At 42.6% G+C, this 105257-nt stretch overlaps 1 protein-coding gene and 1 pseudogene across 11 annotated transcripts; one reads left to right on the top strand and one right to left on the bottom strand.

Annotated features, from left to right (window-relative positions):
- Positions 1-53276: 53276 nt before the first annotated feature.
- On the bottom strand, positions 53277-53777 carry LOC102503440 (annotated as a pseudogene).
- An 8994-nt stretch (positions 53778-62771) lies between these two features.
- On the top strand, positions 62772-103812 carry SSX2IP (SSX family member 2 interacting protein). 11 transcript variants are annotated; one of them, XM_032494690.1, is made up of 14 exons: positions 62772-62904; positions 81177-81267; positions 81891-82060; positions 82540-82752; positions 86165-86275; positions 87790-87925; positions 89731-89806; positions 89879-90068; positions 93146-93296; positions 94636-94772; positions 95115-95288; positions 98227-98341; positions 98788-98953; positions 102878-103812. In XM_032494690.1, exons 3-14 carry the CDS (start codon positions 81929-81931, stop codon positions 103053-103055), a joined length of 1779 nt encoding a protein of 592 aa, XP_032350581.1. In that variant the 5' UTR covers positions 62772-62904; positions 81177-81267; positions 81891-81928; the 3' UTR covers positions 103056-103812. The 11 variants fall into 11 exon arrangements, with proteins under 11 accessions (XP_032350581.1, XP_032350580.1, XP_032350578.1 ...); XM_032494689.1 differs by having other exon boundaries at positions 81177-81321; positions 89891-90068; XM_032494687.1 differs by having other exon boundaries at positions 81177-81321.
- Positions 103813-105257: the final 1445 nt, after the last annotated feature.

Here is a 105257-nt window from a genome sequence, read left to right as displayed (position 1 = left end):
AAATTATCTCACAATGATGGTAACGCCACCTGCCACCCAGATCTTGTTTCCTAGATGCCATTCTCCACTGAAAGGAACCAGGGCTGCACGGGAGGGGTGGCTGATTTTAGGACTGAAGCAGGAAAAACCCAGGATAAATCTGGAACATTTTGGTGGTTCCAGAAAGTAAGAAAGTCTCAATAATAGCATGTCTGAAGGGCACAGGAGCTAATTTGAAAGAGCTCCCAATGGCCAGAGCTAGAACCATTTGAGCGGCAAAACAAAACAAAACAAAACAAAAAACAGTGATAGTATTGGATTATAATTTATAGACTATTACTGTGTCAATACTGATATAAATAAATTGTCAAATGAATAAATAAATAAATGGAGGAGAAAGAACAGCTCTTCTTTAAAGAATTAAAAGTAATAAACAAGGGAATGAGGACCATAAAGTTCACCTTTACAACACCACAGGCAAGACCACAGATGGATGCTAAAATTAGTGGCCAGAAGTTTGAAGGGAAATAGATTATCTGAATAATCTCAAAGTATCTCCTTCAAGACACTTATTAATTACAAAGGGAAGAATAATAACTTTCCAGTGGGAAACCCAGCAGACGTCCCCCAAACCAGATATTCATGGTCGACATCACACTGGCATCGGGGACCCCGGATGCGATGACTGAGAAGGGCACATCACTGCTTTTGCACTCTTGATAAAAATGCGTACCTTTGATCTAATCATAAGAAAACATCAAACAAACCCAATTTCAGAGGGATTCTATAAAAATAACTAACCAGAACTGTCCGAACGCATCAAGGTGATGAAAGACTAGGAAAGACAGAGGAGCTGCCACAGATCGGAGGAGACTAAAGAGACGTGACAACTAGATAGAACGTGGGGTGCCAGACAGCAGCCTGGGACAGCGAGAGATGTGGACCCCTCACCCGCCGGCAGGAGGGGGCCGGGATCAGCCTCTGTTACCCGCTGCTGTACAAGTGTTATCACTGTTTACATGTGCCACGATGTGGAAGAAGTTAGGCAGCACTGAGCTGGAGGACCAGGCCGGGGCTAACCTTCCCAGCTCTGGCTTCCATCACACAGACGGTGGAGGGCAAGAGCAGCCTCTGAAACGACCGGCCCCGGCCAGGCTGGGGCTGCTGCGCTCCGGCCTGGGCTGTATTAGTAATGATGGTGATAGTTTAGTACTTATAGAATGACAGCTTTGTGCCAGGTGCCTGACATGCACGAGCTCAGTTCATCTTTACAGTGAGTCCTCGAGACCGGAGTTTGTGTCAGAGTGCTTTAAGTTGCAAGTATCCACATACTCAGTGGGCAGTGGCCTAAACCACAGTCATTTGGTCACTCGCCCTGACAGAAGGATGGGCAGTGCCAGGAGGTGCTGCGGCTCCGTGGTGCCAGGGCACAGAGGGAGCATCTGCTCATCCTCTTGGCCCTCCTGTTGTGGTGACATGGCTATGGCGGCCCCAGACATCACATTCTCCCATGACAGCATCCACGGCAGAAAACAGCGGAGCGTAAGAGAAAGGGGACTCTCCCCCCGTGCCCTTTATTGTAGAGGAAACTCTTCCCCCAAGTTCCCCGGCAGACCTCCACTTTCAGCCCCTCGGCCAGAGCTGTGTCGCCTGGGGCCGCAAGGGAGAACAGGGAAGCATGCGTCTGCTTTCCTCCGCTTCTAGAGGGAGGCAGGCGAGGAAGACACGGGTGGGCATGGACTGTTATCTTTTTTTGTAGAGACCAGGAAACTGAGACCTGGGGAGGTTACACATCTACTCGCCCAAGTCACACAGTCGGAAATGGCAGAATTCAGGTTAAAATTCAGGAAGGTCTGCTCTTGGGCCCAGACTCAATCACTGCGCGCTTCCCTCATCTGCTCTACAAGACTGCATCAGATTTAACAACTGGCCCATTCACTGTCTTTCCCTGCTCTTCCCGTTAACCTTACCTTGAGGGCAAGTGTTGTAAATTCCTTCTATAAGGCTAAGAGGCACGGGCAGTTTCCCTCCCAGCACAGGGAGGAACTGAAGCTGCTACTGAAATCATAAAAGTCCCAGGAAGGGAGCAGTTTAACAGAGCGAAAGTAGAGGCACGCGTGTGAACGGGGTGATGCCGTGAGGTAGTGAGTTCAGCACAGTGGCTGGGAAGCTCGGAAACTCCGACAGAGGCAGCAGGGAGAATGCCTGCTGTCCAGCGGCATGTCCACCACAGGAATGAAGTTGAAGGTTAAAAGCAGGTCTTGGCCATTCACGAAACTTGTTGAACAAAGCACAATTTTGGTGTTTTCTCTCCATGATTTTTAACACCACTTTCTTTGGAAAATGCATTTTAACGCTAATTTCTGGCGGAGTATGCCAAGACTCAAACGCCCCTTTGTGTCATGGTGACTCAAGGGCTTCGTCTAGCAAGTGGGTGAGCAAGAGTGAGTGGCGGAAATGGCTTATGAATTCCATGTTCGTCAAGTCCAGGCGAGCAGCAAAGCTGGGGCATACGGAGAGGAGGCAGGTCCGAACGCATGGGTGTGGGCAGAGGGGGTCCACGCCCCAGGGGCGCGGTCTACCCGCGGGGCAGCAGAAGAGCCAGGCTGTCCCAGCAGCCGGACGGGCGAAGTGAGTGGAGTAAAGGCATGCCAGCTGCCCCAGCCCCCAAGCCCCTCTGGCCCCTGTCACCCTGGCTCCTGGGAGACCCCGGCACCTCTGCCACTCTGGCTGCTGAGGTTGGATTGTAGGGGGTTGGGGTAGGCAGCATAATGGCTCCCCAAAGATGTCCAGTCCCAGCCCTAGGAATCTGTGAATATGTTATCTTATGTGACAAAAATGACTTAGCGGTCATGATTAACTTAAGACTCTTAAGATGGGAGGATTATCCTGGATTATTCAAATGGTAGCAGAGCAATTGCCAGGGTCCTGATATGTGGGAAAGGGGAGGCAGGAAGCTTAGAGAGACATTCAAAGATGCTGCACTGCTGACTTTGAGGCTGGAGGGAGGGGCATGAGCCAAAAAATGGGGGCGGCTTCTGGGAGCTGAAACAGACCAGGAAACAGATTCTCCCACAGAGCCTACAGAAAGGATGCAGCCCCGCCTACACCTTCATTTTAGCCAGTTACGACCCATTTTGGACTCCTGGCCATCAGAACTGTAAGTGAATAAGTGGGTTTTGTTCTAAGCCACACAGTCAGTGACAGTTTGTCACAACAGCAATGGGAAATAAATGCAGGGGCACAGGTGAACACGGGCACCCACTTGAATGCCTGCAGACGGGATGAGGTGGTCAGGGCAGCACAGGAGGGAAGCAGATAGGGAAGAGGGAGGGGTCTGAGGGAGGACCCAGCCTCAGCCGCCCTGTGCGCCCCCCACCCCCAATGCGGTCTGCCTTTGTAAACTATCCTCACCGCCCCAGACCCCTTCCCAAAGCAGGTGGGAGACTCCTGTTTGGAGCTGATCGCCTACCTCCAGTCTCCGGGCTAGACACCCTGGTCACCAAGTGTCTTCTTTCAAGGCTAAAGGGCTGAAGACTAGCCCCGGATTTCAGTGGCTCCTGCCCACTTCCTGGGCCACACTGACCCTCTCCCACCGAGTTTCTCGGCCAGAGTGTTTTTCTTGCTCTAGTTTCAGACGATCTGGCTGACGGGCCGCTCTCTCCAGCTCCCCGGGAGCTGGCTCATTACCTCTGTTAGCGCTTCCCGGGCCCTTCCCAGCAGGAGATGTTCAGAAGCCTTAGTTCCCACGGCAGCCGCCTTCCTTCCAGCGGAGCCTTGGCATCCTGCTCTGGTCTGGTTCCCTCCTCGTCCCTCAGCAAGCCAGACATCCCAGGCGGCCTCTTTGCAGCGCGAGACGTGTTTCTGGTTAAAGAAGCCATGTGCCCTGGGCTTTACACGGCTTGCGTTCCTGTGCTGTGGATGGTCCCTGACTGGGAAGGTAACCACGTTCAGAGTCTATGGAGAAAGTGGAAAGATACCCCGAGTGAACAAAACCCGCTTTCAACCTTAACTCCCGAGGTTTCCTTGTTTTACCTGAGATGACTGACCACAGGGCACTGGGTGGACCACTGACTCAGGTTAGAAACCCAAGGGAGTGTCTGTGAAAAGACTGGGGACCTGTCTCAAGCTTCAGACAGATTTCCTTGCTGTGGGCACCCAGTCAAATAAGGTTGGGAAGAGGTAGATTTGGTCTTTTGCAAGAGCATTTTGCTATCCAAATTGCTGATGAAAATCAGATTGTGCTTCACTGTTAAGCATCTGGAACATGTTATTAATTGAATATAGAAGACAGCGTAAGGCAGGGTTAGCTGTGCAGACAACCAGCAGCATTTGAGGCTCAGAACGTTGAAAACTAAGATTCTACCTAATAATCATGCCTCAATTATTTAAAATATCAATGGAAGATATTTAATCCGCCTGCATTTTGCTTTTAAGGTCCTTTTCTCATGATTTAGCCAGAGCTATGGAGGATACACATGGAAGCCTCCAAGAATCCATGGACCAAATGTGGATGAATTTAACTGGAAGGGCAACAGACATCTGGAAAACAGGCTCGTAATGACCAAGAACAGATTATATCGACCAAAAAAAAAAAAAAAAAAAACCAACAACCAGGACTATATTAAATTAACAACAACAAGAACAAGTATGTGCCTTTTGGAAATTTCTAGTGAAATAATGGGAAAATGGCACGCAGGCTGCCACCCCCTTCCTGTGACAGTGGCCGATCTCATTAATCAACCATAGAACTTTTCCTGCTAGAGCAAAACATGGCATTGCCATCCTCCTCTGCGTAATCAGAGGACAGGGTTTGGCATGAAAGACAAAACTCTTGGTCTGCAAATTAGAGTCGGCATTAGCAATTTCACTCAAAATCCCTTCAGTGTCTAAGGATTTAGCCCCCTCGGATGTCTATGTGTCTAGAGCAATGTGTTAGGGGTCACAAGGGATGTTTTGTTGAACTAAGCGAATGAGTTTGTAAGATGGGGGAAATTTTCCCAGGAAAGATAATAGCTGAGTTGGCCCTTGAAGGGAAAGAGGACAAAAGTACACTCCGGGCACATCTGGGGACACATAAGGATAGGGTTAAGGGGGTGAGGTTAGGGAAAGGGTCGATTTGTGAAGGGCCTTAAATGCCACACTAGGAGTTTTCTGCAGCAAATGGAGAGGCGATGACAGCGTGTGAAGGGTGACACAAGGCTCTCCATGTTTCAGAAAGATCACCCATTCAGCAGCACGCAGGAGGTCTGCGCAAGCCCAGAGAAAGGAGTCAGGTTTCTTAAAGGAAAGGACGTAGTCCCTTCCTCTCCGCCCCTTTACATGCCTTGCGGGCAGTTCATCTCCACGTGACAGCTTGGCACCAACCTAGACATCTCTTCCCAAACGTAACCGTCCCTCCGCAGCGTCTGGCCCCCCCGAAGTCCGGAGGCCTCTAGTGATGTGTCCTACTCCAGGCCTGACCACTAGACTGCAAGCTTCCTGAGGGCAGGGCCCAGGGAGAAGCGCCCTCGGGGTCCCAATACCAGCCTATTCCCGACCCACGGCGAGTACCCACTGTTATTTGTTGAACCAACTCCTCTTTTTTCCAAATATAGCCCTACCGCATGTTCCACCCCAGCTGAGCACATCTCGGTGTTTTCCAGGCAGGAGAGCCTTTCCCCAGACTCCTTTCTCTAATCTCCTTCCACTTGAAGAGAAAGGCTTCTCTTCTCCATTCCCACAAAAGCAGTCCATGCTCATCCCTTCAAAGAAGTCTGTTCAGAATAACGTGCAGACCCGCCCATCATCTCAGCGCCTGGGCTCTGTGCCGTCTGTGGGGCGTGCACTCATGCACGCCCCTGCCCCCGGGGGAAAGCTTTGCTGCCCCTTTTGTCTCCCGGGGCTTTGTTAGCTCAGACCCACGAAATGCAGTAGCTGGAAGCAACTGTACACAGCCAGCTTTGTCGGGATGTGGCGGAGGAACCGAAGCCCTGCATCACCTGGCTCGTGAGCAGCAGAGTCAGGATTAACTCCACCTCCTGACCTCTCCACCGTCCACACAAACTCACAGCTGCCTCTCCTATTCACCGGGTGCGTGATCCACGGACTCTCCGCAAATAGTCGTTAATGGAGATGACAACCATGTATAGATGACTGCCTTTGAAAGGATCAGTGTTGTTTGTCCCAGATAAAAGCCATTCCTCACTACAGCCGCATGGAACGAGGTTTTCAGGGGGCGGTGTCAAGTGTTCTAGAAGACACGTGACCGCCTTGTCTCTCGGTGTTTGCATAAATCCCGGTTGATGCCACCGTATTGGCAAATGAGGTCCAGATGGATTGCCTCTGGAGGCGGAGTTAGCAGACAGACTGACTGAATGAGGCAGCAGTTGCAAAACACCTGCCACAGGGCTTGCCCTTCCTTGGGTCTCAAACTGGTTATTTTGTTGTTGTTTCCAGATGCTACAGCTCAGGCCTGGGATGTTACCACTCACCCCTGAAGGATCCAGGAGGCAACAGGGTGGGGCGCTGGACTGGTGGCTGAAGGGAAGAACGGTCGTTTACTAAGTCCCAGTTCGGAGCCAGGAATAGTGCTGGAAACTGGAAACTCCCATGTCTCACTGACTCCTCTCAAACTGACAGGGCAGGCGATGTCGTTTAGGTGGACGTCCTTACGTTACACAGGGCACCTCGGAGCCCAGCCGTCAGTTACACGCTGCTGCCAGAAAAGTGTTGGAAACTGTATGTTGTGTTCATTTGTTTATCTTTGCATTATGCACACTGTTTAAGAACGTGAACCATGTGCATGAATGGGTTTCCTTTCTGTGAAAGGGGTTAATAATAAATACATAAATAAAGCTACGTATGCACATAAGATTCTCAGAACAGTGTCTGACACGGGGCACCCACTCAGAGCTTCTTTTTCAGTTGTAATTACTAGAATGATGATTGATATCGTTTTGGTTTATTTAGTGTGACACGTTGTTTTCTTTTTCAAAAGGAAGTTAATTTTTTAATCTAATAACAAAAGTAATACATAATAAACAGAAAATAGAGACGAGCACTAGATAACAGCAAACACGTTTAGTATCGTGGCTGGATTATTTTAGGTCCTTTTTGTATACATGTGCACAGGCATACAAGTACGCACACACACACACAGAAAATGTATTTCCAGAACACATTCTAAGGTATGGAGAATTTAACCCAAACAGCCGTCATTCATTTCATCACTCACTCCTCCAGCAGAAAGGCATTGATGATGTGCCGGAACTAAAACAGGATGAGGTGTTGAGCAAGGCGGCGCTGCCTCTTCAGAGCTTTCAGACGCTTTTCACAGCTTGAAACGAATGCCTTTGAGAAGCAAGCAGGATTTCTGTAGGAGAAACATACCTGGCTGGCTGACGCAGAGCAGAGCCCGGGGTCGCCGTCTGAAATCCTTCTCGAGCTTCTTGAGGACATTCAGACCTTGTCCTCCCTGTTCCCACCCCCACCCACGCCTGCACCGGCCGTGTACTCCTCCGCCCCAACCCCCACTTCCTCTGGATGGAAACATCCATCGCTTGGATTGACTTTGTGAGCCGCTTGCTGGGTTGTGTGAAAACAAAGATCTTAATTTTTACAGGGAAACGTGATTGTTTCAGCAGAATGCTCATTCACTGATTCAGTATGAGAAAAGCAACAGGGGTGCTATTTGCTGTTGGCAGTTAATCAGACTTCATCCACATGGTGGCCAAGGCCAGCGCTTGTACCCAGTCACATTCGGGGAACAGTTCGGGCAGTCGGCGCCTCCTGAAGCCCTGCCAGCAAGCTCTGCCCAGATCGCGGGGGAAGGAGTGGTGGGTGTGTATTATTTATGTTCCCTTTCAAAACAAACCCAACAAAAGAACAAAGCCTTCCTTCTGCTGGCAACGACAGCGCCCCGACATATGGCACTGCCGGGTTCTTTCTGCGGAGGAGTGGGCGTCCAGGTTGTGCGAAGGTGCTGGCCGCAGCCATCTGCTAGGTGCCAGCTCTCTTCACTCTGAGCTGAATTCTGACTGTGAAACAGGGTAGGAAGGGAGGGGAGGGATGGGGGCTTGGCTGGAAGACACAATTCTGTGACAGAGGAAATGTGCCCGTCCATGTCATTACACGCGTGGTCCAAGCCCATCCTCTGGGGGAACATGAGAGCTTATGTGAGAGGAAGAGTGAAAGGCAGGGGTGTAAAGGGAAGAGGGGCCGGGCGCAGGGAACCGGGAAGCTCGGACAGGCCAGTGGGGACGCTTGTAGGCCCCCGACCGCAGTTTAACTCTAAAAGGCATTTGGGTATTTCTACCTCTCTCACAGGTGCTCAGCCGCCACAGTGAAAACACTCACAGTGGGTGAGAACTGTTTTCAGGAATGATTTGGGTCCCCAAATTGATGTTTAGTAAAGTGCGGCATAACCATAATAATCCTTTTGTGCTCAGGGCTTCTGAAATGAGAGACGTGGAGAACCCATGCCGGGCTCGTGGCATGAGCCTGGCCCTTTGTGTGCAGTGAACTTTGCTTCTGCGCCCCTGTAATCTGACCACAGCGGGGAAGGAGGTGGTGGCAGAAGTCACAGAGCAGAGCTGGTGGGGGTGTGTGTGCATGTGTGTGCAGGCGCATACACGCACAGTTGCAGTTTCTTGATGCAATCAAAAATACCCGCAATGCGTGTTTTTGAATGTCATGTACTGCACGCCGTTGTGCCCAGAGTGACTCACCACGTCTGGGCACACCGGTGCTGGGAAAGACATGAACACAGAGAGACGCACGTTTTTGTCTTTATTTTTAAAATTAATTAATGTGGAATCTAAAAATAATACAAATGAATCTGTATACAAATCAGAAACAGACTTGCAGACATAGAAAACAAACATGGTTACATAGATGCACATTTTAAAAACCAACATGAAAACACATCCATCCTTAGAGATCATGAAATCCCCTAAACACTTCTGTTCTCTTGGCTCAAACTCCAAGCCGTGGAATTCATTACCTTGAGCTACGATTAACTGGGCTGTGTCAGCGTTACTCCCCTGTTTCTCCTCCTCCTCCCGGAGACCCAGGGATCATAATTCCATTCCGGAAACACCACCTCACACCTGGGACCATCCCAAGACGAGCCCTTCTCTTCCCGCCCGCAGCATGCCCGAGGACTAGAGATTTCCAAGGGTTGCTAATCCCCCAGCAAAGGCAGAACAGGTGGAGATAGCATTTCTCTAAGCTAAGATTTTTTCCCCCTTGCCTTGGAGAAAAGAAAAAATAGGGGGAAAAATTTAAAGAAATGTGAACACGTTCATTCTCTTAAGGGTATTTTTCTTTTAGAGTAAAAATAACATGACGGTCTGTGGCCCTTGCCTGGGGGGTCTACCACCTTCCCTGGGGGGACCCTGGAGGATGGCCCAGGAGTCGTTGGCCTTTGTGTGCAGGATGCCCTGGGGAGTGCCCCGCTGTCGCTGATGTGACGGGAGAGCTGGGGACTGTGGCGTCCGCCCTGCTCCCGCTGCTTGCCTGTTGGAGTTCATTGAGTTGTCTTTCTCCCCAGCCAGTGAATAAAATCGGAAAGGACACATTTCAGTTTGTAAGAAAAAGGCGAAAAAGAGGACATCCAGTACGTGTATCTCCTAGCAAGCATTCCCTCATGCTAAATCCAGGTGTGTTTCCGGAGACCGTCCTGTCTCCTGCAGGGCCACTCAGCTCCACAGAGAAGCAGCTTTGCTATAGAGTCACTGGGATGGGGTCCTCGTGGGAAAATGAGGTGTGCTTCAGACCCCAGCCCCTCGGAGCTGGAAACAACAATCCTTTAGAGCAGGGGTGGGCACGGGACCCACTGCGGGCATCGTAGGCTTTCCAGGTCAAGAGACAAAATTGAGCGACTGTTCTCATTGAAAAGCTAATAGACCTTTGGACATGTTACACTAAAAACCATTCTTAGCTCTGAGGCTGTACAAAACGCGCGGCAGGCTGACGTCTGAAGTCCCCCAGCAGCCTCCCCACACGGGGCTGGCCAGACTTTGCTTAAACACCGCCGAGCCACAGGACACTCGCCACCCTTCGAAGTCGCCAGATCCATTCAGGGGCAGCTGAAGTGGCGAGCACATACTTCTTAATACTGAACTACGGTTTGTCTCCTGCATCTTATTACTGAAGAATGACTTAAGAACTGATTTTAATCATTTTGAGAACTGATTTAAATTTCTAGAAATGTTTTTCAGAGGAGATTATCTTCTATGACCTATTCCTCTGCCTCGCAGCCGTGTGGTGACCTTTTCTGCTGACTTAGAGCCATTATGGAAATAAATGATGGCCCTGTGCCATGAGGGAAAGGAACCCGGAGGAGATGCTGGACTTTGCAGAGCCTCTTGGCCCTCATGCTAAATGTCTCTACACAGCAATGTTCCGTGAATTCTTGTTTCTTTTTTCAGTTTTTCAGCCTGATCCCTTATTACGGGGATGCACCCATGCCCTTTCTCACTGTTGTCTGCTTCCTGCTGAAGCGGTCCACCCCCTCTTCTAACTAAGCGCTTCTAATCCTCCAGGGGACTGAAAACTAGCCCCCTAAGGGAGGACGGACCCCAGGACCTCTGGGGCCCGGGGAGTTGACCCAAGTACCATCATCAACGAAGTATTTAAACCGCTCAGAGGCAGCATGGCCCCCTCTCTCCTGGCTCCCCACTCTCTTAATACCAGGGGGTTTTTGAGTAAATGGTGAAAACTTGCCAAAAGTCTGTGTTATCATTTGTATAGTTTACTGATTATCAGTTCCTTGAGGGCGGTGACCTACCTCCTCAACATTGCAGCCTTAGGTCCCGGCCAAGCGCCTCCCGCACAGCCAGAGCTCAGTGTCTCTGAAAGACTCGAAGGGCGAGAGGTTCCAGGAGAGTGCTGGGCTGGTTGGTCTCAATCCATTTTAAATTTAGTGAAAGCTTCTTTTGTTTTTATTAGCAGTATGATTGGGACTATTATACAATATGGTTTAGTAAGCAACCGAAATCAACCATTATGGAAATAATTTGGTATCAATAGAGATAGCCAAAAACCAAAATACAAACTAGTGGTTCACGGAATGAGAGGTGGCGAGATAGGGGCAGAGAATTAAAACGTACAACCTACTATGAATAAAATAAGTAAGCTACAGGATGCAATGCAGAGCACAGGGAGTATCCCCAACGTTTTATGATGACTTTCAGTGGGGTACAGTCTACAAAAATATTGAATCACTATGTTGTATACCTGAAATTAACATAATGTTGTAAATCAACTATCCTTCAATTAAAAAAAAAAAAACAGAGAGAGCCAAGTTTGAGTATGCTGTCTGTTTCCACAGCTCTGACATTGACTGTCATTAAACACGGGTCTGTGGGGTTTATGTAAATGTGAGGGTTCTCAGCTCGGCTGTGTGGAAGTGGGCTCTGCTTGTAGTTCCGGATGCTGAGAGCTAACAGTGAGCTTTAACTAATTACACCTCACATCATCCCCAGGAGGTAGGTAATGATTATAGACGTGCTTGGCTGAAGTAACTCAGAATGTCTTAATAATCACTTAATAGAATCTTATCATGAGAAGCAAATTGCATTAAATGGGCAAATGAAGTTGACTGTGAGAAGCAGAGTTAGGAAATAAAATGCTAGGGGGGTTTATATGGGAAAAATCCAATTAACACCTTTTTAAAAGAGTTGGCCCATGGCTTTTTCATATCCTGCTCAGTGCCTATCACAGGGTTATGCCCTGAATAAATGCTTTCTCGATCAATGTGAAAGGCTCCATGGAGGGTGGGTAGGGGGGCAGAAGCAGTAGTTATTTGATGTCTCAGTGCCACTGAGAAGCAAAATGCAAAATGATTTGATTGTGGAGCTGCTGTGACAAGCTTTACAGTGAGGACACATTTTTCCCCCTTATTTTATTCTAAAGCAAGATGGCTGTCATTATGGGAAATGTGAACCAAACAGATTGCGTGTGGGGTTAAAGTGCTCTCCCTTTATCCAAATCTAGGGAACCCCGGCATGGAAAGAGCCAAGCCTGATGCTAAGGCAGCGAGATAACAAATTTGATGAAAAGAGAGTTCAGGAGTGGCCAGGGCCCATACAGACACCCTAGGGAAGGCGGCTGGAATTTTGTATCACACAGAAAGATAAGGAGACAACAAAGAGGCTGCTGGGGGCCTCTTGTGTCTCTGGATCTTACTCAGGAGAAATGATTCTGGGAAGCGTGGTGGTTAGCATCAGAGCTGGGTTTTTTAAAAGAACCAGAAGGTGGGAGACGGGCTGAGAATAGCTCAGTGGTAGAGCCCATGTTTGGCATGCATGAGGTCCTGGGTTCACTCTCCAGTACCATCACTGAAAAAGAAAACCAGAAGAGTTCAGAAAGGCATGGACACAATCCAGACCGCGTGTCCAGGACACATAGATCCCACGTGCAAAGGGCAGGGGCATGTATGGAGGGAGGCCAGCATGAAGTGGCAGGGAACGGGTTGGGGAGTTGGATTCTGGGGGCAGCTAAGTCAGCACCAGACCGCAGAGGCTGTGCCTGCGACCAAATTAAAGCGACGATTAAGAATTGCCCTCCGGAAATAGCACAAGATCACTGAGTCTGGAAGTTAAATTGTACACCTAAATTGTATGTGTGAGTGTGTGTGAACTTTTATTTTTTCTATGTACAGTTCTATGTTATTTTATTTTCCTCCTTTTTTCCTAAGGGACATTCATTTGGGTAAAACAACCCGAATTTACCATTTAAATGAAGAAATGGGAGGAGGTGAAAGCATGTACCACTTTCCATCAAAGGCACCAGGGCCTTGGTCTTCTCTGGGAGAAACTGCTTCCCTTTTTACTCGAGGGACAACATGGACCCTAAAGAGCTGTGATGGTGTTTAAGAGCGTGCTGGGATCTACTTTTCTCACAATGCAAATAAATTTTACCCTCGCTCTCTTCCTGGAAGCTCTGGCAGCTCTGTCAATCTCAGCAGGCTTTTTGTAACCTGTTTGCCTGCATTTCCTTTACTTAACGCTTCCGTTTGCGGTGGCGGCACGGACCTGCACAGCGCAGCCTCCCTCGGTCACCCACCTTCCCCGGTCCTGAGACGGCGGGGGTGGGGGTGGGGGTGGGGGCTGCCATTACCGCCTAATGGCATATTCAGCCGTTATGTCTCCTCTCTGTGATGGACAGACCTCAGGGATGCATTTTAGCGTCATTTTAATTGAGCGCGGAACATTGTTCTCCTGTCTTGTAGGGGTGACTAATAAGAGAAAACAAGCAGGTGCGGTGGGCAATCAGGGTCACTCTTCTCGCACCCACCGAGGGCCAGCAGCAGCAGGGAAGGAGGGGTAGGGAACGAAGCACAAAGCCGGCTTTTCCAGCATCACCCTGAGACGAGAGCTGCCTCCGGCAGCTTCCAGGCCAACGCGGATTCTGTCCGCAGCGGCTTGGCAGTAATACCCTGGTGGGTTTTAAAACCTTGTAAGGGGTGCTCAGAGGGGAATCACCGACGCTTCCAGAATACAGCTATGTCTCTCAGCAGGGCAGATTCCTGCTGACTCCTTGGGGAATTTTAATAACATGTCATTTAACAAATTAGAAGAGGAAGCAAATTAAATACGGTAAATCAAAGCATAGCTTGAAAAACAAAGTAAAAGCAAGCAGACTTTTTCAAAGCGTGCAGATTTGAAAATGTAAGGTTTCCAAACAATTAGCAATAAAGGGGAAAGTTACCATAGCAACACCCAAAGCCGGCCTAGCCAGCCAACCTCCACGTGCCTTCGAATGTTCCGCTCCTCGGAGGGGGGAGACTTGAGAGATGTTTGAAGACAGCTTTTGGATTTTTTTAAATGGGGAGGAAAAAAGAAAGAAACATTGTGATTCACCGTTAAATACCAGAAAAAGCCCTGCAATGCCAAGATTTCTGGAAGGAAGATGCCTTGGCAAATGGCTGACTGACCACTTGGTGGCGCTGTTGTTCTACTGCTGGGTTCTGCAGCCGCCTTTCCCTCGCTGGTGGAAGAGCTCCTCCCTTTGCAAGTAGGTGCTCTTTCTGTGAGTCGCCCTAGCATTCATTTCTTTAAAAAATATGAAGTGTCTACCATGTGCCGGAAATCACGTGGGTCTCTGGGGATAGTCTGGTGAACAGAACACTCTGTGGAGCTCATAGTCTAGGAAGAGAAGCAAGTAATCAAACGAAATAATTACATGTATGATCAGGTCTGTGAAGGAAAAAAATGGGGCTCCTATGATAGAAATAATGGTGGGCAACTGTCTTTATAAGCAAGGTGGTCAGGGAAAACCCTTCTAGTGAGTTTTTGGAATGCACACCCCATCCCCATCCCACCAAGGGATAAAGGAAGAGTGTTCTAAGCAGAGGGACAGTAGGGGCCACCTTGACGGGGCACAGGAAAGGGGGCCCGCGGAGAGGGATCACGCAGAAACCTGCATCCCCGTGAGACCTCAGTTCTCTGTTATTCTTAGGGCAAAGGGAAGCCTTTGAAGAGTTTCAGCAGTAAGGTGAGATTATTCAACTTAAATAGTTTGCTTTTCACACTGTACTGTAATTCCGGTTTTAATCATCTTACGTTACAGATGTAAGCACTTTGAAAAGAATGCATTCAGTATTATAACAATTTTACATTTTTACACAGCTGTGGTTGTAGTACAAACTGCAGGATATAAAGCTTTGCAAAATCTTTGCTGATGGGGCAGAGTTTCCAAAGTTTGAGAGAAGTAGACAAAATATATGGTGAGAGAGCCCTGGACTGTGATGAGAGTCAGTAAACCGGGTTAGCTGTCCCTCCTCATAGCCCTTCTCATACTATGTTGTCATTACTCTCTACCATGTCTTCTGCCCTACTAGACTCTGGGGTTCAGAGACAGAGCCTGTCTTATCCCCTTAGTAACCATAATGATTAGCATAGGAACCTGGTGGAATCTCAGTAAGTGTTGAATGGATGGACATAGGAATAGGTGAATGGATGGATGGATGGATGGATGGAGGAATGGAGGAAGGAATTGATGGATGGAATATTGGATGGATGATGGATGAATAGAGGAATGGAGGAATGGATGGATGGAAGAATGGAGAATGGATGGATGGATGAGTGAAAGGATGGAGGAATGGAGGGAGGAATGGATGAATGGATGGAGGATGAAGAAATGGATGGGGAGGCAGAAGGTGAGAGGTGTGGAAATACCAATGCTGGATAAGTGAATCTGCACAGAATTATAGTGATACTCTCCCAAAGAGAAATCTTTTTTCAACTTCCAGATATAAGACAAAGCATTTCTCTGACTTCCTTGTGTATGTACCGAATATCAGTTGAACACCTTCTGTGTGCAAGGCACCATGCTAGATCAGGAACACAAAATGAGTAAGACATCGTAACAGCCCTCAAGCTACTTACAAGTCAGTAAAGGGGACAAGACGAAATCACAACCAATACACAGTTTAGAAAGTGCTATGAACGCAAAGGGAGGTGTGGGCTAAGTGCTGCAGATGTCGAGAAGAGGGAAAGAGGACTTTGAACTGAAGGGGCTAAAGGACAGTTTCATGAAAGTGACACCTGAGTTTCATCTCAGAGGATGAGCGATTTCCTTCTGGGATGACAGCTCTGTGAGCCTCCACTAAGAGCTAGGAGAGGTGCCTTCTTCCTGACCGTACTGTGCTAATTGGGAAAGAAAGCAAAGCCCTTTCCCATCCCTGCTCCTCGTTTTGTGAGCCCAGGGTGCTGCCGCCCCAGTGCACCCAGATAGCCCGCTTCCCAGACCGTGTGAGCTGTCGGCCACCATTGATGAGTGTGTTCGGGGCTGGATGTTCTTGACCACAATTTTCTCAAATCTCCCAAGCTGTCTGTGGCTTCCTGCTAAGAGTCTTTAGTTTGGGGACACTCTTCATTTTTCTGCTGTAGTATTTTTCCAACTGCAGATCACAGTCCATTAGTGTGTCAGGTAATCAATGCAGTGAACGTGACCAGCATTTTGAAGGATAGAATAGAATAGAATGGAAACTATTCAGGTGCATTGCATAGCAAGGGAAGCAGCCTTCTGTGAAAGCTTTTTTCAGTTAAATGTGACATGTAAATAGTGGCAGTCCCCTTTTTCGCAGAGAGTCCAGGGGACAAACTTCCACGTCAGAGTGTCAGTAGCCTACTCAGCATGGCGGCTCTACTTTTCATGCAGCAGAAGAGGAAGCTCCCAGTTTAAACTTAGATCTCCTCTTGGGCCCATGGGTATGTGAATTCATGCCATAGTTTAGTGGAATCAGAATATATTCTTTAGTGTCTTTTTATGTCTATTTTATGTCTTTTTTTGGAGTGCCACTGAAATAGTCTCCATTTCCCATCTCGTGCGTGGTGCACACGTCCGCCCACGACCAGCCAGGTGAGCTCTAGTGTCTGCAGTCTGAGCCGCCTGCCTCATGGGGCAGCCAAACACAGGTCAAAGAGCCACAAAGTGTTCGAGCCGGGGAGTCAGCCTGAGCCTCCCAAAGCCTCAGAGGGAGCCTGTTAACTTACCTCCATTTTGTTGGAATTGTTTGCAAATGTGTGATTTCTGCCGCTAGCAGATTTTGGTCAGTTTCCAAAAACTACTGTTTTCCACTTGATTAATGCCCCAGAGAAACCTTCAAATGCAAGTTGTGAAATGGAAGCACAAGGAAATGTGGATGGAACCAGCGGGGAGAGTGCAGCTCCGTGGCAAAGTGTGTGCTTAGCATGCACGAGGTTCTGGGTCCAATTCCCAGTGCCGCCATTTAAAAAAATAATAAATAAACCTAATACCACCCCCAAATAACTAAATAGAAAGAAACTGCCGCTTTAAAAAAATACAAAATTAAAAAAATTTTTGAATGGAACCAAGTCATGGCTTGTTATTCGCTGATTAACCCTTTGTTTCAAGTGACGGTTGCAAGGGCCCAATGAGGGCAGAGCACTTTGGAGAGCCCGCGAGAGACAGGCGTGGTCACTGCCCTCAGTGAGCTCAAGGCACAGCGAGAATTCAGCAAGTCACTGCGATGCCTTTCCTTTTCAGGATGGAATTACAGAGAACAACGCATTTGGAGCAAAGAGTGAACCTCATGCCTTCCCAAACAAACGAGGGCGTTTTAATGGTTGCATCACAGCCTCAGCAGTGCAGGTGATACCACGGGGCCGTTTTATACCCACGCCCCTCCTTTATACAAGATCCAAACCAACCTCAAGAGTCGACAAGCAGAAGAACGTTGTATGCTGTGTGGAACGCCACGGGGAATCTGGAACGTGGGGGAGCCTCTGGCACGTGGGTGCAGCTCAGTTGCTGTCTGCTCGCCATCCCTGAAGTTCACAAGGGCAGAGTTGACCTAGAGATGACCCGCTCTTGTGTCATCGCCTCAAGCCCGCATCTGGCTCTGTCCCCGGGTGTGTTAGACCACCCCTGGTCTCCGCAGATGAGGCGACCTGACTCGCTCACTCTGCACTATCTTGCGTCCTAGAAGCTGGGGAGGGGGAGGGGGAGCAGTGGGCAAGCCGGCGCTCTCCTGCCTCCTGTAAGGAAGTGTGTGCTTGTCTATGTCAATATTCAGAACCCAAACCGTAGGGAACTGCGCAGAGCTGCAGCCCTGTCCCTGACCTTGACGAACTCACAGATTCGAGTATACTTATGTCAGTGAAGTCAAATGTTTTTGTTACAAAGTTTAGGCCGAGTGGAAAAAAACCTGGATGAGCAGAAGCTGGATGAATCGAAAACAACCAGATGTTTGCAGCGAGTCGTGGGAGCTCATGTGTGGATTTTTGCTGAACTCTTCTTTGAAATTTGCCAGATGTTAATGCGTTAACATGTTATCTCAGGATGTGGGGACTGTGAGAAAGGAGGAACACATGAAGACCTGATTTGCTTTTATCACTTAGTGGGAAGGGAGGGGTGTGTTCTGTATACGCCCATCAACACACACCACAATTTTTCCTCTCCCCTTGGTGGTGTCCGCATGGTATAGACAAATGGGTGTGTGTCAACAACTGCAGCTTTTGTTTCAGGGGCCTTGGCCCTTCCCAGTGTTTCTGCTTCTCAGGACAGGGTTCTGGCCCGGACAATGGGCAGGGCCGGACGCCTCCAGATGGTGGCTGCTGGCAGCGTGCGCACCCCCAGGAGGGGCAGCGGGGCTGCGCCAGACTCTCTGGAGCTGTAGGTTAAACCAGCAGGCTCCCAGGCTCCACCCAGACCTGCTGGCCCTGGGGGCCTGCACTCTTGTGCCTAAGTCACCCCACAATTGATTCCTTTTCCAGCTGAAACTGGAAAACCATTGCTTGGTGGGAACTCACACCTGGCTGTACATCAGAATCACCTGGGGAGCTCTGACAAACACTGGGGCTCAGGTCCTACCACAGACCAGCTGATAGGTTTGGGACATGAAGTGGGGGTCAAGCCAGGGGTGGCAGGAGGAAACCATAGGATTCCTTCTGGGAGAGTCTGGTTTCTTCCTGGAGTCTGGGTGGGGCTTTCTCAACTACCAAGGGCTTTTCCACATAATGGGGGAGACATGGCAAGACTCCTAACTTCTCCATGTGGCTGCCAAGAAAGAGGACCAGTGAGAATCAAGTTCCGGAAGATGTGTAAACTCAATTTTCATCATGACATGATGCAGAATTTGCTTTTAATCAAAGTGATTTTTCCCCTTTTGTCTTAACTACCTGGAGTAAAATATCAGGAATAAATGCTTTCCGTATGAGGAAAGTCAAAATCATCTGATTTCAAAAGTGCAAGTGGTAAAGTGTCAGTCCCAAAGGGACTCGTCTTTGGAATCATTATCTTTGACATTTAAAACCCTGGTATTCTATTAAGAATTCACAGACTTCAACATTGATTGGCTTACATGAGATGCTTCTATAACATGACTCCTTCACTACCTCCATAGCTATTACCCAGCAAATACTTTTGAGCACTGACTAGATATCAGGCACTGTGCCAGGCTAGGAGTACAAATGAGCCAGCCAGATCTCAGTCCTAAGGAGAAGGGGACTGTAGATAGTAAACAAATAAATACAAAGCAAGGTGATGTTAGCACTTGTCATGAATAAATACTGGATGCTATTGAAGTTGAAGGAACTGTTCATGACTGCCTGTCTGGATCAGTCAATTTGAGCTGGGTTTTGAAGGATGAGTAGGAGTTTTCCAAGTGCAGCTAACAGGGCACTCCAGACAGAGAAAATGGTACATGCAAGAAGTGTGAATGAGCAGGTCACTTTTAGAAAATTATGTGCATGTGTTTTCTATTCCTGCTGTAAAAATTACCATAAACTTAGGAGCATAAAACAACAGGTTTATTATTTTACCGTTCTGGAATTCAGAAGTCCAACATGAAGTAAAACAGAGTTGACCATGAGCTGTGAAGAGGGGAGAAGGGGTATTGTTTAACAGGTATAGATTTTCATTTGGGATGATGAAAATATTCTGAAAATAGATAGTGGAAATGGTTGCACAACATTGGAAATACACTAAGGCCACTGAATTATACTCTTAAAAATGTTTAATGTGTACCTGTGTTTACCATAATAAAAAATATATGAGTACTTAAACATCTTGATAAATTGATGGATGTATAATTTTAATTTTTGTTGTTCTTATTAAAACTAAGATTTTTAATTAAAAAAAATTCCAACATGAATTAAAACCAAAGTGTATGCATTCTTTTCTGGAAGAGCAAGGAGAGAATCTGTTTCTTTACTTTTTTCAGCTTCTAGACACACTCACATTCCTCAGCTCATGGCCCCCTCCTCCATCTGCAGGACCAGCAGTGGCAGGTCAAGTCTTTCTTACTTACATCTCTCTGACCCTTCTCCCATCATCAGATCTCTCTCTGGGCACAGCAGGGAAGAGGTTCTCTGGGTTTAATGATTCACATGATTAGGTTGGGCTCGCCTGAATAACTGAGGATTATCTCCCCATCTCAAGGTCCATAACCTCATTCACACTTGCAAAGTTCCCTTTGCAATGTAAGGTAACATGTTCACAAGTTCTGTGGATTAGGGTGTGCACGTCTTTGGGGATCCATTACTCAGCATATCATACAGTGCATCAATTTACTGAGGGCCAGCATGATTAGAAAGGGTAAGCTGGAATCATAAAGGGCCCTTACATGTCAGGCTAAGGATTATTCAAGAGTTACTGAAGGTTTTAAACAGGGAGTTTTCCTTTAGAGTTCTCTGTGGCTATACGGGCCGATCATGGGTATCATTATGTACATGGGAGTGCTTGTTACTACGACTGACACTCAGGCTTGGAGATTCTAGTTTAGCAGGTCCAGGAACACGTATATGACCAGTCAGGTTACCAATACACCAATAGAGAAGTTGGTTGAGGATACAGTGAGACTAGAGGTAGGGAGACCAGTGAGGAGTCCTGGGGAGAACTAATTAACGTGTAAACCAAGGTAGGGAACAGCCCTGCAGATGGAGCCAAGTGTGCAGATTTTAGCAACACTTGACAGGAAAATTTGGCCGAACGGTTGGTAACTGAGTGAATGCAGCCCTGGGTAGTGGAAAATGCATATGCTTTAGAATCAGATGGATGTGAGTTCAAATCCTATCTCCAACTGCCCCTACTGGAAATTGCTGAAGTAATGTCTCCCGACCTGAGGGTCTCTGACTGCTAAATGGGGGTAATAGTAATAATATCCATTTGGCAGAATCTGTAAGGATTAGCAATAACATATCCGAGGTGCCTAAAGAATCACAGGCACCCCCTAAATAGCCGCCACGATTACCCTGGTGCTGGTGGTTGATGATGTTACAGGGATATAAAGGGTGAGGGTGGGGACAGGACCAAAAAGAGAAGAACAAAGATGACTCCCAAGATTTTGGACTCGGACAACCAGATGGGTGGAAGGGCCATTCTCCCAGACAGAACGTATAGGAGGAGGAGTGAGGTAAGAGTGAACAGAGATGGGTTTTAATTTTGAAAAGCTGAATTGGAGATAAGAGTGGGCATAGAGTGCCCAGAAAGGAGTAAGATATATAGGTTTGGAGTCAGAAAAAAGAAAACCCGGGTAAGAGCTATGGCAGCTTTTCCATGCATCTGGAAACTTTTAAAAGATGTCTTTCAACCTGAGCCACAAAACTGTGGGAATCAAAAGAACTACTACTTCATCAAAGCCTTTTTACCACTTACATCACTTTGCATATTGTAATAACAAAAAGTAATTACAACGTTCCTGTTTAAGTAATAACACCCTGACATTTGAAAGGGGTGCTTAGAGAACCGCAAAGCCCTAAACATTCATTTTGAGCCCTCGCAGAGCTGTTTGGTTTATGATTTTACAAGTTTCCTGGAAGCGGGGTCGTGCGGAGGTTAATAGACTGGGCTGTAATTCCTCTGGGATCACTGGCAGAAGCCTGAGTCCAGGTCTCCGCTTCCTGCTCTGTCATTTAATTCTTTTTCTTGCTTCGTTAACCCCCGACTGGACCCTCCTGGCGAAAGCATTCGTGCATCGCTCGTGTTGCAGCCCCTCTTTGCGGTCTGCCCATGTGACTCTCCTTCACGCTGAGGCTCTAAAGCAACCAGTTCCTTCTGTCCGTGGATTCCTGGACTTGGGAAGGGGTCAGTGCAGTGTTTCTCACTGGCGTCTGCTGCTTCTGGGTCCACGGGGTCTCCCAGACACGTTGACTCCTGGGACACACCTTTCATGGCCAGACCCTTCCTTTCATGCTTGAAGCACCCATAGCCCATGACTTAGGATCACCTAACAGACGGCCTCACCTCTTCCCTTTCCAATGCCACCAGCAGAGCCCAGGACCGGAAGCCTGGATTCCTAGGGAATAAGTAAGTCCCTGCCCTCCCACCTTCCAGCTGGGTGACCTGGGACAAGACACTAAACCTCTCTGTGCAGCAAATTCTGCTCATTCCCCATTTCCTTTTTTTATTATTTTAGATACCAACCCCCTGTTCAAATGAAATCTGAAGTGAAAGACCTGAATAGGAAACAGGAAACGAGGCAAAGTGCTCCAGAGAAGGGGGCTGGGAGTCCCAGGGCCCACGACCTGCTCCCGCTCAGCTGGGCCCTTCGCTCTCCTGTCACCACTATTGAAGTTCTGCTCATTACCCCTCCGTGCTGGCACCTGTCCGTGGCTCTCTAATGGCCCAGATGTGGTGTCTAAACTCATTAATCTCTCATTTAAGGGACTCCACAGCCTGACTCAGACTGACCTTTCTGATTTTAAATCCTATTCTACTTGCTCCAGCAACCCTCTGGTCTAACGACCATCCCTAAACCGCGCTCCCATTTTCCTGCCTCGGCGCTCAGCTCCTCTCCCTGATTTAGACTCTGTATTAGTTTTCTGTTGTTGCTGTAACAAACTGTCATAACCTTAATGGCTTAAAAATATAAATGTATTACCTCACAGGGTTTCATGGGGCTAAAATGGGGTTGTTGATAGGGGCTGCTTTGCCTTCTGGAGGCTCCAAGGGAGAACATGTTTCCTGGCCTTTCCAGCTCCTGGAGTCGGCTGCTTCCTCCGTCTCTGAAGTGAGCAGCCTTGCTTCTCTCTGTCTCCTCTCCTGTGGTTACAGCTCCTCAGACCGGCCTCTTCTGCCTCCCTCTTCTACTTCTAAGGATCTTTAAGGACTCACCCAGGAAATCCAGGACGATCTCCCCATCTCCATGTCCTTAATTTAATCAGATCTATAGAGGCATCTAACATAAGCCCAGGTTCCAGGGACTAGGACATATTCTGCCCATCACTCACCCAATGCCCGTTCATACACGGCACGTGTCTGAGCAGGAGACTTTGCTGAAGGATGCGGAGGCTGCGGGGGTGCAAGGGTGCTTCATTGCAGCCACATGAACTACATCACATTGACTCTCACACATCCTTTTGGCCATCCCACCATTGAGGGGGTTCCCTGGCCATTCCACCCCACACAGCACCCTAGGCTTAGTCTCCTCCTCCTTGCCCTCCTCCCCTACCTCCTCCTTTTGTTTCTCCACTTTCTTCCCACCCTCGCGTCCCCCACGACTCATGGATTGGTGGTAAGAACTCCCAGTTCTTCGCACTCTCTCATGCAAAACAATGACACTTTTTCCAGCGCTGGCTTCCAAACTCAGCTCCCATGGACGGGCTCTGCTGAAAAAAACAAACAAACAAACAAACAAAAAACAGCTTTCAGTTAACAAGAGCCACCATCCTTAGAATATGGTTATAGCTGTAAATCCCAACATTTCCCCCATGGTGGTCATGTGATAACACGTTGACTTATCCACGGACATGGTGCCACGTGGACAGGCTGCCACTACCCATGTCAGTGCCACGTCTATGCAATTGCTCTTCTGTAGATGGAGAGATCTCAGGAAAATGTCTCAGGAGTTATTGCTGGCTGGGGCAACGGACAGAAACTTAAGCTCATGCCTTCCCTTCTCATAATGAAAAAGAAGAGGCTGATGAGAGATGGATCTAAGTAAAAGTGTGGAATATCTAAAGATTAGTTAAAAGCTATGAGTCACATCTCTCCGTGGCAGTCAAGTACTAACCCTCATTGTATCTTATTCAGTGTCGTGTCCCTAGCATCCTGGTACAGCACCTCCACATAACAGATCCTTAATACATTTTGACAGATATAATTAACAGATATGCATAAAAATCTTTTACTTATAAACATCGATATATAGATTTTCTCCCTTACAAATGTAGTCCTCTTTTTTCTAACTCAGAAGGGAAGCTGCCCTCTCACTCTGCTCTGCCGTATGAGAGGATGGACTGTTTCTAGCTGTCAGGTGAGGCTTGGCATTAAGAGAGTTGAGTAATACAGTAGACAAGCCACTCCCCCTTCCCTGGAGATGTTGGAAGGGAACATTAGTGTAATGGAAGAAGTGTTTTAAAGCCACACATTAGTATTAACACCTGTGCAAAACCAGCTTTCAAACTGTGAACCAACAGGATTTACAGCAGACTATTAATCTTCATTCTGTTCCTGAGTTAAAGAGATGTTTCTTTTCAACAGTGAGTCACTCACAGACATGGGCTACAAAAAAAAAAAAAAAAAAAAAAAAAAAAAAGCTGCAATTTGTAGCTCCCCAAGGAACACAGGGGAGACAATTCAAAATTAATTCTCACTCCTATAATTAAGGATAACATTTTCTATTTTGTTTCATATGGTGGCAAATAGAATCCTTTTCCCACACAGAGTCGAAGCAAAATTGGAAGTTGTTGTTTGCATAGCAGGGCCCACCCGGAGAGGACGTCAGCGAGGAATGTGAAGGCATAGTGTGCCTTTGCCAGTAAGGTGTGCGGGGATCAGGAGAGCCCTGCTCATTGTGGTCAGGAAAGCAGCAACTTTGTGATAGCACCTCCATTCCTCAATAATTGGCTATCCTTCCTTCATTCATGCGTCCATCCATTCAGCAAATACTCATTGTGTGCCTGCTTTCATCGTGGTTGGTGCAGTGATGGGGAGTTGTACTCGGTGATGTGAACGCACAGAGGAGTAGTTCTTAATCCAGGCCCAGGTGTGGCATGGGGAAGGCATTTCCTTAGGGTGGTGGCTACCGAGCAGGGTCTTAAGGGACAAGTAGAGAAAAGTTGTGAAGCAGGGGGTGCAATTCCATACAGCAGGACGGAGAGACAGTGGAAAGGAAAGAGACTGAAGTTGCAAGGGAGAGAGAGCAAGGTGACAGATACAACTAGATCATGGAGAAGGTGGGGAGAGCTTGAGGCCAAGGACTCCAGATGGTTGACTGACAATGAAAGGAAGAAAGTATTTTTTCTCAATCCTTTGGCTCTAGCAAAAATATGAAAAAGCAGTGCAATAAACAAAAGTCATCTCTGAGGATCCAGGGAGGGAACTGCGCAGAAGGGAAGGCTGGAATAACTGCAGGAACTCCTGGGTCCCACAAGGAGGCAGCCCAGGGATGGGGAGTGGCAACACCTTGAGAGAACCAGGCACTCAACCTACAAAGAAAGGGAAGACCTGGCTAACAAACTCAGGCACAGCATACAAGTGTGGTTCAAGAATCACTGGCCCAGATAGCGCCAACAGCAGCGACAGCCATCACCAGGAAGACCCCACCGTGGGTATGGAGCTAGGAAAGTCAGACACGTTACCTGGAGCTTCTGCTTCTGCCAGTCCTATTGTCCCAGCATCTCAGGTTCCCACAGCTCCCCTCTGCCTAGCCTCTCAGAAATTCCAGCAACGGGAGAATTTGTCTCCATCCACCTCCAGCCCTGTGAGGCAGCACAGGGATTCCAGCAGGGGGTCTGGTGGGCCTCAGTTCTGGTCCTACCCTCTGACTTTCATCCAATAGACTGTAAGTCAAAATCTGAAATTTCTCTTGGCCCCAGACTCCATCAGTGACTTCCACGTCTACCGCCTTGTGCATAAGGAGCTGACTTTCCAGCACCAGGCTATATTAAATTTACAGACCGATTCATCCACTGAAATGTCCCGTGCCCCCTTGGGGGAACCGTGGTGAAACCCTACGACAGCTGTGTGTGTCTGAGAGATTTGTCTGTGTCGCTGTGGATTGTTCATTTTCATTCCTGTTTTGTGTTCCACGGTGTCAATGTGCCAGAATCCCCCCGTTCTTCGGATGATGGATGTACGTTTGAGTTGTTTCAATTTGGGGTAATAACAAATAATTCTGCTCTGAGAATTTTTGTTCCTGCCGTTTGACTGACTCATGTCAAATGTCTGTGGTGTGTCTGGGAGTGGAGTTGCCAGCTCGCAGGGTGTGTGTATGTAACGCTTTGGTAGATGCATGCGGTCAGAGTTTCCTAGTGATTTCACCAACTTTCCACTCTCACGAGCAATATGTGAAGGTTGCCGTACCTTCAACCAACATTCAGTGTTGGGAGACTTAAATTTTTGCCAATCTGGTGAACGTGTGCTTTTCACTCTGTGTGTGTGTGTGTGTGTGTGTGTGTGTGTGTGTGTGTGTGTGTTTTACTGAGGTATTGTCAGTTTACAAGGTTGTGTCAATTTCTGGTGTACAGCACTACACTGTGTTTCTAATGTTCGTTTCCCAAATAAATTGATCCCTCTTCATATGCTCATTGGCCACCAGGATTTCCTCTCATGTGAAGTGACTCTTCAAGATTTTTGCCCATTCTTCTAATTAATTTGAATGAATTCTTTATGTAGTTTAGATACTGGTTCTTTGTTTTATGTGTTGCAAGTACTTTCTCTCTCTCTGGCTTGTTTTTTTGTTCTTTATGGCATCTTCCAATAAATGGAATTTCTTGATTTTAGTGCAGTCTATTTCAACGCTTGTCAAACTGTCTGCAGACACCTTTTTTTTGTTTTTTAATTTCCAATCAGTCATAGAATTATATTTCTGAGCAATACAATAAAAATCAACTAATAAACTAAAATTATAGAAAACAAAGACATTAAAATCATTCTTTCTAAGAGGAATAAATATTCATTTAATAGAGGAAGAAAGAGAACTACGGAATGTACATGTTTCAAAACCAAGTGAGTGGTTTCAAGGTCCCTCGTAGTTACTTTTATGATTACACAAACCCCAAGACCCACGGGCCCAGGCCCACTGGCCTGGCAGCCAGAGGTACGGCTGGGTCATTGTCAGTCAAGGGGAGAGGCAGTCCATTAAAGCTCTGGCCGCATCCTGCCCTGGGTTAGCCCTTCAGCTGAGCTTCCACATCAACACCTCAGCTTCACCCCAATCATCCATGGGATTGGACCTTGTGATGTGTGGTCATTCAAGCCCCCTCACCAAGCCTCCTCTTTATTCGGGCTGAAAGAAATTGTCAAACCTTGAATCTCATGGCAGTTCTCAGCAGATTTTGTCTGTGGGACCATCCCAGTCTCAGGGAGGGTAGTGATGATAAACAGACTTTCTCCTGAGAGAAAGAAAGATCAGGGGGTTTTACTGCCTCAGAGGACCCCCTTTACAGCTTTCTCCCCTTCCTCGGTGGGCTCCAGGTGAGATTGTATTCCTCCGGCAGCTGTAAGGAGAAAATGGGAGTGTGGAGCCAATTACTGTCAAAATTCAGCCAGTCCTCTCTATGCCCTCCATACCCCAAACACGACTGCAGCGCTGGCTTGGAGGACTGTAACGGAAGCTGTCATTTCCCGTGGCTGTGACAAGTAACCATTGTAAGGTCAACACGTTTTCGGCTGTAAAATGAAATTCCAGAGCGAATGTGAAACTACATCTTCACAGCTCAGGCAGAGAAGCTAAGGCCCAAGAGGCTTAAATCATGTCATTCAATCAACAGGAGTTTTTTTTTTTTTTTTCACCTTTTTGTTATGAAATAAAACAAAACTACAGAAAACGACACAAAACAAATATATAGCTTAGTGAAGTATGACCAGCCAAACATGCTTGTCGGCACCACCCAGATGAAGAAGCAGAACTCTGCAGGTGCTCCAGAGAGCCTGCTACGTGCTCTGGCATCAGCAAGATCATAGCCTCCCATGTTTCTCCAAAAGTAACCTCTCCGTGTTGACTTTGCATTGACAATGCCCTTACGGTTCTTCACCAAAGTGCAGGCCCTTAGACATTGAGTGACTGAGTCTTGCCCATTTCAAAAAATCTGATATACCCCTTTTAATCTATAGGTTTCTCTTCCATCCCTTTCTTTTGCTTACTCTTCTACTGAAGAACCCTGGACGTTTGACCTGTAGCCGTGGTTCTCAATCATAAGCCCGCATCAGAATCACCTAGAGAGCTCATCAAAACACAGACTGCTGGACCTCACTTCAAGAGTTTCTGATTCAGCACATCAGGAAGGGGCCTGAGAAGCTACATGTCTAGCAAGCTTCCAGGTGATACAGGTGTGGCTGGTCTGGGACCACACTTTAAGAATCTCTGACCTGTGGAATTTTCCGTAATTATGATTTTACTGATTGCATCCTTACAATGCATTCGATGTGTTCCGCTGTCCTCCGTGTTTCTTGCAGATTGGATGCTGGATCCAGGGGCTTGAGCAGACTCAGGTTCTATTCCTTTGGCAAGGCACGTAATGTCTGGATGCCTCGTTTTTATGATGTTAGCAGCCATTGATGTTCATTTTTCAGATTCATTATTCATTAGTGGTTGCAAATTAGTGATATTGAGGTGCCATAATTTAGTTTTCATTTATTAGCTGGAATAATTTTATAAAGAGTTGTTTTCCTTCTCTACTATTTGGTTACACAATGATAAAATCCATATGGGAAAGGCAGGATAAATGTTTGATCCTTTCCATTTATTTACCATTTTCAAGATAGTAATATATTGCTTCTCTGTTATCTTTCAAAGATGATCAATTATTTTTATATTTACAATGTCATTTTGAACTCATCAATTCAAATTTGTTTTTAATTTTAAAAGAACTTTAATTGAAGTATAGTTGATGTACAGCATTATATAATTTACAGGTGTACAGTATGGTGATCCACAGTTTTAAAAAGTTATACTCCGTTTATAGTTATTATAAAATATTGGCTACATTCCCTGTGTTGTACAGTACATCCTTGTAGCTAATGATATACATAATAGTTTGTACTTCTTAACCCTCTTCTCCTACACTGCCCCTCCCCTTTCCTTCTCCCCACTTACTATGTCTGAGAGTTTGCTTCTTTTTTGTAATATTCATTAGTTTGTTGTATTTTTCAGATTCTACATACAAGTGATATCACACAGTATTTGTCTTTCTCTGTCTGACATATTTCACTTAGCATAATACCCTCCAAGTCCATTCATATTGTTGCAAATGGCAAAATGTCATCCTTTTTATGGCTGAGTGGTATTCTATTATATATATACCACCTCTTCTTCATCCAGTCATCTGTGGATGGACATTTAGGTTGCCTCCACATCTTGCCTATTGTAAATAGTGCTGCTATGAACATCGGGTGCATGTATCTTTTCAAATTAGTTTTTTTGTTTTTCTCAGATATATTACACAGGAGTGAGATTGCTGGGTCATATGCTAGTTCTATTTTTAGTTTTTTGAGAAACCTCCATACTGTTTTACAATTCAAATATATTTTGTGTATTGCAATTCATGATAGTTGTTATTATTACTGAAGCTCAAATTACTCCAGCCTTGGCCAGTAGAAACCTCGTCTAGTTGGCTCTGAGGCTTTTTAACAAGAACCTGTAGTCTTTGACAGCTTCCTTGTTGTCTGGAATGACAAGATGTTCCAGGCTCTTTTTGTACATTTCCTGCCTCATACCTGAAATCAGCCTGTTCTCCAAGAACAAGAAGCCCTGGTTTCTTGAAATAGTATTTCAAGACCGCAATCTGAGCACTAGGGGTATTCCTAAGGACCTGGGCTTGTCATTGTTTCTAGAGCTTTTTAGTACTAGATATAGATACAACCATATTTGTTTTTAAAATATTTCATGTACTCATACTGACATTTTCCACTCAAATATCAGGACTACATATTTCAGGTCTCTTTCTTTTACATAAGAATTCTGGTTCTCAAGAACACAGTGGACTAGAATATCTCTTAAGTATTCATATGATTTATCCCACATTATGGTCTCAGAATAATATCAACACTATCACCAACTACTATAATTACTGAAAACAGTTGCAATTTTTTTGCAAATATTATCCCCATTCCTTTTCCTTTAAAAAAATTAGTTGCCTTGTATCTTCAGTGTCCGAGTGCACAGCTATGACGTGATTCTCTCTTCTTCTTATCCCTCCTTAAGCCTGAATTCTACAGGCAACTGCATCTTCAGTGCTCACCACTGGTCTTTATGTCCATGTCTCTCCAATCATCTTGGCTGTCTCAGGAAAGGCAGAGGGGAACAATATTCTCTGGGTTTTTCTATTTGATGATACATTGTGCCTTTTATACTTGAAAGTCATTTGGCTGGATATAAAATTCTTGACTCACATTTTCTTTCTCTGACTACCTTAACTATGTTGCTCAAATTTCTGATCTCATGAAATGTTATTGTTGAAAAGTCTGAAGATAATCAAATTTTCATTCCTTTGTAAGACACTTGCTCTTTTTGCCTGGATGTCTAATTTTTTTTTTTCTCTTTTGCTCTAAATCCAGTAATTTTGACCATGTTGCTCATCTTAGGTCAATATACTCAGTTAAAAGGTGTGCTCTTTCTTTCTATACTTTCGGATCATTTTTTATTTCTATCATTTTTTTCCCCTTGAGTTATAGCTTTTAGTATTCCTTCTCTTGCTCTGGTTTTATCTTCAGTGGCTCCTGTTGTATGTACAGATCCTTTTTGCCTGTTTTAAGTATTTGTACTTTCTCTCCTTCATGTCTTTTTGACTTACAACATTTTTTTCTTTTTCATCTTCAACTTCTTTGAAGATATTATTTATTGTGTTTATTTGCTTCTGTGTTCTTCCTAACTTAGCCTTCACATCTAAAATAATTTTCTTTTATCCCTCATACTGTGTTCTGTCACCTCATTCTTGTGCTTTGCTAATTCTAATTTATGTTGTTTTCTCTTGTCTTGTATTCTTTTCTTAATGTATTTTAGCTTGTTTTGAAATACTACATTACAGTTTTAATTTATTTTAAAGTCGCTATCTGTCTTGTGTGCTTTCTGACTGCAGGATGTCATTCTGTCCCTTTTCTCTTTGTACATACAATAACTTTGGGATTTGATCTCAGTTCCTTTCTGTGGCTCATTTTTATTTAAAATTAGTTCACGATATCTTTTCTAAAATCACAGACCTCCCTCTTCTGTTTGTTTACTTATTTCTCACATAGGGTTTAGAAAATACGACTGTTTGTTTTCTGCGACCCCGGGCTCTGTTCTCCTCCTGCACTTTATCTGTACCTCTCTTTCCTTTTCTCTCTTGTCCTCGTTCTGCTCAACATTGATTCCCCTCCCCAAATTTCCTCCTTGGTTTCCAAACTTTCCAGTGCCAGTAATCCGGGAAATCCTTGAAGAGTGTTGAGCAATGAAGTGATCCCTTTAAAACAATCTAATGTGTTTTAAAGGGATCACTCTGGTTGTTCTGTCGAACAAAGGCTGCAGGGGAGGACACAGTAAACAGGGAGACCCTTTATAAAACAGCTACACCACGAGTGCTGACAGACTGTGTGCAGGAGGAAACTGACACAGATGGTTATGTAACCTTCTCTAGTCTCACAGCCGGTAGCGGCGGGCATGAAATTCAAACCCAGGCATTTGCACTGCAGAATCTGTAGTACACAACTGCCTTTTGAGGCTCTTGAAAATGTTTCGAACACCCTCTCTACATTTTGATAGTTTTTCACGTGATGAGCCTCAAGCCACATCTCCGAGATTCCCTTGCAGCTGGAATGCAGAGGTATGTAAACAAGTTTCACCCACCAGATGCCCCTAGATTTAACAAATAATACCGGAAGACATCCAGCCAAGTTTTTTATTACATTTTTTTTAACTGATCCTTTTAAAGTGTGAAATGCAGTATTTCTTAGTATATTTCCAAAGCTGTGTGACCATCACCACTATTTAATTCCTGAATATTTTCATCACCCTCCAAAGAAACCCCAAACCCACGAGCAATCACTGTCTAGCCTCCTTTTTCTCTGGCCCCCAGCAACACTAATTTCTTTTCTGTCTTCATAGGTTTCCCTATTCCAGGCATGTCATATAAACCAGATAATATGCAGACTTTTGTGTCTGGCTTCTTTCACTTTAGTGTAACATTTTTAAGGTTCGTTAATGTTGTAGCACGAAGCAGCACTTCATTCCTTTTTATGGCTGATAACATTGCATCCTATGGGTGTAGCGCATTTTGTTTTCCCTACATCCATTAATGGACATTTTGGTTGTTTCTATGGCTTGGTTATTAAGAATAATGCTACAGTGCACATCCATGTACAGCTTTTTTGTGTAAACACATGTTTTCAATTCTCTTGAGGAAGTTTGAATTTCAGATAAACAATGAATAATATTTTAATACCAGTATGGTTCAAATACTGCATAACACAAACTTACATTTAAAAACTATTTATGGTTTATCTAAACAGACTCACGAACATAGAAAACAAACTGTGGTTACCAAAGGGGAAATGGTAGGGAGGGATAAATTAGGTGTTTCGGATTAAAAGACAAACGTTACTATATATAAAATAGATAAACATCAAGAACTTACTTTATAGCACAGGGAACTATATTCAATTTCTTGCAATAACATACAATAGAAAAGAATCTGAAAAGAAAACATACGTATGTATACGTATAACTGAATCACTTTGCTGTACACCTGAAACTAACATTGTAAATCAACTACACGTCAATAAAATTTTTTAATGAAAAAAAAACTACCTTTGGTTTATGTAAAATCAAATTTAACCTGGAATTCTGTATGTTATCTGTCAACCTTACCCAGGTGAGGCTCAGATAAAGAAGTGAGAAATTTGAGGCAATGTCAATAGTAAATTCTATCAAATATTTAAGAGAGAAATAATACTAATTCTACACAGTGTCTATCAGAAAATGGAAGCAGAGGGAATACTTCCTGACTCATTTTATAAGGCCAGCAGCATTCAGACAAAGATACTACAAGCAAAGAAAACCATGGACCAATATCCCTCATAAGCGTAGATGCTAAAATCCTCAACAAAAATATTATCAAATTAAATGCAAAAATACATTAAAAGGATAATAGACAATAACAAAATCCCAGATCCCCCAGACTCAGCCCTGTTCCCCCAACCAAGGAGGCCCTGGCAGCACCTTGCTAGAATTCAAGAATTTCCAGGATGCTTCATTCAAACACCTCCCTTTAGAGTTCAAATTTTGCCCTTAGATTAAGCTACAGAGAGCAACATAGTGATACTGGGTTATTTCGCTTTTTTTGTAGACTTTTTTTTTTCAGAATTACTATTTTAAGATACCCTACCATAAACAGTGGTGTGAAAAATCATAAATATATATATTTCAGGAGGAATATTATGAAGACATTTCATGTCTGTAGGAGACTCAAAATCACAGAAAACAATGCTTCTGCGGCACATGTAGTTTTCCTTTTCCTTTATCTTAGGGAGCATTCTCAATGCTGTAGCTGGTTGGATTTCTCACTTTCTTTTGACCATTGGAAATACTAGAGCGGAATTTGTGGCCCATCCCTAGCAAACATATAAAAACATGTGCCTAACGTTTTGTGCGCTAACCTTACCTCTGACTTTATTATCCTCCTATTCTCCCAAGAGTCTCTTGTTTTTATTTATAAATATATATGTGTGTGTACATGATGTTATTAAATTCAGAATTAATTCTACCTCTCTCAAATCTCAAGATAGTAACTACATTAGGGAAAAAAATAAGCATCTTTTGGATTAGCAAATTTACAAAAGCAGACAGCCAGGTAGTCATTCAGTGGTGAAAGGGAGAGGGGAGAGGGTAATTCAGTACAGATTTGGGGACACAGATGTGATCAAATCTCGATTCTTGTCAGGGGAAGGGTACGGCACGGCTCTTGAAATGAAGAGTTGGAAACTGTAATTGCAGGAGGGAGGGGCTGGCAATCACTGTTGAACAGTCAAGGGGTGGACTCTTTGTGGTCACAAAGCATCCAAGCCACTTTTCCTTTGCCACGAGAATTTCCCCATTGTAATTCCCTCGTCCTGATTGTAATTCCCTCTTCCTCAGGTTATTCTTATAGACTTCCTTGAAGCTAAGGTTCAGCTATGTGATACCTACTCAGTCCTATTCATGCAAACCTCTTATTTAGCAGTGAGGAAAATGAAGGTCAGGGACAGCAAAGAATGGAGCTATCAGCGAGGGTGGTGTTGGAAATATCCCATATTTAAGGCGCAGCCGTGGCAAAGTTCCTCACATCTCATCTGCATTCTTAATGGTGTGAACTCTAGTGTCTTCACCGGAGAAGCCCCTACAGTGTGGTTTGAGTCTTGTTCCTGACCACATCAGCTCTGCTACTGACCCTCTGAAATACCCAATATCCTTCAATATCCTTTTCAAAAGGACATTTCTGCTTAAACTAGCCAAAATGCATTCTATTGCTTTTACTAAGAACCCTGTCTAACTCAAAGTAAATATATATATACACACACAAATTATAGATGTATCTACAAATACATATACAGCCATCTTTATAACTAAATAGGTTTTTAAGGAAAAACCCTTGAGATTACAAGCATGACTAACTTCTCTGAAAATACGTTCCTCTCAGTTTTCAATTTGTCTTCCTTTTGGAAAGAGGAGCAACTCCCTGTTCTTAGATAGCTGACTTGTGAAACAATAAAGAAAATTTGAATGATGTTTGGATAAGAAGAAGAAGCATGGTTAAACTAAGAAGCTTATTATTTTTTTCAGTTTAGGCTATTTCTAGCAACATCCAGAAGGGCAAGGCCAGGACGGGGCTTCAACATCCTGCCCCTGCATGACATCTTGGCCATGGCTCCCCCCATCAGCTTCGGGTCAGGGACACAGGTCTGCTCCAGACATTGCTGGCTAAGCCTTTGTACTGGGGTGGGGTAGGGGAGGGAAAGTGAGAACTGAGATGGTTAAAACTGCCCTTGAAATCTTGAGATTATTCATGGAGAAAGAACCATTTTTGAGACAGGAAGGGGCAGGGCACAGCCATCCAAGGAATGATGCAACAGTTAACATCAAAATGGTGGAAGACTCAACCCCTAGGAGGCCTTGAGTCTCAAGATGGTAGGAGATTTGACTTCTAGCAGACCTTGAGATTCATTATATGCCCATTGTAATATATTAGCATGATAAACAACATGCCCACAGGTGCCATGACAGTCCCAAGGCTGGCCACAAAAGGCCAAAGAGTGGAAATGGCCAGCTTCCTGGGAGTCCCAGCCCCTTCCCCAGGGTAGTTAGACTGGTCCTGCCACTTATTACCACATGAAGTTACCAAGCCCATAAACACTGACAACAGGGTTCCCTCCTCATGGCTGCCTCTCTCTCTCCCTCCCTTTCAGAGATGCCCTGCACTCTTTCTGTGGAGTGTGTACCTACTTTTACTCTAATCTGAGCACCCAACCCCCACACCTTGTGGCCCATCCCTTGCCTTCTAAATAAATCTACCTTTTCTCAACTGTGCCTCGCTCTTGGATTCTTTCCTGCGCTAAGCCAAGGACCCACACTTGGCGGGGCACATCCCAGGTGCTCAGCCAAGGCCTGAGACATGGCCCCCTTCACGCCCCACATCCGTTTTTCCTGCATCATTTTGGCCTGGACCTGCATGAGTTCCACAAGCCTAACATGGAAGAAAGCGAGACAAGGAAAGACACCTAGTCATTGCCAAGGCGCCACTGGCCAGGAGAACGGCCAGAGAGGGTCCATTTGAGGCTCTGCCACCCTCTGCCATCCACAGCGCCCAGCCAAGCCCATCTTGGCACGGATGGCCGAGGCAACACAACCAAATGTGCCTGCTCCTTTCCAGCATTTACAGTTGTGCGGGGGTGAACGCTTTGCCCCCCTGCTCATGTGCCCTTACAGAGAGAGGAATTTCCACTCCACTATCGAGAAGGAAAATCAACTTCCTTCTGCCCCTTCACTTCCTCCTCCTCAAGGAAGGAGGAGGACTTACTTAATCAGTGAATTTGGTGATGAAACGGAGCACACCTGATTCAACTTCTTTCTCTTTTCTTCTGAGCGACCAGCCTCCAAAGGATGTGTCTGTCAGTCCTCCTCTATGTTATAAGTTACAGACGGGGCTTGCTCCTGTTGTAGAGACTTAATGTGGCATATCTATGCCAGCGACTTGGTGGATAAACTCTTTAGTAAAGGAAAGATGTTGGCAAGTCTCTTTTGCCACAAATCAAAGGCCATTTTTGTGTCTCCTGTGTCTTATTTCTTTATCCATTTGAACTTTGGCAGAGCCCAGTGCAATGACAGATGTGGGGAAGGGAGGAGCAATAATTATACCACCCTCAGCAATGGATCAGCTTGGCTGGCTTAATCTCTCTTAACCCATGCCGTTCAAACTAACTAATGAAAAAGAGGCCAGATGGCATACCATGCCATGCTAGGGTGTGTGGATGATAGGGGTATCTGATTACTTCTATACAGATGATGAGAAAGGAGTCTAGTGTTAACCTTCATGTGGGCAGAATTTCTAACTCTAGCCATGGAAATTGGCTTCCTGCGCATCACCAATCCGAAAGCAGTATGTGAAAACTACCAACCAACCACACTGAGAAGGTCTAGGAGCTGCGACTGATAAAGACACAACCAGGTAAGGCCATACTCATCATCAGGTGTGAGATAAAAGTGGATTTTGGTGTGATATAAATGTGGATTTTACAAAGATTTGGAAAGCCAGGGAAAGATGTACTTAGTGCATATGTTGGAAAACCAGAATGTTAAGCCTTTTCTGTCTCTATAAATAGAGTCAGTAGACAGAAGAAATTCATAAAATCTAATCTGTCTCCAATTAAGCCTGGAAACATTTTAAAAAAAGCTATTTCCACTCTTTGAATTTAAACTCTAGAAGATCACTTTCATTACAAGTTCATAATTATTAGTAAAAAACATGAAGAGGATGAATCTGGAGGCAGATTTGCTGCTTTTTTCTGGGGAAAAATAGCCAACTGCAAAAATGGAAGAAAGCCATAAATCTGAGCTAATTGGAAAAGTGGAAAACAAAACAATCGATCGCAATTTAGTCACTGGATTGAAGGCTATGATTACAATGTTTATTACTAACACTCTGTAAGGAGCCGCCTAAGAATTACCCAGTTGCACCCGCAGTAAAGCCCGGGGACTTTGTGGCAGGTGCCTGACTGCGGGGAGAGAGGAAGACCTCGAGTCAGCAAACCCTCTCCCTTCCATCAGGCGTCTGTGGTTCCACTGGTGCAGCCTGGGACATGGGTGCTCAGTTACTCACAAACACCAGGGAGAGGGGGTTTGATGGCGCCAAAGCAAAGCAGCTGTTTCTTCATTTACACCCTTCCCCCTGTAAGTTTGCATAGACATAATTTTCATCTCAAAAATGAATTTTGAAGAGAAGTGTATCTATTAAATATGGGTAATCCTTATACTACAGTTGTAAGGATTTGACAAAGGGTATTTCTTTTTGTTTCTCTCTTATAGATTGCATTTTCAAAGTCACTAGTTCCTAGAAGAAAGCTCACCTGAATAGCTACTTTGTTTAAATTTCCTATGGAAATGGCTTTGACCATTTAACTATTTGAAAAATAAGAGTATTATGCCATGGCAAGGAAAAACAAAACAGTAATTTTGTAAGAGGACCATTCTTTTTAACCAATGACCTAATTCAACTGGCCATAAGCCCCATAATTATCACTAATTAATAGAAATTGAACAAAGCAAGTTTCAACTTTTCATATTGGTAGAGAAAAATACATGATATGTAAGGAAAAAGGTAATTAATTATTTTCAGTGAGCTAGAAATTTTGGGAACGTGTGAGACTATGAAGTAAGACAAATACACCACTTTTTGGTCCCTTAACTATTAGTTTACAATTAGTGCTTTTTCTCTGGGTCTTTAACTTGGGTTAAGAATTATAAGTTCAGAGAGATGTTTGTTTTGAGGAGGCAATGTCTAATGGGTTCAGAGTATAATCCAGTCTGAGTGCAGGCTGGTTTAGAAAGTGCCTTGGTGGTGACAATGTTTTCCGCTGTGGCAGCAGAATTCCTTTATCTTTGTTGCTCACCGGATTTGTGTTAGAATGATACTTTTAAAATTCATTAGACCAGTAATAACGCTGGGGCATTTAACCTGATACCCAGCTGGTACAATGCATACCCATCGCTGTGCTAATAAAGGGCCTTTTCATTCTAGTCTCTTCCTGTTCAGCTGAAAGCCACTGTTAATGTTCTTCTTAGTCACACGTTTCCTAACTACACATTCCTTAGCCCATAATAATTGATGTTTCTGGCCAGAACCCTGGTTTAATGGTTTTTCAAATTCATAGCCACAGACTGGTCAAGTCAGATCAGGAAACAAAACCCAGTACCTATTGAAGGTATGTAATCTTCCAACAGCTTCACTCCTACTTCTGACTGAGTTCCTAGGACAGTGTCTGGCACACTGATACAAATATTTACAGACCATATGAACGGATAAAACAATGAATAAAACCACCAGCATGGCATGATTTCCGAATGGACAGCTGGATGGGACGACTCACACGTTTTACTTTTACTAGACTCTATTTTATGTTTCCAAAAAGAGCTTTCCTGAAAACTTGAATCTCCACCTAAAATTTTTAGTGCAGTGATTGGTGAATGCTGTCTGACCACATTTCTCTTGGTCTGAGCTTGTTAGCTTTTACTGGTCCTCTTGGAATAGATTTTATGTCTTTTTGGAAAAGAGTGAAGGGGAGATCTCTTTTGAACCTGTAAGCCCGCATGGGAGAGTTCCTCTGTTCTGGGGGCTGAGTCAGGGGCAGACACTCAATATGATCCTCATTTTAGATGTTCTGAAACCCAGCCAGGGCTGTCTTAACTAATTATGGGACTTTGAAAAGGTTAAGGAACTCAGCTGTGTACTTTTTCCATTCGTGCATTGCTGGAATGGAAACAAAAATAATCGAGACGCTTATGGAACATCTTTTTCCATCATTTCCTTTCCCCATTTAGTCAGTGGCTCTGTCTCTGATCATTGCTTCAGAGAAGGAATATGATAGCAGAAAGCAGAGGGAAAGGCACCTTTTCGAGCACTTGAGATTTAAAAGGGCAGAGAAAAACCATATGAGCAAATACAGCTAGTAAGAGCAGGGCTTCCCAGGCTGCAGGAGAAGCCTGTGTCGAAGGGACATGATAGGTAGGTGGGAAATGATTTTGGTGGATCTCGAAGAAAGGGAGGCCCTGCACCAGCTCCCCAGACTCAGCCAGGACTGGGGAGCAGTGGAGGGGATAAAGCTGGCCGGACCTCAACTAGGTTTGTAAGGTTTAAAAGAACTGATCAGTGTCTTCTCCCAGGTAGAGCCTCAGAAAGTAGGAAAACCCGAGAGAAGAACATCCGTAGGGAATCTCAGGGAGGCCCCATGTAGTACGAGCAGCAGTATGAGTCCCAAGGGCCCAGACTGGCCTAGAAGTAGCTTAGAGATGCACTCACCTTGCAGACAGGGAAATGAGAACACCAAGGTGAGTGGGTCATATGGGATGGTGGGTGTCTTAGCAGATGGTGCACGTGAACAGAAGACATTAAGGATCAGACAGACCCCCACCACCACCCCAGGGCCCCAACTCCAACGCTTGGTTCTACGGATGCCTTTGCAATTTAGGTAAAATTATAGAGGAAATTTTGGGAGGATCTTAGAATTGATTGAGATTTTTTTCTACCACCCTAGTAGAAAGTAGGAGTGAAAAAGAGATAATGTCCCACTGTAGAAAAATAATGCTCTGTTTCTTATATGCTTACATTTGTAGGCTAAGAATTAGGCCCACTACATTTAAGAAAATACTGAACACTCATCATGTAGGGTACCTGGCATCATTTTAAGTGCTTTAGACATATTTAATCATTCAGAAAAGAGCTTCTATGCTTTATAAATTTTGATTTGACTTTTACAGTGTCCTTATATGAGAACATGTGGAAGGAATATAGTGTATTTTTAACAAGAATAATTTCTGTTTTATTATTCAGAGCCTGCTCATTTAAATTTTTTTTTTTATTATGGATAATTTCAAACATAAACAAAAGGAGAGAGGACAGTATAAAGAATTTCCATGTACCTATCTCCCAACCTTAATAATTGCCAACCATGGGCCATCAACATTACATGTTTTTGAACCCAATCCCAGACATCATATCATTTTATCTATGTACAGTCAGGAGGTATCTCTAAAATACAAGGAATTGTTTCATCAAATACCCGGTGCTCAATTATCCCCAATTGTCTCATAGATTTTTTTTAAACATTTGTTTATTTAAGTCAAGATCCAAACAAGGTCTACACATTCATTGCATTTGGTTGCTCATCTCTTACGTCTCTTTTATTCCATAGATTTCCCTTTCCTCATATTTTTTTCTCGTATTTTATTTACTGGAAAATCCACGTCATCTGTCCTGTAGATTTTCCCCACGTCCTGGGTTTTGCTGACCTTCACCTGATCATTTAGCATGTTCCCCTGAGCACTGTTGATTCCCGCAGTTACTGCTAACCTGCAGTCTCATTTTGTCTCTCTGCTCTCGCCTTTCAGCTGTACATATACCCACAGTATAACAGAGCCCTGGCTAAGCACAGAAGCAGGAAACGACAGAAGTTTGTTAGGAGGAGGAAGTCATCTTTCTTTTCAATGGTTCTAAAGCTCTCACCTGTGAAATCTACATCCCAAGTTCTAGTGAATGAACTTGGTGTTCCGCCCCACGCTGCTGTCTGACCAGCCGTTTATTTACAGATGACTCACCACTTGTCTCAAAAATCTTCATTCAAACAAAGATGAACATTAACACACATGAAGCATTAATTTGTCTTGGCTTCTGTGTCCTACTCCCATGCTTCTAATTCCTCTTTGTTTACCAGACAATGCCTGGTGCTCTGGGACCCGCGATGTGCTAATCTGTTCCCCATTCACTGTGGGACTGAGGTCTTCCCTCGGGGACTAGGCTCTCATCTGAGCAGACAAAGTGAACGGCTGATTAATTTCTATTCAGGCCTCTGCAGAGAAGACAGACAGTGGGCTATCCCCTGGGAGAAGGTGGGCCTGATTCTAGACAGCTTTTGATATATCCACAGCTGAGAACTCCTGAAAACAAAGAGGGAGGGAGGGTGTTGTGCCGTATTCAGAGCAGGTAGCTGGAGTTTACTAACCAGATAAGCCATCCACAAGCTGACATATTGTAGCTCCTGTGTGTGAACGCTGAAAGGTGCCGTGATTGTTTTATTTTGACCTTTTGGGTGATACTAACATTGACTTATACCACTCATTTGGCCTCAAAACTCTTAAATGCTCTTGAAACCCTCTCCAAAATCTGTTATGTAAGCATGTATGGGTTAGTCAGCTAAATACATCCTTAAACTGACTTTGTTATAAATAATTCCCTTAAACTGACTTTGTTATAAATAACGCCCAGTTGCATGTACCTTCAGGTCTGTTTTATCTTTTGGGGAGAGGACAGTTATTTTTATTATATCTGAATTCCAGTTTCTAACCAATGAATCTGCAAACAGAAAAAAGCCTGGATAAAGACTCAGAACCATATTACTGGAGAAAGCACATTCTGTGTCTGAGGGTCAGCTTTTGAAGGAGACTACTGACGTACTCAGAAGTAGAAATCGGTGACTATTGCTGGGCCCACTACCCAGACAGGGACACCAGAGGGTCGTCACTCAGTCTAAACCCCTGCTTTATGATAATGAGCTTTGCTCTACACCTGGGAATCAGCGTGGCCCCCATGCCTTCAGAGACTGGAGGGAAAAGGAACATAGGCAGCTTGCAGGAAGGGGCATAATAAGACAACTTTATAGACTTGGCAGTTCCCAAAACGCTCTCTGTCTTACATTTTCTCATTTTAACTTCATGACAACTTGTGGAATGTGACATTATGCCCTTTTTAAAAGAACTAAATGAGGTAAAGGGAGATTAAATGACTTGTCCAAAATCACGTGGTCAGTAAGATTTGAAAATAGGTCTTTGGATCCGCCCGGCACACCCCCCTAACCCCCACCACAGAGCCTACCTGCCTTAGAGTATCAGTCTTCCCTCCCCCCGCCTTCCCGTCAGGCACGGGGTTGCCTGCCCTGACCTCTGTGAGGACGCCCACCGAAAGTGGCTTTTCTTCCTTACTGCCTTCGATGCACTGCTTGGTGTCTATCCGCCAGCTCACAGGGCATCCTTGCGCTGATTGCTTCCCCTCACTGGGCTTCATTTCTTAATCCTTAAGATTTCTTCCACTTAAATATTTTTTAAAATTAAACTTTAAAGCATAATGAAAATGATAGCCACCATTTCTTAAGCACTGTTTGGAATTAAGAACTGTACTGAATCTTCTACGTGCATGGTTGCTAACTCAATACAAGCCCTGCAACATTAACTTTGTTTTATGGTAAGCCTCCGAGCCACAGAGAAGGTAGGCAGCGCCCCCAAAGTCCAGGCCCCCCATCATCTCTCTCCAGAACCACTGCAGGAGCCTCTTAACTGGTCTTCTTGCTTCTGCTTTGGCATCACCACTTCCATTTTCCACACAATATTCAGAGTAAGCTTGTTAAAAGTTGTATCATATCAGGTTGCTGCCTGATGGCTTTGCCTCCCACTTAGCTGACCAAAGCTCAAACTCCTCACCACTTCCCTCCTTCTCACTCTGTGGTGGTCAGAATAATGGCCCTCCAAAGATGTCCGTATTCTGATCTCTGGAACCTATGAAATTGTTACCCTACATGGCAGAAGAAACTGTACAAATGTGATTAAGTGAAGGAACCTGAGGTGGGCAGTGGTCTTTTGGGTGATTATCCTGGATATCTGAGTGGGCCCAATGTGGTCACAAGAGTCCTTATAAGGAAAAGAAGGAGGCAAATGAGGTGGTGGGGTAAGGGGCAGGCAGTGGCAATAGATTTGAAGATGCTGGAGTGCTGACTTTGGAGATGGAGGAAGGGGCCATGTGCCAAGGAATGCAGGCAGCCTCTGGAAGCTAGAAAAGGCAAGGAAACGAATTCCCACCAAATCCTATCCAGGGAGTGTCGCCCTGTTGGCACCCTGATTTGAGCCCCGTGAAACCCATGCTGGATTTCTGACCTCCAGAACTGCAAGGTAATAAATGTGTATTGTCTTAAGTCACTAAGTTTCTGGTAACTTGTTACAGCAGCAATAAGAAACTAATACTCTCTCACCTGCCTGCTGTGCCTCAAACCAGCCAGGCTGGTCCTGGCTTCAGGGCCTTTGCACTTGCTCCCTCTGCTCTCGGTGCTCTGCCCAGACTTTTTAGAATAACCACCCCACCTGAGGCATCCCACTTGCCTGTCACTCCCTGTTACATAGTTTATTTTCTTTATATTATTAACTCCATCTGAAGTTTCCTTGTTGGTTAATTTTTCTTTTAGCCTCACCCATCAGCAAGTATAAACACCACAAAAAAAGGGTCTTATTTTATCTTTTTCATAGCTATATCCCTGATGTCCAGGACATTGTCACATAGTGTCCCTCTGTCTCAGTGTAGGCAGACGGTAGGAAGGTTAGGAATGGAATTAGCAGAACACACACAGAAGTTCAGTTCAGTCTACTCTTAAACATGTTTAAGGTGGTCCTATGGCTAAGTCATCTCCTCTCACTCTGCAGATTTTTCAAGAACCTTGCCAGATTTGGAAATGAGGGAGAAGTGAAATACATTCAAGAAGAACTTTACCATGTCTTTTTCCTCATCATTGGCACTTTGTTAGTCACCATGGAAGACTTCAGAAGCAGAAGAGAATGGATCCCTTTCAAAGGTCCCTGTTGACAATCATACTCTAACTCCTTTACTACATCTAGGACATCTTTATTGTGTATACAGTAAACTCAACATGTATATTCTATTTTTATCATTAGAAAACCTGAATGTCCATTTAGCTAGCTCCTTTGCAAGAGGCCAGATCCAAAGAAGGACGTTCAAATGAGTCCTTGCAAATGGAGATATGCCCCTTTTTCTCCCTTATATGAGTATTAGCTGTAATATCAATATCATGCATTACATAGGTTCACATGTCTTCTGGAATTCTTCTAGGAAACATGGAAATAAGAGTTTTTTGGATGTCAACAAACCATCCTGGAATGTCTCGAAGGACCAGAAAATGTCAACAAGGAGCAGTGCTCGTTGGTTCTGAGGGCCTGGGCAGGAGCTGCAAAGGCAGTTCCCATTCCTGGCACATGGTGGCTGGGGGTGTGAGAATGAGAAGGGGGGAAGACCGCGGTGCACCAGGCTTCAGCGCTCTCGCTGCCAGCTTCCCTGGGGAAGGAACACTGTCTCTTTCTCAGTCTTTCCACCCAAAATTGCACGAATGAATCTCATTGATCTATTTGTCCCTTATCTAATTACTGTGGCCAGAGGGATGCAGTACTCTTGTTGGTCAAGACCAGGTCTCATGACCACCTTCAAAAATTTATGCATTGATTCAGAATCAATGCTACTTCAGTGGTTCAAGGAGAGCTGGGGAAGCGCTTTTCCAAGGAAATCAGGATGTTGTTAGGAATCAGAAGGAGGAATAGATACTGGGCAGGCAAAAGTACCATATGTCCTCTACCTTCCCCATTGCTAAAGATGGAGTTTCAGGCACCAAGACTCTTAGATAAGGAAGATATTTTTGAAGTGTTTTTTTTGGGGGTCCTTAGATAACACCATGTTGCCACCAGCCTACTTAAAAAAAACTAGAGAGCCATCTGGTCTGGGTTTGACTAGTCTAGCCATATTGCTTGCAGTTCTAGCTTTAAATCTCTTGGCTTGTAAGTTAGCAGCATTTAAATATGCTGAATTCTGAAAATGTTGGGATTATAAATAGTTCATCATATTTTATAAATGCGAACAGCAGTTCTGAGAACTTCAGTGTCTCAAAACCTCCAGCAGGGCTTTTTTGTGTGTGTGTGTTATTTTTTGTTTGTTTTGTATAGTTGAGGGAAAAAATGGCATTTTATTAACAACAATTATCTTTACTAAACAAATGAAATAGCAAATTTTCTGTGCAGATAAAACTTCAAATGCTTATTTTTGTTTCTTAAGGCTATTTTGGTTTGAATATTTTAGAACATGTCCATGTTTTTTATTTCCTATTCTAGGCTGCAAAAAGTGTGGTAAATTTAAAGCGTGCTAAATTTAAATATTTATTTCTTATGAATATGAAAAGTCAAAGGTGTTAATTGTCTTGCTCTGATTTGGATGTATTTTATGTGTTGCCAGTTTGCAGCATAAAAATTAGGTTTCTTGTGTCCTTTATTTTATAGGGCCTTTGCCTAATATTAATTCATGAAAATATTATTTTAGGATATTATTTTTAGTATTTATATTTTACAGATGATCAGACAAGGCATTGAAATTTATTTCACTGGCTCTTCTTTGGTTATAGAATAAACTGTAATCTAAATTATACAATGATCATGTCTTCTAGGATTTGTCTGCCACACTTTTCCAGGTTCCCATCCCACCTTAGGAACTTTATTAGGGGTATCTGTTGTTTTCATTGATCTTGCATCCCTTTATCTTTGGTAAGAGGATCTGCTCCTCCTTTACTCCATGTGGTTCTGGCGGGACCGCCAATCATGGTAACGCTGCTTCTGGCAGAGGATTTTAGTAGGTGAGCTAGGCTAAGCTATTTGACCACATTTCTCAGGACACAGTGATTGGTTCAAGGAGAGGGCACATCACCTAAGCTGAAACAAAGTCTCTTCCCAGAATTTTCTGGAATAGATACCATTCTCATCTCTCTTTGGTGAAAAGCAATAGAAAGTAACCCAAGAGCTACCTGCATCCATGTTCCCTGCCTCATGGAGAAATCTTGCCCTCAGTAAGGTGGAATGAGGCCAAACATAACGAAGGAGGCAAAAGTAAGAGAAAGAGAGAGAGAGCAAATATTTTTTTATAGGACCCCTGTCTATAGAAACAATTTGATCCAAAAATGTATTACAAAATTCTTGGGCCCATACAAGGTATAGTGTTTATTGCAAAAGATTTAGAACACTGGGCAGAGAAGTGGCATTTTCGTATTTCTTTATTTTCCAAACAGTTTACATGAAGAGTCTTCATAATATCCAGGCACCATCTCTTCTGCTCAGGAATCACCTCTTCAACTTCATTGTCAAATGCACTGTTCCTCACTAATATCATAAACATTTGTAAAAAGGTAGCAATACTTACATTGTTCATAGTGCCACGGCTCTTTAGAATCTCATTTGTATTGAAAGGGTACAGATTTTCGTGCCCCTTCAAATTCTGTAATATTATTTATGTAATACTTGTTGCACCATTACTCATGGCATCATGCATGGGGCCACTCGTGAATACTGGCTTCCAATGATTCTCTCAGAGGTGGCGACTGTGTTTCATTGGTGATGACAAATGCAAGTCATCCAGAATATGCAGCAAAGGATCATTTGTTTTCTGTTCATATTAAAGTTGCTATTTGTAATTTTATAGCATTAACATAGAATAACACATCTTCCAACCACATTATTTATGGAATTCTTTAGGCTATAATCACTCCTTTCGTAGAATGTGATCTCTTTCCATATTGACCATATTCCTACCTTCCCTGTCCCTCCACCAACAGAGGGATAGCAATGGACCCATGAGAGAGAAGGTAATAGTGGCCCCATTTTTGCAAGGAATGTATGTCCCTTATGTAGCATGGTTTAAGACTGACTTACAAGAGCACAACATCACCATTTCAATTGGGAATAATAGGACCCAATCAAATGGCTCCAATGGCATTGCAGAGCAATGATCTCAAAAGCCTTCAGAGGAGAGGCATGGCCAACCCCTGATCCCTGCCTGACACGTGGTATGGAGTCTGAAGAGGAGGTGGGGTGACTGGCCTGGGTGCCAGTGGTGCAGGCACACAAGGTAAAGGATGCCTGCTACCACCACCACCCCACCGCCCTCCCTGCCGTAAGTGCTGTAGACAAAAAGCAACACTGTGGTTGAAACTTGTGTGGGCAACAGATGACACAGGGCCCCACACACGCAGCTCAAGTCCAGGAATCAGCAGTGGGTTGTTAGTTGCCCAAAGACCTGAACTGATCACAGTTAAGAAAGTGGAGAAGCAGAAGCTGAAGTCACTAGAGTGTAAGCTCTATCAAGGAAGTGATTTGGTCCGTTTCTTTACTGATGTGCTCTCAGCATCTGGAATAGCACCTGGCACATTAGTAGGAGCTCAGTAGTATTTGTTGAGTGGATGAAAAATACACTGTCATAGACAGCTGCAGTCCAGGGACCAGGAAACTGGGATCAGGAGTTGCCGTCATTGCTGCACAGCTGGCTGGACAGAGGGGTCTGGATTCTGATCTCTGCAGTCACCATAAGTTCCTCTTGACAACTGGAAACTGGTGCTTAGACATTGGAAAGCTGAATACAGTGAATGCCACCACTGCAGCTACCTTACAATGTCCACAAACCAGAGACTTAACACTGTGACCCTCAATCCATGTTTGCATGTAGGAAACAAAGTAGTAAGAAGAATCACCTGTGCCTCATTTTTCCTTTCAAATTTCACACTAGTGTATCATTAAATGGACCTCAATTTTCATTCAGGATTTACCTGCAGAGAAGTTTGGGTAATGTGCTTCCTTTAGGTCTCTGCAGTCAGGACCCTCACTAGGATGAGGTAGGAACAGAAGATGGGAACTCTTTGTCAATATCAAATTCAAAAGAAGAGTGCTCGTGGACTAAGTCCTGAAACACTCCATTCATTTTATTGCTTCAATAACAAATTGCCTCAAACTTAGAGACTTACAACAACACGTATTTGTTATCTCACACTTCCTGTGGGTCAAGAGTCCAGGCACGGCTAAGTTGGGCCACCAGGCTGCAATCTGGGTGTTAGCTGGGCTGTGTTCTCATCAGAAGCTTACCTGCGGAAAGATCTTTCAAGTTTCCTCATCTTGTCAGCAGAATTTATTTCTGTGAACTTCATGGTGATTTGCTCCTTCAAGGTCATCAGGAAAGAGACTCTCTGACCTTCTAAGGGCTTCCATCTGATTAAGCCAGGCTCTACTCAGGGTAATCTCCCTTTTAGACAACTCAAAATCAACTGATTTGGGAGCCTAATTACATCTACAATGTGCTTTCACTGTTGCACATTGTATTGGCTAAAAATTAGACACAAGTTCCACCCACATTCAAGGAGAGCGTGTCATATAAGGCATGGTTTACCGGGGGGGGGGGGGGTCACCTTAGAGTGTGTCTACTATACACTCCACAATTAAAAGGTTAGAAACAGGAGGATAAGAAAGCAAAACTGAGAAGAATGGCAAATGAGAACAGAAAAGAGGCAGGGAAAGGAGATTGATGGAGTATGGAAATCAAGTGAAGAAACTGTTTCAACTGTGTTACATGCTGTCCAGAGGTTAAGTAAGACGAGAAGATGAGGATGGACAAATGACCATTGGGCTTGGCAATGTGACCTTGACCAAGGTTTCAGTGGTTGAATTTGCCTGATTAGAGGCTGATTCAAAAAGGAATGGGATGTGGAGACAATGAGCATAGCCAATTCTTTTAAGGAATTTTTCTGTAAAGGGGAGAAGTTGGAGGAGACATGGAGTCAACGGGGGAATTTTTTTTTCCAGTGTTGTTTGTTTGCTAATGAGAACAAGTCAATAGAAAGAAAAGAAATCTGAACATACAATATAGGAAAGCAAGGGGATAACCACGGGAGTAGGAGAGGCTGGAATCCAGTGCACAAGTGAAGGGGATGTTTTCAGGCGGGAGGCTGAGGGCTCATCCATTGCAGCAGAAGGGAAAGCAGAGAACATGGGAGCAGATGCAGGAAGGAGGAAGGCGTGATGGTGAGAGTTTCTGCTGCTGCTTGTATTTGCCTGAGAGAGATGGTCGAAATAGCGGGGAGGTGATGGAGTTTTGAGGAATGAAATATCCCTGGAAGAGTCAAATAGCTTGACTAGGAAAATGCAAAAGAATCACCAGTCAGCATTAAGGGTCAACATAAGGTTTGAAGTCAGCATAATCATTTTCTCTTAAGATATACTTAGATTCTCAAGGGCAGGAGCAGGGAAGGTATAGACAGTTGAGATTTTTTTTCCCCAGGATAATGTAACAGAAGCAATAAAGGGCCAAAAGAGGTAAGAGCAGATTTAAAGGAATAATTACAATGCAGGACTGTGGAATCTAAGTTAGGTAAGGAGGGAATGGACGCTTGAAGGATGGAAATAAACGGTGGAAAGGCAGCAGGGGCAGAGGAACAATGTGTCTGGTGGAGCAGAAGAATTTTTTTGATTTGAGGTACGAGATGGCATGAGCTGGATGTAGGAGTAAGATGCCTGGCATTGAGACAACTGAGGAGATGCAGTTGTCATAAATGACAAGGACTGCGGGTAACTCTGGGGGCTGCTGGCTGGAAGTGAAGAGGTTCAGAAACAGAGAGGCCATGGAATTGGATGGACCATCCATGTAGATATTGACATCACCAGGAATAATGCCAGGGGAACGGAGGAGAGAAAGACAGTCACCCTAGTGTTGAAATCTCCACGGAATGTGTGGGAGTGAGCAGGAGGACAGGAGAGGGCCACAGCAAGAGGGTCTGGAAGTACAGTCTGATAGCACGAGCTTCCGTTAGTTGATGGAGGGTGCAGAGGGGCACAGGGAGGCGATGGTTCGGAAGTGGCAGTGAGGAGCGAGAACACCTGTATCGCCTTCTGGCCCAGTGGTGCCTGATCTGTGAGAGGAAACTGGCCACCACCCCTGAGGGCTGCAGGGAATTCAGTGTCCTCAGGGGAAAGCCAGGTTTCCCTCAGAACTAGGAAGTGAAGGGACTGTTCAGAGAAGAGTGTGGATATAGGGGATTTTTCTGATGACGGAGCAGAATGGGGGTAAGGATTTGAGAAATGAAATTTGACCCAGGAAGCTTGGGCATCTTGAGGTCACTGAGATAAACCTCTAAGACAAGACAGTGTACCCTGGTGGCCGCTTAAATGGAGGGGATAATTAATTCTAATGACGCTTGGAGCTTGACTCAGGCAATTCTTGGGTGAGGAGAGAACAGGAATTAAATTCACTGGAATCCAATCAATTCAATCATGCTGTTCATCCTTCTTCCTTAATAGTTCATATTGGCCCCCTTTCCAATCCCTCCTGATTCTGTCCTGCCTTAGTTTCTCATTAGTTCTTCCCCAGATTAGTATGATTGCCTCCTAACTGGGCTCTCTCATCGATCTCACCCCTCACCAATCCATCCTCCACGATTCTGCCAGAGTGCTCTTTCTAAATCATTCATTTAATCAGGCTCCATCTTTGCTCTAAATCCACTAATGGTTGTCCTAATGCTTCAAGATCAAATCCAAACCCCTGAGCATAGGAAGGACCCTCAAGGATCTCCCGCTGTCCTGCCCCGCAGCCTCATGGCCCTGACTCTCCCACAGGCTCAGGCCGCGCCCTTTGCCTACAATGCTTGGTCTCTCTTTTTCCCTTGATTATCTTGCACACATTTTTAAAGTTCTAATTCAAATCTTTGAAAGTTTTGAGGTTTTACATTACCAAATTGTAATGATACAGCAAATGAGGCCGCTGGCATTAATACAGGTAGCAAAGGTCTACATCTGGGTGGTGCTGATATCAGGGAAATTTCCAAAAACCAGCTGCTGCCTAAGAGTGGTTGCCACTGACAAAAGCTTGAAATAACCTGTATTCACAGGTGGATATTGGCATTGCTGCCTGTCATGACTGGGGCCTCTTGCAACAACTCAACAAGGAACAAGGCAGCCTACAAATGCAGAAAACGTGATTCATGAAACAGCTAACAGTCTGCTCTCCATATACAAGAATATACAAGTAATTGGCAGTCCTGGTTGTTCTGAGAAGGGAAACTGGGGCTGGTGCGGGGAGGGCGGCAGGGAAGCTATTCACAGCATTTCCTTTTATACATTTTGAATTTTATATTATACAAATGTATTGCCACATCTTTAAAAGTAATAAAAAATTGTTTTAAAAATGTAAAGCATCAAATGGACAAAAAGATACAATTCAGTGCTTCTTCCTCCATGAAGTCGGCACTAACTTGACACTTCCCTCTGCTGAGCCTTCACTATGCCTTCCACGTTCCTCTGTTACAGCATTTATCACTCTATTGTAATTATCTGTACATAAGTTAACAGACTTAATGTCCTCATAGCCTGGAAGCACCTTAAGGGAAGAGACTTACTTTGTCTCATTCACCTTTGAATCTAGTACATGGCAGGTGCTCAGTAAAGGCTTGTTGAATGAATGAATGAACAGCACTTCTGCACAGAAGGGAAACAAAAGATGGGTAAGCAATCCCGCTTCTTTTACAGATGCAGAAAGTGAAACCCAGGGCAGTTATTTCTTAAGAATTAACAGCAGAATAAGATGAGAATCCAAGCTTTCTAGAGTCTGAGTTTGGCCCTAGAATAAGTTATAAGACTCTCACTCAGAGATAGCAGACATGATGTGGATTATACCTACTTATTTTGACCCGAGTCCCTGGAATTTTCAGGAAATTTCTGATTTCCAGTGAACTGCCAGTTTAACCCCCAAAGGAGACTTTCACATGTCAGATCATGGGTCCTAAATTTGGGTTATATCGACTGAAAAATCACAGGAAAATCTTGTGACACATTTGTTTTTCTTAAAAACTGTTTTTTTTTAAACTGAAGTATAGTCAGTTTACAATGTGTCAGTTTCTGGTGTGCAGCATAATGTTTCAGTCATACACATACATGTGCATATTTGTTTTCATATTCTTTTTGATTATCGGTTACTACAGGATATTGAGTATAGTTCCCTGTGTTATACAGAATAAACTTGTTGTTTATCTGTTTTTTATGTAGTAGTTAGAATCTGCAAATCCTGAACCTCAATTTATCCCTTCCTATCCTTTTCTACCCTGGTAACCATAAGTTTATTTTCTATGTCTGTGGGTCTGCTTCTGTTCTGCAAGTAAGTTCATTTGTGTCTTTTTTTTTTTTTTTTTTTTTTTTTAGATTCCACATAAAAGCGGTATCATATGGTACTTTTCTTTCTCTTTCTGGCTTACTTCAGTTAGAATGACAATCTCTAGGTCCATCCATGTTGCAGCAAATGGCATTATTCTGTTCTTTCTTATGGCTGAGTAGTATTCCATTGTATAAATGTATCACAATTTCTTTATCCAGTCATCTGTCAATGGACATTTAGGTTGTTTCCATGTCTTGGCTATTGTAAATAGTGCTACTATGAACACTGGGGTGTGTGTATCTATTCAAATTAGAATTTTCTCCAGATTTATGCCCAAGAGTGGGATTCCTGGATCATATGGTAAATTTATTTTTAGTTTTTTAAGGAATCTCCAAACTGTTTTCCATAATGGCTGCACCAAACTGCATTCCTACCGATAGTGTAGGAGGGTTCTGATTTCTCCGCACCTTTTCCAGCATTTACCATTTGTGGACTTTTTAATCATGACCATTCTTACTGGTGTGAGGTGGTACCTCATTATAGTTTTGATTTGCATTTCTCTGATAATTACCAATATTGACCATTTTTTCATGTGCCTATTGGCCATTTGTAGGTCTTCATTGGAAAATTGCTTGCTTAGGTCTTCAGCCCATTTTTGGATTGGGTTGTTTGTTTTTTGTTATTAAGCTTGTATGAGCTGTTAAAAACTGCGGTTAGTTTTATCGTCTTCCTGAAACACGCACAGTATGGTGGACACAGCTCCACAGGGGAGCTCTCTGTAGAGATGCCAGGACCGCACAGGGAAAAGTGCCCACGTCAGCTCGAAGTGGTATATTCAGTTCTCATTTATTAGCATTTGCTGAATACCCAGGCTGCACAGCAGTGACCGATGGCATTTTACGTTACACAGCAGCTGTGTTTTTAATGTGTAAAGTGGTAGTGTTAACAATTACCTGGACCGGATTTTAAGTACCTTGGGGAGATCTACTGTGGGCTTCAAGATCAACAGTCTTCAAACTTTTTGCTCACATATCTCCTTGAGAACAATTTTGAAAAACTTGCTTCCTGCCCACATTTTTATGTTGCCACCTGTAATTTTTCATCACAAGGTTGCAAAGAATATAATTTCCAGCACATTGCATGCAATTCATGATATTTTAAAATAAAGCTGTTAGCTCATTCTTTTAAATTTACCGTAAGGAATTTAAATCCCACAGTCCTTGTTTTAATCCAACATTTTTCATTTTAAATATACACGACTTAGCTCTTTTTTTAATAGTCAGAAAAGTTACATTGTTCCTTCTTACTTTTGAACTTATATTTTCCTTTCCATATTTCCATTTCTCTCACAGAATGCTATCTTACTGCATATTTTCGGGCTTAAAAAATTTGTCTTGATCATTACATCATTCTTTACAACAGACTTTATAACTACATATTTACATAATTTTACTTTCCTGTAACTCTAAGTTTCTAAGTGTCATGTGTCTGGATGGAGTTTTCACTAAAGTTATTAGTCGTACACAACTGATCAGACAGTGGCTGTGTTACAAGCTGGTAACTACTTTTAAACATAAAAATAAGATTTTACTGAAAGTGAATCTGTTGATAAAATGGAAGAGGCTTTTTCTTTTTCAGTGGATTTGTGGATGACTATTATTTAGAGCTAGAATGAGACTGAGTTCTGCCCCAATTCTATTCATGCATTTGACACTGTTGTTATAAATGCTGGAGCATTTTGTTCAAAGAAATAAGTAGATGGGAATGGGAGGAATTTGCTGTAGAGTGTTGGTTCCTTGAACTCCTTTCAATTAGATGCCAAAAATCATGTGATGATTTGTCATTTAAACTATTTTTTCTTCCCATTGGTTGTCAAATGACCCTTCATTGAATTATGTTCCTTTGTGGTTATTAACTGGATGGGGATTTCACCATACTGCTGTTATTATTAACTATGATGTCATGGGGGTGGCAGCCATCAACATCACAGCCCACAGACTTGGCAGTCCCCTAGGACCTCTTTAATGGTTCTACAGAGTTCTCTAGCTGGTGTTGCATCTGTTGGGCTATGCTGATGATCTCATCAAAAGTGATGTCTCCACTGTGCTTAATGTTTTTTCTGCCTCCTTCTGATTGTTCCTTGAAGGCTTTGATGATCAGGGCAGAGGCAGATGGTACCACCTCAATCTGGGCGTGTCTGTTCTGAATGGTCAGTTTCCGTGTAATCCTCAGACCCTTCTAATCACCGGTTGCCTTGGTGATGTCATCACCAACCGTTTTTGGAGACAGACCCAGGGGGCCAATCTTGGGGACCAGGGCAGATGTGTCACTGACTTCCACGCTGGTTCACCTCAGGTATACGACTTTGATCTTGTTGGGGTCAAACTTAGGTGACATGGCGAGGCGGCTGGTGTTAGGTAAACCCGGATTTCAGAGGACTGAAGAAAATTGCACCTTAATCTTCCAGCTGAAATCTCAATGAAAGCCATTTACACTATTTTTAAAGCTTTACCAGGTGCCACTTTTGTTCCCCAGTCATCATAGTCAGTCCCTTTCTCAACACTAGCACAGGCTTCTAATTTTCCATGTTTTGTGCACCTGGGGTCAACGTGGAATCTGGAAAGAATGGCTTTCTTTTGTTAAGTGGAAAAATGCCAATTGTGAAAAAGAGATGGAAAAGAGACCACGAGCATGTTCTCAGGCAGATAAGTTTTAGGAAAGTGTAGAAATGAAAGCTGAGAATGTGGAATCAATTCCCTTAAAACTATCCATGCTCTGTACCACTGGGGGAGCCTTCGTGTAGGTGGGCAGAACATGGTTATCCGGGCTTGAAGATTTCCACTCACTAATTGGCAGGCATTTGAACAAAAATTATTGGAGAGTCACAGAGATTAGGGCAGTCCTAAACAGATTGTTAATGACTGGTGGTTAAGAGAAGAGCTCTGCGACCCTAACTCTGAAATTTCCTAGCTGGGTAATTTTGGGCAAATTAACCTCTGTCTTCTTAATTTCTAATCTAGAAATAAAGGCAATAATGATATCTACATCATAGGGTTGTTGTGAGGATTAAGGGAATTAAAATGTAAAGAACTTAGAACACTGCTTGACGAGTAGCAATCACTCGATTAATCTTTAACAGTACTATTAGGAAATGATTATTTATAATTAAAAACGAGACCAACTCCTCAAAAGTTAAAATCCACATACACTTGGCTATTAGTGAAGCTAACTCATTTAGTTTGTAAATTAAATGAAAAGTACAAGTACCCACAGCAAGCACGGGGCAGAGTCAAGGTTCTTGTCCAGAGTTTACATGTAATATGCCAGTGGGAAAAAAAATGCAACAAAAATAAATAAAATAGAAGGTGTGTGTTGTAAAATTATTCTTCAGTTATTCTTTCTAGATCAAAGAGTAGCCTATGTTAGGCACGATTTATAATATGCTTATTTTGAAGTGGCAAGAAAAGTGTTTGATGTGTTGATTCCTTACCGTCTATAACCACAGAAAGTTCCATTATTTCCATTTAGGACACACCCCTCCCCCTCCCCCTCCACTTATTACTAAATATATCATCCGACTTTTGGTGCTTGGAGGTTCGTGGGCTTTGTCTTGCTACTGTTACTAGGACTTCAGGCAGATCGTGTTCAATAGTCTTATCTTTGCTAAATGAAAATTACAGGGTTTTTTCAATATTATTTTATTTCTCTGGTATTTCTAGTTGTCCCCACCCCTACCCCATCCTAAATTTGAGTTTTATGTTTGATAGCACATACCATAAGTTAAAAACACAACAAAGAGCTTGCAAACCCTCATTTGAATAACATCAGCTTCAGGAACAGCTGCTAAGATAAAATAAATCCAAGAGAGCTCAGCAACCAGAATGCAGTGGCTTCTCTTTTTAAAGGGACAGACAGATTCACACATGATTGTTTGTCTTGAGCAGTTACCTCCAATCAATACCACATTTTAACTTGATACCTAAGTTTCCCAACTCTGGATTTTCGTGTGGGTGTTTCAGGCAGTATGTAGAGTATATTTCAATTTGAACAGTCATTTGATGACATCATTGACAGAGGTTTACAAAAGCAGGAAATAAAATCCACCAGGAATCAAGCCTCCAGATTTCTTCTTCACTGAGAATGCAGAAAAAGAAACTTTGCCTAGTGAAATATAAATAATGAAATCAAACGGAAATGTATAACGAAGATAAAATTGAGTTGCCAGTTGCAGAATAAAAAGATAAGGACTGTTCTGTTGATTGCAGCACTTCAGCCTTCTGTAGTGAGATTCATGCTCTTCATTAAAATAGTTACACAAAAGTCTGGATTTTAAATATTAGAGAGGTAAAACTCTTAAGAAAATCCAACATATGAAAAAATAATCGTGTAGAATGGGTGAATGATAAGGAGATTATTCTACAAAGGCGTCAGTCATGTGCCAATGGATTTATTGTAATTTTAAGCATCTAGCTTCACTTGTACATTTAGATTATGACTTGGTTTCTAAATACATTATTTACATGTGACTTTTTCTGGAATGTATCTATAACATAAAGCAAGTCCTAGCAAGAAAACAGAGCTGTGGCCTGAAAATTTCAAAATAGCCAATTATTTTGTGCAAAGTTATATTTATCAGTATGTCTTAATTTTTCTGGCCTAGTTAAATTAGTAAAGAAAGAAAATATAACTTAGAATAATGTTACTGTCCAAGACGCATATTTATAATTCAAAGCAGAGACATGGTCCCACATTTTCCCTGCTTCTCATTTAATTATTTCATTCAATAATTCAGTCCTTTGTGAATAACTCCCAACTTCATTTTTCACTGACTTTTCTGATAATTTGCTGCTAACTTGACTGTTTCCACATGTGACACTTCAGTATATCTGTACCAATAAAATGAAATAGTACACTCTTGGGTCACTTCATGAGAGTTCTTTTGTCAATGTACTATCAGGATGCAATTATCAAACAACCTAGCCAGAAGTGACTCAGACCATGAAGCATCTATTGTTTACTGGACAGAATGCCCAGAGGAAGAAAGCCCCAGGTGGGTTTAGGAGCTCAGTGATGTCGCGACGTGGACCCAGGTGGCCGAGCCAGCATTTCAGCCCAGGCAGTTGGACTCAAGTGCTTAGGGTGTCCGCCACTTCTCAGCAACACTTAGACTGTCATTATTCTGTCTTCCTGGGAAACTCAGAGTTCCTGTCGTGAGAGGGGACCTAAAATCTCTTCATCTCTCACCTGTAATCATTCAATAAATATTCATTAAACTGTTGAAGAAATGTTCAAATAAGACCAGGGAGACTATGTGAAATAAAAGGGTGCTTTGGTGCAGAATTATATCAGCTAGAACTAGTCAAGTTAATGCAGGATCTTTGTTCTCTGTGGTTTTCAAATAGATTTCAGTATAACTGAAAAACATTTGGGGGTCATTTATAGTCCTCCGACTTCCTTGGAGGGTCTTTTGTTGTCTGCTGAATACTCGAGCTTTAAATTTGCAAGTTTAGAAGAGTAGAATGAGCCAAATTGCTCAGTATGAGAAAGGTTTTAGAGGCCAAAGTAGTCAGAAAGGTAAGCTTTGTGCAGTTTCTGTGTGTGTGTGTGTGTGTGTGTGTGTGTGTGTGTGCGTGCTGTGTGTGTGTGTGGTGTGTGCGTGTTTTGCATGTGTCTTTGTTGGATTTCCTAAAGGAGGTATGCTTCTGTCTTGGAAATATAGGGTTTGAGGACTGCTCTGGTTGGTACCTGATCACTTTTCTATGATAGCACCTTATCGACTATTGGCATGATTTATGTATACTCAATGACATATTTTTTAATTAATAAATCAATTTGGGGGACAAATGGAGAGTTTGAAATCTGTGTTAGAGCTTGGTAAAAGTCTTAAGGCTTAAAAAAAAAAAAAACCTTTCAAAAGAAATGGTAGGACAAAACACTCAGCAGACCAGACAAAAATCTAAAGCACTGCATGTGGAACAGCTAGAAGATAAGCAAGCATTTTGTCTGCTGTTCTGTGTGTTTGCGTTGGGGGTGGGGGCGGGGGGCAGGGTAGGGCAGTGGGGCAGGGCTGGTAATGAGGAGGGATAGTTTCCCTTTCTGGGAATCTTCACCTGGGTGGAGGTGAGAGGAAGAGGGAACCGCAGTGGTCTGCTTTTTCTGCAAACTCAGCTAGTGCTTTATAAACGGCACCGGACTGTCATTTCAAGCTGAACTTCTCCTGGACCAAATCCAAAGGGATCGGCCAGAAGTGAATCATCTTTGGAAATGCAGCATGATGCAGGGACTCACTCAGACAGCTAGAGGCGCGGAGCCCAGCTGAGTGTAAGGCCACCTTTTAGATCAGGAAGCAGAGCTAGTGGGCTGGTCTCTGCTGATGGCCAGGCTTGTAATGTGAAGATGGCCCCAAGGCCCTGCTTCAGTTTCCTCTCCTCCGCAGGGGACCCCCTGACCATTCCAGCCCACAGCCAGGACCCTGAAGTCTCGCGGCCCTTGGAATCTGTCTTACACTATTTTGAGGTTAATTACAAATAGGCTTAAATTGATCTTGTGAATAAAATGAGGCCATGGATATGAAAGTTTCTAGAACAGAATCCAGCGAGACTACACTTCTAACTACCCTTGGAAAGTACTCCTGCCACCCCTGGAAAGATAGCCCTGGCCAGAACACAGAATTAATGAAAGCGGGGCCATTAAGGAGAGGTGACTCAGTCCATCTTCATAGCATACAGGCCCTAACAAGGAATGTTCTTTATAGATCCAGAAAATCGTTGCTGCTATTGAAGTAATCCAGATGGTATGAATTATGCCAGAAATCCTTTATGAGTTGGCCCATTATTATTCAGATTTGGATACACAAGTTATTAGAAGCAATGTGAATATTTGCTGGGGTATTTGAAACACTGGTTTCTGAGGAACACATATGAGTAAATAGGGGATGGATTATTAACTCCATACACATAGTAAAGTCAGAGCCTATTTATTTCAGCAAAACTAAAATATTTTAAAATTATAATAATACATACTTAGAAAAATTCATATATTACAGAGGTTAATAAAAGGGAAAGCAATCTCACTGTTAACAGTGTGGTCAGCAACCGTCTGGGGCAGGCAAGGAGAGTACAGAGCAAACATGACCAACAAGGTCCCTGCCCTCATGGGGCTTACATTCTAGTGGGAGAAGACAGACCATAAGCAAGCAAACAAGTAAACAAAGCCAAGCTCAGGAATGTTGCTTTACTTATCGAAGTGGGATCCGAATGATGAAAAAGAATTGGAGTCTTGAACTTTTGTGGGAAGAGCCTTCTGGCAGACTGATTGGCAGGTTCAAAGGACCAGGGCAGAAAAAAGGGGGCCGAGATGGCTGGTACTTTGTGTACAAAAGTGAGAGTTTCAAGAGGGGGACAGGGGCCAGATCATGCATGCACGACTGGGTAGGAAGTTCAACTTCATGCTAAATACAGTGAGAGCTCAGGAAAGACTCTTAATTGGTGGTGGTGGGGGCAGCAGAAAGGATCTGATTTTAATTTTTGAAAGACTTATGTAGCAGGGGCAAGAATGGAAATCTGTAGACAGGATGGACGAGATTAATCTACACATATAGACAAACATATAGAGTTTTAAATACATGTATATTTTCCCTGCAACTTGCTACTGGTGTGTATTTTTAGAACTCCTCTTTGAAATTTTGTTCACAGTTAATGTCTGTCTTAGAAAATCAAACACATCTTGTTTTTTGACCTTTCCTTATCCACCCAAATGCAGTGACTTAGTTAGAAAACACAGGTTTGGCATTTTAACATGACTCCAGAATGTATTCATGAGATTTGGCTCTGAATAACTTTTGGATCATTCCAAAAATCAGATTTATTCTCAAAGAGAGTTCTTTTCAAAAATTCAGTGACTACTGACATGATGCTTTGAGCAGCATCACTGGAACACGTATATAGCCCGCCAAGGCGATTTATTTGAAATGAAAAACATCCATTTGAAGTCATATTTATTTACTCACTAATAATTACTGACCATCATTCACTAAGAACCAGGCACTGTCTTAGGCATTGGGCATGTATCAGTGAACAATCAGACAAAATCTCCATCCCTGCTGGCCTTACATTCTAAAAAGGAAATGGACCAAACAAACAAAAACAAGTAAACTGTGTGTTATGGTTGAATATTATATTAGAACAAGGTAAGAGATATTTAAAAAGCTGGAAGGGGGTTCCAATTTTAAATAATGTTGTCAGATAGGGCCTCACAAAGGAGGTGACTCTGGTTGCCTTGAAAGGGGAGAGATGGGTAATACAGATGTTAAGGGGAAAAACATTCAAACAGAGGGAACAGTGCAAAGGTCCTGAGGCAGGAACATCCCTGGCAAGGTTGAGAAACAGTGAGGTGGCTAATGGTTGAGTAAGGGAGAGAGTTGTAGGATATAAGGTGGTCAGAGAGGTAAGGAGATGGAGGGCAGGTCATAAGAACCCTGTAGCCATGAAAGAATTTTGGCTTTACCACTGAGTGAGAGGAGCCAAAGCAGAAAAGTGACATGATGTAAATAATATTTTTAAGGCATTGCTCTGACCACTGTGATATAGACTGTAGAGGAGTAACGGTGGGAATTTTGATGTGTTTTGGAAAACAACACTAATAGCCACATCTCCTTAATTTTGCTAGAAGAGGGGAAAGTAGCCACGGTAAAGCATTAAAAAAAAATTCCAGATCATATCTTCCCCCTTTATATCCTTTGCCATCACGAAGTTCTGTCGAGCCCAATTCCTTCATCCCTGTGCCAAAAGTGAGCTTAGACTATTTTCAGGCTGTAGCCAAATTCTTCATCTTGTCCTGTACATTAGTCAGGATCTTCTTGGCTGCAAGTAACTGAATACCCGACCCAAACGGTTTAAGCGACAGGCCACTTGCTATCCCGCATGTGAGCAGCCTGGAGGTATGCAGAGCCAGGGGAGGTTGACTTAGGCACTTACTGACCTCTAGGTGCTGGTTGCCTTTCCTGTGTTTTCTTTGCTTTTCTCTCATTGTTGTGAGATGTGTCACGGCAGCTCCAAACATGTGTTGCTCCCTGGAGGATGGCCAAGGCGAGCAGCAAGGAGAAGACTTCTGATGGGCGCTCAGGGATAAAACCCTGTCCCTGAAGTCCCCTTCCACCCACTTCCCATTAGGTCCGCACCAGAATTAGGTCACATGCTTAGCTCCTAAACCAGTCATTGACAAAGGGGGACGGAGTACCAAGAGAGGTTTAGACCAGTGGCTCTCAAAGTATAATCTGAGGAAGGGGGGATTTGGGGGGATTATCTTCAAGATCTTTTTCGGGAATCTGCAAGGTCAAAACTATTTTTGTTGTAATACTAAAATGTTATTTGCCTTTGTTACTCCCATTCTGAGTGCACAGTGGAGTTTTCCAAAGGCTACCTGAAATAGTGCAAGAGATTGAATGCAGCAGATTTGACAATCCAATCGCCTTCCATTAAGCCAGACTTTGAAGATATTTGCAAATTTTTAAAGTAATACCACTCTTTTTATTATTTGGGGGAAATAGTTATTTTCTATAAAAATGTGCTATTTATGTTTAGATGTAATTATTATTTAAAAAAATAAATATTTGTAAACTTCTCAGTTTTAATTTCCAGGGTAGTAAATATCAATAGTTACAACCGACATAAACAAAAGCTCTCTGGGGCCCTCAATAATTTTCAGGAGTGGAAAGTGGGTCTGGCTAGCAAAGGATTGAAAACCACTGGTTTAACCTGAGACCTCTGATTCATCCTTGAGGCTGGGGGCGGAGCCGAACTTCCCGGAGTTTGCCTCAGCCTGACCCAGGCTTTCTAAAAATCCTGCTCTGTAAGTGGCGAGGTCACAACAGGGGGTGCCAGACGCTGCTTATTTTATTAATTAATCTCAATTGATTAATTGGAGAGACCTCTTTTAGACTGCGAGGAGGTTAAATGGTCAAAATGAAGCTGTGTTACTTCAAAGAAAAACTCTAACGCAGAGTTGCTTCATTTGATGGGAAGGGGTGTGGGGTTTGGTGGGGTGGACAGTTTAAATTACAAAACTCCTCTTAGGAGCATGAGGGTAACCCCTTCTACGCTCTTCAGTGCCCTGGATTAGGGATTAAGGTAATTATTGGTAATAACGGGTTTTCCTCCCCACCAGCCCGAGCTAATAGCGTCCTTACAATGATGGGCCCTAACTGGCTATTCGGCTGTCATTTACCTGTGATTAACAGCATCAATCCGGCCTTCCTGATCGCTTAGGCCAAAGGCAAACAGGAGCATTACGCTGGATTCTGAAGCTGTCACCATGGCGTGCTCACTTTCTCGCCTTGATCTTACATCCAGGATTGGGAATACGTGTGTGTAAATTGGGAGGGGACACTTCTCCCTCCCTGTTCTTCAGTGTTATTATTTCTTGTTCTTGTCTCACAGTACTTTGGATTCAAAGTGCTCCCAGGGGCCTCTTTAAAATACCAAACCTGTTTTTACCCTCGAGTAAATTTCTTGGCTTCACTTAAAAAAAAAAATCTATCCAAGTACATTTTTGTGTTTATAACTCAACTCATATGCCTGCGATTTCTCCATCTCATCTCTTTCCTCTTTCTGGCTTCTCATCTTCCCTGGAGAATTTCAGGCTGACATGGAACAGGAGAGGAGCCGGCATGACCCCAGCTACGGGTGTAGCAGGCATACATTTCCTCTGCGCATATTTTGCTCAGTGGGTGTGGGACATATTTGCATAAACTTCTAGTTGACGAGTGCCTCTTCTTAGTCTTCCCGCTGTCTTCCGCCTAGGTCCATTTCTTGGCCCTAATTTTACATGAACTTTCTCCTTTGCATCCACGACTCTCGGCGCTTGAACCACCCTTCCCCTGGGCCTGACCTAATTCTGGGTGCCGGCTGTTGTTTGGTTTACTTCCCCACTTTTGCAAGGGCACGTGGCTCTTCTGAGAGCTTCACTTTTGCTCCTAGGGTGTGTGTTGGGGTTCGCCGGGGCTCGGAACACGTGCCTTAAAGCAACCATGACCCCCTTCCCCCACGGAGCCCGGGGCCCCCGGCTCCGCGGGCGTGAGGAGGGGGTGGGGAGCAGGGCCCGGCCGGGTGAATCACAGGGCGTAACAGGTGCCGCAGCCGCAGCTGCGCCCGCATCCCGCTCGGGCTCTAGGGATAAGGTTTTCTTTTTCTCCGGGTTTTTTTGGATGTGGGGAGGAGACTCCGGAGGCCCCCACCGGACCAATGCAGGCCGCGGTTGTTCATCGCCTAGCAACTGGCGGAGCCAATGGGAGGCGGTTGGGCCTGCGGCGCCGGCGGCGCGGGGGCGGGGTGGGAACCTTGCGAACCTGCCGAGCCTGGGAGGCGGCCGCGAGGGGCGGAGCGGAGCCCGGCCGGAGGCGGGGAGGGCGGGAGCCCGAGGTGGAGGCGGGGCCGCCGGCCCGGGCGCTGAGTGTCGCCGCGCCTGTGCGGGCCCTCGGGGCTGCGCGAGCCGGTCTAGGGCGCCGAGCCGTGCCTCCCCGCAGCACCCGGGGGCCGTGACGGTGAGAGCCGCGCCCCGCGCTGGGGATTGTGACGCGCCCGCTCGGGGAGGGGCACCGGTGCCGGCGGGGCCTGTGGCGGGCAGGCGGGTGGGGGGCAGGGGACAGGGGGCGGGCGCGGAGGTGAGCGCCGGCACCTGGCTCGGCGCCCCGCTTCTCTGCCGTGGGCTCGGCGCGGCCGTTGGGGCCGTTGGAGGAGGCGGGCGAGCGTTGACCGCCGGCCGAGCCTGGATGAGGAGGTGGGAGGTAGGTGCCAGCTCGGGGACCGCTCCTGCGGGCGGTCGCAGCACTGAGCCCCAAACCCTCTCCAGGATGGAGAGAGGGTGGCGCCTGGAGCGGGATGACGAGCTACGTGGGGACGGGGGGCGGGGTGGCCAGTTTGGGGCTGCGGTATCTGCTTAGCAGAGGCTGCGGGGCTCGCGGGCTTAGGGAATTTGTTAGCTCGAGCTGCAAGAGACAGTCGTTAGAATGAGTTACTGGTGGCCCGTGGCCACTGCAGGGGAAGAGAACCCGATAGAGGTCTAGTTAAAAGTCCAGGCGAACAACTTACATCATCTAAAGGCAGGCGTGTGTGAGAATATTTTCGTGTAGAGTTTTGTCGTAAAGTACAGGAAACTGAATTATGAGCTCCCTGCCCTCTTTTGAGCCTATGCTGATCACCCAGTTATGCAAGTCACTTGGGCCCAGGAAATGGAATCTGCTAAATAATTTGTTCTCAGCACGTGTAATGTGGAAACCTTTAGATTGTTACCCCATTTCAAGGTCCATGGTTGTGATTACCTAATTGTCATTCCTTGCAGCCCTCATATAGTTCTTGTTGAATCTGAGAATTGTGATTTCCTTCTGGACCCCATAATAGGGTGAGAATTAGAAGAGGCACTTCTCCCAAGGTGGTTCGGAGGTGTAAGAGGGGGCTGCCTGGAATTTGGAAATTGCTGGACTCCCCTAACAGTTCAGATTCGAGTCTGGAGTTGGCTGTGAATGTTGGGTGTCCCGGAACCCTTCATGGTTCAGGTTTACTGTTTAAGGAGGAGAAAATTCTGGCAGCCTTGATCCCGAATTAAAAGGTAGGTATGACTTGACACATTTAGGAGTATGAGTAAAATTCGAAAGAATTAGAGACCTGGAGAGAGAAAAAAGAGGCCTTTGAAGTTGAGACCAAGCTGTCTGGAAATTTAGCAGTTAGAGGTAGATTTATGAATTTGGATTCAGTCATCAGAACGTAATCCGTCAAATCTCCTGTCCTAGGGCAGTCATAACCTGCAGACCTCAAACTAAACAAGTGAAAGCTAACAACTAATTTGGTGCTGTGTTCTGCCAGCTGTCAGTGAAAGTTTCTCAAAAGAAATGGTTCTTTGAAGAGAGGATAAGGAACTGATAAAGTGAAGGCACTTTTAGTGACTTGCTGGGCCTCTTCAGCCAAGTCATTTTATAGCCTTCCTTCCTGTCCCTTTTCCCCATCTGTACAGTGAAGATAATAAAGCCCCAGAATTAGGTAACGTGGGTGAAGCAGCTTGAAGATAACTGCGGGGACTAGTTATTCTAGGATGAAATGTGAAGATCTCCTAACACATTGTGCCTTGTGACAGGACTTGTTAAAGCACGTTATGTTCCAAACATGCTGAGGCAGTGTATGAGAAAAAGGAAATGTTAATTAACTGTTTCGGTGATTTGCCTAAGGCCTTAAGGCCAGCGCAATGTCAGGTTATGTCCTTGGGCTGTCTGAACACCTGACAGAGCTTCTTTGACAAAGCTGGCTGTGATACGGGTTTTACAAATGTAGACATTTGAGTGCCTTCCGTGTGGTGTGAACCTGGAGGTAAAAAGATGAAAAAGACACTGCCCCAGAATTGTGTCATTTTAATTCATTTCACGTGCTTAAATTGGAGCGGTTCCAAAGCTTTTAAAGTGATTTTTAAAAATCTCTTTTACCAATAGTTGTGACTATGCCTTATTGGTTTGACTGGGTCACAAAGAGGTTTGGATACTATGTGGGTAGGTCTGTTTGGTGTCTTTGGTGATGGTGATCACGAGTAGCTGGTATTGACGGTACAAGTTATCTTGAATTCATGAGTTTATGGGATGAGATAGAATAGAAAAGTGCACTATTCATTACCATTCTGTAATGGAAAACTACCTAAAATCTTTACTTTTGATAGTGGGTCAATATTATATGGTACCTGCAGATTTAGTGAATTATGCATTAATAATTTATCCTTTTAATAAACATTTATTAAACATTTACTAAGTTTCTACTTGCCAGGCCTGAGGATAAAAATATGAGTGATGTCTTGTGGAGTTTTCAGGAAATTCACAGTATAGTAGGGGAGAGGGCAAAAACAGAAAATAAAAATTGCAGATATGAGAAGGCTTTAGAAGAGAGAATTTCAGCTATGTCTTGATGGAGGATGAGGTGTTCAGCTGGTAAACATGTATTGGCATGTTCCGTGCAGTGTACTGTTGAGGACGTACAGGTGGTTTGGTAGTGGAACCGGGGGTAGGGGTGGGGTGGGGAAGGGTTAGTGATAAGGTTGGACAACAGCCATGACCTTTGACTAGTAGGTGATAGAGAATCTTTACAGGGTTTTATCCAGGGGAATTATATTGATTTTTACTTTAAAAGGCTATTTCCACCAGAAATCAGTAATTTGAGAGATCCAAAAATGTTCTGAACATAGACACTCCAAGTAATATCCGAAACTCAGCAGCCCTACATAGCAATTCAAGACTTTAAAAATGTTATTGAAGCCCTCAGAAACTTCAGAAAAGTAAAAATGATGTTCATACAATCAACCTTTATTGAGCATCTTTCTTCTTTTTTTAATTGTGGTGTATTTGACATATAACATTATTATTAGTTTTAGGTATACAGCATAATGATTCAATATTTGTGTATACGGCAAAATGATTACAACAGTAAATCTAGTATCTTTTACTTTAAAGATTGGGGAATAGAGACACAAAGATAAATAAGATGCACTCCTATTTTCAAGCAGCTTGCAATTCAGTAGCAGAAATGACAATTTTAATGCAGTTCAGAAACTGAGTGTCATGAGAGGCATAAAAACGTCAGGTCCTAGCAATGTAGGATTCTGAGATAAGAGAAAGCATAAATTCTTTCAAATTAAAAGTAAGTTTTCGAATAGATACTAAACTGCAGCTGTGGCCAGTGAAATAACTGTAACATTTACAGTTCTCATCTATTAACCCTCGCTTCACGCATTGCCCTCCTGCCTGCCCGCCCTCCCTCCTAGTCCTTGGGGTGAAATTTGGGATTTGACTGCCATAGTGCCACTAGCTGTGGGACCTTGGGCAAGTAGTAACTGTGCCTCTTCTCTGTGCCTTAGTTGTCTCATTTGTAAATTAGGGATAATACCTGCTTCATAGATTTGTGATGATTAAATAAGATATGTTAATATCCAGAACAGTCCTGGAAAAACACCTTACATCAATTAAGCACTTAATATTTCTGTTTGATATAAAAATACTGTAATTGAGTAAGAACTAACTGAAGGACAGGATTTTGGTGTTTTTTTTTTTTTTTTTTTTAAATCACTAGTGGATCTATCCCTGAGCATCAGGTAAAGCCTCTATGTTCAGGGAAGCTAAATATATTTTGTTAAACTAAGCTTCTTGAACAAGTGACCTTTATTATCTCCTTTTCTTATTTACCGATCACTTTCCTGAAATCCGATTTCCGTTTTTACCCCTCAGCCTTGTCATAAATCACTAGTCATCAAATCCAGTATAATATTCTTTTTAACTCTTGTTCTTTCTATGGCATTTGCTGCCCTTCATCACTCCCTCTTTAAAACTTTTTCTTTGGCTTTCCTAAATCTTCCCCTACACCATCCCCGGATTTTTGTCTCCTACATCTAGGTCACCTTCACTCACCTGTTACATGTTGATATTCTTCCGGGTTCTTTCTGCTGCCCCTTTTTTCCTGTGTAGATTCAGCTGCCACATGCATGCTGATGACTCCTAAGTTTGCCCTGATGCCTTTTGCTCTCCAGTCCCTAGAGTTTACCCCCATGTGAATGTCTCATGAGGGCATATATAAACCCAGTGAGTTCTACACTGAACTGTTTATCTCCACACATGTAGCCAAACCCATTGTTAACCTTGCTCCTCTGTTCTCTTTATCTCAGTGACACTGTATTCTGTCTGGTACCAAAGACAGATTTTTACGTGAGAGAATAAATGCCTCCTTTTTGTATACTTGTCACTGTGTATGTCAGTCCAACTTCTGATGTATTTCTTATCTGCCCTTCACTATCTGTCTTGTCACTGGCTGACATAGGCAGCCCCTGACCATTAATTGCTTTGTTTGATACAATGAGTGGCCAGTAGATACTTACAATCCAAGATAGGTACCAGCCGTTGTACATACGGCCCTCCGTAGCTGAGAATTCGTCCAACCACGGATTGAATTGAATCAGTTGAATTGGACCCAGGTTGGTCGAATCTGCATCAGTAAATACGGATAAGGAGGGCCGACTGTGTTCGTTGTACTGTACTACTCAGCACCCTCAGATGTTGGTATCAGTGGGGTCTCCTGCAGTCAACCTCTTTCACATACTGAGGGATGACTAATTTTTACCTGAGCTTTAGGTTCTATGCATATGTATGTGTGTAACTGTATGTATATAGAGTTAGAGTTGTTAGAGTTTATGTTATATAGGACACAGTCTTGAGTTTGTCAGTCTTTTGCCAATTGATTTTAGTCTGGTGGCCTGTGCTTTCCTGTCTGAAAGATGGCACTGTCAGCATTTTTCTCTCTGCAGGCATACCTCGGAGATGCAGTGGGTTTGGTTCCCAACTATTGAAATAAAGTGAGCCACACGAGTTTTTTGGTTTCCCAGTACATATAAAAGTTACATTTACCCTAGACTATAGTCTGTTAAGTGTGTAATAGCATTATATCTTTAAAAAGCATTCTATCTAAAAAACATTGTACATACCTTAATTTTTAAAGTGCTTTATTTAAAAAAAAATGCTATCCATTATCTGAGTCTTCAGCGAGTCCTAATCTCTTTGTAATAGTAACATCGAGGATCACTGACTGCAGATCACCATGACAAGTATAATAATAATGAGAAAGCTTGAAATATTGTGGGAATTACCAAAATGTGGTACAGAGACATGAAGTGAGCAAATGCTGTTGTGAAAATGGCTACAGTAGACTTTCTGATGCAAGGTTGCCACAGACCTTCAATTTGTAAGCACAATGTCTGCAAAGCACAGTAAGCAAAGTGCAGCAGAGTGGGTTAAGCTTGTATTCCGTATCCAAGTTTTAGAAACGTCCTCCTCCTTAGAGCCTAGCATGTAAAAGCAAGAAGACATTTCATGTGCTTGTTGGCCACCTGGATGTCTTCTTTGGAGAGATGTCTGTTTAGGTCTTCTGCCCACTTTTTGATTGGGGTGCTTGTTTTTTGATATTAAGGTATATGAGCTGTTTGTGTATTTTGGAAATTAGTCCCTTGTCAGTTGCATCATTTGCAAATATTTTCTCCCAGAAGCTCAACATCACTAATTGTTGGAGAAACGCAGATCAAAACTACCATGAGATATCACCTCACACCAGTGAGAATGGCCATCATCAAAAAATCCACAAATGATAAATGCTAGAGAGGGTGTGGAGAAAAATGAACCCTCCTACACTGGTGGTGGGAATGTAAATTGGTGCAGCCACTATGGAGGACAGTATGGAGGTTCCTTAAAGAACGAAAAATTGAGTTCCCGTATGATCCAGCAATCCCACTCCTGGTCGTTTATCTGGAGAAAAATATAATTCAAAAAGACACATGTACCCCAATGTTCACAGCAGCACTATTTACAATAGCCAGGATATGGAAACAACCCAAATGTCCATCAACAGATGACTGGGTAAAGAAGATGTGGCATATAAATACAGTGGAATACTACTCAGCCATAAAAATGAATAAAATAATGCCATTTGCAGCAACATGGATGGACCTGGAGATTGTCATTCTGAGTGAAGTAAGCCAGAAAGAGAAAGAAAAATACCATATGATACTGCTTTTATGTGGAATCTAGGAAAAGGATACAAATGAACTTATCTACAAAACAGAAACAGATCACAGAAAGAGAGAACAAATTTAGGATTACCAGGAAGTTAAAGGGGTGGGAAGGGATAAATTGGGAATTTGAAATTTTTTCCTCTTGGGGAGCGATGGAAATATTAACCATCTTGATTGTGGTGGTAGTTTCATTGGTGTGTACATATATCAAAATTCATCAAATTGTACATCTGAAATACGTGTAGTTTATAGGAATCAAACCACAATAAAGATGTTAAAAAAAAGACATTTTAGAGCTCATCAAAAAATGCAGTCTAACATCAGCTGTGTTATTTTATGATGAGGAGAAGGTCTCAGAGAATTTATGTCATTTGCTCTGGGTACTTGTTGAGTGTCAAGAGGAGGCCAACGTTTGTGAGGCTTTGAAATCAAATACATTCCTTTTTCTATTGTGCTTCATTTAATTGCAGTCTTTCCAAATTGAAGGTTTATGGGCAACTCTGCGTTGTCAGATGATGGTTACCATCTTTTGGCAATGAAGTGTTTTCTAATGAAGACATGTACATTGTTTTTTTCAGACATAATACTATTATTGCACAGTGTAATGTAAACATAACTTTTATATGCACTGGGAAGCCAAAAAATTCATGGGATGTGCCTTATGGCAGTGATCTGGAACCAAACTGCAGTAACTTCAAGTTCTGGCTGTCGCTAGTCTTTACTCTTACCTTCCGGGTTAAATAGCTGGGTTTTTCTTCCTGCCTTCCAGGTTTGTAGCTGGGTAAGTTATCTCACCTCTCTGAGCTTCATATTCTTCCATCAGTAAGAAGTGTTACCCCCACGCCCTCCCAGGGCCATTGTGAGGATGGGTGAGGGTGTGCTGCACCACACCTGGCACGCGGCCGAGGCTCGGAGCAGCAGCTCCCCCCCTGCCTGTTCCACATGGTGAGCTGGAACAGATCTGCCCACGAGCCTTCGCAGATCTGTGGATGGCTTTATGGAGCCTCTGAAGCTGTAGCCAGAACTGCCTGATTTTGTACTTTTGAGTGGGAGCATCGTTGGCTTTGAATTCTGTGGCCTGAAACAGCTAACCCCAGTTCGCCGTAGTTAGGCCTGGAACCTCAGGGCTCCTGGTGCCTCGTAACCAGACAGGGTAGAATTTAGAATTGCTTGAAATAACTGAGTATATATATTTTAAAACAAATTTAAAGGACTTCAGGTGCAAAGAATTAGATTAGTTATATTCCTCAGTTCGTGACACATTCTCGTAATTGGTCCATTTATTTAGTTTTACTAATATAATAGGAGCACAAAGCTAGGACCTGGACAGTAACCCCTTTAAACTGCATGGGCTCCTCCATCCCTCTTTCCTGCTGCCCTCACCTGAGGCCACTGTTTACTGAATCTTGTGTTCATCATTCCGTTGGTATCTTTTAAAGTAGTTTTATTGTATCTGTGGGTATTTTGTACATACATGCATCATTGAAAACTATGTATGTTACACGGTATCTTCTGAGGTGTTTTTCACTTTATAAGGTTGAAATTAATCCACTTAATATTGCTGAGGTTAATCCTCTTTTAAGAATATGATTTCTGCTCTCCCTATCTCTGCACTGGAGGAATTTGAAATTGGTGTACTGCCTCTAAATTCCATGCCCTTGATCCATATATCAAATCGCCTTCCTGCTTCTCTAGGTTGGCTCCAGTTGAGACTCGATGGAAAGCCTTTCTAAGTCACAGCTTAGCTGAAGTGCTGATTCTTGCCTGCTGTAATGTTCCAGGAGCGACATCACACTAACACATCATTGAACTCAGTTGCCATTCTTTCAGCAAACTTAGATGGGTTCCATATTGACCGTGGGTCAGTTGCGATACCTCACACCGAAGCAGGGTACAGACGGTGTGCTGGCAGGCTTGCTGGCCGGGAACTCCATTTAGGTGGTGGGAGAGAACTTGCATTACAGTCAGATCTGTGCTGTAGAGTTAACTCAGAGGGTTCTGGAAGCACAAGGAGAAGGGAATGGCAGTTTGGGGAAGACTTGGCAGTTTGGGCTGTATATTCACTAGATTTTTCAAACTTTTTTTTGAATTGCTATCACATCCAGTATTTTGTCAGCTTTTTCCAGCTCACATTCCAGTTACCCAGTTGGAATAATACTGCTGGATTGTAATTTAGTCTCAGGGCAAGGTGGTGGAGAAGCTAGTGCCTGCGTGTGTGTTCAGTCTTCAGAGCCCCTCACATATTGTGTATTCCCTCCTCCCCTAAAAGAAAGATGGTAGGTGTGTGGTTAAGTGTGCTGGGCTGTTAGGGTTTGAATCTTGACTTTGCCATGTTTAACTATGTGGCCTTGGGTAAGATAATGCTCTGGGCCTCAGTTTCCTCATCTCTGCTGGGGCGAATAACTATTTGGGTTATTATGAAATTGAATCAGTTAATACATGTAAAATGCTCTAAGTTTACTTGTTTTGATTAAATGGTTTATGCTGAGTAAATTATTTTATTCTTAGAATTAGATAGACTCTCACTTGATAAATATGTGGTTGTGAAGACAGTGTGTGCACATTCTGTTATAAAAAAGTGAAGAAGGAATTTTGATATAAATAGCTGTACTGGAGTCCATGTTAGGTCCCATGAGAAATGTAAAAGTCTAGGCAACAGAACTGAAAATTCTTTAAAGATTCTCTAGTTCGACCTCCTAATTTTACAGTTGTGGAAACTGAAGACCTAAGAAGTTGTGACCTGCTCGCGGTTGCTCACTGTCTGTTGGGAGTGGCCCTGAGAACCGTGGCCCCAACACTCGGTCCAGTGCTCTTTCCTGCAGGTGACAGTGCCTTGAAAAAATTAAGTTTAATTGGAGAGCCAAGACCAAAACAGATGAAAATGTGAGCAATAAAAAGTCATTGTACAATGAAATACCACATGGAGTGGCAGAGGCTCTCAGAACACACCTGTTGAACCGGCTTCACAAGCTGCCCTTGAAGCAGAGAAATGTACTTTATCAGTTCCCTGAGTCATAGAAGATTGATAGACTGAAAACATTCTTTATGGAAAAGAATCTTAATGGTTATAAATCAAAGTCGGCCTCCCCCTTTTTTCTTCCTACGAAGTTTAGATTGTAATTGAGCTGGAGGAAGGGTCCACCTTTGCCAGGTCGGCTGGTACTCTGTCTGTGCGGCGGGGGGAGCCTCCTTCCCTGATGGGCTAGCTCCGCAGGCGTGCTCTGACCTCCGCTGGTGCGGAGACGGCAGCATCCTGGCTCCCCTGTGTGCGCACAGGGGTAGGTGCAGGGCGTGTAGCTGATCGGTGGGGAGTGTTTATCATTTGTCTGCATTGCTATTTCCACTGAAGGGCAGGGCTGCTACCCTCCGGGATTGAGGTGGGAGTGTGTCCGCACACATTATCTCCTTAACTGTGCGTGAACCCACTGCCTCTAAGAATTCTACAAAACACTACATGCCCTAGAACATTCCAGCCATATAAAGGTGTGCTGTGGAAGAACTGAAAACCCTGGCCCACTCCTCACTACACCCAACCTTCTCATTCCCCAGGAATGTCCTTGGTAACTGTAGCTCTTCCACACCTGACTCCTAAATGTGTTTAGATGGTTTGATTTAGCAAAAAATGGTGATCAGACTATTCTTGTTATCCATAAGTACTTTTTTTCGTGCTGTACATACAGATCTACTTGACTTTAATAATCCCACAGTACCCCTTCTGGCTATCCCATATGTATTGGTTTTTAAGTGTTTTCATACTGATATTTAGATTGTCTCCAGTTTCTTGCCATTACTATAATACTGTGGTCAACAGTGTTCTTGCATGTCATGCTTGCTAGCTTGTATGATTGAATATGTGGAAATAGACGTCTAGAAGTATACCTGGTTAGTGGAAAGATTTATGCATTTCTAATTTTTGTAGCCTGCTAGATTGCCGTCTAAAACTACAAACTACTGACATTGGTAAAATTCTGTTTCCCTTACATAATTGATTACCTGAATGACTCTGAGACGTCTGTATAATTTCTAATGCCTTTGTGTGTTGGTACTATAGCTTATTTGTTTCTGGATTAATCAGTTACTGTATTTTTTTTATCCCTTGTGCTGTCCTGCCGTTAGTTGTGCTTTTTGAGAGGGATGCTCTTCAGCCCCCTGCCTGCCACCGTAATTGCCTTTTTTAAAACGTGGGTCTTTTCTCATTATGTGAAAAACACATTCACTCAGAAAAATTAGAAGACACAAAACATGTAAAGATTACCCATGATGTCTTCTTCATGTGAGTGAAAATACGTTCGGCAGGGGAGGGAGGTCCTGCCCTTGCTGCTCTCGTGTTGGTCTGGGTCTTGGGTTCCTTTTTTTTCTGTTCTTATACAAACGTCCATCTTTGCAGACCAGAGTTTGTATCTACACATATAAACTCATATATAGTTTTTTTTAACAGAACAAATAAGATCATGTTATTGTCCAGAAATCTTTTTTTAATTACTTAACCAAGAAATCATGGAAATATTTCCATATTAGTAAAGTACCTAATAGCTAATGTTTACTGCACACTTACATGTACCCAAGATCTGTTTTAAGCCCTTTACATGCATAAACTTATTTAATCAAGTTATTAAATAAGTTCTAAAACTAAATATATTATTTAACCACATAATCCTTTGAGGTAAAGACTGTTTTTACTCTCTTTTTGCAGATGAGGAAAAGGAAGTCCAGAGATTTCTGTTCAGGGCCACTTACCTTGTAAGGGCTGGAACTGAGGTTTGAAACCCAGTGGTCTGACTTTGGATCCTGTGCTTTAACCTTTGTCCGGCCCTGTTCTCAGTAGCAGTTGGTTCAAGGTGCATATGAGGAGTTGACTGTAGCTTCCTGATCCCAGAATGCTGAGAGGGTAGTTTTCCGACAGCTGATTCTGGCTTGGAGCTTCACTGAAGTTGTGTCCCTCAGCTCAAAGGGAGGTTACACATGAAATGTTTTACCACAACTTGTGTCTTCAAACTGTTCTGTGCATCCTTTGCCCAGCTGGGAGCTAGGAACTAAGGGGTAGTGGTGGGGGTCCTGCTTCCTCCCGTCCACGGAGCAGCAGCACGTGCTGGTTAAGAGGACGTGCTCTGGAGTCTGGGGCGGGGAAGAGCCCCCAGCTCCACCACTCACTTGCTAGCTGTGTGCCCTTGGGGAGACTACCTGACCTCTCTGCGCCTCAATTCCCTTGCCTGTGAAAAGGAAATGATGTGGTAGCACAGGTTTGTTGTGAAGGCTGCCTTCACGAAGTACGTAAAGTGCCTAGAACAGCGCCTGGCACGCGTGTGTTAGAGCAGCCGCCTGCGTCCTAGGTGTTCTGTGCCTAGCTTTCCACCTGTTACCTCAGTAGATACCGACAACCACCCTACAAAGCAGGTGGTATCACCCCGTTTTCCAGGGGAGGGCTCCAGCAGAGGAAGAGACTTGGGCAGGCTACAGTGGGCCTGGCTGACCCAGGCCTGGGGCTGCGTTGTGGGCACTGTCCTCCCGGCTGCAAATCCTCCTCAGAGCCACAGACTCAGCGAGGGGGTTGATGACTGAGGGGATGCGACATTGCGACTCCGTTCAGTCAGATATGTACTAAAATTTAATTTATGAAGAGGAATTTATTTCTGAGGGGAAAATCCCTACTATTATTCTGCTCAGATGAAATCAGTTAGATTTTAAATTTGTAAAAAGTAGATGTCTAAGAGGTTGAATTTAGTATGTTTCTATACTGGTATGCATATCTCAATGGTGTTCTGTTAGGTAGCAGAAGTGTTTGAATGGAAGTAAGCTACAGTCTCCTTTGGAAGAAAACTATAGTAGAAGGTAGTATTAATCTTCTAAATCATAATGTATTTGGCTTTTGAAAGTAATAACATCTCTTAAAGTATGTAGATAACTAAATTCTTAAGTTTTATGAATGATTTGTTTTAAGACTTAGTTTTAACAATTTTATTTTCTTAACCCAACAGTTTTGTGACTCTGGCTTTGTGAGATTTTAGCAAAGACTTTAGTTGGTTATTTGTTTAAAAAAAAAAAATTCCTGTGCAGTGTTTAGAAGCCCAGATAGTATAATGTTACTGCCTTCCTGTATAATGAAAAACTATTATTTCCTGACACTTGATTGAAGTCTTAGAATTCTGATTAGGTAGGCAATTGTGCCTTCTCAAGTTTGAATTTCAAGTGAGCTTGAAAAGAACGCTTAGAACAGTGTGCTGTGTGAAGGAGGGCTTGTAATCAGGACACCGCTTTCTGCTGAGCTCTCTCTGCGGGCAGGAGTGTGAGAGATTTCCGAGATGGACAACAGTACTTCCTCTCGAGGACTCACATCTCGTGCCGCTCTCTTCCTGTGCTGTTTTCATTATCCACTTTTGCTTGCTGGAGTGAACACGTTCATTTATCATCAGTTATTTACTTGAGTGTTCATTGATCATTCCGTCTGTTCAGATTGGAGGGGTACAGAAGTGTGTGACTAGAGTCTAGCTGGGAAAGAGGTCAATTGAGGAGGACCTGGAGAATAGTTTCCTGGGCTGTGTGGAGGGGATGGTGTGCGTGAACTGGGCTTGCAAGGGCATTGGTTCGCGGGTAGCTGAAGGAAGAAAGCACACATGGGGCACACAGGCTGGAGTGAGTGTGCCACATGGCGGGGGTCAGGTCATTTTGTAGACATCTGCTGAACTCCCACCGTGTTTCAGGAACTGTTGGATACAGAGATGAATACGTTCCCTAGCCTGTGGAAGTTCATAAGCTAGTGGGGGAGGCATCCACCTATATAATATGGAGCGATTCGTCGTAGTGCTGGATGATAACTGTCATAAGCCTGATTAGTTGCCTTTGTAGTGGTAGCACTTTGGTTACGTGTCAGCAGGAAACATGTAAATTACAGAAGAGACTCAGAAATGTACTGTGTGTTTTATATATTTGTATACATATATATTGTGTTATCTACTGCTGCGTAACAAATTACTCCAGAATTTAACAGCTTTAAACAGGAAGCATCGATCTCTCAGTATCTATCCATTGGGAATCTGGATGCCCCTGGCCCAGGGTCTCTCAGTAGACTGCCTTCAGGGGTTGGCCAAGGCTGCAGGCATCCCAAGGCTTGATGGGGAGGATCCACTTCCAGCCTCACTCAGGCAGCTCTTGGCAGGCCTCAGGTCCCCGCTGGCTGTTGGCTGAAGACATCAATTAGTTCCTTGCCACTTTGGCCTTTCATGGGGCTACTCACAACATAGCTCTGACAGCTTGCTCTCCCCAGAAAGAGGGATCCAAGAGGCTGTGAGTGAGAAATGACCTCAGACAGAAGCAACGGCCTTTTTATAACCTAATTTGGAAGTGAAATCCCATCACTTCTGCTTATTCACTTTGTTAGAAGCTAGTCACTAAATGCAGCCCACGCTCAAGGAGCAGAACAACCCAAAGGTGTGTACTCCAGGAAGCAGGAATCATTGTGGGCCCTCCCAGAGGCTGCCTGATCCCAGATGCTAAAAGTGATTGATGTATATTAAGAAGCCCTGAGCCTTTGGGGTGGAAGGAAGAAGAATCAGCCAAGGAACTTTCTGTTGCAAAAAACAGGTGCCATTAACCCAAACCACAAATGTTCTTGCTAAAGATCCATAAACTTAGTTTTGATGTTGTCTTAATATTTATTCTAGGAATAAATGGTAAAATGAGTTAATTCCATCTTCAATAGCTTTCTTTGGAACTGATACCATTTCTGGGAATTGTTTTATGCCTTTTTAAAGCAAAGTGTTCATAAATGAGAAAAAGGTATTGTTGGTGACATAGCAGAGGAGAAGTTTACAAGTACCTCAATTTAAGTAGTAGATGAGATCCTTTGAGAACTGTGTGTTCTGAGTGGAATAATTTAAAGTCTTTTAAGGAACCTTGGTGGAAATCTTTTATTCTTTTAACATAGATAGATTTGTGTGTACAGGGTTGAAAGGTTGAATGGTGACAAGAGTAAAAAGAACACAGTTTGGAAGACTGAGATTTGTGTCCAGGCTTCACAACCAGTTAGAAGTGTGACCTTGGACAATCTTGTTGACATCTCTGAGCCCAAGTTTCCTGTCTGTAGTATAGGTAAATACACAAGAAAGAAAATACTGTGACATCAAGAGTGACAGATTTTTTTTTGAAACTTACTAAAATCTTCATTTTCTTTCAAAAACAGTATACAGTTAAGTTCAGCTATCTCACTGCTCTCCAGTTTTCTGTTAGGAGTCTAACTTTGAAGCTGCTACTTGGTAATTCTTAAGTTCTGCATGATCATTTTACCCAGAAAAGACCAGAGTACGCTTGCTTATTTTACACCTGAAGGATACGGCATTATACTTTGGGGCCCAAAGCAAGTAGCGGGGTGCCGAAGTGGTTCTTCAGAAAGAGTTAGATGACATTTTTACTGAAATAATTGTAATTTCACTGCAGTTAGTAATATTTTCTATTAAGAAGACATTTATTGACATGTACTTTGAGAAATACTCAGAACAAGGAAGTTTATTATATGCCTGTGTACGTTATCCACTAGGAAGGAACATGTATGGAATAGGAGAAAGAATTCTTGCTTATGGATTACTTTATAGATTTTTTTCTTGCTTTATTTCAAGATTTTTCCCTGTCAATCATAGATGAATGAAATGACTTTATAAGATGTTTAAATTCTTTAATCTTCAAGTTTTGCTCATAAAATTTACTCATGATTTTGGGAATTTGGGTAGCTACCCTAATCAATGGTATATGAAGAGAATTGAGGGTTATAGATTACTTGAACCAAAACACGGTTCACTGTTAACTTTTTCCCTTTATTCTATAATCAACCTATGGTAAAAATGCTAGCACAATCAATTTTGTTCTTTATATGACTTGTCATGGATAATGGTGGCAACTATAGAATGGTTTGTTATGACTTGATTAATATATAATAATTATAATTTGTATGTATACGATATAACTTAATTCTGTGTTCCAGCACCAAGTTGAATTCCTCTTTAACTGCTTTTGTAGTTTTCAAGTTGAAATGTACCTGTGATGGTATTAGATGTATGCAAAGCAGAGGTGCTTCTGTTACCTTTTTCTTTTGCTTTTGAAATTAATATTGTCTTACTTTAGTATATCATAAAAATATTTTGCAACCCTCAACAATGAAATTTTAGCTATGATTGAACTAGAATAGAATACTTTGCTTAAATTAGTATCTTGGTTTGGGGATGTGTATTGAAAGTCTTAAGTCTCCTTTCTTGGAAAAACTGGTTGGGTAACTTTTATCACAGGCTTTATTGTGTATAATTTGGTGCCTCATTGAACAGAAGAGGATACATAGAAACTTTTCAATGGTGTGAAATTATATACCGTTAGTAAGTTTTGTTTCATAGTGCTTTAAAATGGAGTTTTGGTTTTTCACTTTGAACATTTAACTGGACCTGAATATTTTTTGTTTGTTTTGTTTGTTTAGGGAACAGTTCACTGTCTAAACCTGTAGACACTGGAGAACTAAATTCAAAGAGTTAAGAGTAACTGACTTAAATCACAGTTTTAAGTATAGATGTAGTAGACCCATTTGGGTGTTTAATGATCTTCCCGTGCACTTCGGGACACTGCTGTGTCTTATTTACAAGTATCTTTTTAAAAGAACTAGGAAAGGTGCCTAGTCCTGTTTTTTGTTTTTTTTTTTTAATCTTGTCCCTCCCTCCAGCCTAACAAAGAATTAATCCACTGTCTAATGTATTTTATAAGGATATCTGTCTCATATTGTAAGGATTTATGTTCAGCTTTTAGGAGCAACAGCAGTATGTTTTGTTACAGGTTTTAGAATCTTGCCATTTGTACCAAACAGATCTGCGTCTAGATGATGATGATGACAGCTGGTATAGTTACCTGTGTCCCACATGCCAGGCAGTGTGCTGGATACTTCATGTGCATCAGCTCGCTGAGTCCTTAGGGGATAACGGCAGTTTACCAGGGAGGAAACTAGGGCTTGGAGAGGTTAAGTAACTTACCCCAAACAGAGCTGGGTTAGAATAACTGGGTGTGTTGTCTTTTGGGTCCTGTTTTGCTTATAGCTACTACCTCTGAAAACCAAAAGTAAAATCATCTGTCTTGGTGCACACTCAGCCTTCATCCTGCTCTTCCTGTTGCTGAAAGCACTCGTTTAAGGGCAGTGGGAAGGGCGGAAGAGTTCAAGATGCTCTTCCCAAGGCACATGAGTAGCAAAATAGCGAAAGACCAGTGCCAGACTAGGTAACCTTCTGTGTGGGTGACATCGTAACATTAAGGACACATACAACTATTAGCTCGAGTATATATTTTATGTTGCTTTGTGACCTAAGAATTATCTCTGATCTCTTGCCCATATTTACTCCATCTACAAGTACTCAAGGTTCCGTCTCCAGAACACATCCCTCGTTTAACCACCTGCCTCTGCTTCCACTGTTAGAGTTGTAGCGTTAACACTGTTCTTTTTGCCCGAACTAATGCAGTAGCCTGATTTCTTCCAGCCTCCACTACTGCCCACCTGTAATCTCACAGGGTAGAGCGGCCAGGGGGGTTTTTTTTAAAGCTTAGAGGAGATGTGCTGCTTTCCTGCCTCAACTGCTTTGAGAGCTTTTCATTGTAACCTAAAGAAGGTCCAACTTCATACATCTGTTCTTGCTGACTGTGCCTCAGATGCACTGGCCACTGTTACGTTTTTCATACGTACCAAGTTCATTTCCACCTTAGGTTTTTGTGCTTGCTGTTTCCTCTGCCTGACCAGCTCTGGTCCTTGACCGTCTTGTGGCTGACTCCGTATCATTTAGGTCTCAGCTCAGATGTCAGCATCTCAGTGCAGCCTTCCTTGACTAATCTAGGTACTCCCACCATAATGCTCTCTCATTTACTGTGCTTTATTTTCTTTATTGTTCTCATCACTCTCTGAGTGTGATGTTAATGTAATTTAATTTATTGCTTACTTCTTACCTATTTTTACCCCCATCAGAATGTGAAGGTTTTGAGAGCAGGGCTACCTCCATGCCTAGAAATATGTGTGTGGCACATAGTAGCACAATTAAAATTTTATTAAATGGATGAAAATTTTCATCTCATATTAACATTATATTGTGAATATTTCCCCACAATCTTAAATATTCAGAACAGGGGTAGCATTGGGAGATTTCACATAGAAATCCAAAATTCCAGCATCTCTTAAAAAAACAGAGAGATGTATCAACACAGGACCTGCTTTCTCTTTTGGCCACAATTTATTGTGGCTGAGAAGCAGCTGTCCGAAGTGTTGACATGTGTTCTCCAGTTTGCCTGCAGTCTTTATCCCTCCCCCTCCTATCCCTGACCTTGAAATGAATTTCCAGTTGCCATTTATAATTTCATTTGAATATTTTTATGATGGAGTAATATTTACTGCTTTCATTATCTCATTGAAAAGTGGAAACATGAATGGTAGACTAAAAAGCTTACGTGTTTCTTACACTTGATCCACTTTATTCACGTGCATTTCTTGCCTTTTGTGTCTATGTTAGCGCCCCCCCCCCCCCAGTTTTACATGGTTGTGTTTAAAGATTGCACAGTGTTCTCTTGCATAAATGTGTCATGTATGTAACTAGTCTCCTGTTGTGGAACATATAAGTTATTTCTGTTTTTTTTTTTGTATTGTAAATAATTTGTGGATGAATCTTTGTGAAAATTGTTATTAGGATAAATTTTTAAAGTGGAATTTGTGGATCAAAATATATTTTTACTGTTACGACTTTTGGTATATACTGCCAGATTGATTAGCAGTAGTATAAGTCGATCTATTTCTGAAGAGTGGTGTAGAGGAGTATCGTTTTGCTACATCTGTGTCAGCACTAGGAATTGTAATTAAAAGTTTTGCTAATATAGTTAGTAAAAACAAACAAAAAATAGGGAATGCTGACCAAGAAGTATCACATCTTTACATAAGTAACAATTGTACTTTATTTTAAAGGGTGTAATTTGGAAATATTACTTAGTACAGTTCTATTCCTTAGATTTATACTGTGAGTTAGATCATGTACCATGTGCTTTGTATATGAAGCAATGTGAACAACCTGAGATGCCTTTAACCTTGATCCTGACACGCACGCACACACAGTTATTGAGCTCTACCTCGTTCTGTTTGAGAGTACATGAGAGTGAATAATGCAGAATCCTTCTGTTTTGAAGCACACACAACTCATTCTTACATATTGGTTTTATATTTCCTTTCATATTTTTCGTTAGATGCTGTCATTCTCTGCTTTTTAAGGAGATGCCTACATAGAAGAGTGGCAGCAGCTGGACTAGATGTTTCACTGCTGAACTGGTCCCTCAGGTATCCTGGCTCTGGTGATTGCTATGGGAGATTGGATGACTGTTACAGATTCAGGTCTGTCTTCAGGTAACTGAGTTTAGAATGGTTGTAAGCCAAAGCAGTGATTGTAAAGGTTAGTTTTCAATGAAAATGTAATTACCACAAAAATTGAAGATGTAACTAAAGAGGTACATAAACAGTTGCAGAATTATCAGGGAGAGCCAAGAATTGTGCTGTAATTAGTGGGGTCAAGTACTTTGGGTGGATGATAGATCACTCGGTCATTACTACTTCTGAGAAGATTTTTATGCATTTGAACTAAATTCATTGGCTACTTCAATACATTTCTCTGGCTGATTCCTTTAATCACATAAACTTTTAATGCATGAACAAGTGGGTTTTCTCTGTTTTTATAAATCTGAATCTAAAGTACTGTAAATTAAGATGCTTTCTAAGAGCATAGCTTTATTGTATCTTTTTAGAAAAAAGTACATGGTTTTCATATAAAAACCATCTTTGCCTTAATTCGAAAACACTTAAATATTTATATAATTCAAAATCTTTGGTAATGGAGATTATGTTATTGGCTTTGCATGCATTTTAACAAATGATTTACATAGATGCCTTTTATTGATTTTTTTCAGAAAACAAAAATATCTCTCAATATACCTCAGAAACAAAGATGTCTCCATCAAGTTTATACTCACAGCAAGTGCTATGTTCTTCAATACCTTTATCAAAAAATGTGCACAGCTTTTTTAGTGCCTTCTGCACAGAAGAGAATATTGAACAAAGTATTGCATATCTTGATCAGGTAATACTTTTTTGTAAGAAGCAATAGATAACATAAATCATGTTATATACTAAAACACATCAAAGTTCTGAGAAAAATACTTGTGAAGCACATTGTATTACACATTGGCCCAGGGTATATGTTAGATTTGCAGAGAACCTTGGTGGCCATCTGGTCTAGATCCAGGGTAAGCGTGTTTGTCTGGAGCAGGTTGGCCTCCCCATCGCCTCAGGGGCTTCTCCACCGGGAGCCTCACCCTTCTTTTCCTGATGCAGGAACCTAAGTGCCTTGCTGCAGGTCCCAGGTGACCACAGAGCAGAGGCTGAGAGAGCCCCGCCCTCTTAATGCTTTGTCCTTAATTCTTTGGGATAGTTACCTTTTTTTTTTTTTTTTTTTAAACTATCTCAGGTTAGTTTTCTTTCTCAGAAAAGATTTCTATCTCTATTTCTTTACTAAGTTGTCCGGTAACCAACTCTTGGGCAAACGTTCTCTCCTACTAGGAATTGACTACTTTCGGTTTTCCTTCATTATATGAAGAATCCAAAGGTAAAGAGACAAAGAGAGAATTAAATATAGTTGCTGTTTTAAATTGTATGAATGAGCTACTCGTACTTCAGCGGAAGAACCTTCTAGCTCAGGAAAACGTGGAAACACAGAACCTGAAACTGGGAAGCGATATGGACCACCTGCAGAACTGCTATGCGAAACTTAAGGTACAAATGACAGCATCAGCCTGTATCTCAGGGCCACCATGATGTAGTTTGTTACTATAAATTTACATTGGATTTATTTATCAAACAAGTTTTAGGGTTTTTTTTTTCAAGTTTTAGGATTTTTTAAACCTGTAAGTAAAAGTGAATATAACTCATACATTTCAGTTGTACCGCTTCCTGTCTGCATTGAAGGTGCTGGTTTTATGAACTGCTTAGCGATTTGCTGAATCACTAGAAAGTTAGATTAGGAAATACTCCTATCCAAGGAAAATAAAGATTCCCCACCCCATCCGTCTTTTTAATAAAGAAGATGCTTAATTTAAAATAGTCTTATTGCGAGAAACTGCATCAGTTAATTCCACGAAGAATATTCTTGAGGGCATCTATGCCAAAGTTGCTAAAGCTGAGTAATAGAAGTGGCCAGATAACTAAGTCATAGAAGTCAAGTCCCTGGGACTCGAGCGACGACCGTAGAAGAATGCTTTCGTAAACTTGCTTGTTTCTCTGAACAAAGGACATATTTTTCACAGAGCCATTGACATGCTACCTTGAACTACAGAACGCTGGTTGCTGGCTCTGCTTTGCTCTTATTCTTTCTCTTCTTTTATGTGTTCTTTTTTAAAAAAGTGTTTTTATTCATTTATTTGAGAAATGAATTTCTCATTTGTCGAGATGGAAGAAGGTATTCGAAATCACAGTCTGGTAGGGACTTAACGATTGTATATTATGAAGGATGTAATATAATCAATGCAAAGCAAATTGTTTCTAAAGGTACTATCTTCTAATGGGCTTTCTTTGTTGTGAAAGTAAAAGCTTTGAATCCTCATGCTCTCAGACAGTCAGTTCTTCTCTGTTTTTCACCTATTAGTCCATGCCGCTACTTATTTTTCTTCTGTATCCTCTCTCCATCCCACCTCACTCCCTCCAAGAACAGACAACAATAAAAACCACTCAGCGTTCTGAGTATCTGAGCTCCACTGGAGAGTGATAGGATCTCCAGTATGTAGTGTATGACGTATCTCATGGCTGACAGCCCTTTAGCAGAGAGTGCGCGGTGAGGAAGGAGCCTGGAGTGGCCTGCATGTGGACGCTGGGGGTGGGGGGGAGCACCCCGGCCCCTCTGCAGCACCTGCCCGCACCAGCCTGTCGCTGCCGTACACTGTTGTCTGTTGTCGTCTTAGCTCACACACGCATCAGTATGTTTTCTCTTTAATAATAACTTCAGGTTTTTGTACATTCTGTGTGCCCTGCCTGAGGGATAGAGATTATCCAGCCATGTATCCTGGCTGAGCGGGGAACTGTGGTGGGATGGAGGGGGTCATTGATACCCTGCAAGCTTATTAAAAGGCTGTGGGTTATAGAAACTACCTTAGTCGTAATCAGAGAAACCTATGGAAGGTCTTATGAATTAAGACTGACCCAGAGTTGTAAGCCCTAGAAGGCAGTAATCCTGCATTAAAACTTTTTCTACCTGGGCACCCGTGGCCGAGTGTCTTGTATGTAGCTGGTGGGTAATTAGATAATGATTTTGGTGGTCTGGGGCTGTGGAGCCTTTCCTCTAAGGAGTGATTGTTTATTGGGACCACCCACAGCACAGAGTATTTTCCAGGATACCTTCTCATTGGGGATTTGACCTGGGCCAAAATCGGGTATTTTAGGTCAGCCGTTGACTGAAATGTGTGTTCATTGGGAAACGTTGCTGGTCTATCCTTGAAGAGTTTCTGCGTGTAACATATGATTCATTCAGTTTCTTGAGCAATTTATGGAGTATTTCCAAGATGAATGGAACCCAGTCCCTGTTTGCAAGGAGATTGTCATCCAGTGAGAGGAGACCGTAATTATTTGCTTGATCCGTAATTATTTGCTTCACTCATTGTTCTTGGTGTGAAAGGTAAGGGAAGAGAGGGGTAACACCTGGTCTGAGATTAAGGAATGAATTAAAATTTGCTAGTGTTGGAAAAGCCATTCTAGGCAGAGCGCATGACCTGTATAAATGCATGGAAGCAAGAGAACATTTTCCATTCAGGGAGCAGCAAATAGCTCTTAGGGGCTGATGTGTATGGTATATGATGAAGAGTGACGAGGCCAGGCTGGGACCCAGGCCCCAGATGATGTGAATGGCATTGCACAGAGACCCAAAGGCACCAAGGAGTGTAAACACGAGGATGGCATCCTGTAAATATCAGTTTGGCAATAGGATGAAGAAATTATAGGAGGAGGTATAGAAAATATAGGAATGGAGGGAGGTAGGGGCTCAGCACCTGGTGGAAAAGACAGCTGTTAGCAGGCCTTAGCAGTCGTCCAGTCCAGGGAGGTTTTGCACTTGAACTAAGATAGTGCCAACGAAGACAGTAAAAGTGAGATGTGAAGAAAACCTAAGAGTAGAATGGGTAGAATTTCATGAAAAATTGAATTTGAGGAAAAAAGAGTCATAAATTAAAGATACTGTTCAAGTCTCTTGAGTTTACTGGTGATGGTGATATGATTCACTGGGGTAAGAAATAGATTTGCAGGGATGTGGTGAGTTCATGTGAAGTTGAAGACTGAGAGAATCTGATTTGACATATATGGGACATCTCAGCTGGCCCAGTGCCTTTAAGTTCAGCCGTGCCAAGTGGTCTGGAGTGATAGGAAGTTTTAAGCACTCCAAAGAAGAGGGTGCCCATGAGTCTGACAACCTGGGAGTTATCTAAGTTGTATTCCTAACTTTCTGTGTCTTCTCGAGATCCACTGTTACCAGAGATTGTGCGGGCTGTTGTTTGCGGTCAGTTATGTCATAACTTGAGTGACGTATATTTTATAAAGACGAGAGGATTTAAAAATATTCCAGCAGCTTCATGCAGAATTTGGCACAGTTCCTCTGGAAAGTGTGGGATGAATTGAAAGTGAGCATCTTCATCCCATGTTGGTTCCAGGGTTGCTGTATACTCTAGGAGAACTGTTACGAGGTTACCACTTGGAAGGGAGAACTGGTGTCATGCTGTGGTCCCACCCTTTTTGACCTAAAGTGTTCCGTTTTGCTTGGTCGCCTGCTTTCTTCAGACTTAGCTCCCAGTCATTTTTGGGTCTTTCTCAGCATGTGCTGTAGAAGTGTAAAAGGTATTGAACTTGGCAACATCACTGGGATAGGTGGAGTGTTTCAAGGGACCCACTTTGAAGGTCTTTTGTGTATCCATTAAAAATGTGGTATTTGAATTAAATAAAACCTAGTATTTAAATTTAAATAAATTTTGTAACTCTATAGCATCAAGCTTTAAGTAATTGTTTTTAATAAACATTTTGTGTGCTGCTAAACTTCATTTTTAGCTAACAAATACCAATGTGCGTGACTTGTTTTTACTAATCTTTTTAAGAGTTCATTTGCTCTGAATCCTATGTTAATTTTAGTCAAAATTGTACACGATTGTTTTAGGAGCAGCTGGAAAACTCCAGGAGGGAAATGATTGGGCTTCAGGAAAGAGACAGACAGTTACAATGCAAGAACAGGAATTTGCATCAGCTGCTGAAAAATGAGAAGGATGAGGTGAGTTGCCAGTTATTGCAGATAAGGTTTAAGTGAATTTATTTTAGTCATCCTGTGTCAAACTGGTATGGTAAACCTGGGACACCTCTGTGTACAGTATTGTATCCTATTGAACTGAGAGGTCGCCACGCCCTCCCCTAAGTGGGCCCGTTTGGCTTAGTATATTGGTCTATAGTTCTGTGGCACCCAGTGTTCTCTGCCATCCATCCTGGACCCACATGCACTGTCACTTTTGTCAGACACACGGGTGCTTTAAATGCAGATCTTTTGTTCTCTGCAGCCCCTCTACTTAATATCTGGGATGCCTCTAATTGCACTATCTTAAATATTGACATTGTTCATCCAGTCAAGCAATTATTTGACTAAATGAGCGTACAATTTACTGTTTTAAAAAAGCAATTCACATTAAATATCTCATTTCTAGGCTAAAGAAGTCATAGTTCTAATCTCATTTTTGCTTTAGTGGTTACTTAGTATTTGGACCCATGGAGTTAATGCATTTGAAATTATCTTTTAATTTATGTGAGAAGAAACCATTGTGTTTTTATTGCTCTGCAGTTTGATTTCTGACCATGTGATAACTGTAAAACTGTAACATGTTCAGTGTTGGATGTGTTGCTTCAACTATAATAAATACTTTGAAGGGAATGTATTTCTTTAAGGACCTTGTAGTGATTTAGACAGATTGTTTCGTAGTATGTTTAGTAAGTAGGGAATGAAGTATCTTAACTAATCCACAAGGTCGCTTATACATTTCCATGAGTTATTTCACAGAAAATGTTGACTTAATCTGTTGATTATATTTTAAGTGGTTTGACTGTAGTTCCTCTTCAGGAGTATTAAGTTAAACATGATCATCTCTAGCAGAGATAACGGATGTTCATATACACTAGAACCTGCTTCCTGCCCAAGGCGGCCTGGGGAGCCGCGGTGCCTACGGACGCCGACCAGCAGTGCTTGGCGTGTAGCAGGTGCTCAGCAAACCTCTGAGCCGGATTCTCTCTGCTGTTGGACTCACTCTAACTTGAGAGCTGTTTTTGATCAGAGAAAAATGAACCTGCTTACCTGCTACCATGTGCCATGGACTAACGGGCCTTGCCACAGGTTGATAAAGAATAAAGCGATTCAAGTCAGTAGTAAAAGGAAGTCATTACAAATGATCAGATGAAGTCTACTTGTTTCAAATGAAGCTTTAATCGTGTTGATACTTCCATAAGAGTTTGTGGCTTCTGAATTACCAGATGCTATATGTAGGGTGAAAGGTGTAGTAGAAGATAATTTACAAAGTTAGTGGCTCTGGAAATTTCAGAATTAAGAATAAAAACTTTATGTGCTTCATTTAGTGCTATTTTAAAGAGTGATTTCCAGACTATGGGGAAGGAAGAATAATCCTGGAATTCTTAAACTATTAAATGGGATGCTGAATACTCTGACTTTTCTCTTTTGATTTTGAAAAATTTAACTGGGTTTACCAATCTCAGAGGAACTCACTTAATAGAAAATGCTTTTTTTAGGTGCAAAAATTACAAAACATCATTGCAAGTCGAGCTACTCAGTATAATCATGATATGAAGAGAAAGGAGCGAGAATATAATAAACTAAAGGAACGTCTACATCAACTTGTTATGAACAAGAAGGATAAAAAAATAGGTAAGAAGCAGCTGGTTAAGACAGAGCAAAGGGAATAAATAAGCTGGTATTACACTAAAAAACAAGTATAGAGAGATTGAGTGCAATGACTCATGAAGTGTCCTTTCATGCTTTATAAATTGATTTTAGATGGTATATTCCATGTAAACTAGAAATTGAGAAAACTGGTTGGTTAAAAAATAGTAATTTTGCTATTCGTTGCACATAAAAATTGTGAATTTTTTTTAACATGACAGGTTAAGAGAAAAGCTAAGCCAGAGGACACTCTAACCTTTCATAGTGAAGACCTGATAATATTGAAAGTCAGGATTGGTTTCTCAGTATCAAAAGTATGATTTTTGAGTTTATGTCATAAAATTGTTAGTTCATTAAGCCAAATCATTCATGTCTGCTTGAATTCCTGTAAATTAATTTAGCTGTGCACTTTCAGAGTACAGCTGTGAAATGAAAGTATACTTTGTTATTCTTTTGAAAATTAATTTAAGTTATTTCATCCAAGTATGTGCATGATTTCAAGTAAATAATGTAGATTAAAAAATAGAACTACAGACATACAAAAGCAGAGCTGCACAGATAAAGTTTTGCTGGCCTGCCAAGATTCAGGGAACAGGAAATCTGCGTGTTGATTTATTGAAGAGTGGTTTCCAAGTGGACTGTCATCTAACCTACATTATACGTTATTCTGAACTTGGCCTTGCATACAACAGCTGATGAGCAGATGTTTCAAGCTGTCACGTGGTGAGCTGAGCCTGTTACCAGCGAGCAGTTCAGTGTTGACCGTGTCACTGTCATCTGTACAGCAGCGCTGTCGCAGTTGTTGGAATATTTTATTTTAACATTGTTGAAAAATGAAAGTGTACCAATGAGTAGTTAAGACAAATTTAGAAATCTAGGTATTCTGAGACAATAAATCTTAAACTTCACTTGGATACTCATTGGTTTTTAAGATTGGTTAACCTGTGTTCATTCATGAAGGATCATGAAGGAAATAGCAAAATTAAAGAGCAGGATGAAATGCCAGAATGTAACACCTAGTTAGAGAAATTTATTAAAGAGTTATTCTATAGCAGAGACCTTATATTATGAGGGTCTGGCTCTTACCTGGTCCAAACCCAATTGGAAGTGACAGTTCTATAATGATTTTTTGATCAGCTCTAAAATTATTTCCTTTGCATGCCAGCTATTTCATCTCCATCTGGGGCAGAAGAGACTTAACACTGTCAGGAGCCTTGATTCCTTTGATGATGGTGATGGTGATAATGATACAGAGCTTAGCAGACTTTTTCTATAAAGATCTAAATAATAAATATTTTGGGATTTGTGAAATCTGTGGTCTTTTGTCACTCTGCCATTGTTGTGTGAAAGTAGCCATAAACAATATATAGACAAATGATGTGGCCGTGTTCTAATAAAACTTTATTTATACAATCAGGAAGCCATGCACAGGCCATCGTTTGCCAGCCCCTGATGATAAAATTAATAATGGTAATTAAATAATATTTATTAAGTACTTACTGTATTAAGTACTTTAACATTTCTTTCACTCTGCACAATTCTTTAGTAGATACTTTCCTGATTTCCACTGTATTGATGAAGAAACAGACTTAGCAGTTAAATAACTTGCCAAGATCTCAGTGCTTATGAGTGATGGAACTGGAACTTAAAATCTGGGCTCCTTGAGCCCAAATCCTAATCTATATACCAGGTTGACTTATGTCCCTAATGCATAGAGAGTGTCTTAACATTTTAAATGCTTAAACGCGTATGGTAAGAATTGATTTTGTTTTGTGTGTTCACGTTTTTAGCTATGGAAGTTTTAAATTATGTGGGGAGAGCTGATGGAAAAAGAGGCTCCTGGAGGACTGGTAAAACTGAAGCCAGGTAAGTAAGGCACACTTTAAATTGGTGAATTTAATCAGACTTCTTTTCTATGCTGCATTTTCATACTGACAGTTTCTTTCTCAGGAATGAAGATGAAATGTATAAAATTCTCTTGAATGATTATGAATATCGTCAGAAACAAATCCTAATGGAAAATGCTGAACTTAAGAAGGTTCTTCAGCAAATGAAAAAGGAAATGATTTCTCTTCTTTCTCCCCAAAAGCAGAAACCTAGAGAAAGAGCAGATGACAGTACAGGAACTGTAAGTGGCTCCTTCCTCCCTAATGCAGTCTTCAGATTGCTAACTAGAACAATTGAAACAGTAGATAGGTATTTTCAGTGGGGACGCTATTGACATTTGGACAAGACACTCGCTTCTGTGCTACCCCCAGTCACTCTGACAACCAAAGGAAGTCCCTGTAAGTTCCCGACATGCCCTGGGAAACGATGGAGGTGGGTTTCTGGGGACTTAATCTGTGCCAGGCGCTGTGATAAGCATTTTGTCAGCATCATCTCATTTTGTTCTTGTAATAATGTGATGCTTTTGCTACTACAGTTATCCCCATTTTTAGATGAGGAAGCGGGCACAATAGCTGACCTCAGTGCCATGAATGGCAGAGCTGGGATCTGCATCCAAGTCTGTCTCACTCTGTAGTTCATGCTTTTAACCACTGTGCCAAATATCCTTCAAATAGTTTAAGTATTATGTAACTTAAGCAAGCCCTATTTTTCAGAGAGTGAAACTTTTATTAACCTTGGAAACCAAACAATTATCTAGTCCATAAATTTACTGAATGTTCATTGTGAGTTCTAGTCCCTGGAAACGAAAAGCTAAGAAGATTTTGCCTTTTTCCGTTGTCTTACTTCGGGCTGCCAAAGCGAAATACCATAGACTGGGTCGCTTATAAGCAACAAAAATTTATTTCTCGCAATTCTGGAGGCTGGAAATCTACAGTCAGGGTGCCGGCAGGGTCGGTGTCTGTGAGGACCCTCTTCCTGGTTGGGTTTCTTCCATCCTGACGTGGTGGAAAGAGAGCAAGAGAGCTCCTGGGGCCCCTTTTGATGAGGATGCTCATTGCATTCATTAGGGCCCCACTCTCCTGACCCAGTCAAAGGTCTCTCAAAGACCTCCCCCGCACCTCCTAATGCCATCACATTGGAATTGAGGATTCAACACACGAATTTTGAGAGAACACAAACATGTAGACCATTGCATCCCACAAGAAGCTCTTGGAGAGAGAGAGGCATGTAGAGGAGTAATTACTATACATGTTAAGAGCTACAATAGGGTGGAACAGCGTGGGAAGTAAAACATTTAGGGCAGTCAAAGAAGGCATCACCGAGAAAGCGACATTTGAATTGGCCCTTAAATGAGTAGGTGTTTTTGACAGAAATCATGGGAAAGTCATCTGATGGGAGAGGGCATCACCTGTAGAGGTCTGAAAAAACAAGTCACATGATGATGAAAAGTTTTTTTGAATTCTTTACATATAAGTTTAAATTCTGTATTCATGCAAGTTCACGTGGGTTCACAGAAGTTCACATTGGTGACTGAACTCTGAAAATAACAATGTTGGTGGAAAATGCTAACTACTAGTAAGTCTCTGAACTCGTTTTTTGACCAATATTTGAGAATTATTTTGTGGTATCACAATTCAGTCCAACTGATAAGCTCATTTCCTGCCTTTTAAAAAATTTCGTCTTTAAAAAAGAACCTGAATGTTCTTCTAGACTCTCCAATTTGAGACCTGTTTGACCTCTTATATTCAGTTAATTAACCTTTTTTCTCAATGCCTGTCCCTTCGGGTCAGTTCTTAACACTCCCTAATACCTCAGCAGGGTTGGTATAGTTCTGTTACTCCTGTGGCTTGTTCAGTTTTGGGCCCAGCCTTTACTGACCTCTCACGACCAGCTTTTAGTCAGCAAAAGTAGGCAGTAAACCAGAGAGTGCTTCCTCAGGGGATAGTATCCTGTATAATTTTTCATAATTCAAATGTTTAATTTTGGAGAAACAATCATCTCTCAGTATATTTCCTATTTTTAAAAGATGCTTTTTTCTAGATCCCGTTTTCTTTTAAAATTTTAGTACCTCAACAATTCCTTTCTTGTACTGAAAGATTTTGGCCCATTACAGCAAGAGGGCTAAGACGTAACCCTGGAATGCCCAGATAGCGTCCAAGTTTTCATTTATTTGTTATTTTGCTTACTTAACTGTACCCTAAATATATGCCCCAAATTCAGGTAGAGTGAATTAATTTTCATTTTGTGGTTTTAGAGTTTCACTCAGTCTGGGAATGTGTGGCAATAATTGTTAATTATTTTAATAATAGATTTGTAATATTCTAGTATATCTTGAAATACGTAGCAGAGAAGGTGTAGCCCCTTGGAAGAATTACTGTCAAGTAGCTCCAGAGCATTGATTGGCGAGAACCAGAGTCATAGTGAGCCACACCCTGGGCCTTTCCCCCGCCTCACCCCCTGGTGACCATGACCTCTGCCAGCCCATTGCTGACCTGAGGATGGATACGGACTCAGTCACTCCCCCATTCCTGCATCCGCATGTGGGGGCAGTCCTGTCAGCCCTTCCTACTTTTCATCATCTATTTTTCCTTCGGTTTTCCCAACAAGATGTTTGTTGTTCAAATTAGTGGGGGAAAAATATATGTATCTACTTTCCTGGATGTTAATAACAAATTAGGAACATTTTATGTAGATGCAGAGTGTTATGCCACATAGACATTTAGTGTTGCTTCCTGTGTGCTTTGTCCTGCTTTGATTCTTTATGATCATGGGGCAGTAAAGTTTGCTACATTTCCCATGATTCAGTGTCTTGGTAGAATACAGAGAAAAATATCTGCAGTTTTATTTAAAAAAATTGTATGAGAAAAATAGGGGTAATAGTTGGTTTTACTTTGAGATTATTTCACAGGATTATTTAAGCAGCCAAAGACTGGAGACAAGTTGGATTGGAGCTGTGTGACATCGGGAAAGTTAGTCCACTTCCCTGAGCCTCGTGATTTGAGGATTAATTAACATGTGAAAGCATCTAACACAACATCAGAGAAGCAGTGAATAACTGTTCCTCACACAGCTCCATGACTCTTGTCACTAACTGTATTTGGATTCAAATTCAGGTTTGAAGAGACCTGAGTTGGGGAATTTCTATCTTCAGTATTGCTTTTTCTCAAGATATGTTAACAACTGGGTCATTTATACTTAAGATACAGCACAGAAATGACTTTGATACATGTCTCTGACCATCACTCTGATGACTCCTGCCTGATATCTAAAGCCATTTTAAGATACGGGTCTTTCCCTATCATCTCTGACCACTTGTAGGTTATCTCTGATGTGGAAGAAGATGCTGGGGAACTGAGTAGAGAGAGTATGTGGGACCTTTCCTGTGAAACTGTGAGAGAGCAGCTTACAAACAGCATCAGAAAACAGTGGAGAATTTTGAAAAGTCATGTAGAAAAACTTGATAACCAAGGTAAGTACTGCCTGAATGCAGGCAGGGTGAGCCGTGACACTGGTAAGCTTCTGATTTCAGTCCCCGGGAGAGCTGCAGCACGGCTCAGACTGAATTCCTATAGCTCAGTCTGGCGGTTTGAAAAGCAAGACTCTGCCTACTTCCAGACGTGCAGTTTGAACCTCACTGAGGAAGAACACTGTGCTCTCAGAGTGGATCTCTGCAAAGAGGGCGTCGTATATCCATCTGCTCTGAGTGCAGCAGACAACTGAGTCAAGTGAGCTGAGCCTCTTACTAAGCCTTGGAGATCAAGAAATAGTAATCATACAGTATAAATACGAACCTTTTGCTTGTTATTCCTAGATACCTGTGCATTCCTAGGTTCCTAATGATTCATTTTTAAATTCTTTTCAAAATAATAGATGTTTGATGCAAAATATCAATTAGGAGGGACATAATGTAAAATTCATTCCCTATATGTAACACTTAACATTTGATATCTATCTTTCTAGACCTTTCTCTATGTGTTTGCAAAATATTTATTTTAAAGTGTATATAAACTAAAAATTGAATGTGACATGTGTTTTCCTACATTGTGCTTTTTTCCCTTAACAGTGTATTATTTTAGACACCATTTCCTGTCATTATAAATAGTATAGATAGATATGTCCTTAGTATTTTATTTTTGTTAAAAGTTTGTGTGCTTTTAAATCAAGAAAATAAAGGTTTCTGCTCAGTAAATGAGGTCTATTTAAGGAAAATTTATTTAAAATTGTTAAAATTGTTCAAAAATAAAGAGGAATCACTGAAATTATAGTACCAGAATTAATTTACGTGACTATTGATTTCAGTCATCACTGTTTACTAGTAAATAGCAAGTCTTCTCGGACTTCATATTTGTTGAATGCAATAACAGCAAGATTTGTAGCACTGCATCGATCTTCGAAGTATCAAAAGAACATAGCTTATGAATGTTAATTTTTCTGCTCTGTGAACATAGGCTGTACCTTTTTAATTGGACATAACCTTAAGCAAGTAGGAATTGCACATGAAATGTTGGCGATAGAGCTTTAAAAGTGAGGGCATCATTTATTTCAGAAATAACATGAATTTATAGTTGTCACGAACTCCTTACAGCTGCTTTGCTTTTAAAAAATTTTAGTGTTAAAATAATGCACATTTAGTGTTATAGCTTCTTAAATTTTTAAAGGGCAAAGGAAATGACTACTTTTTAGAAAACCTATGAGATTCCAGAAAGAGAAAAGTTCTGAGAGCCTTAATTTTTACATGTATGTTCCCAAACACCATAAACTAAAATAGTGACTGTCAGACTTAGGTCAAATTACTGGTTTTGTGTTAGTTTCAAAGGTGCACCTAGAAGGTTTCAGTGATGAAGACATGATCTCACGACAAGACCATGAGCAAGAAACTGAGAAACTTGAGCTAGAAATTCAGCACTGTAAAGAGATGATTAAAACTCAGCAGCAGCTTTTACAGGTAAACGCGGGCACCTTTTAAAGCTGTTCTCCCTGTGAAGGGTCAGAATGTTGCTGAATCTTACTAGATTTTTGCTCCTTTATTTCATGAGATCTGTAGCACTTGCCGTTTCTCAGATAAAGCCCTCTACTTGCTAACAGATCACATAGCATTTCTAGTCGGTGCGTTGCCAGCCAGAGTAGAAGCATTTGTTTGGGAAATGAGACTCCTCAGTTGACTTTCTGATTCTTTGTAATTTCTCTCCTCTCCCTAAAGCTTGACGTGCTTTCCTCTGTTTTCATTTCAACTTGTTGGAGTGTTGTAGGGACCCCCTGGAACTTACTATGTCTTAAAATTTAATAGCAGCAGCTCGCCACCGCATGTGACGATGATACCACTTCCTTGCTACGAGACTGTTATTTGCTGGAAGAGAAGGAACGCCTCAAAGAAGAGTGGTCTCTATTCAAAGAGCAAAAAAAGAATTTTGAGAAAGAAAGACGGAGCTTTACAGAAGCAGCTATTCGCCTGGGGTTGGAGGTATTTTAAATGACTGGCTTTCCCTGTAGAACGTTTGAAGGTCCTGGGGAGGCCTCGGTAGAGCGCCTCTGAGTTCTGCTTTGCACCGTTCCTTTGCTATCCAGTTTTTTCCTGAAGTATTTTACCAGTGATTTCACAAATAGCTTGAAACAGAAGGGATGCTAAGCACATGAACTGTTATCGAAGGATACTGTTTTGCTTTCACCAGATTTGGGAATTGAAAGAATTTTAATAGTGAAAACAAAATTTTTAATTGAAACAACTATAAGCGTTTATCACCCCTTTTAGGTCGGCTTCCTGCTGTTAAAGATTCAGCTTCACACTAGAGAGCTCTCCTGAGCCTGTCATCTGTCCACTGTCAGCAGGTGTGGGGTCCGGAGACAATAAAAGGGAGGGGGGGGGTGCAGGACAAAGAGCGCCGTCTCTCCACCCCCTCCCCCAGGGGCGCAGGCCCTAACAGTTCACAGTTAGGGCTGTGGTGCATGCGCTTGCACAGCACGCGTTTACTTGGCAGCCTCCTACCTACATAGTTCTTTTCAAAAATTAGAGAAGTGATGTCTGAACATGGCTGACACAAAGAAACGCAGCCCACACAGAAGCCCGTATGGTGAGACGCTCCCCTCTGTTCTTATCGCCAGTTCCTCCGAGGTTACCTCAGGGATTCTTCTGGGAAGTACTGTTTAACTTTAATAAAGTTCAGCCTTTTTTCTTGCTGTCAGCCTGTTGGTTCCCCGCCATGAAAGACAAGGAATTCAGAGTCCTTATCGCACCTCCATCTATACTGGTTCTCACTGATGTCCAATTTCTTCATGATTTTTTTTAAGCTACTTTTTTGAAATATTGCTTCTTCCGGTTGACTTTTTTACTCTAAGTAAATACGTTTAATGCTTCCTTTTCAAGCTTGCTCAGCCTCAGACAGTGCCGGCTTGTCCCCGAGACGGAAGGCGAGGGCATTCTGTGGCCGCCCTCGTCCCGCTGCCCTCGCCCCTCCACCCCCAGCTTGCCTGCGGTGTTAGTTTTCATTGTCACATGTTACCACATTCATGTTCTGGCCTTTGGTACAATCCAGGTGTAAGTACCTTGTCTAGGACTTAAAAATTGAAAACCAGAAAAGGCATTGATAGCATCATGATTATGTAAATAAATGTTACTCATTCTATAGCCAAGTAGTACGTTTGGATGCATAGAAAATATTCTATATTATTAAGGTTTTGCCACGAGGAAGAGAATCTCCCATGTCTCACTGTGTGGTGAGTTCTCTGGCTTTGTTGCTTCCTTTGCAATCTCCTGAATCAGATTCAGCTTGTATCTCATGTTACACTCTTTCTGGGATTCCTTTTCCAGTTTTCCTGTGTTACCTTCTTAATTTTTTCCTAAGTAGAATGTGAGTGAAAAATATACTGAATTCTGGAATATCCCAAAATACATTCATGCTTGATTGGTTTGGCTGGATATAGTATTTAGTTTCAAACTTCTTCCCTCAAAACTTTGAATTACTCCATTTCTTCCAGTGTTTGGTTTTGCTAATGAGAAGCCTGGCTGTCGTGTAACCTGCATTGCCTGGTAGATAACCTGTACTTTGCTTTTCCCCCTCTCTGGCAGCTTTTGGAATTTTATGTTCTGAAGTTTTAGCAGGATGATGTCTGGGTAGCTCCTTTCTGCCTCAAAACACTCTATTTCTTCAGCGTAGGGATATTTTCTCCGATTCTGTATTTTTTTCTTCTTTGATTTCTCTTATATTCTGGGGCTTCTGTTAGACAGATGTTCGGCCTTCTGGCTCCGTCTGTAGATGGCCTTTATGTTCCGAATTTGGGACTATTTCCTTGCCTTTATCTCGTGCATCACCAGCCTGGTATTCAGCCAGGTCACTTTCATTGTTCACTTCATCCACTGAGTTTTTACTTCAGAATTTATCTTTTAAGTTTTCTAATGTCCTTATTTTTGCCTTTTTCTGGTATAGCATTATATTTTACAGATGTTTATAAATCTGATAATCTAGTATAATATTTTAAAAAGTTATCTATGATCGGTTCTCTTCATTTATCTTGGCTTTTCTTCTCTTAAGCTATTAGTTTTCTTCAAATGTCTGGGGGTCCATGACTTTGTGTTAATATTTATGAATGAAAGACTGTATGTTAAGGAGCAGACATGGATTTCCCCCATAATTAGGAAAGTCTGTCTGATCAGTAGCTGTCCTCCTCAGGAAACAAAAACAGGTTGCACCCGCACCTCCTCCTGGCTTACGGGATCTCCTCTGATTCTGAGCCCACCCCCCACCACCCCCTCGCTCCTCTAAGAGATGCTCTTGGGGCTTCGCGGGCCACTCCCAGTTCTCTGCACGAGAATCTGTCTGCCTCTGCTCCCAGAGGACTGTGGGGCCAGGGAAGGGTGGAGGGAAGTACCGGAGACCCGAGGCGTGAGGGAGGGAGAACTGAGAGCTGGCTCACCAGCTGTTCAGAAGGGGGGAGTTGACATGTGCCCCCTTGTTAGGTTTAGCAGGGGTGGCGGCTGCACTGGTAGGTGGTCAGAGGGTGAGAGCAGTGCTTGATGGAGACACATCTCCTTTATTTTTTTTTTCCAAGTGATTAATTTACAATGGGTTATTTTTCTGTTGTTTGTGACTTTGTTTTGTATGTTCAAAAGTTATGCTGATTTTCTGTATGTTTAAAGTTACACTAATGTGCTTACTTTTTTGTGCTGTACACTTGAATTTATTTGGAATTGATATGAAAATAGCAGTTGGCTTATTAGGAGAAACAAGTGAATTTTGTTTTTTAAACGTAATTTCCTTCAATGACATTTTTCTTAGTTTTCTGGGATTAAATTCCTTTAACTTAATATGTAGAGATCGGGAGCAAACACAGATAGCCAGGGGAAGCGTGTGAAATGGAAGCTCTGAATGTGGAAATGCTGATCAGTCTCTCTTTGGTTTGCTTAGAGAAAGGCGTTTGAAGAGGAAAGAGCCAGTTGGTTAAAGCAGCAGTTTTTAAATATGACTACCTTTGACCACCAGAACTCAGAAAATGTGAAACTTTTCAGTGCCTTCTCAGGAAGTGAGTACTTCATAAACTCTTTAATTTGAAAATGCATGTAAATAAAGTACTGTAGCAATCACCAGTAAAAATTCTCAAATTGGAGCTAAGAATCAACTTTGGTATTTTACGTACTGTAGTCACAGTAGAAATGACAGGAGGACTTTGCATACCAAAGTCAACTTTTGTTGTGAGTGTAATAATGTCCAGTTTTGAAAATTCACAATCTAGAAATACTTTAAAAACTAGATTCTTCTAAACTCTTGTGGACTACACTGTGACAGAGATCACAGGATTAGCTAGGTTAGACTCACAGGGCTGGAGTGGGTCTTCAGATTAGTGCTGTGCTCTCATCCTCACTTAGGACTGCGCGTGAATCTGGTCTCGGAGCCTAGTTAGTTACCTTCACTATAGTTAGTGCTTCACCGTGTGTACATCTTTTTTCCTTCTTTTTTTTTTTTTAACAGGTTCTGATCGGGACAATCCTACAGCGCACTCGAGGCCACGACAGAAGAAGCCTCACAGTGTGTCTGACGGGTCTCCAGTTTGCACGTCTAAGCTCGCTAGGTCTCTTCCTGCTTCTCCTTCCACTTCAGACTTCTGCCAGACACGGTCCTGTGTGTCTGAACACAGGTACTGGTCTCTGGGTGATCTTCTCACATATTCGTAAAATTGCTAGAGTCACGCTGCGAAGGAAAAGCTGGCATGTCTAGGATGGAGAGGAATTGAGTAGATTGGCTCTAAGGGTGGAGAGCTGGAGGGTGGGAGGTAATGCTTGAGTGTGTAGCAGTTCATACATTTTACAAGTATGTATTGGGTGTCCATTGTATAAAGATACCTGCTAGGCGCTGGCAGTGCAACAGTGAACAGGGTAGCTCTGGGCCCTGTCTTCTGAAGCTAAGTTATAGAATGTGATTTTTTTTTAATTTTATTTACAGCACAGTGTCCCAGTCATGCATGTACACACATATGTTCATTTTCAGTAGAATGTGATTCTTTTTATTTCACATCTAAAATACAATTTAAAATGCATTATTATTTATAGGAATCATTTGCTATTTTAATTGTATTAAATGGAAGGATATTGTTCTGACGGTTTTTGTGGAGGACCTGCTTTAGAGTTGCTTGTGGTTTGCTCGTTTTATTGGCATGGGAGGACAGAGAGCTGAGAAAAGGCTCCTCCTCCTGGCTGACTGAGGAGGATCTGTGCCCAAGGATGACGCAGTGGACAGAGCTGCTCCCCACCCCCATGTATTGTGATTAATAGTTGCATTTTGATATTGTCCTCTGTCTTAAGTAGTTAAATAATTTTCTGAGATATAACATCAATACTCTACCTTAGAGCCTATTCGAAGATTAATTTTGAACTGAGCAGATAGGACATTCCTAGAGGGGTAGAGAGGGATAGAAAAGAGCAAAGGGGCACGTAGCAGAGGCGGTGGAGGTCTCTTTCCTCTTAGTTAAAGCGGGAGGCAGAGGCACGGGGGCCTGCCAGGCCCCTGGGGGACAGGAGCGGGGACGCAGCGCGCTTGGCCTGTGGTGGAGACAGACCAGCATGGAACTGCATGTCGAAGGAGCCAGCTAGCCCTCAGACCAAGAATTGTTAAATAGATGATATTCAAAACAAAAATGCCTTAAAAAAGGACAAGACACTCTAATTTATAGTTAGTTGGCTTTTAAAAGGACTAGGACTCTAAGTAAACATTGGGGGCAAAAAAGGAGCTGAGGGAAGAGACCAGGCAAGTGTGGGGACCTGGAGGTGGGACGCGGGTGTCTTTGTGGCTGGTGAGCAGTGAGTGAGCGAGACCAAGAGGTGTGAGGGTGGGAGGTTACACGTTACTGGGTAGAAGTTCAAATACAACATGGAGAGAATTAGGTCAGGGACCCTTGTTATATTTTAGTGGTCCACCAAGAATGAGAGAATATTATATAGTCAGATTATAACATTCTTGCTTATTTTGTTTTTCCTGTCTACTTACAGATTTTTCCTTTTTTTGTTTTAACCTCAGTAAAAGGGGAAAAAAGAAAAAATAACCAGGTTCAGAGTCACCAGCTCGTGGCCAGTGTCGTTTATATACAGCCCCTCTCTGCCCCCCACCACACACTTGAGCTTTCATTTGTAAAATACGTTAGTCTGTACTTGTAAGCCGGATGCTGTTCTAAGGGCAGTGGGAGAAACACTGGAGACTTTTTAAGTAAGAGAATGATTTTTTTGAAATCTAAATTTTAAAAAGATTATTTCATGTTGTTACATGAGAAACAGACTGTAGGAGCCAGTAGTGTGAGCCAGGAGACCCAGTTAGGGGACCTTACTGGAGGTGAGGTGAGGGATGGTGGTTCTCAACTGGAAGATAGAACCGTGTCGGATTTAGGCTGTATTTTGCAGTTAGAGCCAATAGGTTGACTGATGGTTTAAATATGAGAAGTTAAAGTTTATTTAATTCACAATCAAAAGATAATGTAAGCTCAGAGTATTTTCTTACATAGAATGTTATTGAAACCTCCAGATTTGACCAGTCAGAACTACACGTACAGGTTTAGACCACGTTCTAGGCACCATTTACAAATGCAGGCGCGCCTCGGAGATACTGTGGGTTCAGTTCTGGACCCCTGCAATAAAGCGAGCATCGCAATAAAGTGAGTTATGCAAATTTGTTGGCTTCACAGAGCATATAAGTTCTATTCACACTGTACTGTAGTCTCGTCAGTGTGCAATAGCATTGTGTCTTAAAAACACTGTACACACCTTAACTAAAAAATGCTGATCATCCTCTGACAACCCAGGGAGGTCATAAACCTTCAGCATCTGCAAAGTGCAGTGAAACCAAGTATGCTTGCCATGCATTCTGCACCTGAAAGAGAACGTAGCATAGTTGCCTCCATTATTTTCACATATTTTAAATTTTTACTTTTTAACGTAATTATTTTTAGCTATGAAATATTTAACGTAAGTATTCCTTGAAGACTGTTTTGTGTTTAATAAAAAGTCCAACATTTAGTACCTAGACCCTAGGGTGTCGTGAGATTAAGTGCCAATATATGTAAAGCCCGTGAAACAGTACTTGGTCCCTTGTAAACCTTCAGTAACAGGCTATAAAAATAAAAATATATGTAAACATAAACGGATTATTAAAATACTCTTCTGTTTCTTGTATCCCACGGGCTACACTGAACATCAGTGGCGTAGAAACAGAATTTTGGAGCGAAAAAAAATTTCATTAAGCTATTCGTGGTTACTGCCCTCTGAGGGTAACACAAAAAGTTGTGTAACTTTTGTTAGCAGGAGAGAAGCTGTGCAGCTTGACGTGGTTCTTGAAATTTTTAATTATTTGGTGTATTTGGATTCCTGCTCTGAATGCACCTCAGATCTGGATTTGTGATAAGATTATGACAAAATAATTAGGAGTATTTGTAGCTAATTCCTATGGCAGCATCTCATTGTTCCTTCACTGCAGAGTAGAATTTTACATAAAGGCTGTGCCTGGATTCCACGCAAAGTAACTCGGGTGCCAAGTTACTTAGAGAACTTAGTTCATCATTGATCTCGTCTCATCTGAGACAGCAGGGATTCTGAGGCTGAATTATAAGCAAGATCCTTTTTTCTTTTTAAGCAAATAAGTGTAAATAAATTTTTCAGTTATGTTTTTGGTTCAGAGTTTTAGAATTAAAGTGACTTTTTTTAATTAGGATTGCCACATTATAAGGTCAAGTTAGTTAAGTGAAGTCACACAAAAAATGAACATTTAGGGAAAATTATTGTGAAAAATAAATTATGTAAGATATTCAGTTGATAAAAATATATTGTTCATTGACTCAACCTCATAGATTTGCAAGTAATCATTTACCTGGATTTCCTTGTTTTGAGGCTGGTTGCAGAGCATACCTCCCAGGGTGTATCTCCGAAGCTGGGGGCTGTGTCTGTGTTCAGACACTAAGATTGTTATTGTCTGACACTTAAATTGAGCACGGTTGTTAGTGCTTAGTGTGTGTTAACTCACTGAGTTCCCACCCCCACCCTTTGAGGTAGGTACTATTATTTCCATTTTACAACTGAGGAAGCTGAAGAACAGGGAGGTGTAACTTGCCAGAAGTGATGCATGTGGTGAGTGGTCCAGCTGGGATGTGAACCTCAGTCATCGGACTCCAGGGCCGGGATCCTTAACCACTCATTAAATATCTACTGGAAGAATGGATGGAGGACAAAAGTGTACATGAACACATGGACGACTGAAGAAAGAAACCATAAAGAGATTAGAAAACAGTGGCAGGAAGACGGGGATGTGAGAACATTAACGTTCAAAACCCACACGTTCTCCGTCTACCTTAGGCTTTGCTTGGGCAGCGTCCTGTAGGGTAGACTGAACAGATAAAGTAATTAGGTGGATAGATAAAGGTGACCAGTTAGGCCATTTGGACACACTGCTATGTTCCTGATCCATGTGTCCTCAAATTTACGTAGCTCGGGACAAGGGAGTAATTAGATTTTAGACACTCAGGCATGCCTGAGGTAAGACAGGAGGAAGAGATGATGACTAAGGTCTGCCTTTCTCTCCCCAGCGGTTCAGTCAGTGCACTGAATGTCACCCCTGAAGAAAGTAGACCAAGTCAGGCGGGAAGAGAATGTGCAGATCAGAAGTGGAGCGTGGCGTCAAGACCTGGGTCACAGGAAGGCTGCCGTAGTGGCTGCTCCTTGACCTACACAAATTCGCACATAGAGAAGGATGACTTACCTTAGACACGTGAACTGGAATTTTTTTTCATTAACATGTTCATCAAATTTCACATCTGAGTTGAAGCAGGGCGTGTCATAAAGTCAATCATCTCTAATAACTTAAGACGGTCTGTGTTGTTTGTTTGGACTTCCCTGTTCCTCCCCCAAAGAGCTAAAATGTTAAATCTATTTAAAAGGATATAAAAGCTTTGGAGATGTATTTTTAGTAACAGAAGCATCTGGTTCTGTGAATAAAGGAATGTATAGATGTTTGAACGGAAACAAAAGCACTAGAATGAGTTTCCTCTTATAGGTATAAAAAAATAGCACTTTTAGGAAACTGATTATTGTAAATGTTTAATTTTGTCTCATATATAGTTGGCATTGGAAGTTTAGCCTTTACTTGAATGTATACTGTAGATTTTTAACAAAGCAAGTTCTATATTTATTATGTTTAGTGTGATTTGAAAGTCCCTCTTTCATATGTTTTAAATAAAGTGAAATTTATGTATGTTTTGTACATAGATATACATGATTATGTTAAGAGGCTTTAAGATTTAAAGGTTTTACACATCCATAATTATAGTATTTCATGCCAATAAAATTTTTATTAGTGATATTCTGTTTACAGATGTATTAGAGCCATCACCACATTATGTTTAAGAATTTTTTGAACCCATCTGAGCAATAAATACTCAAAAGCTATTCCATGAAGCCAAGTTATTTAGATAATTAACATCACTAACATGACAGTTTTGAGATTTGAATAGCATGAGATTTTTAAAAAATATATAAGATACTGTAATTTTTCAAAAGACTGATGATTTTAGGGTAATAGGGTAAAGACAACAAAAATACCTTTGGATAAAAAATTTAAGAATATTGGCTTAAGATATTTGGATGATAGACGATATTAAGATACTTAAGACGTGTGGATGGTGAGATTCTCCTTACCAGATGGGTACCCATACCATAACACCTGCACCAGCAAAGGCTTTATGTATAGCTGTCAATAATTTTTAATAATTTTGCTGATAAGGAAATCTGACAGTATAAAAGTAATCAGAGTCCATGATCCAGATACTGCGATACTCTGGACAGACTCGTGTCATTTCACTGTCAGAGCTGAGTGCGTGTCTCTTCACGGGTGTTGCTGATAGAACGCTAAGTGCAGGCCCGGGTGCTCTCCTGGGGTCTTCACCGGAAAGCTCTAAGAACCCGGCCCCGTTTGTCCCTGCAGGAGAGCCCACGGACCCCATCCTCACTGTACGTGTTGTAGTTTGGGCCGGTCTGCCTGCCCATTTTCTAGAAGTTCAACCATTGATATTCACTCACCCAGTTGTGGCTGTTCTGTTTAAATCTGTCGTATTAAACCAAAAAAAAAAAAAAAAAAAAAAAAAAAAAAAGGACTTCTGTCGTCCCTTCACTGTATATGACTCCGTGCAGCTGTGCAGCGGCAGCCACTTTTTCAGGGCAAATAGCACATCATTGAGTATCTTATAAGACATTAGTGACACTGCTCATCAGAGAGTGCCACCTTTAGAGTCTCAGAAAGCTGGGTGTCGAGCAAACACAAATCAGTCACTCACCACGTCCAGCATGATGCACGGTCACTTTACCGTTTAAAATATTAGAAATGATAACAGAATTTCAGAGAAAGTACCATATTCTAGGGGAAGAAACAGCTGGGATATAATTCTTTTGCTAATGACCTATAACGTGATCAAAAAAAGTAATCAAATTTTCTAAGTGGTTGATGATACATTTGTCAAGAATTGGGGGGTTTTTTTAGGGGTTTCCATGATGTACGTTGCCAGAAACAAGCATTCTAATTTTTAAAGTCATTCTCTTGAGGAAATATCTCATGCTATGATGATGAATTTCTGCAAAGCAGCATCTTTTTTTTTTTTCCCCATTTTAAAGTTGGTTGAATTCTCACATTGGAAAGAAACTTTCCTTGAGATTTACATAGAAATCTAAGGTGCGAAAGAAACAGTAAAATGAAAGCCAGGTTCATTGTACTTCTGAAGTGTGTGTAGATCTGCCAGAAGTTGTATGTTTTACTGTTACGCAGCGTCGAGTTTGCTTAGTTCCAGCTCCAGTGATGGTTCCTAGTCACACTAAGCTCCCGGAATGTTGAAGTGGCTTCCATGTTGGATAACTCCTGACTCCACACGTAAAACTCCGAGGATTTTGCTTCCCTCCCCTTTCCAGGTGTTCGCAGTG

This window comes from Camelus ferus, chromosome 13 (assembly GCF_009834535.1).
Source record: "Camelus ferus isolate YT-003-E chromosome 13, BCGSAC_Cfer_1.0, whole genome shotgun sequence".
Lineage (NCBI taxonomy): Eukaryota > Metazoa > Chordata > Mammalia > Artiodactyla > Camelidae > Camelus > Camelus ferus.
This window is presented reverse-complemented; position numbering and strand designations above follow the sequence as displayed.

Bases quoted from the DNA above. Each gene is read 5' to 3' on its own strand.
- SSX2IP (XM_032494681.1), top strand. From the start codon at position 81,291: ATGGGAGATTGGATGACTGTTACAGATTCAGGTCTGTCTTCAG. The intron at 95,289-98,226 runs GTATTTTAAATG...TGGTTTGCTTAG, and splicing joins CTATTCGCCTGGGGTTGGAG to AGAAAGGCGTTTGAAGAGGA. The intron at 98,954-102,877 runs GTACTGGTCTCT...TTCTCTCCCCAG, and splicing joins TCCTGTGTGTCTGAACACAG to CGGTTCAGTCAGTGCACTGA.